The 144,179-nt window shown below is 36.4% G+C and overlaps 1 long non-coding RNA gene across 2 annotated transcripts; it reads left to right on the forward strand.

The window, feature by feature from the left end:
* The first annotated feature begins 2,765 nt into the window (after positions 1-2,765).
* On the forward strand, positions 2,766-84,715 carry LOC138920413 (uncharacterized). 2 transcript variants are annotated; one of them, XR_011431561.1, is made up of 4 exons: positions 2,766-2,938; positions 26,867-26,922; positions 45,248-45,375; positions 48,058-48,164. It is a non-coding gene; the product is annotated as an uncharacterized lncRNA (long non-coding RNA). The 2 variants fall into 2 exon arrangements; XR_011431560.1 differs by lacking the exons at positions 26,867-26,922; positions 45,248-45,375; positions 48,058-48,164 and adding exons at positions 81,425-81,606; positions 83,091-84,715.
* The last annotated feature ends 59,464 nt before the right edge of the window (positions 84,716-144,179 follow it).

The raw sequence follows: 144,179 nt of genomic DNA on the forward strand, positions 1-144,179 counted from the left end.
ATTTTCACCCAGGAAATTCTCTTCAGAAATAGGGGTTATATTAGTTTCTGATTGCTGCTGTAACATAAATCCACAAACTTAATGTCTTAATAAATTTATTATCTTACAGTCTGGAAGTCAGAAGTCCAACATCATTCTCACTGAGCTGAAGTCAAGGTGTTGGCAAGGCTGGTTCCTTCCGGAGGCTCTAAGAAGACAATCTGTGTCCATGTTTTCAGCTTCTAGAGGTCATCTGCACCATTCCTTGGCTCACTTCCCTCCCTTGTCTCACTCCAACGTACTGCTTCTGTTGTTACATCTCCTACCACTTCTCACTCTGATCCTTCTGTAACCCTTGAGATTACAATGGGCCCACCTGCATAGTCCAGGATACTCTTGTCATCTCAGGATCTTTAACTTAATCGCATCTGAAAAATTATTCTGCCCTATCAGGTAACATATTCCCAGGTTCTGAGGATTAAGACTTGGACGTTTTGGGGGCCATTATCAGCCTATCACAGCTATGGAGTGCTGTGTTTGGGGGAGAGGTAGGGCTTGAAGTCTTGACTTGAGAGTCATTAACTTGGTCTAAGAGTTGATACTCTACATGCAAACAGAGTCTCCAGAATAAAGTCCTAAAGAAAAGAGAATGGGGAAGGGGCATTGGAAGGCATTGCAGTTCCTAGGAGAAGACTAGGAATTGCAATAATGGAAACATCAAAGTCGAGGCTGATGCGCCACTATTCAAGTGAGTTTTGTGAAATGACTTGATCAATTTTGCCAGCCAATGAAGGATTAAGGGGAGAGGGCTGATAAAATCTTACTGAATTTAGCCTAAGAAGTTCTGTCTCAAAGCATACTTGTGGGATGGTAGTTGGATTGATGAACCTCATGTTATAAAGTTGACAGTGTGGGTTTTGACATGATCCAGAATTATAATGAAAGACAGCTCTTTTAGTTGTTAGTTGTGTAGTCAGTGATGATTTCTCTCAATCTCACACTCATCACATTTAAAATAGAAATAACGATACCTGTTTTGCAGGATTGTTGTGGGAATAAAAGGTGATGATTATGAAAGTTTTTATTATGTTGCCATCAAATAGAGATTTACCACTGGAAAGACTGGCAGTATAGATTTTTTAAAAGATTCTCCCTTTTTCTCTGACATGGAAAAGTTACAAATAGGTTCAGAGACAAGAATGTTTCAGCAAACACAGAGAATGTTAAAAGAGGAAATGACACAGAAGAGAACATTATTCAAATAAGTTAAGCAGAAAATCTGGTGTGGGTTTGTGGTGGATACCGTTGAGGTTCTCCATTTCATATGGAAAGGTCAGGAAGCTGAGTGTGGCCAAGATTATTCCCAGGAGAACTTACTAATCAGATGTTCTAGTAAACTGCTCTCCTGCTTCTAGAGGAGTTGAATGCATGGGTTATTGACTTTTGTGATTTTTAATTGAAGAAAATAATCTTAGGAAGAAATAGTCCAATGTCCTGGCATTGACTATGAATTTAAAGATTTATGCAAACAAAGATTAAAGGAGCATTAAGTGTGAGGCTTCCTGGGGATCATCAATAGAGCTGACAGTGGAGACTATACGCAAAGGGGAAGAAGAAAGCAGGCAAATCTTAGAAGAGTCACCCTTACTAAAGTCTATTCTGGATTAAGCACCATACTAGGTTTAGGAACATATGATTTACTCCTCAAAACACATCTTTGATTTAGACATTATTACTCCCACGTATTGCGCATACAGTTAAAGGGGCTAAGAAATATATCCAAAGCCAGAAGGCTAAATGACAGAGCCGAAATTAGTGTGGTTTGCTGAAATTCCACATTTCTCCTCATTCTCAATCAAGTGCTGAAACCATGTAGAGAATTAGAAGTATAAACAAAATAGAAATTTCTTTTATCCAAGGCCTGGGGACGTTATAAGCAACCGTAGAAAGACTAGAGGTGAAAATATGTGTTTTCAATACTAAAAATCAATCAGAAATTAGTAAGGTTGTCCAAAAAGATATTTTGCCTTTGTATAATGATGTTTTAAAATTACTTGAATGATAGTTATCGAAGAACTCCTTCCAGGAACTCTAGAATCAAAAATCTATATTGTGGTTTGGTTGACATTTCAAAATGGATAATATTTGATCCTAATTAATTTATCTGTACTTGTAAAAGGCATTACTGGAAAGTGATTAAAATTATATCACTAAATTATTGACATTTGCCCTCCAAGGTCTTACTGAAAATTCGATGTAGAGAAAACTGCCAATAACGACAATGTTTCAGATAAACAGAAAGACACGCAACTTATTCTCAGTCTCTTTATTAAGTTATATCCTATATTTAATGCTAAACTGATTTGTATATAATTATATTTTAAAGTCTTATTCTTTCACTCTCCCAGAACCATCAAGTTAATTAATAGGTGGTTGTAATATAATTTCGTTATTCCTAAAATAGTTCACAATCTTGGATGTCCCCAACAGCCGTGTCAAGTTTTGTTGTCTTCTCTGGGAAATCTCAAGCGCCCTGGCAGCTTTCACGCCCTGTCCTCTCCGTGAGGACTTCTGTTCACGGGAGTTGCCATTCTTGGTATTATGTGATCTTGCCATCCCATCCACAGCTGATACAGACCAGGAGCATTTCCTTATTGGGAGATAAAGAGCCTTCACAGCCTGCGCTGGGCTTGTTGCTTTGCGAGAGAATATCTTTCCCTGTTTGGGGCTTGATGTATACTCTTTTGTTCTGCTTGTGCAACCGTGACCCTCAGGCACACCCCCAGCTCCCTGTATTTCAGGCCCTATGGGGGAAGGCTCATCATGCTCCTACTGCAGCACCAGGTGGGACGTGTGCAGCTGGATTGTCCCAGCCGGCTGCAGAGAGCATCAGCTGGCCATGGGGGGACCAATGCATTGCAAGTGGCTGGATCTCGTGCATTTTTCCTCTCCTCTTGCTGTGAGTAAATGTTGCACCACTTGAGCCTGGTGTGCGTATTGTCTATTCTCAGCAACCTCGAATCATCTTCCCCGGGTTACGCTTCTCTAACTTTTACCCTTGGTCGCACAGCCTAGCTACCCAGTGAAAAGGGAAACGGCATCCAAAAGCTTGAAAACACTTTGAAGGTTGCCTGACACACAGAGCAGTAAATACCAGGCTAAGAGAGCATGTCTCAGAGTGTCTGTCATCAGAACGACTGTCAGATTAGCAGGACCACTGCCCGGCTGTGTGGTAGTGAAGAAATGTCATCTTCCTTAATCCTTCTATAGTCTTTCAATAAAACTCCAATCCTTACTTTATATCCACACTAATTTTAATGGCATATTTGATATTTGTTGCTCGTCAACATGGAAATTCATCAGCAAATAGGCAAACTGCTCCCCAGGTGGAGTGAGCACTGGGGGTTATCTCGGGAAAACAAGGTGTGGGAAGCATCCCTCTCACGGAGCTGTGGGCCAGGCTGAAGTCAAGTGATCATGTAGACACAAGAAAAAGCAACCTGGTCCATGCCGGAGGGAACCCAAAAACCCATCAATATCAATGACCCGAAAAGAGAGAGAAAGAGTTGGATTTGGAAAAAAAGAGATCAGAGAGCACAGGAAATGGGTAGGGAGCACAAAGTCGAGAGCAATGGCTCTCAAAACTGGTCTCGTAATAGAACAACCTGGTGTGCTTTCAAAAGCAGCCGATGCCTAGGCCCCCTCCAGAAAGAACTAAGTCAAAAGATCTGCAGGTGGGGCTTCGGTGGCACATTTTAAAAAGTCTCTCCAGATGATTCAAGTGTGCAGCCAGCCAGGGTGGAGAATCACTGAGCTGGAGCAGGGACAGAATTATCATGGGCAATTGTCTGGAAAAGTGGTACTATTATGTGCCTTATGACTTCCTGGCTGATGTGCCAGCAATGAAAGTCTAAGACAACTGGACACGTTTAAAAGTCCTAGGCAAGGTGCTGTCTTCAACTTGAATACTCATGTTAATGAAGCTACAGATTTTTTGCTCTCAAAGTTAATCGACCTCTATTATTTATGTGTAGAAAATTGCTTTACTTAATGAATCAAAAAGAACATAATTTTACATATCACCCTGAATTTAATTGATTTTAATTCTTACCATTAAATCTCCTGTACTTTGATATCACTAATCTTTCTTGATTATAAAATATTTAAGTAAGAAGAGCTGTAAATAAAAATACAATGAAATCCCATGTAGCCACAATAATTTTAAGAATTAAAAACATCACTAACTCTGGTGAAGATTCCTGTGTACCATGTCTTGATCTCTTCCACTAAACCCTGAAAATAAAATCACTAGCCTAAATTTAGTGTTTATCATTCCCATGTGTTTTTAACTGGACTTCTCCACTCAACATTATGTTTTTGAAAGCCATTGCTGTTAGTATACATGACTTTAACATATTCATCATTTAAATATTCGATTATTTTGTTATATCATGATGATTATTCATTTTCTCATTGACGGTATTTAGGTTGTTTCCAGTTATTTTTTTAAAACAGGTTTATTGAGATATAACACACATCATAAAATTCACCTTTTCAAAAATTTTTTAATTAATTTTTTTATTGAGTTGAGTTCATAATAATTTACATCATTGTGAAATTTCAGGTGTACATATTTCTTGCCTGTCACCACGCAAGTGCTCCCCTTCACATCCTGTGCTCACCCCCCTCCCCCCTTCCCCTGGTAACCACTGAACTGTTTTCTCTGTCCATGTGTTTGTTTATATTCCACATATGAGTGAAATCATATGGTGTTTGTCTTTCTTAGTCTGCCTTATTTTGCTTAGCATAATACCCTCCAGATCCAACCATGTTGTTGCAAATGGGATGATTTTGTCTTTCTATGGCTGAGTAGTATTCCCTTGTATATATATACCACATCTTCTTTATCCAGTCATCAGTTGATGGGCACTTGGATCGTTTCCATGCCCTGGCTATCGTTAATAGTACTGCAATGAACATAGGGGTACATGTGGCACTGGCACAAAAAAAGACAAACAGATCAATGAATCAGAATTGAAAGCCCAGAAATAAAACTGCACATCTATGGACAGTTAATCTTTGACAAAGGAGCCAAGAAAATACAATGGAGAAAGGAAAGTCTCTTCAATAAATGGTGTTGGGAAAATTGGACAGCCACATGCAAAAGAATGAAAGTAGACCATTATCTTGCACCGTACACAAAAATAGACTCAAAATGAATTAAAGATTTGAATGTAAGAACTGAAACTGTAAAAACCCCAGAAGAAAACATAAGCAGTACACTCTTCGATATTGGTCTTAGTCACGTCTAAGGGAAACAAAAGAAAAAGTTAACAAATGGGACTACATCAGACTAAAAAGCTTCTGCAAAGCATAAGAAACCATGAACAAAATGGAAAGACAACCCACTAACTGGGAGAAAATATTTGCAAATCATTTATCAGACAAGGAGTTGATCACCAAAGTATATAGAGAACTCACACAACTCAACCAAAAACAAAAATCACCTTTTAAAAGTGTACAACTTAGTGTTTTTTAGTTTATTCACAGAGTTGTAAAACCATTACAACTGTATAATTTTAGGGCATTTTCATCAACCCTAAAGTCATCCCATATTCATTAGAAGTCACCTCCAGTGCTCTTATTTCTAAGTGCTTGGCAACCACTGATCTAAATTCTGTTTCAGTGAATTTGCCTATTCTGGACATTTCAGAGAAATGAATTCATACAAATGTGGTCTTTAATGACTGGCTTCTTGCAGTTAGCAAAATGTTTCAAGGTTCATCCATGTTTTAGCAAGTACTAGTACTTTGTTCACTTTTATTGCCAAATGATATTCCATTGCACAGCTGTGTCACATTTAGTTCATCATTTATCATTTGATGGACATTTGGATTGTTTCCACTTTTTGACTATTATGAATAATGCTGCTTTAAACATTCATGGACAAGTTTTTGTGGGATATATGCTCTCAGTTCTCTTGGGTACATACCTAGGAGCGGAATTGCTGTATCATTGGGTAACTCTATGCTTAACATTGTGTGGAAGTGCAAAATTATTTTCCAAAGCAGGTTCACTATTATAAACATCACCAGCAATATATGACCATTCCAATGTCTCAGCATCCTCAGCAACATCTGTTATTATCTCTCTGTTTTTATGACCTTCCCAATGGGTATGAAGTGGTATCTAGTTTTTCTTTTGGTTTTCATTTCCCCAGTGTTTACTGATGTTGGGTAATCTCTCAAGTGCTTATTGGCCATTTGTGTGCCTTCTTCAGAGAAATGTCTGTTCAAATATTTCCCCCACTTTTCAATGGACTATTTGTCATTTTAGGGAAGACAAGCCACATGGTGAAAGAGACAATATATATCCTGCAATGACTCATATTCATAATGTATAAATAATTCTTACAACCCAGTAAAAAAGTAGATGCTTCAATAGAGGAAAAAGCCAACTGCTACCACAGACACTTCATACAAGTGGATATCCAAATGGTTAATAAACTTGAGAAAAAGTAATCAAATACATTATTCATAAGGGAAATTAATATTAAAGTCACAATGAAATACCAATACATAGTGAGATACCAATACACATCCACCAGAATGGCTAACATAAAAAGGTAGAAAATGCCTCAGGTTATCTATGACATGATGAAATTTACACTCTCATGTGCTCCTGGTACAACCACTTTGGAAAACTGGCAAATTTCTACAACTGAATGTGCCTCATGACCTAAACATTTCCCTCCAAGTAAATACCCAATAGAAACAGGTATATATGTTTTCCCCTCAAAAAAGCAAGTATTCATAGTAGGACTATTACTGAGACCTAAAAACTGTAAACAATCCAAAAATACCCACCAGTAGACTGGATAAATAAAGTGTGATATATTTGTCCAACAAAATACTATCCAGAAATTAAAATAAATGAACTAAAACTTAAGACAGTAATATTGACAAATCTCACAAACAAACATAGGCTGAGCAGAAAGAACCAGAAACAAAACAATATATTCTGCATAAATATATATAGTTTGACATGGTTTCAAAAGGCACACTAGTGATTCTATCTTGATCCAGGTATTGGAGATATGGTTGTGTTTAATCTATGAAAATTCCATGAGCTAGACACTTATGATTTGCGTATTTTATGGATGTATACATGCATATGTGCATGCATATAATTTTTTTCTTTGGAAAATATTTTCCTCTCCCTCTTGATTTTTAAGTCTTTCCCTTTCAAGTGACTTCTTCTATCCTACTCTAAAAAAGAAGCTTTCTAAAGGCATGATCCTTTCTTTTTTACTCTTCACTGGAAAAACTGGAGCCATTAACGGCTTCTGGGAAATTAATTTGGTAAAAGAGCCATGATGTGATGGGATCCTGGACCAAGGGTGGTAGCAGGATATTTTAAAAAGGAAACAATTATGAGAGAGGAGAAAATTCCAGTAAAAATATGATAGAAGCAGTGAAGGATAAAGTAGAAAACTGGATCAAAACTAAGTGTCTTCACCCCAAGGTCCCCAATGGATGCACATAAATTGTATTGGACAAACAATAAATCCATGCATGGGTGAAGTCTCTCAATTCCCACCTTGTTATTCTGGAGCTCCATGTAAACAGTCAATGTGGAAGAAGTTCTCAACACGAGATCACTCACGATTCCTGTGCACATGTCATATAAGGCGCTGCTGTCAAATGTTTCCTAACTGAGAAGAATCCTAACAAAATCAGGAACAAGAGAATCAAGGGTCTAAAGTTTTTATTGAGAATAAATGCGACTTCAAGCACCAAAACAGCATCTATTTCTGTTAGAGAGTTAGCATGTTACATATAAAGTTCTTGCTAAGCTTATGTAATTATAGAGATTATATATTTAGAAACGGGCTCTCATAAAGCAAGGAGAATATCTTGCTAAAGTGGCTCTCTCGACAATGGTCTGCATTTTATCATGCCCTTCTATACCCCTCTGAAAAGACAGGAGAGTAGAATTAAGGTAATAGAGGAAGACTGCAGTGGAGACACATCTCAATCACCTTTTATTGCTAAACTCTGCTCTGTCTCTAATTTTATTTTTAGCAAAGTATGCTTTATAGTCTCAGTGACACACTTACAGATGTGAAGCCAATGACATTAGTTACGTTGCTTAAAGCTGCAGTGGAACCTCAGCCGGTATTATTTCAAGAGACATCTTTCTCCATATACAAATGCATATAGGTTCATTGGATGGCTTCCCTCATCTCTTCATTTTGCTTTTTGTTTTGTTAAAGAAGCCACGTGTTATCATCTCCAGAATGGCCATGGATGTACCACATATTACAGATAATGAGGCAGTTACGAAATTCATTTAGGGCTTCTGAAAAGGGTAAACAACGATATGTTTACAACACACCAGATGGCAAATGGATATCATGTTTATTTTATATTTTCATGCTAAAATCTTCTGTGTAAAGTGCATTCCACTCATCAAGGTGGTTTCAGAAAAAATACAGTGTGCTTTTTTTAAAGGTGCCCCTGCAATTTCTGAAAAAGTATGTAGTCATGTCTCTAGAGTCATATATTTTAAGCAAATTTATGCAAGTTGCCTTATTTGGTAGTAATGTAATCGATAAATATTTTAGCAAAGTCTTCTTTTATGTGTACTTATTGTCTTATCTAACCTCAAACCATGGGTATTGTTCCTTTAATAATAAGGATCAGGAATAAGTATACTGGTAAGTTCAGGCTGTGCTCAGCAACGAGCTGAGTTCTGATTCCACCTGAGAATTTCAGGATGTCTCTTAGGCTATCTTCTTAGGCTAAGTGAGCTTTGAAAAAACTGTTAAAAAATAGTCTTTCAACAAATGGTGCTGGGACAACTGGATATTCACAAACGAAAGAACGAAGCTGGACCCCTACTTCACACAATACGATAAAATTAACTCCAAATGAATAACAGAGCTAAATGTAGGAGCTAAAACTATAAAACTCTATCAAGAAAGTGAAAAGATAACTCTCAGAATCCGAGAAAATAATTTCAAGTAAATTTTTTAACAAGGGCATTGTGTCCAGAATATATAAAGAAAGCTTACAACTCAATAATAAACAGATAAATAACTCTCTTAAACAATGATCAAAAGATTTGAATAGACATGTTTTCAAAGAATACATACAAATGGCTAAAAGGACATGAAAGGATGTTCAACATCATTAACCATTAGCTAAATGTAAGTTAAAACCACATTGTGGAACCACTTCATATCCACTAGGATGGCTATAGTCTAAAAGAAAGGTAATATAATGAGTGCTGGTGAGAACGCAAAGAAATCGAAACCGTATATACTGTAAAATGGCACATCCACTTTCGAAAAAGTTTAGCCGTTCATCAAAATATTAAACATAGAGACACCATATGATCCAGAAATTCTGTTCCAGGTACACACCCAGAGAATTCAAAGCATACGTACACAGATAAACTCGTACATGTATGTCATAGCAGCATTATTTAGAGTAACTGAAAACTGGAAACAACATAAATGCCCATCAAGCGATGAATGGATCAAGAAAATGTGGTATAGGCATGCAATGGAATATTCTTTGGAAGTAAAAAGGAACGTAGTACTAATACATGTTATAACAAAGATGAACCTCAAAAAGATTACGCCAAGTTGAATCCACTCACAATATAACATATCATTCAGCTCATATTAAATGATCAAAATGGACAAATTCATAGAGACAGAAAGCAGATTAGTGATTACTAGGAACTGGGGATACCGGACAATAGGGAGTGACTGCGAATGGATACGGGGTTTCTTTTGGGAGTGATGAAAATATTCTGAGATTAGATAGCGGTGGATGGTTGCATAACTCTATTAATATACTAAAAGCCATTAAAGTACATATTATAAAATAATTGGTTTTACGTAATGTGAATTATATCTCAGTAAAGCTGTTACTTAAAAAAACAACAATAGGAAATCTATATATTGCCACTGAGTGAGTATACGAGACTGTATTAAATTTTTAAAAAGTCAGAGAAAAGTATATCTAATACGCAGCTGTCTATATAAAAGAGAGAAAAAGAAATGAATACAGATACACATTTGCTTATCTTTTAATAGAGGAATAAATCAAAAATTTAATTTAAAAATAATAGTTACCTATGGGGGAGGAAAGAACCAGCCTTGGGGAGATAGACATAGAATCTAACACTCTCTAAATACACTTCACTTTCTAGATTTGACTTCAGAACCTTGTAAATATTTTACACAGTTGTACAACAAAATTAAACAAAAAAGCAATCCCTAAATTTTGAAAATAAAATTAACCAAGTGAACATGTGTATTAAATTAGTGGCATAACCACCCAAAGAGAAACTATTTCATGTCAGTTTAAGAGTTTAAGGTACAGTAATTTCATCACGCCTCTTTAGTGGCATATGCCCTAAAGATACAAATAAAGGAAAAATCTTCAACTCTTTTCAGTAATTCTTTTGTTGGTGGTAGGGTTGGTATTTTTATACCAATGTTACTAAATGGGTATTGTCAGATAAAGTAAATGAGTAATTATACTGGAGTCTTGAGAATTGGAGTTTCTGGTGTGGAAAAAGGAAATACAGACATAAGATTATTGAGGTTAAATAAAATCTCTGTAGTCGTGAGTGGAAGTAGCAATGTGAATAATTCATGGTGTATTTTATCTTGAAATAAAATTCTACTTCTATTCACCTATTAGGAAATTTGAAGTGTCCACTGTCCAACTATTTTGAGTTTGTCTCGAAGTTCACACAGACTGAACGATCCGGGTGGACTAACAGTTACTGTGAAGCCATGTTAGAGCTGACACAACAAGAAGGAATTCTTGGTGCCTGCTTCCCCTCTGCATGTCTTCATTCACAGGCGTCTTTGAGAATTTCTGGTCCTTAACATCGGCCATAGAGCTTCTTGCTAAGGAAGAAGACTGTTTATCCCTGTTCACACAGATACAGACAAACACTAACACAGACGCTGTAAAGGAAAACCTCAGGTTTCCCCTCCTGTTGTAGAGAAAACCTCAGTTCAGTCTGTCTCCTCTGGATTTCTTCCCTGTGTGTCTCCTTGACTCTCACACTACTACCACACTCACACAGGACTGCTCACTTCTGGTCACCAAACGTGTGGAGGTTTTTCTCCACACCAAGCAATTCTCTGCAATATGAGTTAGGTGTCCTATAATTTGACTCAATTTGGCCACCTATCTACCAAGAGATTGCATCAGATTCCACAGGCTAAGGGTTCACTCCTACGAGACCACCCCAAGCCCCCGCACATCAGAGGACAGTTGCAAGCTCAGACTGTTATCTGTCTTCAGACCAAGTGGCTATAAACCAGAAGTTCCTAGGACCCCCCTCCTTGGGCTTGATTAATTTGCTAGAGCAGCTCACAGAACTCAGGGAAACATTTACCAGTTTATTATAAAAGGATATGCTAAAGGATAGAAATAAACACGCAGACGGAAGAGATGCACAGGGCAAAGGTATATGGGTAGGGGCATGGAGCTTCTGTACCGTCTCTGGGCACACCACTCTCCCAGCACCTTCATGTATTCACCAGCTCAGAAGTTCTCGGAACCCAATCCTCCCGGGTTTTTATGGAGGCTTCATTACATAAGCATCATTGGTTAAATCATTGGCCACCGGCAATTGAGTCAATCTCCAGCTCCTCTCCCCTTCCCCAAGGTTGGGGGTGAGAGCGGGGACTGAAATCTCCAATCCTCTAATCACATGGTTGGTTCTCCTGGCAACCAGTCTCCGTCCTTAGATGCAGTCCAAAAGTCACCTCATGCACATACAAAAGATATCTGTATAGCTCTCATCACTTAGGAATCTCCAAAGTTTTTAGGAGCTCTGTGCCAGAAACAGGGACAAAGACCAAACCTATATTTCTTATTATATAAATCATAATATTACAGTTGCACACCACGAGCTTCTTATATTTCAATATAATTAAGGAAACTATGTTGAAGAAGGAAAGAGACCTAGGCATCAGAAGAAATAAGTTCTAACTAGAATCAGTCATTTTCTAGACATTTTACTCTGGAATGCCCTATCATTTCTGCAGGCCTCAGTTTCATCACCAATAAATATAAAATGTGAGGGGCCAGCCTGGTGGTGTAGTGGTTAAGCTCGCACATTCTGCTTCTGCGGCTGGCCCAGGGTTTGTTGGTTCAGATCCCAGGTGCGAACGTGGCACCACTTGGGAAGCCATGTTGTGGCAGGCATCCCACATATAAAGTAGAGGAAAATGCGCACAGATGTTAGCTCAGGGCCAGTCTTCCTCAGCAAAAAGAGGAGGATTGGCAGCAGATGTTAGCTCAGGGCTAATCTTCCTCAAAAAAAAAAAAATATATATATATATATATATAAAATTTGAAATAATAGGACCCAAGACATTCTTTGCCTCTGAATTCCATGATTTTATATAGTTATGCTGATATGTAAAAAGATACCAGATACTTCTCACCAGAAATCCTTTCTTAGAAACATATAAGCAGTGTCAAGTCAATGAGATGGATATAAAGGTTCAAACACAATGACTAAATATATCATGGACACTCCAATATGTGGCAGGTATCATGATGGTGGTGATAACTTCAAAATATTGATTGATATTTCTCTATATTTAAACACGAAAAAACAAGAAATGCATCTGTAGCTGCTGTAGGAGAGGAAGGCATATTCCTGGATCATCTAGCTTCTTCTGGCTGGTCTCAGAATCAAAGTGACAGGAGACGAATAACAAGAGAAAATCAACCAAAGTAATAATATGTATGTATTAAACCCAGGAAAACTGAGTAACTCACCAAAATGGCCAAAGCCACCACCTTAAATGCTATCTTCAGCTAACAACAAAAGAGGACGTTGGGGGTAGTGGTCTTAGAATTCTAAGAGGAGGAAAGCAATTCACATAACGATGGAAAAGCAAATGTTTGGTCAACAGATGTTTGCCATGCCTTGCAGTGACAATGGGACATGGGGAGGACTCTGACCAAATGGGCCTTGCTAGGTTCCTCCCTGTCCACCACACCTGGTTCACATTATACTATAGTTATCCATGGTGATAGTTCTTTCCTGGAACAGGCCTTCTATCCTAAATTCTTTTAGGCAGGTAGAGGGAAAGTCAAAGTTTCTTTCTGAGTCTTTTGTTCTTAGAAACAATCAAGCCAAAGAAACAGATTTTGGGGAAGCAAATTCTGATCCGCCACACTGCAGGTTCCTGTCTATCATATTTATTGGTGAAACAATTTGTTACATACAAGAGAAATATAGAGAGGTCTCTTGTTCCTAGATTTCTAAGATTGTTTACACTTGATAAGCTATTGGTTAAATGGTGCTTCCTATTTGTCAGAGATAATGATAAAAATATCCTCAAACTCGTAAGTCAATCATTGGCTTCCCTAATTTATCACCAGAAGAATATGATAAAATTTTGTTTCTATCTTACGATTCTTTGAAAATATTAAATGAGACTTGATCTGTAAGCAATTCATAATTATTCACTAATCAGCTTAAATTGGTTACTCATTCACCTATAAAAGCAACAAAATGTATGCTTTGCATAAAAACATTCTTAAAGTGACTCACTCTTCAGAGGGGAAGCTGTGAGGAATGTCAAAGACTGTCATTACCTTGTTACCTTTAATTTGGTGTAAAATGAATTTATTTGTATTAAATTTAGAGATAACATAAACTTTGGTTTTAAAGAGCATAATCCTAAGGAAGAAAACACGGTATATTTAGCAACATTATGGCAAAAAATGGAACTTGCAAATGCATATAAAGTTATTTTTTATGCAGAGAAACCAAGCAGTCAGAAATAGATCAGGCATGCAGTTTATTTACTGAAGATTTTTCTTAAAGATTAGTGGAATTTATTCATATGCAAGTTTTTCTTAAATCCTAAAGAAACAATGATTCTGAGTCTGGTTAGTTTCTAGCACACGGTATTTAACTAGTTTATAGTTAATTATTTAGTTCAATTTAACTATGAAAATCACATCTTATTGACAGAAGTAGACTCTTTAACCATGAAACTGTGGGAAATTATGAAAAATCCATACAGACTTTTACTAAGATAAACTTTATTGAGAAATAATTAGCTTGAAAATAATGAAATGGGCAGCTTTTAAAGATTAGTAAAGACTCTATAATATTGACTTAGTTTAGAGCAAGCTTTGAAGAAATTAAATTATTCTGTGTTTCAGTCTCTAAAATGGAGACTATGAAAATATCTCTTGCTTCATTATTATGACAAGTGGTTGTGCTTTAAATGTCTTAAAAATGTAAAGTTTTGGGAAAATGAGCTATAACCTGTATCTTAGTTAACCACACATACAGAGAGTCTGGCTTCATGAGCTCATAAATTACATCTTATTGTAAGTGAAGTAATTATTTGCAATTTTCTATTCTGTCTGTTTAATTTCTTTCTCTAGTAGTTTTATATCTGCAAATGTAAATTTTACTTACTTTTCCACCAAGTGTACCAGTAGTTTTTTTTAATCTTTTTGACCATAGACATGCCCTGTCACTAGGGGCTGAGTAAACTTTTTTCTGGGAGTAAGTGACATCTCTTTTCCCTCTTCATCCTGGTATATTCATAGCCAAGAACAATTTTCTTTTCTTTTTTTTTCTTTTTTGAGGAAGATTAGCCCTGAGCTAACATCTGCTGCCAATACTCCTCCTTTTTTTGCTGAGGAAGACTGGCCCTTACCTAACATCCATGCCCATCTTTCTCTACTTTATATGTGGGACACCTGCCACAGCATGGCTTGACAAGCAGCGTGTAGGTCTTCACTGGGGATCCAAACCAATGAACCTCCGGTCACCAAAGTGGAATGTGTAAACTTAACTGCTGCGCCACGAGACCAGCCCTGGAACATTTTTGATAAGAAGAAAGACGTCAAAGGAGAAGGAGAAAGGAAAGGAGAATAAATAAAAAGGAGGGAAAGACAATTCTAATCTTGTTAATAACAATAGTAGGAGCTGCTGTGTGTATGTGACAGACTATCGCTGACAGGGCTTTCGCTTGTTGCCTCAAATATAGTACAAAATTTCACTTAATCCTAATGGCAATCCTGTCATATAGGCATTATATCCCCATTTTATAGACAGGAAGGAAGGAATTAGAGAGTTTAAAGTCTTTCCAGAGTTGAAAGAGACATTCACCTGTTTGTATGGTACTTTATAAATATTTTGAGACTTACCCTTCCCATTTCCAATGTCACCTTGTTGTAGAAGTAGATTGTTTGATTAGTTTGGATGAGTGTTGGAAGGAATGTAGATTTTAAAATTAATATGCATAAAAATCACACACACAAAAAAGGACAGCAATTACTTAATTACCGAATCTAATGCTTTAAGACAGATTATCTTGACAGAAACAACCATCTTGCAGCCATATCAACAGCATTAAACTGGGGATGTAGCTTTTTATGAAATCTGCTGATCACTAATAAGGACATGCAATACTAAAAATAAATCGGTTTGCCAACCTGTTCTAAAACTATTAAAGTGTTTTCATGATACATCAAATTAAAAGGAAATCAAAAATTTACTTAAAGAATTTGAATAGAGAGGAATCAGACATCACTGATGATTAATATAGTGGATATTGTCACCTTCGATTTATTTTCTTGCTCTCATTTGAAAGAGGAAGGTTCAAAGTGTGTGTCTCTTGGGAATACAGTGTTTGTCAATATACCTATAAAATATATTTGAATATCAAATTTAACATTAAAGTCACACGAGTCATCTTTGGACATCTCCTATAAATATATGATAAAAATGTGAAATTTTGGTCTTCCCCTACGGAATTCAGGGGAATTCTTTCTACTATTCTAGTATTCACTGCTTTCTTGACTGATACAAAATTACGGACATTGTCAGGAAATCACTATTTTTCCTATTACTTGTTTTCAAACAAGATTGGATAGGAATGTTTTAACAAACATCCTGTGGCTCTTTGTAATTTTCCAACGGAAGCAGGAAAAGCAGGTCATGAAGAAGGTGTTATTACATAAGCAAACCTCCTTCTGTGCATTGTTTCCTTTCAGGAGAGCTTTCCCTCTTGAAAGAATGGTTTTCCCCTGTGTTTGAAAAGTGTGAGGATGACATTTTGTGACTAATTAATCACAAGTGACCATTTGCTGGGGTTCCCCACATGACACAATCTGGACTCTGTGCACTTGCAAAAAGCCTTGGTCTAAATGCATAGAAGGGATGAGCAGCAAGGCTAGTGCTGTCAGCAGGTCTCCAGGGATTTTTTGCTTTAAAACTTAAGTATCCTGGCATTGCAGTAGCAATAATGTTACCCACACCTCGTCCTTGATTAAAAATGTATATTCCTTGGGGCTCATGGTCAAGATTTTAGATCTTTCTCCAACTTCCCCTCAGGCATTGCTATCAACTTGAGAGAATAGTTTCTCTTTCCAATGATTTCAAAGAAATCAGGCCAGAGGTGCTGTTTAAAGGAAAACAGTAAAAAGCATTTTGACACATTCGTTATCAGGTCTTTCTGAGTTTCACCAGCCGGAATGTGTTTCTCAACAGCTTTCTCTTTCCAGAATCTTGTCCTGCATCAATGTACCTTGTACCATCAAGTGTGAACATTATCGTATGAGCACATTGGAGGCTGTTTATTGATGCTTCTTCCACATGATTTCTTTTACATTATCTGTGTTGGATTGGGGTTTGATCTCCTAGAATGTTATAGTCAGAAGTATTTTAGAGCTTTAAGGAAACACACAATTTCTGATGAAAAACTGAGGCTAAGAAAAGTTTGGTAATACCCCCAAGACTCACAGAAAACATATCAGCTACTTCTTCCTAGGCCACTGAGGGAAGAGACTCCAGTTCTGCTTGTGTTTCCTAATTTGCTCAGGCCCTCCTACTCAGGTTCCAAAGTTCCCATGAGCCTCTGGTTTCTGCCCCTACCATGAATAGAGATACCTACCCCTAATATCTCTCAGACCATAGATAAGAAGATTCTGAAATCTCTTATTGCCTGTGAAGGGTGGAAATGGAGCTCAACCAGACCACCCAGAAGTTGTGGTCCTTAACCCTGGGTACGATGAGGGAATTCAGACAGAACAGAAAGCACGGCAATGTTCTGAAGCCAAAGCAATTTGGGTTCAATGCCAGCTCTACGCCTGGTCATGTGCTGTGATCTGAGAGATTCCTCAAGGTCTGTCTGTCTCACCAATCCCACATCTCTTCCAAATCATTTGCATTGTAACTGTCGGTGTCGCAATCCAATGTACACATCAGGATAGATGCGGAGAGGGCTGATGGCCACTCTGAGTTTATTATAACCAGCGTTTCAATATATACACAGCTTACATCTGTTAAACATACACAGGTGTTCTGGATGAAGTAATTAGCGAATGCCAAGAATTCTTAGTGATTTCTCAAGGAGCCCTCTCTTGGCCTCTGTTTTGATATTATCATGTTGTTGCTGTGCTCCTATATTTTTATCTCAGAGCAGGCAAGGTCTCTTAGGCAACGGTCCCTCTTGCTCCCGATATCGATATCGTTTCTCCATCTGTGCCCCCGGGCGGCCGCCGCCTGGCTTAGGTTGCCCCCCAGGGGGTCTTACCCGTCATTGGCTAACCGGCCTTCTCACCTCCGGGTCACAGTTTGTTGGCAAGCTTTTTCCAGTGATTATTAACCCTTCCTGTGTCAGGGGCGGCTACAGTAACGGTTTAGAAAATGAGACTAAAGAGGTGGCCTAAGAGCTGATTTGAATATACACATATGGTGGATAATAATACTATTGATAGTAATAAACATTATGAAACCTACTCTGTGCTACGGTTCTAAACGCTTCTCATGTATCATCCACTTTAATAATTAAGACACCCTCTGTATTTTGCCTATCTTTTTTAAAACTCAAAACCACCCCATAAATTTTGCCCATTTTAGGATAAGAGAAGCAAGTTTTAAGGGCACACAGCTAACATGTAACAAGCTGATTATCCACCACTGGTCCATCTGACCCCAGGCTCTCTACCATCATCATTTGCCCTCATTCATGAATTTACTGAACTCGTATTTGCTGAGTATCTGTTCTGCTAACGAGGAAACGATACATCCGTAACAAAGGGCTCCGAATTTTCTTGATATGTGGAAACCATTTTTCTAAAAGTTCATGGATTGAGTTAAATATTTTACTTACCCTGACAGACTTAGAAGGAATGAACAGCTATTGGACTTGGGATGAACGTCCCCAAAGAGACCCAACTTCTACAGAATGAAACGACAGAATTATTTTGAGAAAAATGCATATTTAACTGTCTGCAGAACACTGTGATTTAACAGACTGTGTAACAAAATCCACAGAAAGAGTATTTTCTCATTGGATTTGGCTGGACCTCTTCTCTAAATTAAAATAAACAGCAAAATCTTAGAATCTAATAAATAAATGGTGCCTTTTCCCATAAGAAAGAAAAGACCTTGCACAAAGTGAATTTCCATGACTGGAAATAATTTAAAGAAAAATTATATGGCTTTGAAATGACATATATTTGTAGAATGAAATTTTATATCAAATATTTAGCATGCTTTTCATACATCAATGCACACGCAATGTAATATTTTCTTATTCAGAATATCGAAAACATTCTCATCATTATTTTTAATTACATATTTGACAAGAATAGAAGAAATACTTGGAAATTGAGATAAATAAAAAGTGCACTGACGTTTAGTTAGATTTTTCTGTATTTTTAATGTTTACATTTTTGCCCCTTAGGCATGAGTTTAAAATCAACAAAGCTGAGAAGAGGAAAATTAACAGCAGAGCAGGCTTTCCCAACACATTGAGGGGTCTGTTAACATAATCGAAATGAAAGGCACAGCATCATACATTGAGCTAGAAATTTTTGGCGTTAATTTTAATCCATTCATTCAACAATGTTTTCTGAAGGCCTTCTACAATCAGGCATTTTACTAAGGTGAGCAAACAGGACAGATCCCTCTCTACATCGTGGCTAATCTATATAAGCATAACATATGTATTGCCTTTTCTCTCCTTAACAAGATATGCGCTTGTCTCTGTGTGTGTATGTAGGTATCAGTGCATTTAATCTGTCTTGGGTTTACAGTGGATGTTCTGGCTAAGCCCACGCTGCAATTTAACACTGGTTGCATAGAGAACTATTCCATCCACCCCTACTACAGTGTCTATTTGTGTGAGTCCATATGTGTAAGGGTTTTAGTTTTATACCTAAGGCAAAACAGGACAGAAGAAGAGGTTCAAGATGCCTTGAGCTAGAGTATAAGGTGAGAGATGAGCCCACACAGACAAAAGTAGGGAATATCGTAAATAACCATATAACAGCAAGTAAGCCATAATGAGGGGTTGGGACTTGATCTGAGATCAATAGTGAACCATCTCAGATTTTTAATGGAGGAATATCTCCGTTGGATTTGAATTTTCAGAAAGACTATACTGCAGATTAGGCGCACAGTAGAAGAAAGGAGTGATGAGACATGGAAGATGAGTGTATTGAGGTAATGTGAAAATAGCATAGGCCCAAGTACTTACAAAACCTAGAGAAGACATTTTTAGATACATAATCAGATACTCATAGAATGCTAAATTAATTAATCTATCTCCACCTTTTAATGGTTTATAGTAGCAAAGTTAGCATGTTTATTTGTTGTTGTTATAGAAAAAGGCATGTATTCATATACAGACATTATATATTTCTGGTTGCGCAGGCCTCTTGTGGCTAGATTCTTTTTAGTGTTAGATAGAGACGTTGATTCAGAGAGCTGCATATTTGCCATATGATTATTGCATAGTTACTTTCAAATGTTATTTGAAAGTTATTTCAAACTATGATTTTCTTTCACTGTAATTGCAACTTCTTCGAGCACATTCATATTTGAGGTATAGCTGATTACTGCTAGAGTTGGAGTGATACTCAAATCACATTCTTTTGCAACAGAGACAGGAGGGAAATAGTTCCATCTGGGGCTAGTGCTTTTAGAAACTGATATGAAAGGGAAAAAATAACTGCATTAAATTGCAGCAAAGCCTGTGCTTCAGATTACAGTCCAAAGACATCAAACCTCCTGAAGAATTTGCTTCTGCCCCGATCCGGGAGCTCTCTCACTATTGAGGCTGACCTCTATAGAAGTGTTAAAATTAATTCTGGAACAACAGGCTACAGCCTTCCGTGATATTCATTATCAGGGCTGCAAAAAGCCAAAATTCTCAGCTAGTCAAATATGTCTTTGAGCTTCTGCATCTTCCCTACAATTGTCGATTGCAGACTTTGTCCATCAGCCCCATAAAAGTGCCTGGAAACCCCTGCCTCGCCTCCTGGGGGTCTGTCTAAGGCACAACCTCAAGACGTGGAGCTTATTTGGCCTTTTGCCTGCAATAAAACATACGTGCTTCCTTTATCTTAGACCCAATTATCTCCTACTTGGCAGATAATGAATAGACGAACTAATCCGAGCTAATGTGATAATGGGGACAGCAGGAAAGCCTTTATTATACCAAGGCCTGGAAAATAGGGCCAAATTATTGTATTTATTGTACTCATTGTGAATTGCATCTCATATTAGACACAGCATAAAGCTTCCCATAGAATTATATAAATGACTTCTAATAGGGGAACTTTAGCCTGAAAAAATTGTTCGGGCAGGGGTCCTTTTTAATGTTCCTTTTATCACATCATATCTTATGCCTAAAATACACACAAATACACAGACATGCCTGCTAGGTTAGTGCAATCTTTGAGCTTTCTGTTTAGGTTCCCGTTCACTTTTTCTGTCAATTTTCCTTTCTTCCCTGATCTACTCTCTTTTCTCTCTAACTCATCTCCTATTTCTCCATCCAGATAGTGGAAATAATAAGAGTGTCAGTATTCTTCTCATTCCTAGGGTCTTCCTATTTTTTGTATTTTTTTTTCAAGTCACAACTGACTTTCACCATTTTAGTGAAGAGTCAGGAGACAATATTATAGGCAGTTTGATTGGCATTAATACAATGACATTTGTGGATGAAAGAAATAGTATTTTTAGGTGTATTTGATTTATAGCTAGTACAAGAAAAAAGGCTATAGATATTGATAGGAAAAATAAAGAGCAATAAAAAATGAACACCTTAAAAGTCAAATGCCCCTTTTTTACATTACCAATGGATTATCTTAATGGGATCTCTGATAAACACTAGGTATGTATTACACACACATATGGTATAATTCTTGACGTGAATATAAAATGGTTATGACGACAGACACAGAGATTACGGAATCAAGAAGACATCCGGAGTTCTTCAAATAAAGAATGCATAAATACTAAGCACAAATGAAAGGAAAATAAAATCTAAAACAAAGAATAGATTTAAATAGTCAAAGATCTTAATTAAAATTTATAGAAATATAGTTTTTCAAATCAAGCAAAGCAACAAAACTAAACAAATTGTTATTTAGGTTTCACCATTCCCTAAATTATTCATTAAAATGCATTAACTCTCTGACTCTTTCATGAAGAAATACTCTCACAACTTTCTAGAGCATTTTTATCCTATTTTTTCCTTGTCTCCTATATCCACTCAATCTCTTAAACTCAACCTTCAAATTGTTTCTGATTAATTCCTGCATCACTAGTCTGTAATCCCAATCACTCCGATGGCTTAGCTGTACTCCACGGGGGCCTCCTAAATGGCCTTCCCTGCCTATTACCTACACAGCAGCCAGAGCAATCTTCAAAAATATGTATCTGGTCATTTACTCTGGAGCTAAAAAGTCTTCAATCACTTCTCATTACACTTGAAATAATATCCAGTTTAATTCAGTCTGTGTAAGAATCTAAGTGAATTAGACTCTGATTTTCTGTGACATCATTTTCTCACATGGGTCTTATGTTGACTTTTCTCTTCCTTTTCTTATTCTCACTGTGCTTTGGTTTGAATGTTCTCTACCATACTCTCTTCCAGTGATACCATTTTGTTTTCTCCTGGGTCTAATATTCTATTTGAGATATTATATTTCATTCAAAAAGTTCCATGTAATTTGTCTTAAATTTAAGCCTCTGGTGAAATTATCCATCTATTAATCTATTTGGTCATTTATTTACTCTATTTTCTTGAACATATTGGTGATAACTCCTTTCAAGTCCTTGCTGGATAATTTCAGTATCTAGATTTCATTTCTGTTATCTTCTTTTTCTCTTGTTTCTGGTAATATATTCCTGTCACTTAGCATGTCTAGAAATAATTTTATTGAATGTTACACACTATTTTTAACTTTTTAAGGCTCCAGGTTATGTTACCTTTCTTCAAGAAAGGTTCACTCTTTCCCCTGCTGGAGAATGACTACTTTAATTCCATCGTGTCTGAGCCAATCCGAACCCAGGTTCAGTTTTTGTCAAGACTTCATCCTACCTCTGTTTCATCTTTCTTCCCGGAATGTACCTAAGCACACTCTCTCTTTTTTCTTTTTTCCTGCTTATCAAGCTATTATTGTATTTATATTGCTCCATTTTCTCTATTCAATAAGAAGTACATTAACACATATAGAGGAAGGCATGCCAGCATGCCCAGGGCATGCTGCTGGAGTCTGTTTTAAAAATATTCTGCCTTTTGTTTTTTTTTTTTTCTCAAGATTCATTGAGATATAATTGACATATAGGATTGTGTAAGTTTAGGGTGTACAACGTGATGATTTGATACTCATGTATATTTCGAAAGGATTACCACAATAAGGTTAGTTAACCTATCACTTCATATAATTATAATATTTTGTGTGCGTGGTAAGAACATTTAAGATAAACTCTCTTAGCAAATTTCAAGTCTATAAGACAATATGGTTAACTATAGTCATCACACTGAATATTAGGTCCTCAGCCCTAATAACCGGGTGTCTGTGTCCTTTGACCAACATCTATTTCCCCCACGCCCAAGCCCCTGGCAACTACCATTCTACTCTCTGTTTCTTTAGACATGGAAAGAACCTAAGTGTCCATCAATGGAAGAATGGAAAAAGAAAATGAGTATATATATGTAGACAAAGGAATATTATTCAATCATGAGTAAGAAGGAAATCCTACCATTTGCAATAACATGAATGGACTTTGAGGACATTGTGCTAAGTGAAATAAGTCAGACAAAGAAAGATAAATACTATGTGATCTTACTTATATGTAGAATCTAAGAAAAAATACTACACTCTTGAAATAGAAAGCTTGATATGTACAATGGGAACTCTTCTTCTGGTAGGTCCTAAACTGTAATCTTTGGGTCTTTGGCAGTGAACGAATATTAAAAAAAGACCTTATTCTTTTCATACACTTTCTGTTTAGACTTCTTAGGTTTCTTCCAATACCACTTCTTTTTCTTTTACTTTTTTTTCTGTTGAAGATGATTGGCCCTGAGCTAATATCTGTTACCAATCTTCTTCTTTTTGCTTGAGGAAGATTGTCCCTAAGCTAACATCTGTGTCAATCTTCCTCTGTTTGCATGTGGGACACCACCACAGCATGACCCAATGAGTGGTGTGTAGGTCAGAGCCCAGGATCCAAACCCAGAACCCCAGGGCCCCAAAGTGGAGCATGGGAATTTAACCTCTACACCACTGGGCCAGCCCCACAACTTCAAGATTTAAAAAATAAATTGAGAAAAAATTATCAGTGCATTTGAGGACCTGCAAATCTCTACTATATTTATTCGAGCTCTGTCAGAACTTTTGGAATCTCTGTCCTGCAACAGTGGCCTCTACACAGCCAAAGCCCAAAATTCTTAGCCACACACCAATATTGAGAGCATTGGTAACTTCCGTTAGAAAAAGCAGCTGCAGTTCACTAACAAATCTCTGTGTGCTTCTCCTCTCCCCAGACTCTTCCCCTGCCTTTGATAGACATACTGAAAGGCAACATTAAATGTCTCTGATTGACACAGATGCCATGCACAATAAGCGGTGGGTTTTAGCTTTACTGCCACCACTCCTGCTGCCGTACTACTGCTGCCGCTACAACGCCGTCAACATCATGACAAACTTGTGTGTTCAAACCACTCTACTTTCCAGAACAGATAAAATAGAACTCACGCATTATTTTGAATAGCTCACTTTTTCATATCAAATACATTATTATTAACAACTCAACCTCAAGCACTTTGAAGGTATACTCTTCATTAACTGACATTTAGATAATAGTTACTTATGCTGTAACTATTATGGGTTGTATCTTAAAATGAATTAATAATATGGTTTTTATTTTCCTGTCTGAAGCGTCATGAAAAGTTCTCTGGCTACTTCTATCTGATTATACAAAGGAACACAATGACCTACATTTAAAGAACTTTCTCTGCTCTAAGGATTGCAGCCTTCCATGACACAATTCAGCAAGTTCTGCACGACACTTTGCGAGATATGTCACAGCCAATATATCATATTGCAGATTTTTCATGGTTATTATTAAATCCCCTAAAACCATTGACTCATGCTGTCCTTGACATAATAAACTTCTTGTTCCTTAAAAATTTGCTGCACATGTGCAGTAAACCAGAATTATGCTTGCAGCTTACATTTCAATCTTTGACACAGAAAAAGACTTTTTCCCTCAAGTTCAGTACATCTACTTATTGTTCATATTTCTCTCTTCCAGAGCCAAAAAATACCAGTTGGTAGAAATGTGATGTCTTCCTCCTCTGTTGCATATCTTTCTTATTTTTTTTTAAGAGTCTGCTTCTCCCCAAATAGGAATCTATAGTTTTATCTTATCTCTTTTTATTTATTTATTTTCTTGGTGAGGAAGATTGGCCATAAGCTCACATCTGTTGCCAATCTTCCTCTATTTTTTTCCTCCCCAAAGCCCCCCAGTGCATAGTCGTATATCCTAGCTGCAAGTATTTCTAGTTCTTCCATGTGGGACTACGCCTCAGCCTGGCCTGATGAGCTGTGCTAGGTCCACACCCAGGGTCCGAACTGGGGAACCCAGGGCCGTCAAAGCAGAGCGTGCGAACTCAACCACTCGGTCACAGGGCTGGCCTCCGCTTTTCTATGCAAATTTTTAGTTACAGTAAAAAATGTTTATATTTTTGTAGGAAGTGTATTGGAAGGAAATAAACTGCGGGGTAACTGGACCCTGAAACAAACTGAAGAATCTTAGCTGCCCTAAATATTAATTACCGCCCCTGAGAAATTTTGCTGAGTAAATAAAAAATTGATAGAGCATGAGATGGTGTTACTTCTTTTGTTACTGGAATCAAGAAGAGACCGCTCCTGTAGGTTCTTCTGTCAGGAAAGAGAGAGTTCAATTGCCAAATTGTAGCAATCATATCACCTAAACCTCTAAATTTATTTTGAACACAAATGTCTTAGCTAAAATATTGATCCTCTATCAGTCTATCCAAATGCACTGATTTATCCTTAGTGCCTCTCCATGCATTCCAGAGTTGTAAATATCCCTTACCACAGATGTTAGCACTTACACAAATGGCAAAATTGTAATGCAGGCTCTAGCTCTAATGCCAAATCCTTGCACTGCTATTAACTGTGTAACCGAGGCTTGCTTAAACTTTGTGTCTTAGATTCCTGAGAGATGTGCCAATGGTTTTATCGAATTATATCAGATAGCATCAGCCAAAAGCTTATATCGGCATAAAATGTATGGACCTAATAACAATTACCCTATCAACAAACATCCACTTTCCTACTGATGTCCACTGTATCACAGTATACAAAATGGATCACTCCTATTTTACAACTCTAGAGCTCCATTGACTCTTCTCAATGGTTTTTTAAAGATATTTAACAAGTTGTTCAATAGTATGAGTGAATATTATACGAGAATGATGTTTATATATTTTAAGATAAAACAAGGTCGGCCATTGAAAATGAAGACAAATTAAGAATTGAAATAGGTCATTCCTGCAGACGTGATCTACCTATGTGAAATTATCATATGATTTATAAAATAACTTGATTTGTCACAATACAAAGATGAAAGTTAAAATTAACCAGTGCCATTTTTGCCAGTCACGCTACCAGGCATTTTCACATCCATTACCTGATTTAATCTTAATAAGAAATATCTGAGCTATCATTTATTACTTCTACTTGTAAAATGAGATCATAGAAGCTCAGAAAGTTTAAGTAATTTGAAGAATATACACTTTGTAATTAACATAAATGGAATTCCAACCATGATATAATTGCATCTGAAAGCTCATAAATTCTCACAAAACAATAACCTCATGTTCCCAGTCATTGAAAAATAACAGATACATTTGAAAAAGATATACTACAACAAATTACACTGGATTAGAGCTGCAAATCTTTTTTTGTTTTTTTGGTAGAAATACCAATAAATATCAACATTGTCATAGTCCAAAACATACTAGTCTTAAAAAATAAATAGGACATGGTCATTTCACATCCTCTTTTGGATTATTATCCAGATATCCAGGTTGTTAGCTTTTAACACTATTATGAAATGTTAGTGTACTCCTTGTTTGAAGATACAGATATAAATATCCACATATATGTATATATGTATGTATCTATACAAATGTGTGTGTGTGTCTGCACAGAGGTCCAAAAATCTTAGCACGGTATTAAGCTTTAATGACTTTAGAAGATAAATGCTACCAGTTTACAAAGTGTCATTGAGGTATTTTAATATGTCAATTGACGTTAAACTTATTTAGTTTTGTGAATTTTTGTACAGTTAATAATTTCTTTTTTACTCAAAAATGTGCCATTTTCAATCAGAAACTCTATAACAGTTTCACCTCTAAAATCTATGTATGTGATAGTCTCTACTTCCAGCATAACTGATACCAAACTCACCCTCCAACTATAAGTAACTAGAAAACTTGACAAAGTAATTAAGGCAATCCTTTTGTTTCCAGTTATGAACCAATAGGCTGCTCAAGACTATGATCATGGCGAAAGGGTAACACACGAGGTGAGTCTGATGTTCATTCTGGCTTTCTGCGTGGAGGGTGGGATGCTTTCTGGACCACAGGTGTGGAAAGTGGAGCACAAGAAGAAACAGTGGATGCATTGTGTTGAGGTGGTAGAGAATGGAGTTAGATACTGCTGATGAAGCACTAAGATTTGTTATGCAATCCCCCAGAAATAAGGAAAAATGCAGAGGCTGGCGCCAGAAGTCTGTCTGGAGGTCCCAACAAGTGTTTGACAGAGAGCTTCTCATTCACGAGAAGAGTCTTAGTTTAGGAGACTGCAGCCCCTCAGAAGCAGATAAGTGAATGGAGACAGAGATTGCTGAGAGCTGGGAGCATTTTGACTTACATTCTACTTAGAGATTAAAGAGCTTTGGGAATTAATTACTCGTGGATTAAATGTAGATTCCAGAACAGCCACACCTGGTGAGTAAAGATGGCAAACTAGAGAAAGATTAATCGCTGGGACTAAGAATAAAATTAGACTATCCTTAACAAGTAATAAGACCACATGTAACATATCCAAAGAGCTACCCGTAAGTTATGTGACTGCAGGTGACAAAACTCAACACCTTTTAAAGGAAGACAATGTAACTCAGACTCCGTTACTATAAATGTCTAGAATACGATGAAAAATCACTAATTTATAAATAACTTGGAAAATATAATCAAAGGAAAAATCAGTCAATTAAAACAGACACCATGATGACACAAATATAGGCATTAGCACACAAGAATTTTTTTTAAAAGATACTAAAAGTATATTTAAGAACCTAAGTGGAAACATTGACAAAATGAGCAAACAGATGGGAAATAGCAGAAAAATAGAAACTATAACAAAGAACCAAAGAGAAATTCTATAAGTTAAAATTACAATATCAGGAATGAAAAATTCACTGAATGGGCTGACCAGAAGATTGGAAGCTGGAGAAGTAAGTGAATGTGAAATTTCAGAGATATCAATAAATTGATCTAATTTTAAGAACCAAAAGAGAGAAAGAAAAGAATGAGAACAAATGTAAAGGGTACTCAGAGTCCTGTAGGGCAAAATCAATGGCCTAAGAAGAACGATATCAAGTGAGTCTAGAAAGAAAAAAGGTTAAATGGGGCAGAAAAAATTGAAGAAATAATGGCCGAATTTGAAGCTGAGAAGCTCAATGAACAACAAACAAGATGAACAAAAGAAAACTGTACCCCGGAGCATCACCGTCAAACTTCAAAAACTAGAGGAAAAGTACTGATAGAATCAATATTTTGCACAGAGAGGAAGAATGATAAAAATAATTCGTGAATTCTTGTAAGAAAAGAACAGTTCGCATATACAAGACGATGATAAAAAATAGTGCTTTAATTCTTGTAAGAAAAGGTCAAGGCCAGCTGACAATGGTACTTCCTTAAAGTGCTGAGTAAAGCAGAGCTTATTCTCAAAAGTTTCTGAGTGTGGCTTTTGTCTGAGGGATTGTATTATAACAATATAAACGCACAAAGTTTTTAAACAAATTATATTAGCTTCTACCGAAAGAGACACAGACAGTGAAAACGAAGAGGCAGTTAGACCCTTGAAGTACCACGGGCAGAAAGTAGGCTGAGAAAACTGCTCAGTTGCAAACATGAATGTTTTCTTACCTGAAAGGGAGAATGACTCATGAGATGAAAACGAAAGATCAGAAGGCAGAGCAAAGAGCAATGGAGATCATTTCCCAGAATTAGGACTGAGTGGTGATTAGGGAAACGAGCAACTGGCAACCAGCACTCAGCTGGAATTCAGGATTGATAGCACCAGAGATTACTGCAGGCCTCGTGTTTCCCCCTTCTAAGTGGGAGCCCTACTGCAGCCCTCTTATACTTGTCTCCCTGTTGTATATTGAATACAAGGAACAGATAACTTGCCTTATTGGTTCAGGTTTCAGACAGAGCAAATCGATAGAGCTGCAGTTGGTGTACCACTCCCAACAAATTCACCCACACCTGGACCTGATTTAGATGACACGATCCTGAACCTCAACCAGAGCCTGATTATCTAATGGAATAAGATTTTGGGGGGGGGTGGGGGGGGTGGGGCTTAGGACACAGGTGACTGTATTTAGCCTGTGGGAGGGATGAGAACTGTCACAGTGAGAAGGCAGACTGTGACAGACTATATTTTCCATAATGGCCATAGTAATGTTTCAGTCCAGCCTCCTCTTCCCAAACCTTGGCTTCCCCTGTCAAGAGGTGGAGGGGCTTTGGAGTCCCAAACTGTAAATGGCATATAGCTGTAGTGACACTGAGTGATATCTTAGGACAGGTTAGAAAGACAATGCAGCTTCCACCGGGCTTTCTCTCTTTGAGGATACTTGTCTTTTAGAAGCCAGATGTCAGGTTTTAAGGAAGCTGAGGCCACATGAAGAGCCCATGTTGATGTTTTTGGATAGACAACCGCTACTGAGGTCCCCACTGACAGATGGCATTGATTGCCAGATATGTTAATGAACAAATTTGGAGGTGATTTGACTTCCAGCCTTGGAGTAAACTAGGTAATGCTGATTAAAGCAAAGACAAGCTCTTCCTGCTGAGTTCTGCTCGAAGAGCAAATCGTTGATGACAAAATTATTCTTGCTTTAAAACACTGGTTTTGAGGATAGTTTGTTTCACACAGTAATAGGTTACCAGGCTATGCACATAAGGAAAATAAAGATCCTCAAAGTGATATCACATCCATGAAAATAAGCATTTTGATATAAAATATATGTAATACATATTTTTGGAAATTAAAAATGTAAGTTGTGTAAAATATGAAATAAAATGTTATACATAAAATGTAATATATATTTGCTAATATAGATAAGCTTTGAATAAATAATCTTAGATAAAAATGGTGCTTTGCTGAAGAATATATATACATTATTACAACATTAATACATAATATAATGAATTGGTTATGAAAGATAGAATTAGCAAATATATAAATACTAACTAGAAGAATTTATATCAAATTTAGGAGAAGAGTTGCCTTTGAGGACAGAGTGAGGGAAATAGAAAAGGAACTTTAAATTGATTTAATATGCTGTTTATCTTCTATAAAAATTATGAGAAGCAAAATGAAGATATATGAACTTTTATTAATGAGAATGAGAGTTATGTTTTCAGGATACTTTCTGATTTTTTACTGAAAAGTATTTATGAAAAAAAATTTCAAGAGTTGGAAAAGACATGGCTCATGAGCCCTGGGACCATCTCAGAAAGCACAGCAAAGGCACGAGGAGACTGATAACTAAGTGTTCCAAAAGGGGAAGACAAGGGCAGCAATGGTGAAGAAATAAGGATAAAATATCACACTATCTTCTAAAACTAAGGAAGGACACCAAGGCATAACCCAGTGAAATTTGAGAACTCCAAATATGAAAAGAAAATTGCGGAAGGAGTTGGGGACCCAAGCAAACACACAAAAACCGAAAGACTTATCTACAAACAAATGGAATCAGATTTTTGCCAACTTTTCATCAAAAGCAGGATACTAGAACAATGAAAGAAAGTCATGAAAACTTTTGAGAAGAAATGAAATTCTCTGTCCAAACAAAATATTAATCAAGCCTAAGGGAGCTAAACATTGGCATTTCCATATAGGCCAAGAGTCAGAAGTGTTATTACCCAATAACGATTTCTGAAATAATTTCCTGAAAATCTAGTAGATAAGTAGGTAGATAGGTGGATAATTAGGCAGATAGGTTTGAGATTAAAAAAAGAGTAGTAAAAATGGAATTTTTCTGGAGTATTTAATATAATAATTCAGATGGAGATGTCTTGAATTATTTTGTACTCAATAAGTTACTTTCTTTGTGGATTTCTGGTCAACTTGCCTCTGCTATTACCTGTTTTCACAACTGAACTATTTGTTAGATTTCAAGTTTCAACTTCCACAACTCTATCACCCAAACCAATAATTATGATGATAAATGGCTGAATTTACAAGTATTGGTTTCACAGCAGTGGACTTCTGGTCTTAATTGTAGAAAGACTTGAGACCTCAATTATAAATAAAATTATGCAAATATAAATAAATATTAATTTTAAATCTAGTATTTATAATCAACATCGTATAAACCAATCATATCAGAAGAAATTTAAGGAAAATATGAAAATAAACAGAAGAGGATGTTCAATGTTTGACTGACTCCCAAATTTATTGATTGAAATACGGTAAGAATCAACACTAAATTTAAATGATCTTCAATAACTTTATTTACTCTCTGTGCTTTCTCACTTTCTGCGTAAAGATAGTGAGACGGCCTTAAGAAAAGAAAATGTCAAATCCAGGAAGACAACTGGATTAGGTGAGTTATTTCAAGTGAATGAATATGCATCATGATTTACTGTATTTTAACTTACAAAAAAAAAAAAAGTACCCAAGTCACAGGTGCAATCGATTTTAATTTGTATCCTCAGAGTATAATTTTTCCGTTGAAAGCTGCCTCCAACTCTTATTGGGAAAGGAAATCTATGGGGAAAACAGGGATTTTATACAGAACAGAAATTGTAGCTGCATAAATTGTCAGTACTCTTCTGATACTTTGACAATAAAATTTAAACTCAAAAAAAAGAAAAGACAGTCTGCTCTCTACCTTGAATTTTACTGCTTTTCATTTTCACTGCGTGAACTGTGAAGAGTTTGAGGGGCGTCATTACACACGTACACACCTGTGTTGCTCAAATTGCTTAAGGACTACTTCTGGTGCCAATCTGACTGCAAGAGCAGGGAGTTGATTTTCAATTGCATGTGGTCTTCTAAATGCTCTCAGTGACACAGAAGCTGGTGTGTGAGCCATTCCACGGAGAAACTATGTCGTGTGAATATTTAAAACCATTAATTAATTTTTGCAGTCACTGGGTCTTATACACAAAATCATTGCTTTGTTAAGGTGAACGAAGATGTTTGTAAATTCATATTATAAATAAATGACTCTGTTTACTTTTTCAATTTAATAAACATTGACTGAGCACAGCTTGTATGAAGAGAACTGAGCAAATCAAAGGAACATTGACTATAATGATTATCACAGTAAAGTTTCTAACTTCGTAGTCCAATAAATACAGTAGACGTATATTTTCATTCTCATTAACAAGGACCCAAAAATATATAATGAAAAGAAGCCCAAGAAACTATTCTCTGACAGCAATCCACATCTTTTCTGCATCTAGACATAAGGTACTAATATCAAAAATGAATACAATGACTTCAGCATGCACTTGAAAATGCACTTAAATTTTCACAAAATGATTTTGTGGATTTCTTTAGATATAAAAATGCAAAGCGATAAGATTTAGGAAATCTCTGGGTTGGAACTACATTTTCGTATTATTACAAGTTTTTGATTTCTCATTGTTGAAACTTTCAAAACTCTATGGAGATTGGTAATAACTCAGCAGCCTCAAAATGGAAACAATGTATGAACTATAATGGCAACTCATTAAGTTGTTTTGTCTCTGAAACCACTTTGAATAAATTTATATATTTAGTACAGGTCCTGGAGATAATAAAATATATTCCTTTCTTTTACGTAACTTCATTTATATGTATTTCTTCCTATCATTTTTGCCTAGTCATTATGAGTTGTACAGAGCTCTCTCAGAACTGGCATTTTCAGAACTTCTGTGTTTCTCTCCTTTGAGTTCATCTCAAATACTAAAGTAGACTTTACTTCAGAAAACATAGTGATTTTAGAAAACTTAAATCATTTTTCATTACAATATCTCATGCCCTAGACTCTTCTATAGCTTTCCTCTTATTTGTTTGAAACCTGTTTCCCATATTTGGGGCTGTACTTTTAATAATAATCACCTTTCACCTGGGTAGTTATCTCAAACTACTAAATGCACAGATCAGTTACTTCCCTACAGAAATGCTAACCTTACATTTATTTTCCTGACTTTAGTGGTGTTTGAATTAACCTCACATTATTCTGCTTGTCAGAATGATTTCTATGAGCTTAAATGTATCTTTTTCAAATACACTTATTTTCCTCATTTTATACAACATATATCCATGAGAGAAAATGTAGGCAACTCAGATTAATTGAATAGGAGAAATAAGGGATGCATTGTCTGACTCCCTGGAACCATCTTTTGTTACAGGTCAATACGTATGAGACCAGTGCTTGCATGTGCATATGCCTGCATTTAATTTTCCACTTTCTTGTGTTTTCAGTGAGTTCTACACAATATCCAAGATAATAAATCTGACTTTAAATATGGATTTGGTTATAATAGTTATGATATGGTCTTTGCAGAAAATTTGAAAAAGACGGAAGTGTATAAAATTATTATTAACCTCCTATCCAGAGAAATGTACACATAATGTTTCTTTATAATGAATTGCATAAAAGAATGTGATAAGCATTTTGATTGCTAAAGAGCATGAATATAAATTACATATATATATACATATACAATATGATATATAAGATATCATATTGAGTTATCTAAGTCATTTTTTGCTTTATTTTCATTTGCTTTCTTTTGATCATTTTTCAATGGAGACGGTTAATAAACTATTGTTGATCACTATTGGTCATCAAATCTTCCGTTACATACTCTTCCAACTATAACTTGTCAAAGTTCCTTTCTGAAATATATGTAAAAATCAGTACCTGTATAGTGAGACCTAAATTGTGAAAGAAAGATAAAATTATATGGAACACTCTAAAATGTGTTAGAAAATCAATTGTTTTTCTTTTCTTTTCTGTTTTCCCTCAAAATCCTCCCTCTACACATGCAGGTAAGACCTCAAGCTGTGTTCTTATTTGTAATGGTAAATGTCATTTTGGTGGCCATGTGGCTACACAGCATGAGGTAGTTATGATGAACCATGATGAAAAACGATAGGTGCAAAATGAGAAAAGTTTGCACACAACCACCTCAGCTTTATGAAGGCTCCAGGTTTACCCACCATGGCAGAACCTTGATCTGCGGCGGCTCAAAACAAGGAAAGGAGTCCACCTGTTTTGCCTGAAGCCATAATTAAGATCGAACAGAACACGCTTTGCAACAGTAAGACATGACGAGTAGTAGAGGAAAAGCTTTTCCAGCAGTGGCAATAGAAGTCACTTTCTCTGAAAAGAATCTAGGTTGTTATCAAGTCAAGCACTGTGGTAATAAGCCAGCAGCAAATCAGATGAAAGAAAAGTACATATAGCAGGTGGTAGAACAACATTTGCATTTCCACAGAATAAATAATTTTAAACATCCAGGCAAAATGAAGGGAGAGAGAACTCATCAGAGTGTTTTGAGCTATTTCCTGTGGCCACCGCATCTCCTCGGTTTCTATCTACATCACTGAGCTTCAGAAGCCTAAACGGGAGTGTGTTTGTTAAATCATTACCATCAACATCTGACAGGTTGGCTAGTTTTAATGGGTTAATATTTTTTCTCGAACATGAGAGATAGACACATTCATCAAATACCTATAATCACGTGGTGCAATTAGGATGACACAGTTGCTTATATGAAGGATGCTTTCGATGCGAGATTGGAAAGCTGACCTAGTGACTCAAGCGCACAGGGAATGATTCCACTGCCCCCGCCCGCTGAGTGAAAAGGCGGGCATAATGGTCAATCCGTAGCCTCTCCTTAATCAATCTTGTTTCTGTGGAGGCCGCAGAAGTATGAGTGGCAGTATTTTGTAGCTGTGAGAGAGAGTAAACCTTCACCTTAATGAATCAAACTCAAAACCCTATCCTTTTTACAGTTTCTAGACAGCTATGATAATTGGACCTAAAAAATAATGGGTGCCTGTGCACGCATGTAACCACCACGACAAACAGCAGCATAATCTAATCAAGTCTAAGCAGAACCTAGAATCTGATGGCCTCAAACTCCAGCATTTAAAAATGAGTCCTCAGGGTAAAGCAATCATCACGCTCTCCTTCTTTCCTGGAAAATGAAATCATAAAATATCTGCATAAATGAAATGTGCCTGTTGTCTGCTCACATTAGGTATAACGGTAAATTCACACTTCCTAAAATTTTAGTAATTTGAATTTTAGTAGTGAATATAATTTAATACAATTCAAAAGTATAGAAAGAAAAAAAATTTCCACAATCCAATGCCTGTAAGGTGATATTCTGAGTATTTGGGGATGTCTCTTTTCAATATTTTTACGTGAATGTGAGTTACAATGTCTAAAGTGCCCATAAGACTTCATGGTGCACCCTAAGGGCTCTGTAAGAATTTGTTAAGTGAAAATGAAATTAATTTATATGTATAATCATGAGGTATATATAATGTTGTGGCATGTACTTTTTAAAAAATTTAGCATCTGGTTATAATCATTTTTATGAAAAAAACAAAAGGGCAATGTATAACGTACACATATAAAAGGGTATAGAACGAAAGATTAGTTTCACTCTAGGATTTTCTATCTCGCTCAGGAGACATAAACACTAATATATTCTCTAGTATATCTTTCCATACATATTCCTTATATACTTTACATATAAATTCATATGTATATCTGTGTGTATGTACATATTTGTGCATGAATACACATATCATATTTAGACAGTACTTTTCAATAAAAAGGCCTGTATATTATAACCATTGTATTTTTATAAATCAGCGTGTCTTATAAATACATGGGATTGAAAGATAGATAAATAGATAGATAGGTAGAAATGAAACTGTCAGCTAAGTATGAACAAAAGAAGAAATTCTTACTCTGATAAGAGGTATCTTAAAAGAAACAAACCTATATCTAACTTCATACTTGTAGACCAAATACTGAATTATCCTCCCTTGAATTAAAAAACAAGACCCAAACGTTCACGTCACTACTTCTACTCAACAAGAACTACACAATACAACAAGAAAAAGAAATAAAAGTACAAAAATTGGAACCCAAAAAAGTAAAGCTGTCATTATTACAAGATGACATAATTGCATACACAGAAAATTCAAAATGCTCTAGAGAAAAACCATGAGTATTGATTAGTAAATTTAGCAAAATTCTTGGCTACGAAGTCAATATACAGAAATGAACTGAATCCTCTACTTGGTTGGCAAACTTTGTTTAAAGGGCAGGATTGTAAGTATTTTAGCCTTTATGGGAAACACGGTCTGTCACAATGATTCAACTCAGTCATTGTAGCGTTCCTTTTGTGCCCCACACACTGTTCCGTACTGTAAGATGGCTGTAAGCCTGGCTGCTCCGAACACATGGTCCTGTGGTCCTATCGTATCCTGCTCACATATTTCTCAACTGTCTCCTGTCTCTACTTATTTTAATATTCAACCAGTTTTATTTGCCTCACAATAAAATTCCACCTACAACCTATTTTTAGTTATTCATTAATATTTCCGGTCCATTCATAGCACCTTTACTCAATTGCTTGTAATAATTTAGTTTTTTTTTCTTGGTTTAATGCACCTTTGTTCCAACAGATGTCAGAGATTCTTGGCAGGTGGAATCTAACTGCCATTTTGAAATCAGTAGTCTTGTTCATCAATTATTCATCAAGAAATCACGTTTGTTTCCAGCAAAGAGAAATGTCATAAGGTAGCCTCATTACCAGAGGCTGGAACGGCATAGAATGTCCTCTTGAAGTCCAAGCTTCTGCCTGAGTTTTTACAAGCATATTTTGAGGAATTGACCTAAGATTCCTACACTGAACAGGGATATCAATCCAGTTTAAAATGCCGGCATCTGCCTGTTCTTAATATTGCTGAACCCGTGTAGGAAATCGATTGCAGGAGGTACAATCAGCTAATACTTTATTTGCATGCTCCACGGCCCTGAAACACTAGCTCTTTCATATGCATATATCTTAGTGCCACAGTCATCTCAGGGAAGAAATTAGGTCATATAGAGCAGGTTCTTCCTAATTTCTATCTTTATGTACCATTTGATTTAATAAGAAAACATCAGCAGAAACTGTGCTGAGCATGTTAATAATGTCAAATTTTCATCTTATTTAAAAGAATGACATTGAAACAGTAATAAAAACCCATTCTGTTAATAAGGAACACGGGCGATTTTGGTTACCAGCAAAGGCATATAAGACATGGTCCAGTAAATCATCGACAACTGTATTAGTAGTGACAACTCTATCCAATATCTCGAATACGAAGATTTCTACAATTTTTTCCACATAAAATGCAAGGCTAAATGCGTCTATTTCCAGTCACAGCTAAATTGGGATGCATTCCCTGGGCTGCCCGACCCTCTGGTACCAGCATCATTCTTTTCGAAACTGCTGAATCCACTTGATCTCAACTGTAGACTCAATGTCTCTGAATTTCTAGGGTTGATTCTCACTTGAGACAGAAAGGATGAAAGGGGCTGTGACCTATTATTCTGCGACTTTTCCTTCCTATCCTTTGAAACTCTTCAGAAAGAATATTTTTCTTAGTTCTTAAGATGTAGCGTCTATTATGTTTCTCCATCTTGTTGAATGATTATTATTTCTAGTGCTAAATTCCATAATCTAGTCACTTGGATGGTCTTCAATCAGTCTGTATCTAGGACCTTGGCCTCTTGACATTCTGATCTGCACAGAGCTCTCCTGGGGAACTGAAGCCATAGGTCCATCCAAGGATCTTGCTATACCCTGGGTCAGACTAGAGCTCTTCTAAGCTTTGAAATCTGGCCTCTCTTTCCTCATAAAAAATGTCTAAAGTCAGTTCTAGGCTTCAAAGTAGGCATAATATAATAACATCTTATCTTAGAATAATGAATGTCTCTGTCTAGATAAGTAAATTACATCTTGTAAACATCTTCATGGTGATAATGTAAAAATGTATCACGTAAATAATGTTAATAAATGTTATTTATAAAAATAGACTCTTACTAAACATACTGTACAATCCAACAATTGCACTCTCGTATTCACCCAAAGGAGGTGAAAGTGTATGATGGCACAAACAAGCAGATGTTTATAACAGCTTTATTCATAATTGCCCAAACTTGGAAGCAATCAAGATGTCCTTCAGTGGGTGGAGAGAGAAACTCTGGTACATCCAGACAATGGAGTATTATTGAGTGTTAAAAAGAAATGAGTTATCAAAGCATGAAAGGACATGGAGGAATCTTAAATGCATATTACTAAGTGGAAGAAGCCAATCTGAAAAGACTACGTACTGTACGACTCCAACGATACGACCGACATTCTAGAAAAGGGAAAACTATGGAAACAGATCAGCATTTCCCAGGGGTTAAAGGGGAGGGGGGCATGAATTGGCAGAGCACAGAGAATTTTTATGACAGTGAAAATGCTCTATATGGTGGACATTTGTCACTATAAATTAGTTCAAGCCCATAGAATGTACATCGGTAGTGAGCCCTAAGGTAAACTATGGACTTTGGATGATGATAATGATGTGTCAATGGAGGTTCATCAATTGTAACAAATGTACCAATTTTTTGGGGGGATGTTGATAATGAGGAAGGCTATGCATGTGTAGGGGCAGAGGGTATGTGGGAAATCTCTGTACCATCTGCTCAATTTTTCTGTGATCCTAAAACTACTCTAAAAAAATTGTGTTAAAAAAAAAAACTTGGGGGCTGGCCCCGTGGCCGAGTGGTTAAGTTCACGCGCTCCGCTGCAGGTGGCCCAGTGTTTCGTTGGTTCGAATCCTGGGCGCGGACATGGCACTGCTCATCAGACCACGCTGAGGCAGCGTCCCACATACCACAACTAGAAGGACCCACAACGAGGAATATACAACCATGTACCAGAGGGGCTTTGGGGAGAAAAAGGAAAAAAATAAAATCTTAAAAAAAAAAAAATTAAATGTTTAAAAAAAGAAAACTTGACTTTTAATTATGTTATAATCCACCCATTCCTGATATAAAAACCACAGCATCATTTATAAATTCTCTGTCTTTTCCATTCCACCAGAATGTAATATTACCTTAAATGTTAAATATAATAGCTTTCATTAATAACTATCTATTAAGAGAGGGCCATTTTACATGATCAGAAACTGAATTATTAAACAATATATAGAAATTTCATTTCAATATTTGAAGATATATCTTCTAACAAATAAAAATACACAATATTTCTAACTGCAGATTCTACAAAATTGTATTGAATAAAAGAGATATTTTCCTCTTTCCTGTCTCTATCAGATGTTTGAATGCCAATTGATGATTCTAAGATACTTTAAAATGTTTATAAAGTAATTATACTTCCCTTTTAGCCTTGTTCACATTATTGTTTGGTTCGTCTTACACCTTTCTGAGTGGAGGACAATAAAATTTAGTTATTCCTTATTTGAATAATAAAGAATCTTGAATTTCAAGGATGTGGAAAACTAAGATCATTTTGCATTATAACTTTTCTAGTATAATGGAGTTTTCTGAATCTGGCATAAAGTAATGATTTAACTTTCGGAACAGCAATTTAAAAGTAATTTTAAAAATAAGAGATACAGTACCGATGAAGACTATTATTGTGTTGTTTAAGTATTCATTTAATTAAGCATAATAATTTTATCGAGTTAATCATGTTGTTTTTATTTAATTATATAGTACTTATTTAGCTGTGTTAATCATATTATATAAGATAATTATGTAATTAACTTAATTAGCATGTGATTAGCATGATCACCACTAAGCCTCAGCAGAAATGGTCACAGATAAGCACATTGTTCCAGGAGTAATAGGTCAAAAGCAACTGTAGACATAATAGATATGTGTTTGCAGAGGCTTGAAGCTCTGGGAAGAGCTCTTCTACGTTGGATTAGCTTGTATTTACCCTCAGAGTCTCCATAAACTAGACGCCTCAGTGGCAGTTCAGACTTAACCTTACCAATTGAGACTCAACCAGCAAATTCAACGAAGGTTAGAACCCTTGTAAATGTTCAGGGGTGTTCAAGGATACTGAATAGAACATGTCCTTTGAACTAGGAGATCACCCAGGGCCTCTGTCGGCACCTAGATTACAACAAATCTATGTCCCCTCACACTTCAAGTTATTTATTGATCTCTACAATACAGCTTTAGATTTTATTTTACAATTGCAAAAGTTTTCAGCTTCTTAATCCATTAATTCCTGCTTTGATATGGTTTATTAATATATCAAATATATGCTGCTTTTAGGTGCTTGGTTAAATTATTTTTTAATTTTTTGGTGAGGAAGATTGGCCCTGAGCTAATATCTGTGCCAATGCTCCTCTATTTTGTGTGGGAGATGCCACCACAGCATGGCTTGATGAGCGATATGTAGGTCCATGCCCTGGATATAAACTTGGGAACCCGAAGCCGCCAAAGTGGAGCATGCCAACTTAATCACCATGCCACCAAGCTGGCCCTTGATTGAATTATTTTTCATTTTAATTTCAATTGTTCTTCAAAATAATCAAAATGTTTAAAGCTATGGAGATTTCCTCAAGTAAAGATATGCTCGCATTTCATATATTTAATAATTTTAAGTTTTCTTTTTGCTTTTCCTAAATTTCTTCTAGTGGTATTGTTTTCATTCCAGTTATGACACCAGCATTATTGAGGAAGAAACATTTAATATAAAACTTGAAGTGTTTGGGCTTTTCTCTTTCTTGATTTCTCTTTTTCCTATTTAATTAAATTTTAATTACATTGTGTTCAGAGAATGTATACAATTTTTACTTTTTAGTATCAATTAAGGTTTTATTTACAATTTAAGATATCAATTTTCTAAGTACTCTGGGTACATTTCAAAAGAAATATTTGTAGTTGGTAGAACAGGTCACTAGAGGAATTTACTGTGGTGGAAAATATTTTATGCCAATCATTCCCAATCCATCTTTATAGATTAATTACTGATTCAACAGTGGGCTTGTAAAAAAGGAAATGGTGTATGTGTATTGGTTTCAGTGTATAGAGGAAACAGTAGAAACACTCTCTCCTATCCTAACTTACCAATATACAATATACCGACAGGATCATGGCATTCTACCTCAAGCCGGATATGATAGATGAAATGAGAAAGACATACTTACACCATGATTTAATTACAACTGGGTTTCTTATTATACGACTATTGTCAAAGTAGGATTTCACTCTCCAAACAAGCAAGGCATCACAGCAAAGCAGACTCACTCCAAATTTGCATCTTATTGATCTTAGTCTACTTGTCTACAATAGTCATAAGTAGGGCTCTCTGCTCATTCATGGATGAGAAACACTCATCCATCTTCCCAAGGTTGTAAATCAGCAGTAGGCTTTTACCTCTAACTAGCTTACACATTAGTAGGTAATAGGGGGCTAATTATTATCAGATCAAATACTCTTATCTCTCCTTGGGACATAACATGACAGTGACCTTTTGGTAGTAAGACTACTTGAAGAATAGAATATGAATTCTTAGTTACAATCATAGGATGATTCTTAAGATACAACATAGCATTTTGCATTTCTATGTGTTTTTAATTGTAGAGAATCAAGCCAGTCAGCTCATTTGGAAATGATACTGAAAAATTAAGTATACTGGAATGATTTTTACATGACTTTAGGGCCCACCTCCAGGAAAAATGCTGATTGCTCAATATTCATTTTCTTACCAATATGCACAGTGTCCTTTTCAATAGATGTGTCCTTAGCATGCATGCCATCATGAGATTGAGAAAAAATTGAAATAATTTGATCTGTAGTGATTAACCTGCCCTATCTCTTCCCTAAGATGATTGTTTATGAATCTTGCACTTCAGTAGTTCGAAACTTTTCTTGTCCTGGAACTCTGGTAGTTTCGGTTCAACAGAGACACACAATACAAAACTGTAGACCCAGGGCTCAGTTCTTTAATGGGGTATTGTTACACTCCATTTGCATCTTCATCCCCACAAATTTCCCACCAAAAAAAAATAACAAGCTCAACAAAATCTCATAACATGCATGGCTTTTCCATGTTAAGCCCTCTAACTGAGTGTAAATGACTGCACCTTAGGCATACAGAGATGGGGCATCAGAAAAATTATACCCAGGCACAAACACAAAGCAATGAGAATGTGTTTTTCTCCATGTAAAATGATAAACATCATGCCAATGATAATACAGGTAAAAATAATCATATTTCACTATTGCTGAAATGAGATATTAAGCTGTTCTTTCTTTGGTCACCTATCACAGGAGAATGTATGGTGACATGTGTTTAAATCCTAGAAATAAGACGATAGGACCATTTGTGAGTGGAGAGTAGGAAGACAATCACTATTTCTTTCCTCACTCCTTCCTTCCAACCTTCCTTCTTTTCTTTCTTCCAGCTTTCCTTCATTTAATTTTTTTTTAAAAGATTTTATTTTTTTCCTTTTTCTCCCCAAAGCCCCCTGGTACATAGTTGTATATTCTTTGTTGTGGGTCCTTCTAGTTGTGGCATGTGGGATGCTGCCTCAGCGTGGTTTGATGAGCAGTGCCATGTCCGCTCCCAGGATTCGAACCAATGAAACGCTGGACCGCCTGCAGCGGAGCACGCAAACTTAACCACTCGGCCATGGGGCCAGCCCCTCCTTCATTTAATTTTTTTAATAAGCACTGTATTCCCAAACCAACAAGGGACTACAACTTGTAAGAAAGCTTAACATAGATTTGCGTGCCATCCAGTATGTATGATGCCAGAAAATAGCAATAAGAAGGCAGATTTATTCTATTCTTCAATGCTTTTGCAATCTGACAAGGAGAAAGACAAGTAAAAAAAAAAAAAATTACATAATATGGGATAAATAGAGCAAAAGAGAACTCTCCAAGCTAAAGTGTCCGTATAGAGGAAAAAATAATAAAGTGAGTGAGAGGCTTATGGAAGTTCTCAAAGAAGGTGATCTTTCATCGTGCTTTGTAGGGAAAAAATAGTTTTCCAAGTTGACAGGCATAGCAAAGAATATTCAGGCAGAGGAAACAGAAATAAGGTACTAAGGAAGAGCCAGCTTCCTTCAGGGAAGTCTGTGTCTGCATCACAAACCTGGCTGATGTTTAGAATTGGAAACATCTGGGGATCTTTGGTAAAAAAAAAAAAAAAAGAAAGAAAGAAATACATGTCGTTTCTTCACTTTAGGCCTAACAAATCAGAATCTCTAGTTTGGGGGGAAAGAGGTAAAGGCTGGGGAATCTGTGCTTAAACTAATTTCTAAAATAATTATGGTAACGATAGACACTTGTAAACTATTACTGGAGACTAAAGAATTCAGTACCTCTAAAGCACAATGTGTGTAGGTGGGGGTGTGGGGATGGGCAAGAGCAGAGACATCAAATGTTTTCAGTAAATTCCCACAGCCATTCTGAGATGGAGTGTTGTTTTCAGCCACCTATGACATATGAAAAGTCGACAGTTTTAGAGTCCCTAAATAACTTCCACTCTGAGATCAATCAGGAAGAATGCTGAGCGTGGGGCAAGTTGAGTATAGAGGTTGATATCGTCGGTTTTAAGCTTGGCAGTTTGAGGTACCAATGGTATAACCAGGCAGAAACATTTAAAAAGCCTATCAACATGTATGCTGGGGGCTTAAGAAAGAGCTCTAGGTGGCGCTACAAAGGTCTGGTTTCATTCAGCTATACCTTTGAAATGCATCTAGAACTGGAGATTTTGTCACCACTTTTACTGCTTTCATCTCAGTCCAAGAACCATTATCCCTTGTTTTGACTATTATAATAGCTTTTTATTTCATCATCTGCTTCGACACTTGCAAACCTATACTCTAAACTCCATAGAGCCATCAGGGGAATTAGCTTATTGCAAAATCAGATCATGGCGCTCCTCTGTTCCAAACTCGTCATAGACTCACTCTCCTATGGCACTGAATAAAATCCAGAGTTTTAAGACAGTCTAACAGCCCTTAAAGGATTTCTCCTCCATCTCTTACTGTTCCCCAGATATTTACCTGACCGTGACCAAACCGTCTTGCCTGATGTTCTTGCACATCCAATGCATGTTCCCACAGCAGGGATCTTATTACACACATGCTTCTGTTTGTTTGGAATGCTTTTTCCCTAAATATCACCCAGGTCCTTCATTTACCTCTTTCAGGTCACTGCTGAAATGTTACTTTATATACAGGTCTTCTCTTTTATAAAAAGATGGCACTCCTTGCCAGCCTCCACCACCTAAATCTGCCTGAGTTCTTTTACAATTCTTTCCCCACCTGATGCTAACTTTTTTGTGTCTTGCCTGCTTATATTTAACCTCCATATATATAGGCAGGGGATTCTGCTGCCATTGTACCCTGGTGAATCTTTAGCACCTAGAACAGTGCCAGGCACATAATAGATATTTGACATATAAAATAAACAAGTGAAACAAACCAAATATCAGGAGCTTACAAATGAGAGTAGAGGCCGTGGGTGAAAATGCTCAGAGAGTTGGATGAGTGAGAGAAAATACAGGCACTGAATAGAACTTTGAAAGTTTGGCTGAAAAAGAGGTACACATATAGCAAATATTGATGCTGGACAGCCGCAGAGGCCAGAGGAAGACCAGGAGAAAGTGAGTCAGAGAAAAGAGAGAGAGAGAGTTGAAAGAGGGAAGATCAGGAGGGTCGAACACCCTGTAAAACTCAGAAAATTCCAAATTGCCTTGTAACACAGGAGTCATCAGTAAATACACGGTGTTTTATTTGGAAGGAGTGAGCCCCGTTCATGGATTTGGCCATATTACTAAAAAGTAAAGCCCTCCTGAACGTTCCTTTATATGGCTTCGGAGCCTACATGCAGGGACAAGGTATCTAAACTGCAGATGACGACATGCAAAGAGACTTCCGTTAACCAGAAAGAGGAGAGGACGGGGAGGGAGGGGATGCGAGAGGAGGAAGCAAAACTGATCATCCGTCCAATCCAGTGAAAAGCAGATGCACTGACATTACAAACTCAAGCTCCATTCAGGTTTTACGACTTACTAGCTATGCGATCGTTTATACGTACTGTAGCTTCCTAAACCACAGTATTCATTTGTTTATTTAATAAAATGTAGATAATACCCTTCTCTTAACGGTTATTTTGAGAAATAGCTAATCCATCTCAAGTACCTAACACTGTGCAATGAATAAATAACATTTCATTGTTTTTTTAAAGAAAAAATAGAGAAAGAGTAGCTTTTCTATGAAAACACAAAAAGAGCAATCTCAGAGGTAGCTGAGAGGAAAGTGTTATGACTTTGGAGACAGCAGAGCAGGATTCCAAGAGGAAATTTTCAGTGGGGTCTTAGGATTTTCTCATCTGAGCTAGAAGCCTATTTAGTATCTGCCCCAGGACCTCCTTGTCTCTCATCTTAATTAGCATTTCTTTCTCTTTCTCTTCCAACTCTTTTCACATGTAATTCATTCATCCACAAAAATTTTCATTCAAAATGTATTTATTGCTCACTTATTATGTGCTCTCATCTCTGTTTTAGTCACTTTGAAGATAGGCGTGATCAAGAGACACAGTCCTGTCTCACAAAGCAAATTTCTGGCATTGGCATACGGAGTTCCCCACCCACATCGAACTCACCACCTGCCAGAAGCCACACAGAACTTCAAGGTGAATGAGAAATTAGCTTCTATTTTGTTCGGGCCATTTTATCTTGGGGTTGATTTGTAGATACAGGTAACATTATAATAATCAATGCAATAGACAATTTATAAAAGTAAAATAAAAAAGACTACCGAACGATTAAGCTATTTCAACATCTGAATCTATCCTAAAAATGTATTTCAAGATATAAGGAAAATTGCACAGTTATTAGTTGTTTCACCATTTATAATTGTGAAAATGAAAATAACCTAAATAAACAGTAATAGGAAACTAATTCAATAAATTCAGGAAAGGTTATTAAGTGTAGTAGTTTGTAGTAATAAATTAACATTTCTAACAACACTGAAAAATTCAAGCCAATATGGGAAAGACGTATCCTAAAGCAAACTGTTCAACCAAAAGTAGATTTCAAGCAAAGGCATAGATATTTTCAGAATTTGAAGTGTCTTCATGAAAAAGAGAGATATTATTTAATCGTATATATTGTCTTATAGGATAAATCCCCCAAAAGTGGGTGGAATTAAAAACAAATATCAAATGGAGTAAAACAGAAAGAGTTTTCTATCAAATGGTGAGACTGGAAATGTTTAATCCAAAGTTAACTGATCAATATTAAGAGTGTTGTTGAGTTACTTCTTCTGCTGGTTTTAATATTCTTCCTATCTAAGATTCTAAAATTTTATGAATTGTATCAACAGCAGTTGAGAAATCATGAATTTGAAAACAGTCTACGATTTCCTTGCTATAGGCACAAATCATCTCAGATCCTAAACTACTATTACTTCATAACAAATCATCTTCATTCTCAGTGGTCAGTTGGGTGGTTCTTATCTGGGCGATGTTTGACTGACATCAACTAGCCTTGATGATGATTCTGCAGTCAGCTGGCTAGTCAATTGGACACTGGCTGGTCTAGACGGTCTTACCACCTCTTTAGTGGTTGGTTGGCTGTTCACTTGGGCAATGGGAATGGTTGGGCCAAGTTTCTTTCATCATTCCTCAGGCTAGCGTGGGCTACTTTACAAGGTTGTGGCAAGGCTCCACAAAATGTATTAAAGCAAGCCTTTTTGAAGAGTAAGCTTAGAAATGGAGCACCATAAAATCTTCTGAATTCTATTGGCCAAAGTGGGTAATAAAGCTAGCCTATATTCATGAATTGGGAAAATAAATTCTACCTCTTAATGGGAGGATATACAAAATTGCTTTAGAAGTGGTGTGGATACAGAACTGGATAAAATATTGCAACCTTTTTAAAATCAATATATCACAATATAGTTTATGCTTATTGGTATTTAGAAAGCTTTACAGATCTAAAAAAATATGTAACTTTGAAGATATTGACTTGGTTCCACCATCTAGTGTTTTCCTGATGTACGAGTATTGCCCTTTGTCATAAGGGAGTGATTAAAGCTTTTTAATGCCACTGTGCATTCTAGCCTTTTTCTAAACGGAGAAAGCAAATTACATTACAGTAAACACTTGGCATTTTCTAGGAGGCGTATGAGCACTTTGCCAATCTCTAAATTAGTAAGCGTCAGAATAACACAGATAAAAAATCCTAATCACTTTTGAACTGTAACACGTCGTTTCTAAGGTACATAGTTCATAGGAAGAAGTTACTGTTTACGTTTCCACACTTAAATTTATCAAAAAGGTACATGTAACACTAGGATAAAATATGTCTTGAGCGCTAGCAACATTATATTGTCATCAGATAAGCTCCACATCTTGAAGGGAGTTTCAAGGCCACCCGGGATTTGCTAAAGGCTTAAGACTTTCTCCCAGCATTAGTGATGGCCACTGTCAGGCCAGGTCAGCAGCTGGAGTAGTCAACAGGAAGGAAATTAACAAGAATATATCTTTACATATCTTTGAATACAGCTTTATACATCTTTGACCAAGGTGATGAGTCCAGGGATGACGAGGGGTGGGTGGAGGGGTGTTGGGAAGTCTGTGTGAGTCCTCTTCCCCTTAAGCCAGTTGAGAGGAGTTTCAAAGAACGTGATTAGAAATATCTATTTCCTGTAGTTTTGCGAAGAAGAAACTAGATAGAGAAAAAGAGAAGCAAGGAAATCAAACACCCACTGTGAGTTTCTAAACCTGAAGTAAAGCTGAACTAGGATTGGGGAGGAACTTTAACTTAAAAGAAATTTGGAATTTTGATTATTTAACTGGGCTAGATACCTTAATTTCTTAAATGAAACTGTTCTTTCGACTAAAATCACATATGACCCAGAAAGCTGTGGCACGCGCCTGTGTTTCATACAGGTCGGGAACAACCAACATTGGAAAGGACTTGAAGAAAGTACGGGAGGAAAGAGAAGCAAAGTTCCTTCATATTTTTATTCAATGAAGTCTAGTTAATTTAATTAAAATGGTCATTTCCTTTTCACGACACATCGCTTATGGTCCCCCCGCTTCTTGGTACTTTTCATACCTACATTGAGAGTTAGGTTCTGTTATAAACTGACGCGTGTCCCCTCAAATTCAATATGTTGAAGCTCTAACCCCAAATGTGATTACATCTGGAGATGGGGCCTTTAGGGAGGCAATGAAGCTGAAACGAGATCACAAGGGTGGGGCCCTAATCTGATAGGACCCCTGTCCTTATACGAAGAGGAAGAGACACTGGAGATCAATCTCTCTCTCTCCTTCTCTGCCTGTCTCTCTGCCTCCTTGTGCTAACAGGGAGAAAAGGCCATGAGAGGACACAGAGAGAAGGGAGCTTCTTCAAGCTGAGGAGGGAGGTCTCATCAGAGACCAAACCTGCTTGCACCTTGATCTTGAACTTCTAGCCTCTAGAACTGTGAGAAAATAAATTTCTGTTGTTTTAACCACCCAGTCTATGGTATTTTGTTATGGCAGACCAACCAGACTAAAAGGGGTTCCTTTATTGGGTTATATTTCATAAAGAATTAAAATTATTTTTCATATATTATAAGGATACTATAAATGCAATATTGACTTGATTAAGAAAATATTATCTATCAGCTAAGTAAATTACTTCTACACAAAAGTCTAGTCACGCAAATGATTTAATTTAATACTTCAGGTGAAAATGACAGAGAGAGAGAATGAAAAAGAGAAGAGAGAGTAAAAGCATTATGTATTAATTTTTGAGTAGCTTCATGGACATTTGCAAACAGCATATGAAAGCTGAAAATGAAAATATTGATGATATGCTGTATCTGACGCTCTGATGTATATTTTATGCTCAGTTAGTTAAGTGAAGTCTGTTTCTTTGTCTTCTACATAATTACAAATAATTTAATGTCTGAATTTTCTAAAGCCTGTTCCTAATCTATGTAACTTAAAACGTATCTCAATATTTTACATGAGAAAACGTTCATTGAGAAAACCATTTAAAATTCTTGATGCTCTATCTGGCTGCATATGCTACCTGCCAGATGTTTACACAGCTGAAATTCCCAGGGGCACTATAATATAGGCTAGAATGCCAGGAGGATTACTGAAAGAACTTCAAATTCCATTGGAAACTATGATGAATAAAATTAAGAAGTAACAATACTTTAACTCATTCTTTCTATCGTTATGTATGTCAAATGTTTACCAGTGATAGAAGTCAATTGGTCAAACAATACTCTTCTATATTACATTTTCCTATTATTTCCCAATAACTAGAAAAATCATTTTAACATGTGTTGGATGTCGATAAGTGTGTGTGAAAGGAGATTATGTGGAAAATCCCTAATAATTCAAAATCCCTTTGTGTCCTATTTAGTACCTACATGTTTTCTCTGTGTATTTGCAATTCATATTCTGTTCATCATATAACACCTCAAGTTTGATAAAATTACAACAAATTATTATCTTAACTATATGGCAAACTCTCTAATATATTGGATTGTTGTGCTGTTTTTGTGAACTGATGAGACTAACTGCATAATTTGTCACACTCTTCTAACAATAACTATTCAACTTCTCACCTGTCTAGAGTGTTGAGGTATTGTATATCATAGCATATAACGCCCAAGCTAACCATCTCGATAAAATCTACGTAGCTTTAATTTAGATGATGCTCAGTCCCATGTCTAAATATGTTCCTAAATCACCACCACCTCCATCAGGGCCAACTGGCTCTCTCTCCTGAATCATTCACCTCTCCCACTTCCAAAGCTGCCTTCACACACTATGGCAAAACTAAGGTGAATATTCTACTGGCTCCATTGACAGAAAAGATTTGATTTTATTGGAAATGGAAGGACCTGAGATAAATACAAAAATATTTTTTAATATGTGAAGATACAAGATTGTCCATTAATAACCCCTATCACTTCGTGTAGTTGATGAAATATAAGAAGTACCACAAACTCTCAGAATTGAGTAATATTAATCCATTTTTTCACTTCCCAAAGTAATAGAATTAGAGCTATCACATTATAAAAGAGGCAATATAGGATGTTATAAAATATTATTTTGTCACTGATTTGAACATCTTTTTTTTCTTGGTGAGGAAGATTGTCCCTGAGCTAACATCCTGTTGCCAATCTTCCTCTTTTTGCTTGAAGAAGACTGTCGCTGAGTTAACATCTGTGCCAATCCTCCTCTGTTTTGTATGTAGGATTCCACTACAGCATGGCTTGATGAGCAGTGTGTAGGTCTGCACCAGGGATCCAAACCTGCGAACTCAGGGCCACTGAAGTACAGTGTGCAAACTTAACCACTACACCACCAGGCCAGCCCTTGATTTGAACATTTTTAAACATCAGAATAATTAATATTTTATTTAAAATTATTTTAAATTCCCGGGATAAGAACATACATATGTAAGGAAATATGACATTGAAAATATTCAAATAATCAAATATTATTACTTTCCCATTTTATTGATGACAAAGCTGAACCTGAGAGAGTGTATCAGTTTTTTATTTTAGTAGAATATAATAGTAAGACAAAATCTGGTAGTGATGTTCAGTGTAAAAGTAGGTCAATCCCTAATTAAGCTAATACATACAGATTGTTGCCTACTTTTCAAAATCCCACTGTAACCATCCTGGTCCACGTCACTATCATCTCTCGCTTGAATTATTACGTAGCTTCAGCTTGTACTTCTCTTTTCTGTTCTTGATGTCAATAAAGTCAATTCAGCAGAAATATTTATCTTTTTAAAACAAAAAGCTAACCATGGAACTCTACTGCTCAAAATATTCCAATGGAGAGAATATTAACAGTCATGTCAGTCTTGGCAATTTTAGCCAACCCTCTTGCTGAGAGTTAGAAATAAAGCCAGACAAAATTGTTTTATTAAAAAACTATCTTCCGAAAGAATCAGAAAGTATCAAGGATATTAAGAATTCTATGAACAAGACCCAGGAGAAGAAAGAAACTCAAAAGAGAGACATTAACATTTGGAGTCACTCTATGGAGTCAGGCGCAGATTCCAAAAATGACTGCTGAGACACCACAAAACTGGTGGAAGCATTTGGCAGATTTCTGGGCCGACATGGGTAAAATTAGATTTCAAAGGCCACCAAGAAGTGGGAGTCCAGGTAAAACTCCCAGGTATTATGTGGGAAGCCTGAGTGCAGAAACTGTTGGAGCAAGAGTGAACTGGAAAACTTTAGATCATCAAATGGCCTAAACAATTCTTTAATAAAATTAAAATAATATGGAAATATTACTTTCCCTAGCATAGTTTCTAGTCAATAGAAAAAGAAAATTAACTCTAAACAGAGATAAAAACATTTAAATTTTTAAAATTTTTCTAAAATTTTTAATATACAATGTCTGCCATTCATACAAAAATAGTCATAAAAGGAAAAAAAGACAACAATGTGAACAAAATCCAACAGAAACTGAAGATAGGAGAAACTGATCTACAAGAGATCCAGACAATGGAGTTATAAAACATAGACAAAAGGAAAACAAGACAAAACCTTCTATATTCAATATTTTTCAAGCAATAAAAGACAAGATAAAGAATTTCAGTAGACTGAAATCTTTAATAAGGAGTATGGAAATTATAGAAATAAAATATTATAACTGAAATTAAGAATGCCATTGATGGTTTCAATAGTAGACTATTCACAAGTAAAGTGAGAACTGGGATATAGATTACAAAAAAAGAAAAGTCTAAAAAGAATCTTGAAAAAAAACAAAGGATGAAGAGCTAAAAACGTGTAAGGAAATATAGGAGATAGTATGAAGTCATATTATGTATATAAGTGGAGTCTGAGAAAAACAGGAGAATGAAAACAGGGTAGAAACAATATCTAAAATGATAGTGATGAGAAGTCCATAAGGAATCACACACACACGCGCGCACACAGACAACACACAGTTGCTAAAAACCAAAGAAAGTAGAAAAGAAATTCATAGAAAAATTTTTAAAAGACAATGAAAATTAAATCTAGCTACATACCGTAAACAATATAAGCCTTTAAGTAATGAAATAATATCTTCAAATTTATAATCTAGAATTCTCTACCCAGCAAACATGCTCCCTCAAAACAAAAAGAGAAGTAAAGATATTATCAGAGAAAACAAAGCAAAAATCTGTGAGACTCAAAAGTAGGTCAACACTAAAGGAAATATTAAAATCTGTCCTTCAGAATGAACGAAAAGAGAATCGGGAGCTTCAGGAAGAAATACAGAGCAAGAGGGGACAAACACGTGGATAAATCTAAACAATATAACTGTAAAACATAACTAATAATTGTGTTATAAGAATAGACCACATAAAACAATAATGTTATGAATTAGAACTTCAGATTGTTATGACTGCTTTTAAGAAACCCTTATGATACAATCTTGACTGTATGAACACTAATAAAACTAGTAAAACAATACAATAAAAGTAGTAGCATGGGAAAGTGGATTTAAGTGTGCTAAGAACTTTGAATTGTATGGGGAGTGATAAAAGCACTAATTAACATTAGATACTAAGAAGTAAAGGATCCATGTAAAATTTATGGAAAATTTACTAAAATAATATTAAAATGGTAAGATGGTAATAAATTCAATAATAGCACCAATCAAGTCAAAAGAAGAGAAGAAAGGAAAAAAAAAGTAGAACAGGCAAAAAAAAAAAGCAAAAAATAATATCATAGGTTAAAAATAAACACAGAATCATATCCCGGGAGAACTTCCCCTTCCTGTCCCCCCATCCTCACCCCCCAACTGACAATGGCAGGACCAGAAAACACAGCCAAACCCACAAATGGCTCAGCTGTTTGAATGACCAATTATGGAATTTAAAATAAGTCTAACAGGTTAAATCATCTTGTGGGAAAGGTAGAAAACATGGATTAACAGGTAGAAAATTGCAGCTGAGAGATAGAAATTATTTAAAAAATTAAATGATAGAAGTGAAAAATGAGATACCAGAGATAAAAAATATTTGAATTGACTTCTTAGTAGCCTGTACTCATTAAAGAAAAGAATCAGTGGATTAAAGACAACAGAAAATTTCCAAACTAAAACACAAATTGGAAAAAGAATGACAAAAAAGAAAACAGCTTAGAGGGTCTATGAAATACTACCAGATATTTTAATGTATGTGTAATTGGAGCTCTACAAGGAGAAGAGAGAATGGAGCAGAAGAAATTGCTGAGGATATAATGGCCAAGGACTTTGCAAAAGCAAGGAAAAACATCAATCCACAGGTCCACAAAGCTTAGCAAAACTTTTAATGCTTATCCTATAAAACTTTATCATAAATCCTTTACTTTTATTTTATAACATTAATTAGTACCTTTAGCACTTCCCATACAATTCACCGACCTTCGAACCCTTAAATCCAGTTACCCACTTCCTGATCTACATACTACTTTAAAAAATATAATTTTTATTGTTGTTCTCTACAGTTGATGTTCATAACAATTACTGTAAAGTCAATATTAATAACATTAATCATAAAATTTTTAGGCAATGTTCATATATATTATGTCACAGAGTCAATAAGCATCATAATTATTATTTTATGCATTAAATATGAGTTTAGATATTTGCCTTCTTTTTCTCTCTAAAACTCTGGATAACTTTTGGGATAAAAGTTACCTTCATCCTGCAGGACAGCTGTTAGCATTTCCTCCAGTGTTGGCCTGCTTTTGACAATCTCGCAGGCTTTTCTTTCTTTTTGCTTGTTCGCTTTCTAATAGTACCTTTATTTCATTTTTATTTTCGGAGAGAATGATTGCTGGGTATTGAATTATAGGTTGGCACCTTGACGATATTATTCCAAGAAGGGACAGTAGGATCTAGTAGTTGGCAAATGTTGCTACTGTTAGTAGCAGTATTCACTGAACTTGAATTTTTGCCTCAATTTTTTTATTGGCAGATTTGGGGTTTGGGTTTCTCCTAAATCACTTCCTCGCTCTGATTTCTTCTTTTTTTCTTTTTTTTCAGTTTTTTCTTCCTTTCTAATACTTATGTATTCTATTGCTTTTTTTATTGTGGTCAAAAACACACAGCATAAAGTTTATCATCCTAACAATTTTAAGTGTAAAGTACAGTAGTATTAAGCATATGCATATTGTTTCCAGAAGTTTTTAATCTCATAAAACTGAAACTGTACACCCATTGAACAACAGTTTCTCTTTGTCCTTCCTCCTGCCACTGACTGCCACCATTCTACTTTCAGTTTCTGAGAGTTTGGCTACTTTAGATACTTCATGTAAATGCAGTCATGCAGAATTTGGTTTTTGTGCCTGGTTTATTTCACTTAGCATAATGTCCTCCAAGTTCATTCCTCTTGTAGCATCTGATTAGGGTTTCCTTCTTTTTTATGGCTGGATAGAATTTCCCTATATGTATAGACCATATTTCCTTTATCTGTTAGTTGATGGATATTTAGGTTGTTTTCACTTCTTGCCTACTGTGAATAATACTGCAATGAGCATGGTTGTGCAAATATCTCTGAGATTTTCTTTTCAATTCTTTTTTTTTTTTTCTTTTCTTTTCTTTTTTTTTTTTTCTGCTTTATCTCCCAAATCCCCTCTGGTGCATAGTTGTATATCTTAGTTGCACGTCCTTCTAGTTGTGGTGTATGGGACGCCGTCTCAACGTGGCCTGAAGAGTAGTGCCATGTCCATGCCCAGGATCCGAGTCAGCGAAACCCCAGGCCAGGCCGCCACAGCGGAGCGCGCAAACTTAACCACTCGGCCACGGGGCCGGCCCCTCTTTTCAATTCTTTTGAATAAATATGTACCCAGAATTGAGATTGCTGGATCATATGTTAATTCTATTTTTAATTTTTTAAGGAATGTTCATACTGTTTTCCATAATGACTGCACCACTTTATATTCCCACCAACAGTGTGTAAGATTCCAATTTCTCTACATCCTTAACAATCCTTGTTATTTTCTGTATTTTTCTGACAGTGGTCATCCTCACAGCTATGAGGTAGTATCTGGCTGTGGTTTTGATTTGCGTTTCCCAAATGATTGTTGATGTTGACACATCTTTTCATATGCTTGTTGGCTATTTGTATATCTTCTTTGGAGAAATGTCTGTTCAGGTTCTTTGTGCATTTTTATATTAGATATTATTGTCATTGAGTTGTAGTTCTTTATTTATTCTAAATATTAGTCCCTTACCATATATGTGGCTACAACTATTTTCTCCCATTTAAGGTGGCTCAGGCTGTCTCTTCGGTTGTACCTCTCATTTCTGAGTCCTCAGAGGCACGCCACTCAATCTCTCTGAGGTTCAGTTTCTCGACTGCAGAAAATGAATGCTGCCTGCCCATTCAGTCCCACACAGCTGATGTGCAGGTCAAGTGATACAAAAATACATGCGACTTGTTTGTAAATTGCAAAACTACCATATTAATTGATGAGCAACCTAATGTATTATGATGAGATGATGATCGCATGACCACGATAAAACAGTATCCCCACGGAAATTGCTGATAGATGATTCTCTGCTGCATTAATTTAAAAGAAAGTTACTACAGATACAGTTCTCATGTTACAATTAGCATTGGCAGGGTGACTTCAAGTGCAAGTAGTTGTAATTAATATTCATTTTCATATTATTGATTGAGGCCAAAATAATTGTAAATAACAGTTTAATCAGACAAATGGAAAAATATTCTGAGGCAAATGCCTCCTTAATCAATTGGCAATTTTAAAATTAAATTGTAACATAATCAAGAGACTATATAACAAAAGTGATAACATTAATTGTTAACAAAGACTAAGCACAAAGTAGATGGAATTTGAAAAATCTCATATTTTTCAGAATAATGTGAATGATGTTGGATAATTCCATATCTCTTAGTTCAACCTGATAGACCCAGAATAAAATGATTCATACAATTTCTTCACATGACTTATGTAGGATGTTTGTCAAAAAATGTCCTAAAATATGTGGAAACAGAAAATTATACATCCTGTGTTACTTTCTTGAGTGCTATGCAAAGTCACAACTTGTTTCAACAGAAAATAGGCTACCTTTTTTCAGAAAAACTATTATGATTCGTTTAAAAACTTCAGCCTTTATGCTTAAGAAAAGATGAATTCTCTTCAGTTAATCTCAAGCTTTTGTGATAGCATGATGCATTCTCGTTGTTTTTCCCACACTGATAAAGTACCACAAAACTGGCTGAACTCTTCTATGAAGTTAGGGCTGATTTAAAACAGTTTTGTAGCAAAAATATTTAAAATCAGCACATAGAACATCAAAAATAGATTACTAAAAACTGATGGGAAGTGCAGAAGACCTGGAACACAGAGAATTATATGAAACCTAATGGATATTCCATTTAGTTCCTTGCAGAAATTAAATGTTAGCATTCCTATTCCACAGTGGTCCATAAAAGTAGTCCAGATTGATTGATGCTCATTCACATGTGAGTGACCAGATACACACTAGTGTTAGCTAAATATGCATATGCACTTCCTTCTTTTTCATAATACTCTCTTTTTATAAAGGCCATTTTTATTATTTTTGAAATGAAAAATAGACAAAAAATATCAACCCAATTATAGTCTAAATATGATACTGTGCAACTATACGATATAATAAAATCTTATTTTTAACTAAGGCTTATCAAAAATGATTCAGAAGAATTCCTTAATAATGATACAAACTATCACAAGGAATTGAGTTATAGTTACTTTTGTTGTCTCACTGACAAAAAAAAAAAATGCCTTCAGAAGGCAGTATCCTATGCTCTCTTGAGGACGTGATCTATGAAATCAGATATGTCCTGCTTTAGACAGACCACACCTTCACTGTTTTCTGTATGACCTTGGGCAAGTTAACAATATATTTTGATCTTCAGATTTCTTACGTAAAAAATGAGGATACAAATACTAGTACTTAACTCATTGCCTTGATAGGAGAAATAAACACCATAATGCATGTAAAACATTTTGAAAATTGCCTTTAATACAGTAAATAATAATTGTGATTATTATTATCAGCAGCAGCAGCATCATAATCATTACCATCATAATTTTAATAGCTTGACAGTGCCTGTGCTTTCCCCTCAAAGCACTATGATAAGTATAACCTAAGTGTAAATCAAATGCTCTGCTAGTCTCATCATTATGGCAAATGCATGAGCAGATTAATTTATGCTGAAACTAGCTGCAAATCAATAAATGAAAAATAGCCTCACTCATTAAACAATGGATGCACTGAAATGAAGGTGCTTATTTAGTTTCTTCCTAGATGTTAATGTTCCATGAGATGCCTGTTGTGAGTTAAAAAATGAAACATTCTGTAGCCAAGACAGAAATAGTTTCTCTGGGAACAATAAATAGGTTTTATGTCACAAAGAAAAAAAAAATGTAAAATTAAACCTGGATTATCAAGTACCCTATCTCACATCAAAGAAGCTAAAAGACAAAAGATGTTGAGAATTATGAATATCATTATAACTCATCAATTTTAAGCCAATTTTCATGCATTGATATCAACCAGATGATCATACAAGTATACAATTTAATGTCAAGGGACACTTGCATATTAGGCAAAGCAAAAAAGAATAATAGAGCAATTCCTTCTCTATTTGGAATGCATACAGAAAGAATTTAAAATTGATTCTTAAAAGTGAAATTATAAGTTACTAAATCTATACTCTAAAACTTATGCAATTTAATTATATAATTATATGCACATTCATTAGTCTTCATTTAGAGACTACTTATTCTTATCACAAATAAAATCACATTTGGTTGGGGTATTTGGTTTTCAAGTTTATAATTATTGAATGAATTGTCATAATTTACTCCAATATTATATGCTGCATTATAAATGACTTCAAATGGCTAAGTAAAAAAGAAAAACTATGCAAAAATAGGCAACTTAACTCCAAATGCACAGGCTTAGTGATGAAAAAGGTAAGGCAGCACAGAACAGGAATTGATATTGACAATAATGATCTTAACTTATTTAAAAGATCAAGTTACATTTAGTATGCTAGGTTGAAGAATGCCTGGAAATGTACGGTACATTATCAAGGACTTCCATCCAAATAGTCAAAATCCACAAGGTTTTCCTTAAAGACATTGCACACTCCATGCTTTGGAAGTGCTATCAAGGATAATCTATTAACTAAGAATTTTGGAGCACTAAAATATAGCCCTATCTGAATAAGGAATACAATACTTAATATAGATAGCAATAAATAATCTAAAGACAGATGAAATAGAGGGTAAATACATGTGGTAGATGGAATTGTTTATATCAGTCTTTACTTCCCTTTAGTTGTATAATATATCCACACCCTTGCCATAGACTTACATTGGACAGAATGTTCTTTCCCACCAGTGGACTATGGTCTTGCCCATGTGTCTTGTTTTGGTCAATGGGATATTGGCAGAGGTGAGACAAACAGAGACGTGAAATATGCTTGTGCATTTGGGCTTCTTGGCTTGTGACTCTACTATCAGTATGAGAACATGTTCTGTGAAATGGCTGTTCTGTTAGCCTGGGTCCCAGAATGATAACCTGTAGTGGAGTTGCTCCAGCAGACCCAAAGCCCTGGAACCTGAAGTGGAGCTGTTCCAGTGACCCACAGATATACAACATGAAGCAAAGCCCTGTGAGCTGACTTACAGATCATTGAGTATAAGAGTGAGTGCTTTATACTAACTACCTTGGCAATGCTATGCAACGGGTAACAGAAAGGATGGTACAAATCAATGATCCACCCTAAATCATTTCACTTTCTTGTGAGAGTTTTCCCCCTTCTTAGGAATTGGGGAAGGAGGTGGTAGTTACAGCCTTTCGTGTCTCAGTTTTCTAGTTGACTACCATGGATTCTTCGAATGTCAACAGAATGAGGAAGTCATTGTGGCCAGAGCTAACGAGGTATACAAACTATTATTGGCTTATCTTCAAGGAGTCCAACCATCTCTTCAAATGAATTTATTCTTTTTTTGATCTCAGTGGAGACCATAAAAAAATGGTCATTGTTTTGAGGAAGACACATTTACATAGTCTGTTTTACTATCTCTAGCTGGAGATGACTCTTGGTTAATCCAGTTAAAAATCTTTTAAGTGAAATAAGACAAGGGAGTGCTTGTCATAGTAAGAACTCACTAGAGTTCAGAGCCTTTTGTTTTGTAATTTTAAATAAGTTTTCCTCATTAGATCAGTGTGGAAAAACAGCAGACTTAATGGAAAGAAGTGTCGGAGAGAAGGCTGGTGAGATAACTCGTTTTAGGTCAGAGGAAGCATAGACTTTTAGCAAGTTGTTGAGAGGTACTCAGTCATACCAGCAAGTACAGTATATTAGATATTTGGTCTTTGAATTCCAACCCTATGAATGACGTGAAAATTGTCAATACTCTTAAATTCCTACCACGTTAAGAGTGACACAAATGCTGAAGAGAAAGAGTACATGTAATTTTACAAATGAAGAAATGGAAGCTTGGGCCTCATAATGGACCCAGAATTCTGGCTCAGATCATCTGATTCTAATGCCTAAGCTCTTCATCAAAACATGAAATGGTACCACTGAATATTTTCTATTTTTTTCACCAGTGAGATATTGTTGAATAGGAAACAAACAAACAAACAAAAAGGACAGATTACCAAGTATGTGCTATGATTCAGTCTCAAGGCAATCTGATAGTATTAATGAGGAAAATTCTATTATCTTCATTTTGTAAATGAAGTAACTAAAATAGAAAGAAGTTAAGGAACTTGAATAGAGCTACACGTCTTTGGAATAGCAGATTTTTTCAAAATAATAACATAAACTTTTCAGTATTGGGATTCACTCATTTGATTTCACCTAGCCTGGTTTTTTAAAGGAAAGATGGACTGAGAGACAGTTGGAGAAAAAGACCTATGGATGCACTGGAGGCATAATAACCTACCACTAGAACATGCACTCTGGTAAACCTCGGCCAACAGACGGTTGGTAAATCATGGCCAGGAAGGAAAAGGTTAAAAGAGAAGCAGCTGATGTGTCTTTAGAACTAACTTGCCTCCTAAATCCTCTGTTCTCCAGTTGTCTTTTGTATGGTGGTGTCATGAGTAAGACAGATTTTGATAAAATGTTTCCTCTGTTTAAAAACAAAAAGTTGGACATTTGTAATCAATTTACATCTTTTAATTTTATAGTCAATAAAGTTAAGATAAAATGAAATTATGTGATTTTCAAAAATTAATGGTCTAGTGAAAGTCACAGAGGTCCTTAGAATTAATTTGGACCTTTCTTGATCAGTCACCAGGACAGCTCACCTCATCAGCTCACCTGTGTACAAATTCGTGTGATTCTAATTATGTCTTATAGAGTTTAAGTTTATTCAGTCTTATGAAAATACGAAGATCCCTTATCAGTGTTAGGAAGTTTATTTTTGATGAATAATAATCAATAACATATATACCTAAATACCCCTGCTTAATTCTTAATTTTTTCTGCTAAGAGGACACACATATGTGACACTTACTAACTTAAATGTTTCTATAGCAAATTTCATATTCTGAAAACAAATAGAAGTGTTAATCTACGTTGGAATATATATACCTTTAAGAGCAAGAAAAGAACATGAAGCAGATGACCAAAATATTAGATTTTAGCAAATGATTTTTCTTCTTCAGCCTCCTCCCACCTCCTCCCCTCCCTCTCTCCTTCACCAATACTCATTAATGGTCTTTCAATATAAACTTTAACTCTGTCGTGCTTTTGATATTATTATTTACTAAGATATTACCAAATGCCAGTAAAATTTTTAGAGTGGTCTAAGGGTTTAAAAAAGAAACAAAAAAAATCTTAAAATATTTCTTTGTCTTTAAGAAGCAGGCAATAAACAGTTAGCTAGAAGTTGTGTACACTGAGCCACCATATCATTATGAAATATTCAAACGTACAGAAGAAAATTTTACCAAGGACCTCTGAAATGTTATTGTATTAAACACCTCTTCCGCAATAGTCATAGAGGGACAGTGTAAACCATGAGTATATGAAGTCAGTTGATAAGTCCAAAATGTAGTTTGGAAGATTTCCAAGAAGAAATGACATCAACGATTGAATGTTTCAGGTGAACAAATAGTGAGTGAAATTGTATTGTAACTATTTTGAGAACTCAGCGTTATGAATAAAGATAGAGTCTTCTGGGATGATTTTTGCAGGCAGATGTATAATTCCTGAACAAAATATTTGCAAATACTGTCAGAAGCCACCTATAGCTTTAAAAAGGAGTTGTTATCACCTTAGCCCTAAATAAATCTACATCTAACATTAAAATAAGAAAAAGAAATCAGATAAGCTTAGTACCAGCATTTTAAATTTCAAATAACTATTTACTTGGGGTCGTTTCTCTGGAGGAGAATAAAATGAGAGCCCATTAGGATTGCTCTTTTTGACAAGCACTTTCCACTCAGCCAGATGTGTCCAGTTCTAACCAAAGAGTTGAATGTTCTTCAAGTCAGATTGTTTTTTAGAGAATGAGGTGATATTATTTTACTTATTCAAGGGAAATATTCAAATTCTTAAGATGGTGTCTTCACACATATATTTTAAGTGACATTTTGGATTTATATTTTAAGTAGAAAAAGCTCTCAATACCGTAGAATAGGTATTAAATTGGGTAGATGTGTATTTTCATTCTAATTCTGTCCTTAACTAGCTGTGCACACTTATGCGAACACCTTAACTATCCTTAGTTTCTTTCCTCATATGAAAAAGTTTGCTTTTATTGGCAGAGGACTCTCTAAGGTGACTTTTTCCCCCAAGATTCTTTATTCTCTGGCTCTGTGGCATTTGCCTTTTCTGGTTGTCACCTGGGGGTGTTAATTTTACCGTAAGACAATCATGTTCATTTTAACAGAAATACAGACATAGGGCATGGATGTAATGTAGCCACAAAACATGAAAATAAAAAGGCCAGTTTCCGGAGAATTGAGCACCTTTTGGGAAAGATGCCAGAGTGGCAAGATTGCATATTTTTATTATGAACCAAACAACTGAATAAACATTTCATTATACCTTAGCTGCTTCATTTACCCCACGATAGTTTAATTGGTCCTATTCAGAAAAAAATAGTGCTTCAGTAACCATGACATTTTCGGTCCTAGAATACATAGCTGGACAATCTGGAGGACAGATGAATAAAATTAACATTTGCCATAAATCAAACATGCCTTTTATAAGTGCCAGGAAAAAAAGGCTCTTATTCACCCACTGCTAAATAAAAAATAATCCCAAACTAATCAGAAAAATCACACTTTATGAAAACGTAGTACTTAAGGCAATTAAATTGCGAATTTTTAATTGCATACAGTGGAAGAAATATAAATGATAATATCTCTACATTTAAAATAATAATCATACCACAACTAGAAGGACCCACAACTAAAATATATGTAGCTATGTACTGGGGGGGTTTGGGGGGGAAGCAGAAAGAAAATAATAATAATAATAATTATTATAGTTATTCCTGTGTGAATTCTCAAGTGTTTAAAAATATAATCAAATGGGCATAAAAGTAGAGTAAGCAGACGCATGGCTAGAAATTTAAGATATCCACATTAGTTCTGTAGAAATGTCACCTAATATTTATTAATGCACTGAGCAGTTTCTATGCACTTTTCTTGTATCACCTCATTTAATCATTGTAGGAATCTTCTGTGGTAGGTTCAATAATTATCCTAAATTTGGAGATGAGAACACTGCAGCACAGAGAGGTTAAAGCATTTGCCTGAGATCACAAAGCTAGTAGTGACAGAAATTGAATTCAGATGGAGTGGGCTGAAACAAACTTCTTACACTGTTGGTTGGACTATAAATAAGTATCTCTTCTAGAAATAATTATCTGATAGTACTTGCTAAACATCTGTAACTTTTGGCCCTGTAATATATGTTCACTCTACAAATTAGATTATAACACATAATGATGCAAGTTTAAGGATATTTAATGAAGCTGGGTTTACAACAGCAAAAATAAAACAAAAAGAACACAATGTATGTATTGATTGTAAAGAAATGATTTGGTAAGCCATGTAATGGAATAAAACACATCAGATGGTGGTAGATCTTTAAAGAACTGAAAAAGCAAATGCAATGTGTCCATCAGATATGTATACAGCATGTGTATATATACATATGTATGGTATATAACTATGAAGTATGTATACACCTTGGTTTAAAATATTATGAAAAAGATGCACATTACATCTTTAATAGTGGTTAGATCAAGGAGGTAATGCTATTGGAACTACAGAAAACTATCAATTTTACTTTAGAAACTCTCAAGACTATGACAGCACTTGGAAACTATTCATGCTTATTTATAAAATAAGCCCTATCTCTTAACACAATTAAATATCAATAGCATTTTGTGAGCACCTACTACACATAAAGCATTATTCTAATTTCTATACGCATTAGATTTTTAAAACAAAAAAAAAACATAGGTACTTTTATTCAGATTCTGGAAAAAATACCAATATTCTTTTAAAAGATTACACAAACTCTTAAAAGTCCAGGACATCCACAGATACTAACAGTGAAAAACGAGATTCATTTGAAATGGTGAGAAAATTAGGGCTATGTCTACCCTGGACGCTTCCACAGTACGAAGACTCTGGGATCTTCTCAGATGCTTGCAAGGTGTGTGTTCCCTCAGGAAATATTTCCCCTGGTGTCCCCATATATGAGTAATTTGATTAAAAAATACTACAAAATGTATATGCTCATGTTAGGTGCAGTGATAGATCAATGAAGACTTGGAAGAATATGTAGAAGAGGGATAATTATGTATTCGTTTCATTTTCCAGTCAGTGCATGTGAAGGTTCTTAGTCCTGTGTGCACATCAATGACAATCAGCACGTCAGCACCAGTCTCGGGGGCCAGCATCACACAATATTGCACAATCTTGCAAAAGAAATACAACTCTGGCCAAAAAGGGGAATCCATTCACCATGGCCAGGGCCTGGCCATGGAAATATAAGGGGAAAAAATATATGCAATTGAGAGGATCAGAAACATGGAGAATATACAGTGAAGCTGCACTATGCCTGTATTTAGCTTTGTGGATGGAGGGAATAGAAAAAGGAGAGAGAATATTAGAAAGAAAATGCCATAGCATATTATATTATAATTATTCAATCATATTCAAGTGATTGAAAACATGGAACTTCTTATTCAAAAGAAACAATCCCCAAGTAAAATAATTTAGAAAAGAGAAAATACTCCTTGAGATATGTCACAGTGAAACTGTGGAAGTACACATGGGAGATGTCACATGTAGTCAGATTAAAAACAAATCCTGCTAAAGAAGAAAGTGAGAAACTAGTGGCCAAAAAGTAATACTGACTTTAGTCTAAAGCAGTAGCAGTAATGGGCATTTTGGGTAGTAAATAAAAATACAGAATGGAAATATTGGGAAAATACTGTAAAACCATAGAGAGGTAGACTAAAATTCAAATATTCTAAGTTCTGATATCTTTGGGAAGAAGGCATTAAAATCATCAATTTAACATTTTTAAGCTTGTTAAAATATTAATAGAAACCATTAAAAGATTTGAAATGCATTGAACACTTGTCACTGCCATAGAGCAAGAAAATAATATAATTTTTTTTAAATCCCAAAGAATTAGAACAGAGGGAGAAAAAGAACTTTTCTGGTGGAATTGAACTATTTACAACCATCTCTCAGATATAAAACCCTTTTATCATAAAACATTCAGTTATTGAAATGCAGCATCCTTCCTCTTGGCATTGTCCTTCCCTTCATGTCGCTGGATCTGAGTAACAGATTGTAAAACAGGCTGATGTTTGTTTGCCTAATATTCTACCTCCTATACTCACAAACTCTTACACTGTTGGGGTGCATCATTGTGAGTAACTAAAAGCCTACATTTTTCTAGCAATTCATAAAAATAAGTGGCCAAGGGAAAAAGCCATTGAGTGGTGGGTCTTCAGGAGAGCTTTACCAAGCATGTGTACTGAGTTGATAAGTCTGTACATTTGAAGTATACTTTTTCTTGGGAATCTAGTCCTTAGGGTAAAGCTCCAGCAGCTATGCTATGACGGCAAAACCATCATGTGCATGAAGTCCTCATGCTTAGGATGGCAGAACAGAAAGATGGAAGGAATAAGGAACAGTAGTGTTTCCATGGAGCCCATACCAACCAGCCTTAGAACGGCTCCCTGCAGACTTCACATTTTGTGGAAGGAAAGCAAATCTCTACCTTGTTCAAGACACTTTCATTTTGTGAGTCCATCAATATTGGCAAATGCAGTCTTAACAGACACACACATAGACAAGCTGAGCATTCCTGTTTTATCTGTGATGTTGATATTAAGGTGGATGCCTATATATTTATAACAGTAATTTTAAAGTTTTTATAAACTTTTATATTCGTTTTTATTGTTTTAAATCACACAATTCCTAGTATGTCAGATGAATTTTAATAGCATGCTCCCCAATTATTTTAACGCATTTTAATATCAATTTTCATTATATCAAATATCAACATTTAATATAAAAAAATAGGCCAAGATTTTTCAGCAGAGAACTTTCAATAGCATATACACGGGCTCATTTCTGACATATAATCTTCACATATAATGATGTTTGGTAAATCGTGGTCATTGATATGGTGTTTTATCTGATTACTCTTTTATTTACAATTTCACTAGGGGCTATATTTTACATATTTCCATGAATAGTTAATATTTTCTTTATTATTCTCATATAAGTAATGAGTATCATGATGTCAATGACCACAATAAGCCTGTGGTTAACCAATCTGATTGTTTTCTATAAATTAAGTACCAGAAATCTTAGGAATACCAACACATTATTTGAAGTATTTTCTTTTTCCTTCTTTCCTTCCTTCTCTTTTAAAGACATAAAATACGAATAAATTTCTTTATATGTGTAAGGGACTTATAATCATTACTTCTTGTACTGAACTAATAAAACTATTCATATAAATGATGCATTTTATACTACCTTTATGGGCAATATAGCTCTTGTTTTGGTGTTACAAGCCACACTTTTCTTAGTGATATATGGAGGCAGTATTTTTCCTTGAAACTTTTAAAATGACACATATTAAAGCCAGTACTACTAGCTTTAAAAAGAGAGGGCTACTTCTAGTTTAAATTGAGCCAAAGCATCAACTACTCATAAGCATTCTGCTAGTGTACAACCACAAAAACCTAAAAAGACAGATAAAAGTAATACCTTGGAACAGTCTTGTATACTAAAAATTATGCACATCCCAAAAGCGTACTGAAATAATTTCCACTAACCATAAGTTCGGTGGGAAAAATAGGTGTGGTCCTATCTATGCTGACCCTCATGAAACAGCCCAACATTCTGAAAGAAAAAGATCCCCCAGGACTGCCCCTGTCTCTTGAGTAAGAAACAGGAAAACTAGGTAGCCACCATCTCATAGTAAGGATGCTGAGTATTTAAAGGTGACCATATGCTGTTCCCCTCCTATTCTTATTTTTAGACTGAGGGATGGTGTCTTCTAAAAAACAAGAAAGGCAGTAATGAAGAAAGATAGTGATTTACTACTTCCTGGACATCCCCAGAACAAAAAGTTTTATGGGTATTTGTAAGAAAAGTCTTTAATAAGAAGTGAGAAAAATGTAACACAAAATAGGTTTGCTGAGTACCATTTGTTGGAAGTGGTTTCCATGAATAAACCCTTACTGGAAAGATTTAGCTGAAAGATGAAACCACAAGGCAGCCTCTATTCATTTGGTCTCAAAGACTCTTGGAAACAGGGTCACACCGTCAGGAACCTCTTCTCCAGCTCTCAGCATGGTTCATCTTAGAAGGTGGATACACTTTCTCTTACTGCAGAACAATTTCTATCAGGATGTTGAAAACATTCCTTTCCCAACACGTTTTTATTGTGCTCTTACTTTGGACAATGCCATGTTCTAAGCTCTGGGAATTCAACAAGAACAAAACAGAAAAATTTCTGCTCTCATATCTTACAGTGTAGTAGAGAAAGACAGAAAATAAATTGATAATTAATATATGATTTACTAAGCCAGGTGGTGATAAGTGTTTCTGAAAAGAATAAAGCAGGGGCAGGATGATAAGTAATCTCTTGGCTGGAGGTGGGGGCTGCTATTTGGAAAGTGTGGTCAGGAAAGATTTCTTCAGTAAGGAACACTTGAGTAGAGTTGTGAAGAAAATGAGAAAGCAGCCCCTGTGGTTTTCTGGAGAAGAGCCAGAGAATGGCTCATGCAAGGGCTGCTTTGCAGAAAAGGGTTTGAGGAGTGGAGTAAGAACAAGAGGCCAGTGTGGAGAGGCCAGTGAGAGGGAGCAGTAGAGTGGACGAAGTTGAGCTTAGAGATCTAGCATGAGTAGAGGATACTGGAGGGCATTTAAGAGCTTTTATACCAAAAGAGATGGATTTTATTCCAAAAGAGATGGAAAGCCAGTGGATGATGTTATGCACGATCAGGTGTAATTTTGACAGGATCCCTATGGCTTCCCCAATGAGGACACTCTCTAGAAGGATAAGGAGACCAGCTTAGAAGTGGTGCAGAAAAAGCAAATTGTGGTTTGGACCACAGGAATAGCAGTAGACATGGAAAAAAAGTGGCCAGATTCTAGATGTACACATTTTTCTCTCATAACGACTAGTTAAAGAGTTTTACTATAATGGCTTTCAACTTATACCACTCTTCAGACAACAACTTTGGTGTTTGTTTGTTTTTAATGGTACAATGGCTTTCTTACCCAATAGCACATACTACAAAATATGCTATAAGAATTGGTATCTCAGCATCATGGTACCAGGCTAAGACACACTCACTAATTTACTTGACACAACAGTTTCTAGTCAGAGAATGTCCTGTGGAACAAGTTAGAATTGCTCCATGTTTGGACGAATCTGAAAAGTCCTGCTTTACATTCATATTCCAAACAAGATTGTATGAGTAGAATCCTCTACAAATCTTTAGTCTATCGTTTACAAGGACTTTTCCCATATAAATTTTTTAGTGCACTCATGTTAGCTTAAGTTGACTTGTTTTTTTCCTGTGTTCTTATTTTACATTTATTTTAACTTTATACTCAAGTGCAGTTTGAGGGAAAGACCGCCCTGAGCCCTAAAACACTGTCTCTACCTCCTTTTAAAGAGACTCCTTCACTGCCCACCACCTACTATCAATCGGTCACTTCTTCCTTTAGAAAATAAAATCAATGATGCACAGTGCACTTGAGTGTATAAAAACATGTCATCATCTTTAATCAGCAGGGCCCTATCTTCTTCCCACTCAATAGCTGCCATTGTTTCTACTGCCCCAATCTCTTTGTTATTCCTTTTTCTTCATTATTGTGGGAAAAAATGGTATCTTCCTCAGGCTTTTCTTAGCATGTAACCCACTGCATGGTCATTCTCATGTCATGGAATATTCTCCAAAGCCATAAATCTCAAGGTTTATTTGGAAATTTAATAAATGTGCACACACAGGAAAGCATATAACAAGTGGTCAGTAGATGTCTAGTTTTCTTAATGACTGATCCCAAAACTAAAAATGGGTTTTCTTCTCATTTAAAAAATAAGAATGAAGTTATTTAAAATTAAAAGAGGCATTCTCTCTTGGGGTGTGTGAGGGTGGTGCTGGCATTTGCACAAACCTGAAAGGGAGAGCTTTCTTAAATTTTATACTCTAGTTGCCTAGCTTGCCTCCCCTTCATCCTGGTCCTGTCTTTTCTATTTTCTATCAATCCTTATGCATTATTATTATCATCTTCCTCATTATTTTTGTGCAGACTAAAACTAAGCATTCCCTTAGCTGATTTTTCTCATCGACTTAATGTAGAAACATAAATCAGGATTAACGTTGGACTTTTGAGCAGCGTTGTCTGCATTCAAAGCTTGACTCTACCACTTAGCTGAAGTACTAACATGGGCAGATTACTTAAACATAATTATCCCTTAGTTTTCTATCTGCAAAATAAAGATGATATCATATTTCACACATAGCTAGTTTTTCCCAGCGCTCGGCTCTTCAATTTCGCTCACCATCAAATCTCCGCTGGATGACCATGCTTCATCAAGGGTGTGTGAAGATTTCTTTCTCACTCAATCCCTTTTTGAGCTCAAGTGATTCAATTCATACAGATTAGTGGGAAAAAATAAAATCCCCTTTTGGACACATAAAAAAGGAACTGTAAATATAAATGAAATGGGCCGGAGGGACCCTGCACGTATATAGGCTGACCTCTCTTTCTATGATCAATGTCTGCAATTTTCCAATCAGTGTGAAGTACCCTTAAACAACACATGTTCCTTCAATCTCAAGTAGTACATAAGTGCTATTTCCCATGATGTTTAACTATATTTTCCCGAATAGAAACTTTTTAGCTGGTTTCCTTAACAATGGTTCAAACTGGAATCCAACAGATGCTTTTATCTGGTACAATTGTTTTATGGGAAAAAAATAGTTATGCATTATATTTTTCCATATAATATCGCATTTATGACAAAACCCAAAGGATATAGCTAGTTAAATATTTAAGATTATTCCATAATATTCTTAATGTCTGACAAATCAATAAAAACAAAACAAAATTTCTAGAAAAATTTAACCACAGATAGTCATATTCTGCTATTGAAAATAAGTTCCTTATGATTCAATAAATAAAATTATGATTTCTACATCAGTCTCCTCAGGAATTGCCTGTCATGACTAGTCTCTAAGAACAGAATCCACTTTGGTTGAGATAATTCAAGTCTAGAGTCCTACAAAACTAAGAACCAGAGTAGAAATGTGGAGTGTACACGGTTAGGCTTCAGTCTATGGAGCCAGAAATCCATTCCTTATCTCTGCACGTATTGTCTCCATATAAATTCACATACACAATTCTTAACTTTCTCCATTATTTTACAAACAAAAGTTATGCACATAATATAACCATGCTTTAATGAAAATCGTATATAATCTGTTATAGTTGCTTATGCACAGCAGATGTTAAAGAAATATTTGTTAAACTAAATAAATGGATAATTATTTGGGCAGAAAGCCAGTCTGAACCAATAAAGATTCAGAATCATGGAATCTTTACAAATTCAGGAGTTTTTTTTTTTTTTTTCAGTTTTACTTAATATGCATCAATTAAACACAAAATAAACTTGTGCTTTGGAGCTGTCCATAGGGTAATTCTAAAATTACTGGATGAGAAAAAGTTAATATTAACACATTAATTATTTGCAAATAAACTATTCTTTTTATTATATTTGATTGAAAACAGTTTATCCTCTGAAGTGTTAAATACTCTCTTTACAAGCTTGTTTACATTATTAATTTCCAGAACTAAGGCTAAATGAACACCCAGTTTGCCCATATTCCAATTAGGGGAAGATTAATTAGCTTTTGCTGTATTCCACTGTTTTCCTTTTGTCAAACTAGGGTCCTGGGAATACAACTCTGTTGCTTGTGTAACAGCCTGTCAGACCCCAGGGCCGTGTCACTGTTAAGAGGGGCAGTCCTTGCTGTTTTGCGGATAGTCTGTGTAGAATGTATTTACTGCTCAGGACACTGCTTACGAAGTTCTTGTCTGTGTGCTGAAAATTGCCAGCCACCAACCTCTCTTTTCTTTTGTCTTGGCCACATCTTCGTCTCTCATGTTTGAGTAGCATATGTTCCAAGTCATAATGCAGAAAAGTTTAGGAAAGGATTCTTCCTGCCTTGCCATAAGTATGGAAAGTTGCCATATCAATCTCCCCATCTTTAAGAGTTTATTGACTTAACTGAAAGGAGGACAGTGTGCAAAGAGGGCTAGTCGATTTAAGAAAGGCAATAGGGAGAGAAAAGTGCAACAAAACATGCTCTAGAAGCACTTAAAAGACTGAAAAATCAGGACCTCAGTCATGAATTTTCTAAAGCATGGAGCATTTCTAACAGTGGAGATGCGTAACTCATTAACTTCAAGCTGCTCAAATCTTTTCCCCCAGGGATGAGTAGAGAAGCCGAGGTGATTCATTTAAAAAGTTAATGAAGATCTTTACATGCATTCTGTACAGACCTTGGTGGCCACTCCCAGACTCCTAAAGGAGAGTGAATATAGGCCGCAATTGACTGATTAAAACGTCATTCCTCACATTTTTTGAAATGCACTGACATAAGGAAATAACAAACCCTCAAATCTGAATTTAAGATTTACATGGAGTCAACCACGCTCCTTGCTCCTTAACTTCCTGCATGTGCTTTCCTCGAATTTTCCACATTCAGTATAAAACCCCAATGGGGCAGTCTACAAAGTTCAGAGGAAAATAAAGTGTGACTCAGAAAGAAAACACTCAATCAAGGAATGGTTGAACTCTAAAGAAAATAGACAGATATTCCTAAACAGGAAATAACATCCCTGAGTCCTGAAGAAAACAAAACAATAGAGGAGAAAAAAGCCTTTATATTAAAACCTGTCCAATCTAGTGATCAATCAAAATACATAAATCAGGAAGAAAGACACCGACAATGGGCTCTGGGGAGTCCATGCCCAGGATTCCTACTAACAACTCAGAGGGGAAGTGGTGACATTCTATATATAATAGCAATGCAGCAGCTTATTAAAATAAAAATATTGTCAACATTCAAACAGGAGGATAGGGTAGGTGGGAGTCAATGTGAGGGGAGGACTTTGTTTATCTTTCACAGAAGGGGATTAAATAAAGTTGAAACATGGTGTTTAAAAAGTGACTACAACGTATAAACGTTCTATAATCTTTTCAATTTGCCTTGGAGAAATATTCAAGTAAACACAATCTATTAAGATGAAGAAAAGTTTATTTGAAATTCAACAGTTAATTTTGTTTCACTTGTGTTGATTTTTTCTAATAGATTAAAGAGAAACTAAATTTGATGGTTTTGTATTAAACATGGTTTGTATAGAACATAGTTTTCATTTGAATGTCTGCCTAACACTCTCCTTCTCTCAGTATGATTCCATCTGTGTAGATGCAAAGGAGTGTCTGAAAGTATAGTCCTCTGAGTTAATGACGGTTATTTCTCAATGGAGGAATTTCAAGTAATAGTTTACTATTCCTTTGCACTGTCTTTGTTGTTTGAATTCCTGAAACTCGGCATAATAATTACAGACTCATGGAATCATTATTCTTAAAACAAAATGTACAATCTGATTGAAGGTTTATTTATGATATAAGAAAAGTCTGAAAATTTTTTTACTACATGTTTGAAATATGTCTTAGTCTGAAATATTCCGCTTTTCTCAGTTTTTTTAAAATGTGCTTTTGGGAAATTTTTCACACCTTCGCAAACATGAGCTCTTTCTGTCAGTGTGGAATAAATGGCTTACATTCAAAGTTATAGGATTTTGTATAAATCACTAATTTTCCATTTGTCAACAGGTCCTCTAAAATATACATTGATACATTTTTTCCCTCTCTTTCTTGCTTTCTCTCTACCAAATAAAAGGAGGCCAGGGGAGGGGCAGAGAAAGGAAGGAAAGGAGAGAGGGAGGGAAGAGGGAAACGAGAGAGGGAAGGAAGGAGCAAAGGGAAAAAGAAGGAAACATCTCCTAATCCTAAAACCAGCCTGATAGTAATTTTGAGTAGTGAGTAACTCATTTTTCTATAGCTCACTTACTATTTTACAAAACGTTTTCCTTTGGATGAGCTTTCATGCTCCCTACACACATACACACACACATACACACGTGCACGCGTGCACGCACACACTGAATGCAATAAGATGAATTAACTCATTATAATTTGATGTGAATATTCTATGTAATTTATTTGCTTTAACTTAAATAGAATAATATGAAATAATTTAAAGATAATGTAGTCCTCCAATATGAACTTCTAATACTTCTCTCTAAGGAATTAGTGGACACATTTTATCAGGTGTGTCACAAGAATATTTTGCATAATCGTTTCCTAAGTCACCACAATTTTCACTCACCTTCTTTTTATTTTTAATAATTTTCTAATAATCCACTAAAGACAATCTAAAGAACATAATAATATTTTTAACTAGTAATTCTTTTGTGTCATTTTCTATCTCTTCAGCCTATTTTTTCATGCTACAATCTCTGACCTTGAGATGCAATTTACAATCAAGGCTTTCCTAGCATTGTGCCATATCATAATATGACTGGTAATTTATTTTCTTCAGTGTTTACAAAACATAACAGTACATCTTAGAAATAATGGCCTCTTGGTTTGATGAAATATGGTATTTGATAGCACAAATATATATCACATTTTAGTTGACAATTGTTGGCTGTTGGTGAGGCTGGGGGTGTTTATAATAATGCATTTTGGTCTTAGGGTTACTTTCTTTGCTCCGTTTTTAAAAATTGGAATTGTCATTTAATTTACAAGTTGCGTTTATATAACAAAGTAAAAGCCATTATGCTTCAAGTTTTTTTAGTTTATTTTTCCACATGCCTTTTGAATGGCTGTCATATTTTGACGTAAAATATGTGTTGTTCAATTGTTCTCCATCATGCTCCAGCTCTATATTACTGAATATATGTTCTGTTGGTTTGGTGTATTTTTCTCACAGATACCTGGGCTCTTTTGAAGGTGTTTTTATTTGTCTTGAACTGCTAGTGAGGGCTCAGGTCTAGAGTTTAAGTCAAAGCATTTCCTCTCACCGTGATCTGTTGTCCGGGAAGCAGGCATTCTGCAGGTCCTAAAGGGAGGTGCTGGGGGAAGTCTGCCTGGTCCTTAATCTCTTCTGTGGCTCTCAGCCTCAGGTTCAGGACATGGTGATTTCCTGACAATCATTCAGCCTTTCATGGCCGCTCTGAAACTAAGGGGAACAGAGGCAACTCTAAAGAGCGGTTGTTAAGCTTCCTTCCTAGAGGTCACAGAGAATCTGGGGTCAAGCACTTCTCTGAAACCAACACTTAATCTTAATTCTGAACCTATCCGTGTTGATTTCCAGATGCTAATCCAGCCGCGAAGGGGAAGATTTCTGCTCCCGGCTAGAACTTCAGTAGCACCCAAGGCTTCACCTGTGTCTGGGGTGAAGAAATTTTCCTCTACCCCTCTAAATTCTTCTGGCTAGTCTAAGAATTAAATTGACATAGGCTATTGCTAATATTTTTTTCATATTTTCTTTTCATTTCTGAGGCCTATGACTAAATTGTGAAAGCAAATTTACAAATATAAACTTAGCTAAACTTGGCTAACATAATGTCCCCACCTCCCCACAAAAACTTCCCCTGCACCTTTAATGAAGAGAACATGTAGGAAAACTAATGGTGTGTTCATTGTGATTTTTTAAATTAGCCAATATATAGAATGATTAATTTATTAATTCAACTCAGTTAGAGGTGATTTCCTTGTCTCTCTTAGGTTAAAATATATCCTTATATGCAAATAAAGTTAATACTATTGTAGGGGAGGAATACATATCCTCTAGATATCTCAGTCCTTCTGGCTGGGCTACGAATTAAATTTGCATGAGACAGAATAACAGGAGAAAACCAAACAAAGCTTTATAACATGCATACGTGGGAGACACTCAGGAAAACTGAGCAACTCGCCAAAATGGTGGAGGCTCTTATCTTAAATACCATCTGCAGCTAAAGACAAAGGAGGATGTTGGGGGTGGTGGTTTGGGTCTTCAAAGGGGAGGAAGGCAACCCACATGGAAATGGGAGAGGAAATGTTTGGTAAATAGAACTTTGATAAGAGTGGGCTTAGCAAGGACCCTCCCAGTCAACCGGATACCCAGAGTTATCTATGGTGATGGCCTGTCCTGGAGAAAGGCATTTTATCTTATTTATTTATTTATTTTTTAAGATTGGCACCTGAGCTAACAACTGTTGCCACCCTTTTTTTATATTTTCTTTCTTTCTGCTTTTTCTCCCCAAATCCCCACAGTACATAGTTGTACATATTTTAGTTGTGGGTCCTTCTAGTTGTGGCATGTGGGATGCCGCCTCAATGTGGCCTGATGAGTGGTGCCATGTCCTCGCCCAGGATCCGAACCAGCAAAACCCTGGGCCGCTGTAGTGCAGTGTGAGAACTTAACCACTTGGCCATGGGGCTGGCCCCAGGCATTTTATCTTAAATTTCTTTTAGATAGTTAGGGGGAAGGTCAAAGTTTCTTTCAGAGTCTTTTGTTCTTAAAAATAATCAAGGTAAAGAGACACATTTTGGAGTGGCCAATTCTGATCCCCCCATGTGATTCATTCTTCCTTAAAGTCATATTTAATTTTTATAGCTTTACTGCAGTTCAGGAAAAAAAAGACAATGAAGGAATAAGTGTTGATTTATAGGAGGTGTGATTACGTATGGAGTGTGCATGATTACTGTAAATTATACTGCACTATCCTTAATATGCATATGTATTTTGTATTCATAGGTAATTATACACCAAGAGATGGTCATTGTATCACAGGCAGTCCGTAAGGAAATAAACACAGATCTTTATACTAAAATAAAATTAATAAAAGTGAATATCATTTTAATGTAGTGTATAAATGCACAATAATTTCCTTAACCAGATTGAGATTATTTTTATCCTTCTACAAGAAAAAATGTTTGAGTAAAACAAAATTTTCTATTATGGTATATTTTAATTGAATAAAATTTACCCAGTGCCCATAATGAAAACTATACCAATGTAAATCATATGTGGATAATCCTCTCTACTGCACGCAGAAAATTCTATGAAGACCATGGTGTGTTGAGACCCTTTGGGGTCCTCTCTTTGTCCCCATCTCTCTCCCCTCCTACTTATTAGATTCTTTTGTTTAACCTGTGCTGCTTTGACTTATCATGCTGTGTTTACCCCTTGGATTTGTTTATTTATTTTTATGATTCATTGACCTTGACCTCATTTCCTTTTTCTTTTTTTTTAGCTTTGCATTAAAGTACATCTCTGAGTTTACAGGCATTGGGGAGGGGGAACTTCCCCCTTCTACCCTTCTTGAGTTCTTCTGGCTGCACTAACAATAAAATTGACACAAGACAAGATTAGCATAAGAAAAACTCAATTTAATTATATGCACATGGAAGAATCTTGAAAATGACGCTGAGATAGTGAACAAAACAGGCTGTATATCTATCTTTTCCACAAAGAAACGAGAAATTTGTGAGGAATGATAGGACAAAGAAAGACGTTTGGAGTATGTAATAAGAGAGGAATTTAAGAAGCATTCAGGCTTGAGGTAGTACATTAGCAGGGTTCGTTTCTGCTAATGGTGACAAGGATGAAGGGAGAGTGCCTTTCCTGTGGGACGTGTATTTCCTGCCTCAGGGGGAATAGACAGGAGGGTCAGAATGCCCTTTTTGCTTCTCAAGTAATTTTAATTCAAAATAATCAATGTGCCATTATGGGGTATTTTGGGGTGGCCTGCCCTGGGCCCCGGTACAGGAGAGTTTATTTTTTACCCTGAAAGGGCAGGGTTATGGGTTGTGCCTTATGTGCATTTGTGCAATAGTGATATTTATAAAAGAATAAAAGTATGCACAATAAAAATGACAGAAGAGCACAAAGAAGCTTTTAAATATTCACCTAAAGAGGAGCAGCATCTTCTTGTGAAACAACTGCTACCCTGGCCCTTCCATCTACGGCGTATCTTTTATTCTCAGAATATAGCTTCTTTAACTTTTCCAACTTTCCCTATTACCTATAAATCCTTCAATTATCCCATTTCAAACCAACCTAAATATAGCAATCTGGCATCTCCATCACCACCCCTCCTGCACATCTAACCTCAAAAGTGGAATGCTCATGGCTCAGGCTGCTGGGCTATGAATTAAATGGACATGAGACAGAGTAACAGGAGAAAATCAAACAAAGCTTTATAACATGTATACACGGGAGACACTCAGGAAAACTGAGCAGCTTGCCAAAATGGCAGAGGCTCTCATGTTAAACACCATCTTCAGCTAAAGACAAGGAGGATGTTGGGAACAGTGGTTTGGGATTTCAAAGAGAGGAAGGCACCCATACACATCTGATCCTAATCACAAAGGTAGGAAGCCATATGCTCATGAAGACAGCAGTACAGGCGGTGCTAGAAATCCCCCAGCACATTTCAGAGTCAAGACTTCCTCACAGCTCTCTAAGCCTATGTCATCTGCTTGCCATGCCTCTTCAAAGCAAAGCAAAAGCAAGCTTGGGTGCTGCTTACCAGTCTGTTTTGTTCTTTTGCACATCACTTGGCTTTATTTTATCTCAATTTGTCCATGGTTCCCTCTAACCGTTTCTGATTCTCCATGGTACGCTCACTCTTCCCTCTCTCTTTTATACGCTTATTTTCCATCAGCCTGCTTCATTGGGCTGACAGATATTTTTTCACCTGGGAAAGAGCCACCTTGAATCAGTACAGACTCACCCCTTCCCAGCGGGGCTCACACCTGTGCGAACAGCCGGGTGGGTAAGAGCACACAGTGTGAGGAGCTAGATATTCTGGGCTTGAATCCCCAACCCGCCTCTAACTTTGTTATATTTGGCAAATTACTTAAACCGTCTGTCTCAGCTTCCTCGTAGTTAAAGAGGAAGCGATAATAGTACCTACTTTATAGTAGACTACAAAGTATTGTTGTATTGTTTTATAAAATGTTATATATGTAAGTATTTGTTACAATTCCTGTCATAAGACAGCGTCAACTCACCTTTGCCACCCATGAGAAGGAGCATAGACCTAGAAACAAGCCATCCCTTTCTAGGATCTCCTGTGTCAGTGAAACAAAATCAAACAAACAGGTAGGGAAATTGTTGGGTTTACAACAGCTCTGAACATAGACGGATGTCAACGACCAAAGAGGGAAAAACAGTTTTCTCCATTTGACAGCACCTGTCCAAGATGGCAACGGGGACCAACTGAAAATTTAAAATTCTAGGACATTCGATCCATTACATATGAGTAACTCTCTTCAGACACCAGTTGCATTGCTCAAATACTGTTTTTCCTAAATGTCCAGTTACTTGTTAGACTTTTTGGATTGTGGTGTATGTTGTACTGTCCCCAAATCAATTCTACAAATACTATTGTTCTACTTCCTCGGTGACAGAAAAGCTTTGAAAACTATTTGCTTCACATGCGATAGAACAGTGGCTCTTACATATATAAACAAGTTACTCTTATTCATTAATTTTTTAGATATCATTTTTCATTCTCACAAGTTTGGATTCTAACTCAGTAATGTGTCATGAGCAAATAAAAAAAAATGAATCCTTCTTGTAATCTAAAGCTGAAAAATAACACTTTTCTTCCTCCCGAATCTGGCTATGTTTGTTGGCAAAGGAGAGTTACAACAAAATGCTTTGGCAAGATTTTACCCATCCATGCTGCCAGAATATATCACACTGGAGAACGATCACAGTGTGCGGGGAAAAAACCCAGGAATTCAATACCTTTTTTTTTCCCTAACCCGGTTTGAGTCTAAAATATTTTGCCAAATATTTTAATTGTGCCCTGAAATTAAAACACAAATCCAAGTTCCAATCCCCAGAAGCACTTCTCCATATTGGTATTAACTGTGCTGCATTGCTAGTGAAGTTTCTTATTATTGCGAGTATTTAACCTCATACCCTTTGCCGTGACTGGACAGCTGGGCCTGAAGCAGAACAGCATCAGTGATGACATTTTGCAACATAGCAAATGTTTTTTAATTAATGAGAGCTACAGTAGCTGGGCAGACGCTGGGACCCTTTGGCTCTGCAGACATATTTTCGTAGCTGTGCATCATTAGTCGAGCACGCATGTGTGGATACTCATTCACGAGACACGAGCATCATTCGTGCACCTGCATCCTCCCATCTGTCCAGCATGTGCTAAATGACTGGTTCAATGACAAAATCCTTCCCAACTTCGAGGTTAATGATGAAAGCATAAGGATTGATATTAATCTGATTAAAGCAAAAATTCTAATGATAACATACACAGTTTGTAGTATACGTATGTATATATTTCATATGTGAAAATATTATGCAGGAATAGTTTATGGTTCTTCTAAATAAAGCATACAGCTATATAGGAATATACACATATGTATGTCTATGTAAGTAGATAGATCTAACACAGAATAGCTTTAATGACATATTGGATAAAAATCACAGTATCATTTGATATTATACTCATCAGTGCATATTTTTTGACAGGACTAATATATTACCTAGTTCGTAGTTTGTAAATGAACACTAATTATGGAAAACTAAGATGCCTTAAGAACTGGTAAGGCCCATGTAACTATCTTTGTCAAGCTATTTGGTGAATCCTATTTGGAGAAATATTTATGCATAAACAAATCTATAAATGTCCTTTAAGTCAGTGGGAAATTAGGATTGATTGGAAATCATTTTGATGAATTGTTCTTTAAATAGAATTCAATAATTTCACTTGCCCAGGGCTCCAGTTAAATTTGAGCAATTGGAAAAACATATGTATTTTTGACTGGAAATAGTGATCAGGTTTTGCCTACTACAGTTATGCAGGAAACAATCATACCTGATAAAGATTATAATATTTATTTAGTTCTTAGTAATTGTTAGTCACTACTTTAAGTCCTTTTAAATGTGTTAACATTTGTAATTCTCACAATTCTGTAAAATAGATACAATTATATCTCTCATTTTACAGTTTGAGAAACTGAGGAACAGAGAGGTTAAGTAATTTGGCCAAGGCTCAACAGCTACTAACTAGTAGAATGGGGATTTGGACCCAATCAGTTTGGCTACCAGCTCTCAAACACTTTGCCTTGCTGCCCGTTTTGTTGTAGAGGGACAATCAAGGGTTTTTATCCAATAACTATTGATTCTCAGCAGACCAGTGTAATTCAGAAATAGTTTTCTGATCTAAATTTCAGTTTGCATAATTTATAAAACGGATATAGTATAGTTAACATCAGAAAGGATAAGACAGAGTTTGGATGAGATGATCTGTATGAAAAACTATTTGTAAAATATTTCTTTTATTATAATTATTTTTAATAATAAAAAAGGAGAAAAAGGCATCTCAAAATTCCCTTAAGATAGAGTGCATGTGTGTGTGTGCGCATGTGCTCCCACACACAGGAGACTTACTACTTAATTTATCTTATTTTCTTATTTGAACTTTCTTTTAGCCTTCCCCCATGGCATTCAATATTATTTTTAAAAAAAAAACACTGCCTACATAATCTCTCTATAGCTACTATTCGTTTAATCATCATCGTCTTGTAGAAATGTAAGCCTTTTTAAAATATGTAATTAACAACATTGTAAATAAATCTTACTCTACATTTCTTCTGGAGTCTGTAAAATACATTTCTAGATAAGAAATTACTATTGCAAATGATATAAAATTATGTGTGACTTGATATGTATCCCAAAATTGCCTCCCAAAAAGAATGCTTAAATTTATAACAGGTATGAAAGTTCTTATCACTGCTAATAATATATTTCAAAGATTTTTTAGGGGCCGGCCCTGTGGCCTTGTGGTTAAGTTTGCGCGCTCTGCTTTGCTGGCCCAGGGTTTCGCCAGTTCAGATTCCGGGTGCAGACATGGCACTGCTCGTCAGGCCATGCTGAGGCGGTGTCCCACATGCCACAACTAGAAGGACCCACAACTAAAAAATATACGACTATGTACTGGGAGGATTGGGGGAGACACAGCTGAAAAAAAAGAAAGAAGATTGGCAACAGTTGTTAGCTCAGGTGCCAATCTTTAAAAAATAAAATAGAAAACGCTATCTACATGTTTTATTCTTTTATTTCTAAAAGTTGATCATTTTTAAACTTTTTCCCATGTGGAAGTAATACAAGTTCATCTTGGGAAATTTAGAAAAATACCAGAACATAAAAAGAAAAAAATTCATTTTACCCATAATCATGACATTCAAAGGTAACCTTTCTGGTATCTGAGTATTTCCTTTGTGGGGGATCAGAATTTCTCACCCCAAAATGTGACAAATGTTCACACATTTGTGTCTCTTTGGCTTGATTATTTTTAAGAACAAAAGACTCAGGAACAAACGTTGAGCTTCCCCCTTCCAGCCTTAAAGAATTTAGGATAGAAGGCCTGTTCCAGGAAGGAGCTATCACCATAGACAACTATAGCATAACATGAACCAGGTGGAATAGACAGGGAGGAACCCAGCAAGGCTCATTTAACCAAAGTCCTCTCCATGGACCCTTATCTTTGCAAGGTGTGGTCAACATTTGTTTACCAAACATTTGCTTTTCCGTCTCCATCTGAATTTATTTCCTCCCCGTTTGAGGTCCCAAATCCCTACCCCCAACATGCTCCTTTGTCCTTAGCTGAAGATGGTATGTAAGGTAGTAGCTTCTGCCATTTTGGTGAGGTGCTCGTTTTCCTGGGTTTTTCCCATTTATACACGTTATTAAACTTTGTTTGATTTTCTCCTGTTATTCTGTCTCATGTCAGTTTAATTCTTAGCCCAGCCAGAAGGACCTAGAAGGTAGAGAAATTGCTCTTCCTCCTCTACACCTTCCAGACTTTTTCATACATACATATATGGGCAAACAAAATACCTACACACACTACATATCTACACACATACACAAACATTATACTATACTTGTTATACTGCATCTTGAGGGTTTTATTCTTATTAATGTCCATTTTTGATCTTTAAAATATATTTAAAAGTTATTAAAACATTTAGGAGAAAAGTTGTGATTTTGTTTTGGGTCACTGATTGAAAAAATTGTCTATTCAGCAGCATGTTCGAGACATCCTGCCTGCTCTGTATGTGTGTTCACTACCTGGATTCATATCCCTGAAAATGAGAAAGCTCACTGAGGTCCTCAAACCTGAACACTGAGACTGGCGGTGACACAACCTGAGCTACTTGGAGGCTCCAGAAAATTGAAGATGGAGTTAAGTCTTAGCAGGAAACTGGTATCATTATATTGTCAAATAATATTAAGCCAAAAGAGTGTATTTAAATTTGAATGACAAAATATTGTAAAGCAGTAAAGAGATGGGTTTAAGACAAATGAGAATAATCAAAGAACTAAGCAGCAGATGATTGTGATACATTTTATTTACCTGAGCAAAGAAATACTTAGGAATTTATATGTATAAGAATCTTTTCTGTTTCTTTAAAGACTACGAAGCTGTGGAAAGTGTTAATATAATATTTGTTCCATAATTTAAAAAGTCTGAATGATTCTGAAAAATAGAAAACTGAAAAGCCTCATCCCAAAATAAAACTGGCCTTCGGCGTTAGGGTCCGGGTGACAGGAAAACTGGAACAGGAGAACCTGGAACAGCGGAAGCACTAGAATTGTAGTATCGATAAAGGGAGGGCGAAATTCAGCAAAGCTGTCAAGATCACACAGTAGTTGTGGTGTCATAAGCTGCGAACATCAGACTAAATCCATTAACTTTGCAGTCTCTAGAAAAGCAACATTTCTCAACGTTCAAACAGAGAGATTGACAGCCAAAAATATTCAGGAAGACAACCATAGAATTGTTTACAAATTAACTTATGCTAATAGTTGAGAAGTATATCATTCAATCCTGAGTGACATACTGTGGTGTCTTGTGACGGGTTGAAAGTAACCATTTGCAAAACATTTATCTTTTATCATCTTAGAGGCAGAATCCAAAGAATCTAGCAAAATTTGGGACTAGCAATTAATGGGAGCGATGAATGTGCAAGTGGAGAGTACTGAAATAAAGATTACAGCCTCAGGAGGGACTGAATGAGGGAGGTAACCCCATTTTATCCCGTGATTCCCAGGGAAATTCCGATAAAAGGCTACAGCATTGAAAGCAATGGTGAAGATCAAAACGGCAGCTAAGGACGGGAATAGTCAGCAATGTTGATATTTTGAACTGTGGCTCAGAGGGAGATCTGGGGTACCTTTCAGGCACCTGTAGCTGTCCACATGCTTTTTAAGGAAGAAGAGACAGAAGTGCATGGTGATGCTACACAGGGAGCTGCACAGAGTTCTTTAACTCGAATCCTCTTCAGCTCTGTGTGTGGTCTAGGAAAAGAATAGAAGTAATTCTGCTCTTGAACTGAAAATATGCTGAAGCCTCAGAAACCATCAGTAATGTAGCAATGCAGTATCAAGGAGGGCGATTCTGTGAAGCACTTGCTTACAAATGGACTGAAACTGAAATAAGTTGTGACAATGTATTACTCTGGTATCACTGTTTCACCATGATAATTTACTTAGTTTTGTTTTAGTATTTGAAATTAGAGTGTTTTTGAGGGCAGTTTACTTTGACTTCAGCCAAATGAACAAGTGGGCAGTATTTTCTAAATACCTTATGAGATAATAAATTGTGTTAAAAGCCACTTATGATTTATAAACATTAATGTTGAAATTGGGTGAACGTTTTAGTAATATCCATTTACGTTTCAATTTAAGGTTCCATTTTATTATTTGCTGAAAATGGAGTCAATAGTGAAGAAAAAAAGAAGAATCATCCTATGTTTTCTGTTTCCTTTTGAAGGTTAGAAATACAACAGTGAAACCACTCTAGCATAAAAAATACAATATATGAATATTCTGTGTCATTATTGAGATGGACTTTGAAACGATGGCTGATACTCCACACTTTCCTTACTGCTGCATTCTGAATGGATTGGGTAATATAAGCCACGCTTCCTTTCTGGATTGTTTTCACTTCCCTTCACAGGAGTATTTACAGCATTTGATTATCCCTTCTCCCTGCTAAATAAACCAATACCACTGCTAATATTGTTCCTGATTCAGAACCTTTTTCTTTTAATCAACAGAGTTTGCTTAAGAGTATCTTCTGGATCTGGATTCATGACCCTCCCAATATGGCTTTTCCCTTCTTCTCTGGGGTGATGAACTTTTTAATAGACGAATAAGTTCTGAGAACGGCTGAACGACAGTTTCTGTGTCCTCCTCCTTTAATATATAGAGATGTCATGGTCATAGGATTTTTTTTCATATGACAGTAAACCATACAGAAAATACAATGGGAATGTGTGTGTGTATAAAGTCACAAATCTTAACAAACTTTGACCCAGTCATCATCATTCTTGGAATTCATGCTAAGAAAAGTTTTTAAAATATGGTACATTAAGATATTTACTGTAGCACTATTTATAATAGTGGAAATAGGAAGTAACACACATTGTAACATAATTGTGTAAGGCATTTAGCTCAACATGGGAAATTGATTAAGCAGTTTGTGGTTATTTACTCAAAATACTATTATGCAGGAAAACAATAGAGGCAAACACAGGACGGTAGAAGTAGTAACAACAGTCAGCCTCATTCTAATTCATCGCACCACCTCAATTGTTTTGTTAACCACCTCACTGGTTTCTCCTTACCCCAGCAGAGTCCCTTTACGCTTGGCAGGCTTGATCCTCCACTCATCCATGTCCTGAGATTCAACATGCCTGAAGGAAGAGAGGAGTCACTGCTCTCGTTTTCTGGAAAATTCTGGTATCTCTCTGGAATCTAATCTTTAGATTGTTTTGAATCCCCAGCTCTTTGTTGGCTTTAAAAAACATACAACTTTTAATTTATCCAGTTGTTTCCTAATTTTTACGATAGAAACAATTATGTGTTGGGAATCCTGTATCCTAACTGGAAGCAAAATATCTGGAGACATAGAGCTTTAACTCATTATAGTGGTGGTACGTGCTAATGCTTTTTGAACACTGCTGTGTGTCAAGTGTTACACTAATCATTTACATACAATAACTCAATTAATGCTTAAAAATAAGTAGTGATCATATTTTAAATTAAGGAAGAATAGAATAACAGATGTTAACAACTTTATAAATATCACACATCTAGAAAGGTATGCTACAACTGAGCTTTGAAGCCGGATAAGATTTGCTCCAAAGATGATACACAATATTGGCTTTAGTTGATGGATACAACATATAATATAGTGTCATTGTCTAGAACCTATCAAAAAATCTTGTGTATTGAATCAACAGGGGCTTGGGGAGGTATAGCTGTTGCTTAGTGTTCATGCAGACACACACGGACCGCCTCCTGGCAGACCTGAGACCAACGAACCTCCTCAGTCTTAAGCTGCTGGTGATGCTGAAGATTCTCAGGACGCTGAGCAGCATCTTACTCACTGAATCAGGAAACAAGAGGAATCAGTCTCACATGCTGCATGATTTCATCCCTTGCAGCAAGACAGCACAGGACCGGGCAGGGACGGACAAGAGCCGCCGAGAATTAACAGTTGACTGTAGGCAATCTATAGATGACTAATTTGGGAGCATTAATGAAGTATACTGATTTACATGTTAGAGACAGGTATCAGAAGAGGAGAAAAAATTTCCACTGGACCTGAAGAACATGGCAGCAATTGAGAAACAGATGGAAGTTTGATAAAGCTGCAGAAGCTATAAGCATCTCTTTGGGTAAAACGGATGCAATCCAACAACTGTGCTATCAGCATCTGCATGAAACTATGTGATAATCTGAAGAAGAGGGCTTGCTCTTTTTTGTTGTTTGTTTGTTCTTAAGTATCCCAAAGGGAATAAAACTCTAAGAAGGAAAATGGAAACTTAAAAATATTTTTCTCTGAATCAAAGTCTTATAGTAGAAGAATGATACTTCTTTAAATTGACATTCAGATTTTCAAACTAAAATGTAGATCTTTTTCTGGCATTCACTTTTTTTCCTTCTCTGAGCCAAAACTTATAAAGATAAAGGCAACATATGTTAGAGATGGAAATGATCATTTTGGCAATGTCTACGATATCCTAAAGCTCCAGCAAAATATATATCAGTTTTAGTTGTTTTTCTCATGTTGGTGTAAATTCTCCAGGGAGGGAGGAGATATTCTTTCAAAAATTGAAGAAGTTTGGGGCCCTACCCGGGGGCTGAGTGGTTAAAGTTCTGTGCACTTGCTTTGGTGGTCTGTGTTCACAGGTTCGGATCCCAGGCACAGACTTACTCCACTCACCAGCCATGCTTTGGAGGGATCCCACACACAAAAAGTTAGGGGAAGATTAGCACGGATGTTAGCTCAGGGCTAATCGTCCTCAAGCAAAAAAAGAGGAGGATTGGCAACAGACGTTAGCTCACGGCCAATCATCCACAGGGGGGAAAAAATATTGAAGAAGTTTGACTTTAATCTAAGAAAATTTCCACACCCTTGACTTTCTATATGCTTGATTTAAATGCCATTACTTTTTAAAATTCTCATTTTTTATTATAAATCAACTCCAAGTAAAGTCTTCCTTAATTTTCTATTAATAATTAGTTGGTGTGGTAGTAATATATAAACATTATTCATTCAAATTATACATTTTAGTATAATTTTAATTTAATTTTATTATAATTTTAATTTAGTAAAAATTATACATAAAAATTAGGTGACTTAACCACTATGTCATTAAATTCTCCCCTATCCCACCTTTTACTCTCTCTCTTGTTCAATAATTCCAAGATCTCTCCAGATGTGTTCCCTCATTCCTGCCAACACGTATGAGTTGTGTATATTTAATCAACTCTTTCAGTGAGTAAACTATTCCTTAAAATGGCAAGCCCTGTTCTACTCCCCACTTAAATATGCTGCAAAGTGATTCCAGCTGTTGGTCTGGAGGCAAAGTTTTGAGGTGGTGCCATATCTTGTGGAAGACAAGCATCAATTTGTGAGTTATATATCTTGGGTGATATTCTTGTAGTCTGTGAGCCAGGAGCACTCATCTGGTCTAAACAGATGAGAAACTGCCCCATATGGCTAGAAAGTCCAGGAGAAACTAGGGTTTAATGGTCTTTAGGTTTTTCTTCAAAATGTCTACATCCCAAGTTATAAGATCATCATCTTTCTCTATTTGGGGCACTGAATTTGGCCCAGGAGACCTGGGGAGACCATGTCTTCAGTCTCTGCTACAGCTCTGCCATCCGTACAGCTACAAACTGGGCCAGATTTTATCCATCTTCCCTGCCATTGCGGTAATGAGATGCTCGTTATACACTGCCATGGAGCTTGCTGATTTTCACAAGGTGTCCTAAGCTAACAGTTAACTAATATGAGCTGGCCAGTGTCTTTTTTTTTCCAAGACTTCTAAGGCTACTAACAAAAGCCAGCCAACTCCACGGTCCTTAAAAATACCATTGCCGTAATGTGTAAGTGCCATCACTGTTACAGAAGCCAGAGTTTCAAACTTCACGTGCACAGGATTCCAAACTACCACAAATGATTCTTAGTAACATGTTCTACAACTTTATTGAGACTTTTGATAATTCCACAAGACAGGGATTGCCACCGCTGCCCCAACTTTTCAGCAGTAGGGTCCTGGTCCCTGACAATGAAGAGCCAGATCCAGAATCTCATTCTGAGGTCTGCTTTCTATGGCCACTCTGTCAACCTAGGCTCTCCCAAAAAGGGAAGACATAGACAAATGCTTGCATACAGATTGTTTATTTTGGAACTGATGCCTATAAACAAAAATCAGTGGGCACAGGGGCCGGACCAGTGGTGTAGCAGTTAAGGTTACACGTTCTACTTTGCTGGCCTGGAGTTCGTGGGTTCAGATCCCATGTGTGGACCTATGCACAGCTTGTCAAGCCATGCTGTGGCAGGTCTCCCACATATAAAACAGAGGAAGATGGGCACAGATGTTAGCTCAGGGCCAGTCTTCCTCATCAAAAAGAGGAGGATTGGCAGCAGATGTTAGCTCAGGGCTAATCTTCCTCAAAAAAAAAAAAAAAAAAAAAAAATCAGTGGGGACTAAAATAATGAATTGAAGGAAGGAAATCAAAATGAACATGTTTTATGGAGTGATTTATCATTGTGGAAAAATGGGATCTGATTCCACTTAGGTCACTCTTAAAAGCATGTAGAGAGTACCCTGGAATTTTAAGCCTGAGACAAGAAAGAGGAGGATATTTTATCCCCCAGCTTTCATATCTCATTAATCAAGTCTTACTCTTGAAAATTCCAGGTTTGTGAAGGTGTCAAAGTTATTTGGTGAATTTCCACAGTTGTCACAGCAGCAAAAACCAGAAAATCTCCAGTGCAAAACAAGGATGAAGTCCTGCTGAAATGAGATGATGTCAGGTCACACCTGCATCAAGCTGGAGGCTGCAGCAACAGCTGAAGCCAAAAAAAAGGGCCAAGGAGACTTAAGGCGGTGTAGAACAGGGATATATTTCCTACTCCCTAAATCCATTAAGGGACCCAGGGCCTGAATTACAATGATCTCACCTGCTCTGTTGTCTATAACCTGAGCAGCTTTTTACTTTCAATTATCTGTTATGAAACATTATCTTTCCTTCTCAGAGTCAGTAACCAGATTCCCCAAACTTGCTAATGCCAGTAAACTGTCTTATCATATGGGACCAAGAAAACTGTGGCTTCGTTAGAAGATCCAGACCCTGTGTAGGACATGAGTGATACCTCTTTCAAATTTCAATGTTGCACAACTCTTCATTTCTGAAGCCATTTCTTTACTTGCCAGTTCTGACTTTTACTGTGGCTTCCATCCATGACCTTGGAATTGACCTTTTGTCCTTTTAGGATGTTACTTTCATCCTGTCTGGGATAGCCTTACCCATTAATAAATCAGTGCCCACAAAGTGTTTTCTCAAGATTTGGGTATATATAATCCAGCTGTGACATCAACCTGCAATTATAGGACACACAATTCATTGCTCTCCAAGGCAAAGGCATTAATACTTCATGTCTAACTTTCACTTAATTGGAATACTTTCCTCTGTGACAGTTTTTCCTACAATTTCTTAGCTTTCCCTTAGTTATTCTCTTGGAATGTAGTCTTTGTTTCATTTCCTAGGAATTCACGGTCATGAATGTCCTCTTAAAAACACTAGCTTTAAGCCACACCGACTATTCATCTCCACTTTTCTATTAACAATGGCCTATTATTTCCGCTTCTTAAGCTTAATTTAAAAAATAACGACTTGTATTTTCCAAGTACTATGTCAAGTGCTAGGAGTAATAAATATATTACTCCCAGCCTCTTCCTTGGAGGACATTACCATTGAATTAGGAGAAAAACATATACACAAAAAGGAATCATAATGTGGGAAATGATATGGGGTATGATGTCAGTATGCCTAAAAATGTTAACTTCTATATTTAGATTGGCATATAGTGATTAAAAAAACCTGCATGAGCTTTTTATTTAAATGAAGAATAGTTTCTTGTGAAAACAAAATCATTTGTACATCTTTTAAGGGAATAGATGAAGTTAAACTGTTTCCTATAACTGTACCGAGTGTCCAGTGTCATTTTTGGATGCTTGTCATATGCTGTATATTTCATTCTTACATGGGAATACTAAACTGTCATGATAAGTATGGTATTATGCATCCTGTCTTATAGATGAGGAAACAGAGATCAGTATCAGTCAGATTAAGGCCACACAAATATTATGTGGCATCTCGGATTTTTTTTTTTTTATAGCATAGCACATTTCCAACTAAACAATCTCTAAACCATCTGCTTACTTTTTTTTAACTTTCTACTGTTAACTACTGGAAACCTTCATTATATTTATATCCTGCTGTGCCTATTATTTTTGCTATTCCTACTGGCACTTTTTTGTTGGGTTCTGTTCTTCCTCTATCACCTTCATCGATGCTGTTATTACTACCATTACTGCCACTATGAACACGACCCCCGCCCCAAAACAAGCAAGCACAGCCATTTCTTGAGCACTTAATCAATTTCAGGCTAATGCTAAGTGTTGACACCCACCTCCTATAATCCATATGATACTACTGTGCAAAGTACATATTAAGAAACACGAGGCAGACAGACCTCCACTTGAATCCCAGCTGTGTTGTCTATTTCTTTTCTTGCCTTTGTAAGTTATTACTTTTAAATGATTTATAAAAACATATCAGGAAATTTGCTTATAAAAATGCATATAATTTTATCATTCAGAAATATTAATGTTAACTCATATATTTTTTCTTAGTGAGTTTGTTTTAAAAAGTGGGATCATGTAAATATCTAAAAAAATTCTTGTATTTGTGCATATTTCTGATTTTTTTCTCAGGATAAATTCTTAGAAGTATAAATATGGATCAATGGTCGTAGAAAGATAAGAGATCCTTATAATATTTCCAAATTGCCTTCTAGTGATATTTTACCTAAATTTCTTTTTTGGTACTGCTTTTTCCTTATATCTTTCCTATGTTATTATTTGTTTCATGTTGTGAGATTAATTAATAAAATTGTACTTTGTGTTTGTTTTATTTAGCATTTCTTTAAATATTAGTGTGTTTGAATATGCTTCATTAATTGTTGGTAGCTTGAATTACTTTGAAAAATCTATTTTTGTATTTTCTTCATTGTTATTGGTGTATTGTTATTTTCTAATTTTCGAATCTTATTCTTGACCTATGAAATTATTAGTATCTCTATGACATTGACCCTTAAGTTTATAATCCCTTAAAATATCCTAATTTGTTCCCGTTTTTCTCATTTTATTGAAAAGTTCACTATTTTCTTTGTTGTGAAATTATTTTATGTCAAAGTTTTAATTGTTTTCCTTTATGATTTCTTACATAATGTTTATGCTTATAATTCCTTGCTTTTGTTTTAGATTTATGTTCATTTATAGATTCTTCTAGTTTTCATGAGATTTTATTATTTAAAAAACAACTCCTGGAGTCCTTGGGTTTAATTGTGAGAATGGAATATAACATTGTTTTTATTTTTTATTATTATTTATTTATTTTGGTGTGGAAGATTGGCCCTGAGCTAACATCTGTTGCCAATCTTCCTCTTTTTGCTTGAGGAAGATGGTCCCTGAGCTAACATCTGTGCCAATCTTCCTCCATTTTTTGTATGTGGAATGCCACCACAGCACGGCTTGATGAGTGGTGTGTAGGTCCACGCCTGGTTTACAAGCCCCGAAACCCTGGGCCACTGAAGCAGAGTGTGTGAACTTAACCCCTACACCACCAGGCCAGCCTTGTTTTTACTTTTAACTATTCTAAAATTACCAATTGTCTAACAATATTCTTCCATTCCTATATGAAAAAGATCAGCTGTATGTATGGTAAATACTCATATATAAATCTGGATCTACTTCCAAGATTTCTATTATTCTGTCTACTTTGGTGGGACAACTGATATTTTAATAATTATTTATTGCATTTTAATCAGTTTAAACATATGATAATGTTATCCTCACTCACTGCTCTTTTAAAAATGTGGGGTTTTTTTTTCTTCGAATTTTTCCTAGATAACAATAGTTTAAATTATCTGTAAAGTACTCACAGATGTGGCCATCACCAATTGCCTAGGCTTCTGCCTCCAAGTCAATGAGATCTGAGTTCCTATGACAGACTGCTAACTAACCCTGTGACCGTGAGCAATTTACATGACCTTTCTAGCTCCTCTTCACCTGCAAAAGGAAGTGACACTTAGTATTTCTTTCACAGGGTTGATGAGAATACTAAATGAGGTAAAAGACACAGTGCTTGGGATAAACTTTGAGCTCAAAAACTATCACCATTTTTTGATGACGATGATGAGGAGTATCCAGCCTGCACATGTTAGCAAAGTCATTACCTTCAACACAACTTCCATTTTTCATCTCCTCTGTCAACAAATGTGCACTTCCTATAATCCAAGGTTTCCTGTCTCTCAAAGTCTCAAAACTAGCACCACCTCATAAAGTAGACTTAAACTTAGCCATTGTTTCCTCCTTGCTAATCAGAAGTTCGGTCCGTTGCTGTGACCAGCTCTACGTGTTTCCCTTTCCAGTGGGAAAACACTGGGGCCTTTTCCTGAATATTCGTGAAACCCCACCCAGACTCTAAAGGATTCCCACGAACAGAACTCCAAAGCATACATTACCTCTTTACTGTGATTTTCTAGTTTTCTTTTTCATGATTTTTCCAGACAATTTAATGTTTGTGTACATATTGTCTCCTATTAGTCCCTGAAGTATGTTCATGATTTCTACAATTTCATTACAGCTTTGAGAGAAAATAACAATACTATTCTTACTATTTCCTATTATGGAATACACACATTACTCAGTAGATGCTAATAAGTTAGTAGAAACTGATTCCAAACCTTGAAAGATGGGAAGACTGTGCTGGCTCTGACAGAAGATTGTACAAAACTAAGATGAGATAACTTTTTTTTTTAAGCATGCTTCCTCGTTATCTCATAATTTCCAAAGACTGCTATAGGACAGTAAATGTTTTCCCTTAAAAAATAAACATTATTTCATGAATCACACTTTCCATAGGGAAATGAAGACACAAGGAACGAGTACTGAAAGTAAAGGATTTAAGTATAGCCGACTTTCTCAAATTTAAATGATGATTCTCCAAAGTGATTTGTGTTGGATATTCCACATTCTAGATAACGTACCTAAACATTATCTGTTATTTTTAAAAGTCTTCTGACACATAAAGGTATTCCACTGAGGCAGTGAAGAAATTAACAAAATAATTCAAAGACAGACCTAAGAGAATATGTTAGGTTATAAAGAGCACCACATTAACATCTATTTTTCACATTAATGCTTCGGCACTAGTAATTTAAATGAAAGAAAAATAAGTATTCAACCCAAAGAAACATTTACATTTTTTATTTATGTTCTGCATTAATAGTATCATGTTTCATCATTATTGTCCTGGACCACAGGTGTGAAATTAGATGAACCTTATTGCATTTACAAATGATAAAGAAAATTCTGTCTGCAAACATTATTTTGTTAGGAAAAGAATAAAGAAAGAAGGAAAATGAAGTGTCCTGTGAAGGTCACTATTTACACAGATGTATTCATTTGCAAGTACACACATAACAAACCTGTTTGTTCCCTTATGTATTAACAAAGTAATTTCATGGTTGAATAAATTTATGTAATTAGCTATCACGTCTCAGCATAATAGTGCCTTTATCCATAGTCGGTGAGTGAAATTGAAACCGAGAGCTCTGATATGTAGCCTACGAATAACACAGCAGCAAGTGTTTCTTAAGAATGGTAAAATGCGCATGGAGCACATGTGGATCACAAGGCTCTTTCCCACGCAGTCTCTAACTCAGTCTTCAAATAGTCAGGACGGTTAGTTACTGAACGTGGGAGTATAGAAAACGAAGCACAGGAACATTAAAGACATCTTGTCCCGAAGTCACTCGCTGCAGAGTTAAAACTAAAATATACCTCTAAAATGGTTCTTCATTGTCTGGTTGTTCCCTTACCAAGCATTTTTCCTTTTCCTATTTGTGCCGTAGGTCTTCTTTTTTGTTTTCCTGCCCAAAGCTGCAATACATAGTTGTATACCCTAGTTGTAAGTCATTCTAATTCTTCTATGTGGGATGCTGCCACAGCATGGCTGACGAGCGGTGCTAGGTCCCCACCCAGAATCAGAACCAGTGAACCCCTGGCTGCCAAAGCAGAGCATGCAACTTAAACACTCATCCACCATCCACGGGGTCCGCCCCTGTGCCCTAGGTCTTATTAACTAAGATACACATTTAACCTGGCAGTAGGACTCTGACCTATTTTCTATCTCATGACTGGATTGGATGTCCCTCCCCAGTGTTCTAGATTCTTGTTCTGACTCTTAAACTGTCTACTGTTCTAAGTTCTAGCCGACATTATCAGCTTACATTGACTCCATTCAATAACAGTGTCTAGTTAAGATAAATTTTGATATCCTTGTTAATTTACAGCATATTGGAATTTAAATCTTATACATCCAATTCTAATTCTCTGCTTTGCCCTTAAATATACTTGGCTGTGAGGAATATCTTTTGCCTTATTTACTGCCATATTCTATTCATTCTTGTATGTTTATAAAAACTCTCCCTTATACAGTGATAAGAAAATGTTCTACGATAAGAAGTTTTGCTAATTGTCACATGAACCTGTAAGTAGCTGGTAAAATTTTGTCTGGAATTGGAAGTATTAGTTCATTAAGAAGATATTATTTTTCAAAATGGCATAATCATTGCTATATTTTGGCATCATCTTATTTCTTGTAAATAATAATAATATTTAAGTATAAAATTTAAATTACTTCCATTACTACCATAATAACATTACAATTCTGATTATCATAAGACCTTTACATATTTCTATATATTATCAAGAAATGATAAGTAGATAAGACTAATACTTTTCAATAAAATATTAATACATATCAGTGGCCAAATACATAAGACATAAGGCATGTGAAAAAACAGATAAATTGTCCACAAGAGAGTGATATTCACAGAGCTTGGTTATTTTTGTTGTTATTTTAGTTTTACTTTATTTGGTTATTAATTTTTATGCCCAGTAATTTGTTTGGCTACTTTCATTTTAAGCAATTCATCATGAAAACAATATATAGTGATAGTCCTGACAATAAAAAGTATGCCCATTTTCAAAGTTTGAGATTCTTCATTTATGTTTGCTCATGTTAAGAACATGCCAACCGCTTTTTACATGAAGCATGAAAAGATATTACACTTATCCTTTAAAACAACTTAGAATCCCTCTTGAAAAACATATTGTGACCTTGAACAACATGATGTATGAATAACTCCTTTGCTACTCAATGTAGTAGATCCATAAATAGTTGGTGTTTTCATAAATTGTCCTTGAAAATGTTTCAGATAAGGAAAATTAGCTTTATTGGCTTTACATTTTCATATATTGCCCTCTAAAACCATCATTCTTGAGTAAAAGGGAATATGAGCATGTATGTTAAAACACCTCCACACTATGCAATTGAAGTAATTCTAATATTAATCATGATAAAAATAATAATATTCAAGATTCCTTGGAGCTTCCCACTTCAAAAAGTAGTTATTACAGGGGCCGGCCTGGTACCATGGTGGTTAAGTTTGCTTACTCTATTTCAGGCAGCCTGGGGATCATGGGTTCAGATCCTGGGCACAGACCTACACACCACTCATGAAAGCCACACTGTGGCAGTGTCCCAAATGCAAAGTAGAGGACTACTGGCACAGATGTTAGCTCAGGGCCAATCTTCCTCACCAAAAAAGAAAAAAAAAATTTATTACAATGGAAGAGTCAGCTATGCTGATGTACTTCATATTAATAAGTTTTTACTCTTAGAAGTCTCTCTTCACAATACTAGGAAGTATGTAAGCTAAAAAGAGTACTAACATATGTTTAAAATTTCTTACATAATCAAAATAGTTTGATATTGGGATGAAAGACATAGATCAAAGGAACAGGATAGAGAGCCCAAAAATAAACTCATGTATATATGGTCAATTAATTTTCAAAAAAGGAGACAGAATGTACAATGGGGAAAGGATAGTCTCTTCAATAAATGATGTAAGGAAAACTGGATTGCCATATGAAAAATGAAGAAACCACACCCCAGTTGTACACCATACACAAAAATCAACTCAAAACAGACTAAAGACTTGAACATACGGCCTGAAACCATGGGATTCCTAGACAAAAATACAGGGGGTGAGCTCCTTGACTTTGGTCTTGGCAACGATTTTTTGGATTTGATGCCAAAAGCAAAAATAAACAGTGGGACTACATCAAACTAAAAAACCTCTGCTTTGCAACGGAAACAATCAACAAAATGAAAAGGCAATCTATAGAATGGGAGAAAATATTTGCAAACCACATATCCAATAAGTGGTTAAAATCCAAAATATACATGATCTCCTACATCTCAATGTCAAAAATACCCACAAAAACAGGGGCCGGCCCTGTGGCTGAGGGGTTAAGTTCGCATGCTCTGCTTTGGCAGCCCGGGATTTGTTGGTCAGGATCCTGGGTGCAGACATGGCACCATTCATCAGGCCACGCTGTGGCAGCATCCCAAATAGAAGAACTAGAATGATTTACAAGTAGGATATACAACTACGCACTGGGGCTTTGGGGAGGAAAAATAAAAGGAAGATTTGCAACAGATGTTAGGTCAGGGCTGATCTTAAAAAAAAAAAAGTCTCAAAACAAAAAAGCAAACAACAAATAACCCAATTAAAAAGTGAGCAAAAGACCTGAATACACATTTTTCCAAAGAAGACATACAAATGACCAACAGGTATATGAAAAAGTTCTCAAAATCATTAATCACCAGGGAAATAGAAATGGAAACCACAATGAAATAAGACCTCACACCTGTTAGGATGGTTATTATCAAAAAGACAAGAGGTAATAGATGCTTACAAGGATATGGAGAAAAGGGAACCCTGGTGCACCTTTGGTGGGAATGTAAATAGGTACAGCCATTATGGAAAACAGTATGGAGCTCCATTCCTCAAGAAATTAAAAATAAAACTACCATATGATCCAGCAATTCCACTTCTGGGTATAAATGCGAAGGAAACAAAACCATATCTCAAAGACATATCTGTACTCCCATGTTCATTGCAGCATTATTCACAATAGCCAAAGTATGTCCATCAATCGATAAATCGATGAAGAAATGTGATACATGCATACGATGGAATATTATTCAGCCTTAAAAAAGAAGAAAATCCTGTCATTAGCGACAACATGGATGAAACTGGAGGGCTTTATGCTAAGTGAAATAAGCCAGACAAAGAAAGACAAATACTGCATAGCATCACTTACATGTGGAATCTGAAAAAAAAAGAAAAAGGAAAAAGTAGCTGAACACATAGAAACAAGGAGTAGAAAAGTGGTTTCCAGGGACAGCTGGGGGAAATAGAGAGAGGTTACTAAAAGGGTACAAACTTTCAGCTGTAAGATGAATAAGGTCTGAGGACCTAATGTATAACACAATGACTATAGATGCTAACACTGTGTTGTATAGTCGAAATTTGCTAAAAGAGTGGAACTTAAATGTTCTTCCAAAAAAAAAAGGTAAATATGTGAGGTGTTGGTTGTGCTAAAAAAATACAAAAAAAAAGTAAATTCTTTTAAATCTTCCCTAGTAAACTTCTGATTCTCTACTCATTCCTTGGATTGGCAGTTCAATGCCTGAATTTAACTATTGCTCTTCGTGTACCTCTTGGAAGTCACAAATTGTCATCTCACACTATAGTTATTATAATCACTACTGTTGCCAGAGCCAGTAATTGTCATAGCCACATTATCTTTCAATGCCTTCACCTTCGTAATCAGTCCACCTCATGACAAAAGTGATAATTTTGGGGGAAAAAGTATTGTCACTGCATCTGCAAATTACAGGGGTTTCCTTTCTATCCAACAAGGAGGCTACAGGTACCCTCTTCAACTAATTAAATCACCCATTTGACGGTCTGCCTCCCGGGGCTGGTCCCGAGACCAATGACTATGATTTGGGATCCAGCAGAAAGCACATGGTATGCTAAAATGTTCAACTGAGGAGACCTTGAGGAAGAAACTAACTCCAGATGTGTTTACTAGGCATAGGGATGGTAAAATGTTCAAGACTGAAAGCAGGAAGTCATTACCAGCCTGGCCTGACAGGACAAGAGCAAAGGATGGTATTGCCATAACACGAAAAGATCTCGAAGGCTGAAGAGAAGCCACTTAATAGGAGGTGTAACCAGAGAACATTGGTGATACTGATGGGGGAATAACTACCTACTTTCCTCCTCCACAGTTTCTTCTAATTTCTGATGGTCTATCATTCGCAAAATCCAACCAGATACTTAACTACAAGCAACGTATGGAGTTGCAGTCCGTAGAAGTCAAACTCCTAGAAGTACAGAGAGGACAGAAAAAGTCAGAGAACGGATTTGATGAAGGAGATGGAAACAGAGAATGACCGGCCTAAAGAAAATGATGTACCATCTCCTTAGTAATGAAGATAACGTGAGTTAAATGAGACAATGCAAAGAGATAACACCAACCAGAAGACTGATCATGAAAATGTGAGGTGAGAACTGCTTGCTAGTGAGAACTGCTGGCAAGACAGTATACTGCTATAAACACTTCAGTAAAGCTTTCCCATGGTCCATTATCGTGGAAAATGCCAGTACCTACGATGCATCAGTCTACCTTCTTGGTACAGAGCCAACAGAATGCATTTAGAAATTTACCAGAAGACATGTATCGAAGTACTCATAGCAGCATTGTTTTTAGTAAGTAAAAGTAGAAGCAATTCATATATAGAGTAAGAGTAGGGTGGATATTATACCCCAATAAAGCTGAAAAAAGAGAGTAGAATTGGGGGGCTGGCCAGGTGGTGCAGCAGTTAAGTTCACACACTCTGCTTCAGCAGCCCGGAGTTTGCTGGTTCAGATCCTGGGTGTGACCTATGCACCACTTGTCAAGCCATGCTGTGGTAAGTGTCCCACATATAAAGTAGAGGAAGATGGGCACAGATGTTAGCTTAGGACCAGTCTTCCTCATAAAAAAAGAAGAGGATCAGCAGCAGATGTTAGCTCAGGGCTGATCTTCCTCAAAAAAAAAAAAAAGAGTAGAATGGATAACTAAATTGTGGTTTATTCGATTAACAGAATACTAAAGATAAGTGAAAATGGAGGCAATGCACCTATTTACAACAACATGGATAAATCTTACAAATGTAATGATGAGTGAATAAAACATACATGATGTATGATTTTGTTAAACAAAATTTTTTGAAAAGATAAAATTGATTTGTAGTGTTTAGGGATTCATGCTTAAATGGTGAATCTAATAACGGAAAGCAAGAAAATGATTACCCTAACAGTCAAGATAGGGCCACATTTTGGGGAAGGTGGGTGTATATAGCAATCAGGATGCTACATGAAGGACCTTTTGGGGTTCTTGCAATGTTTTTTACTTATTTGGTGCATATTGGTATTCACTGTCTGATGAAAATATTGAGCATGGGAAAAAAAGAACATATTTTACAGAATACGTGTATTTCTTTTTGAAAGGGGTTTTGGACGTATAGAAGGAAGCAAAGACGTAGACTTTCTCATCTAGGTGATCTACACTTTAGTGACCCGTTCTGCTTTCAATGCGCTTGTGACCTTTGCCTCCACAGCCGATCAGCAAATAATTCTAACAGTCCATCTTGAAAGTTCTTAATTTCAGAGGGCAGTGTGAGGTTTTGGAAGAATGGATTTTGGAAGTAGAAGGTCTGGTTTTGATCACTAGTTTTATACTATTTAGCCAGCAATAGTTGGCCATTGGCAATTTACTTAAAAATAAATGGAATTTTTCCCTCCACTGTAAAGTGGAAATGAAGACAATTTACTTCCAGAGAAGCTGTGAGGAGTCAGCGAGACAGTCTACCTACAAAGTGGCAGGTGAAACAGGTTGTGAACAATCCTTGACTCCAAAAAGCGGTCCCAAGGATGGAGACAAAATTCAATAATACTGTATTCCTTATGCTATTCTCTGAACCTGCTAAGCAGCTCTTCCTCCCTGTCCTTCCCTAGTGACTGAAATCTTGCTCAGAAACGTCTTAGCAATGACAGTTCTGTCTTAATCCTCCCACCAGGAGCAATGACTCCCCGCTTCAGCATTCTCGCAGCGCACGCTGAGGTCTGTTTGGTCGCCTCTCTACTACTGCCTTAGGTTTATTTTACTTAAGTTCCTCTATGAAGAATCTTAAAGTCCGAGACCATGACGCCTTGATTCCTACATCTCTTAGCGTGTTTCTCACTTAAATACTAGGCACGCACAGAGGGAGTCTTCCTGGAAGAGCTACGTGGATGATGCCTCCTGAAAAGCTCTCCTAGTATTTGAAAGGGGAGGGTTAGACAGCAACATAGATTTTTAAAGAATGCTTGATTAATAATATACCTATTGTCTCTGCTCAGACTGGAAACGTGTAATCCTAACACAGAATTTTTATCTTCTTTCCCGCCTACTGTAGACCCACATTATATTCTATTTTCAGGAGTTCAACACTCCCAGAATCATGGGATTTGGAGAAACAGGTCAGTGTAGGGGAAAAAAATCAGAACAAAAGAAAACGAAAGGAAAGAACACCTACTATCTTAGGTCAGGACAGATGTATAGTCTGTCTTCTCCAAAGGCAAGCAATCATTTTTTTTAACCAAATCCAAAGTGCAGAATAAGGAATGTAAAATTCACACTTTTGATCTTAAGTCTCCATTCTTCTATTGTCAGGTAAAGGTTTGGGAGTAGTAGAGAATTCTCATGGACTTACAGGCCAAAATAGTTTTAAAATGAGCCTTGCAAGACGTACAAAAAGAGAGATCAGGGCCAGCCCAGTGGTGCAGTGGTTAAGTTCACACATTCCGCTTGAGTGGCCCAGGGTTCACTGCTTCAGATCCCAGGTGTAGACATAGCAGTGCTTGGCAAGCCATGCTGTGGTAGGCGTCCCGCATAGGAAGTAGAGGAAGATGGGCACGAATGTTAGCTCAGGACCAGGTCCTCAGCCAAAAAAAAAAGGAGAATTGGCATCAGATCTTAGATCTTAGCTCAAGGCTAATCTTCCTCAAAAAAAAAAAAAAAAAAAAAAACAGAGAGCGATCAAAAGTCATTGCATCCAATTATAAATCTACTATGTACATCTATTTTCTTGTTATGCAGAGAAATTTAAATTGCTTTCTTCTCTCATCTGGTGCTGGATCTTGTGCACCCTTAGTAATTGTGAAAAATAAATAAATAAAAAAACCTGTCTACATTTACATCTTTGTATATCAAATGTGAATGAGTAGTTTAATGAAGCTTTCTGATTGTCTGGATCTCTCCTATGTTTTAATTTTGTCTAACACAGCGATTTGTCAGACAATTAGGTTAAGCAAGGCCATTGAAGAGCTACAGTAATTAAAGCATGGTTTTGAATCAAACCGCAATAGATAAGAAAAAAGCTTTTTCCCATGTTAATAAATGTTTTCCTCAGTACAAATTGATACGTAATTTTTCAAAAATCTATTCATAGTTATTTCTCTTCAAAAGTGTTTAAAATTATTTCTCACCTAGTATAATGATAACTCTAATTATTGTCCATTTTATATAGTAAATTTAGTAATGTAATAAGATATGACGTAGTGGAAAGCATTTCTGACAAAAGAAGGATGGCAGGCTGGCCTCAAAGGCACTTTATCTTGGAGAGCATGATTGCCTTGCTGGTCTGGAAACTATATATTGTCATAACACCAAGGGACAATAAGACTTTTCTGGCTGAATTCAACACAATCAAATTAACTGAGAGCAATTAATTGTTTTTACGGATAAGAAAAGAGCCATGGACCTTTTCAGTTGGGGGAATCCTTACACCCCCATGAAGTTATCTCTTTTCCTGGTTTGGGAAAATAATCAAGGCTGAAGGCATTACTTTGTATGTTGTAACAGGAGAATAAGTAGATAGATATTTACCGAGTCGAGTGATACTTCATTTAGAAATGAGGAGTGGACTTGATATCTAGGATTCATTATAAAGGACTTGTCAAGATCACTATTTTCTTTCACCCAACTCAGTCTGCTAGCCTCATTAATTATACATTTATTTTTCAGTTAATTACTACCTATTATAAAGGCAAGGTATTTCTGGACAATTAATAATTGCTGACGTCTTTATATTTGATCAATTTCGCTTACAGAGGACAAGCTTTATTTACGTATTTCCAAGCTATCGGGGAACATCTCCATACTGTTTCTGACCCATGCACACACTATAACTGGGTTTGAATGTTGGGCTAACACTTGCACGTGTTGGGCTAACACGTGCGCAATTGTAGACATTCTGTTTTCTCATCACCACAATGGCTGCGATAGCGCACACTGTCATCATTGTGTTGAAATAAAGTTAAATGAAGCAGCAGATATTAAAGTAGCTAAACTCAACACATTTCAGCTTCCTTTCCAATTTAGAATATGCATTTTTAGAAATTCTACACAGGAGAAATGATGACTTATAGTTAATACTCCTTGGAGCAAAGCCTGGATCTGAAGTTGGAACCGTGCTATTATCTATTTTGCTTACAGCACAGTTTTATTTTCAATACCAATTTTGCTATTTCCAGGGAAAAATGTTATTTTTGCTTGTTTTTGTACCTGATATATCTGCCCTTCTTTACTATTTTTTAGAAATAGCAATTTGCATCTTGAGAGAGGCACTCAATTATGGCTTTCCACATTGCAGGTCAATTGTAGATTCTACTTCTTTTGTGAAGACTGACCAAAAGTTATTCTGTGTTGATAGCTGATTTTCTCTCTATATAACTTTTAATTGTGAGATCTTAGTAACTGGTAGAAATCCAGCAGTATAATTTAATTACCACAACCCTGAGTAAGTTATTACTATGTTTCTCCATTTCCATATTTGTATAATACAATATGGAATGAAAATTCCATATTTATATAATTATTTGTATAATAATTTGCAAACAGTAAAAATTGTTTACAACATTTCCCAGCATATCGCAATAGTTTTCCCTAATGGAATTAAGCTATGATGATTATCGTGACATTCAATAGATTCTCTTCACACGTACATATACACACATATGTACACATGAACATTCATAAATATCACACCAAGTACCACTCAGTGAGATCTTGAAATATTGCATCTCCTTTAAAGGTACACTGTGAATTCCGTAAGGAATTTTACACATCTTTTTATTATAGCATGTCTCCATAGAGAAAGATAGCAGAAGACCAAAATGCCCTTACTACGTGACGAGGCACAATAAAGTAGTCCTAATTATCTGACCATATTTTAACTGGAAGTTTTGTTGAGCTATCAAATCCACCTTGATTAATTTTATGTCAAAAATTAAAGGTACACAAAAATGTGTACACCTCATTGTTCATTGCAGCATTGTTTATAACATTAAAAATTGAGAAACAACCAATCCGTTCCATAGGAGCTTGTTAAATAAGTTCTAGCACACCCAACCATTTAGTGTTATCATCATTAAAAATGCTGGAGGAAAAAAAGTCACGTTATTGATTTAAAATAACCAGATACACAACTACATACCCACATACGATTGATCTCTCTCTCTCCTCTCTCTTTCACACACTCACAAATACAGAAAGAACCATGTTTGGAAGAATCTTCAATATCATGACATGATTAATTATCTTTAGAGGTGCAATTTCAAGTGATTCACAACTTGTTTTCTGTTCAATTTGAACACTGTTTTCTAAATGAGGCCATTCCATTTTGATGATCACAACTAAAAATAAAATTTTGACTGTTTAGAAATAGAGTAGAAAATTCTGCAATTAAAAGTCAATTTGAATCTGACCAGAAACTAGTATCTGACCAGAAAAAAATGCAAAAATTGATAGACAAGTTGACTATATCTTAAAACATAGGCACTAAACTGAAGGAATCCTTACAGGTCAGAGAGAACTACAGTTGAAAGCAGGAAGGCATCCAGAGATCTCCAAATATGAAAGATACCCACAATTAACAATTAAAATAATACATGAAGAGGAAAAGATGTAAGGGCAGGAAACCTTTTAGCCCTTTCACCCTCCTCCCTGCCTCTTCACCTCTGGTAACCACCAATCTAGCCTCTCTACCTATTTGTTACTTTGTTGTTGCTGCTTTTCCACTTAGGAGTGAAATCATATGGTATTTGACTTTCTCCATCTGAATTATTTCTCTTAGCATAACCCCCTCAAGATCCAAAAATTCTTTTTGCTTTTAAAGGAATTTGCTTGCAGAAACAGTGCAAAATCAAACTATTTTGATTCCACATCTATCTCTGAATTTGTGACACATGATGGATGGTAGTTAGTCTACGGATGGCGAACATGACGTAGTCTACACAGAAACTGAAATAGAGAGATGTATACCTGAAATTCATATAATGTTATATATCAATGTTGCCTCAATAAAAAAACTTATTTTGAGAAAATCTTGAACCCTGCACATAATCAGAAGGAGGATCTTGGACTTCAAGGAACACATTTCCATACATTAAGTTTGTTTGTTTCTTGGAATGAGTAACCTTCCTAGGAAAAAAGATTAAATGAAATGGCAATTATTATGTCATTAGGACTTTCATTCCAAAATGGAGACCAGAGATCAAATTGGGATTTTCAGAAGATATACATCTCCCTCTCTATTTCTCTCTTTCTCCCCATCTCTCTCTCCCTCATTCCCTTCCTCCCCGCCCCCAGCCCCCTTTATTATACAGACACACTAGTGCCAGGAGTTTGGTAGAAAAAGTAAATATATTACACTGCAAGTAAATATTGGCTTGACATGCTATAGTTAAGTAATTTACAGAATGTAATTTATTAAATCCAAATTGCCAGTATGCTCAGGCTTTTGCCCTTTATCTTCCCTTCATCAACTCTTAATTCACCTTGGCTGCTCTAAATGCCCAAGACATAAAATTATCTGTTTTCTTTCATCTACTTTTATCTCTGGGGAAATCAAGCTCTTATTCTGGCTTCTCCAGGTCTCGCCCTTTTGTTCGGGCTAAACTACATGTAAATAGTCTTTGACTTTGCACGATGCTGTTTTTTATCAACATTTCTCTTGACAGGTCTCTCCTTTTCCTGGCTTTGTTGTACCCTTCACGGTTTCTCTTACAACTTTTATAAATAATTTGCTTCTATTTCTCCTTTCTCAGACAAAGATGTATTTAATGAAGAGCGATGGTAGTGCCTTCTTTGATAGTAGAGTAATGGTACATGCATATGAGTGCATCTATGGGAGGTATTGGCATTCCAATTATAATGTATAATCTGAAGTTATACAGTAAAAATCAGATGACAAGAAGAAGTAAGAAGGCAGTGAATAATCTATCAATGAAATACATGAGGAAATCTTCAAATCACTTAAAAATGTGTGGAGGGGCTGGCCCTGTGGCCAAGTGGTTAAGTTCACACTCTCCACTTCGTCGGCCCAGGGTTTCGCCACTTCAGGTCCTGGGGGTGGACATGGCACCGCTCATCAGGCCATGCTGAGGTGGCATCCCACATGCCCCAACTGGAAGGACTCACAACTAAAAACATACAACCATGTACGGGGGGCTTTGGGGAGAAAAAGGAAAAATAAAATCTTAAAAAAAATAATGTGTGGAACATGCGAATATATTGTGATGACCAAGAACGTGTACCCATATGTGTTAAACTTTACATTTACTTCTTTTAAATTCACTTTGAAATCCTCTATTAATCTATTTTTACTTTGAAGAAAATCATTCGTAATACAAAATCATCATATGGAAATATAAAATGGAATGTATAGTGACTTTTATAGGTCCGATGAAAGTATCTATAAATAAATACAAAAATTGCATCATGGTAAGCAATCAGGATTGAAAAAATAATGGAATAAGATTCACTTCTCTAAGTGGTAGAAAGCCAGAACAAAGTAAGTAATATTTTGACATGTAAAATCATTGCTCTCTGTTTGGGAGGTATCAACTTGTGATCAACCATAAGTTGATGCATAAAATACTATTTTTTTCCTGTAAGTCATTGAATAATATCTATAAATTCTCAATTTTTAAAGAGAAATTTTTTATCAGTAGATAATATATGTTAGGATGAGCCCACGGAAAAATTCCTCATTTCATTTGACAATAACTGATCGTTTATCCAATTGTTTCTAGATAATACAGTTCAAGCAATACTTTTTAAAAATTGTATCATATACCTCATTGATTTTAGGCTCTCACCCAAAGATAAGAGACTGAGAGAGTGCTTTGCTAAAATAAAGAAATTGTATCTTTTTATACATTAATGCTGCTGGAAATCATATCACTATGGCATCACTTGTACATTGTTGTAGAGATAGTGCAGGCACTCTAAGCTTTTCTCTGGTGCATCCATCCAATTCCAAAGATAGGGCTGATGACTTTTTCCATCAAACGGGTTGTGGGCAGAGATGTCATGTGTCTACCCTGTATCAAAGCATTGAAGAGTCAGCATGATGCCTCCAGGTGTCTTCCCTCGATGCAGCAACTAGCAGACTGCATCTCCCAGATGGTGAAGTTATTGTACGCTGGAGCTTCTATCGGCCTGTATCCCTGAGTGACAATGTGGAGCAAGAACCTCTGGAACATGTAGATAAACTATTGTGGTGTTAGGCCACTGAGATTTGGGGATTGTTGGTAATCACCACATATCCTAGCCTAACAAATATGTTCTTTAATATTGCTACTGTCTATAGACCATGTGCCACACGCTCATTTATTAGTCTGTGGTAAAATTTGTCTGGAGGATGTGTCAATCTTACTCCCTGATGGTCTGCCTTACCTAATTATTTGCCTTTATTTTCTTTGCAATTATTTAAATTTGTAGAGTCAAAACAATCTTCCTACTTTTACTTCCCTCTCCTGCCATAACCTGGAAAATAAATTTTAATCAGAAGAATGCTTGCACAAAAACCTTCTGAATTCAAAACAGAAGTAGTTATATGTAAGCAGAGCTACCACTTTGCTGAGATTCCCGGAGTTCAACTGGGCTGACCTCCAGACAAGACACGCAGCAGAGCAGGCAAGTTCATTGCAGCAGGAGAGAGTAAGAAAGACGGGTCTGTGCGGCCGCTTGGAAAGTTTTCTAGTGTAGAATGGTGTAAAGACCATTTATATCTAGACCACTTGAATTTTTGTCGTATGGATGTGTTTTATTTTTAAAATATATATTCTTCATCTCCAGGCTCTTGAATAAAATGATGAACAAATTTTCTAGTAAAATGGTCACAGAGACAAACAACATTTGACGGAAGAGATGTGAATAACCTCCAACCCATGAGCAATGTTCAGCTCACCAGAAACAAAGTAAATATAAATGAAAACAGCACTGAGATGCATATTTGACACTCTTATTGGCAGACACTGAAAAGAGTTACCGAAAACAGACTCTGTATGGTGTGAGGAAACGCACTATAAAAAGATAGCTTTTTGGAATAGTGTTGCAAATTTTCCCTTAATTTATGTCAAAATGCAGCAAATATTTTCCAGAATGTTCTAATTATAATGGAAATAAGTGAAAGCAGTTCTAAAGTCCAAAACAGGAGTTTCAAAAAAAAATTAAGAGGAATTCATATGGAATACAAGGAAATCAACTTACTGGTAAATTAGAAATACATTTAAAAACAAGGAAGTTTATTCATTTTAAACAAATATTTATTCATCCTCTACTACTTATCCTATAATTGTGTTCTCAGATGTTCTACTCACCAAGGACGTAGTGGTGAACATCCCTGTTCAAACATATAGCATAAATCCAAACAGTGATTAGAGTAACGAAAATGGGAATGCAGAGGATGTGGTAGGGAATCATGGGGTGAGAGTGGGCCAGTAGGGGGACATTGAGAGTGGGCAGTGAGGTGACACCTTGCTGACAATGTGCCATTTAACATGAGATCTAGAAAACAAGAAAGAGCCTGACATGGTTGAAGGAAAGGCCATCTAGACAAACAAATGCAGAAGCTCTACAATGGAAATGAGCTTGGTGTTCAAGGAACAGGAAGAAAGCAAGAGGGTTTGAGCCTAGTGGGTCACGGGGAGAGTGCAGGGAACAAATCCAGTTAGATGGCAAATCTGTAGGCTCTTGTAGGCCGAGGTAAGGAGAAGGGACTTTATTCCAGGTGATATGATTAAGAGGTGGAGGATTTTCATCAATGGACAGAATCTAGATTCGTTGACATTTCAGAGATCATTCTGGCAGCTGTGTGGGAAATGGACTGTAGAGGGAGCTGAATACAGAACAGTGCAGTCAGTGAAGTGAATGTTGCATATTAAGGAAGAAAAGAAAAGTGGTTTGGGCCAGGATGGTAGATGTGAAGATGGAGAGAAGTGAAGTAACTCAATATGCGGTTGATGAAGTCTTAGATATAGGATTTGACAGAAGAGAGGATTCTTCAGTTTTTAGATAGAGCTACTGGATGGTTCTATTTGTTGCAATGGGGAAGACGAGGAGAAGAAAGCGTTAGGGTCTGTAGAGGGGAGAAATGAGTTCTGTCTTGGTCATTCTGAAAATAAGATGGAATTGCTAAGTAGGCCACTGCATGTATACCTCTGGGGCTCAATGGATGAGTCAGAGAACACATTAGGGAGCCCTTTGCACAGAAATGGTTTTATTATTCAAAATAATAGATGCGAACACTCAAAGAGATAGCATAGATGGAGAAGAGCAGAGAAAGCTTCTGGAAGTCTCTTAATTAAATTCCGCCTTCTGAACTTAAGCCTCTTAACATTCACCATAAAATCAATCATGGTTTTTTCTCTTTTTAGAAAAGTATGAAGGTGGAACTGTGTTATTTTATTTAATAATTTATAGAAAGTCCTGCATCGCCACTCAGCCAGGTCCTTGTTATTGTAGAATATAAATATAAATTTTTATTATTTTGTAATGGACACTAAGACATTCTTTCATGGCTCTAAGGCCTAGACTTTCTTCTTTAAGGAAGACACTGCTGAATGATGTCAGCTTCCCCAAACTCTTTTCAAGTTTACATAAAGTGAAAGACGAGGACCACAAGTAGCCACGTGAATCTCAGGGGTGCTGGGTCTGTTATGAAATGTGCCCTCTGCAGGGTCTGTGTGTCGTTTAGTTCTTCCTTCCACCCTATTGCCTGGCGAGACTACTCAGGGCACTCTGAGTCACTGGCTGAGTGTCATGCTATAAATTCCACAATCAATGCACTTACCAGGTCGGACACCTGACATTCCGTGGTGGAACAGAGCAATAATAACATTTTAGAGGCTGATCGTTGAAAGACAATTCTGAATACTGTGCTTAAAAGAATCTGTAGCATTCGCCTGTGGCTCTGGAAGAAGGTGCTTGCCTAGGTGTCTGTCTCATCATGCCTCTTCCATACACTGAGGACGAGCTGGAGATTGAGGCTTATTCAAACGACTATGAGATTGGTTAGCAAATTTCAGTTTTATCCAGATTGTAACACCCTTTCGAATCTCCCTAATTATGTGACCAGGCCATCCACAAAAGATCCCGTAGACTGTTTCAGTCACTGAACTTATCAGCAGGAAAATGACTCATAAAGTTTGGTTCTGTTACTCTCGTGATCTGTCAAAATCTGAAAGTTCGAAAGTCTCTCTTGTCGGAGGATCAATCTGTATGCCCTCTAGAAATCTATTTGCCAGCCAGAGCATTAAGGTGATTATGCTCTCCTGCTAAAAAATCTAAAAATTATGTTACCAGTGTAAGTGACTTCTAACTGGTTTACGCTAACACATTTTGTTCAAGGCACAGGGCAGATCATAATCTTTCTGGTATCTTCTGTTATTACCTGGGTTTTAATAGACCTTCTGTTTATTGATTTCTCTACCTAAGTAATCATTCTTGAATAGATGCATAATGCTGCTTGTGTTAAATAATTGATAGCATGGAGATTTACTGGGAAAGCTATGACAAGCCGGAGGATGTGGCAGAAAGAGGCTTGGCAGTAAGGCAATAAATGTAGTCAGAAGGGGCCAGTGCTGTCAGGATAGGAATATCATACGATTAATTGCTCTATTACTTTTCCTCGGTCTGCAGATAGGCAAGAGGAGATTAAAAAGGGAGTAGAAACTAAAGCAGCGTGTTGAGTATGGCTTCCTCTTATTTATTCATTGGAGTCAACAGAGAGGGAAATGCCTTAGATTCTGCTTCATTTTTATTTACCAAAGGCAGATGCAATGACTGATTCTGTTGAAGTTTTATAGGAAAACATTGTTGTTCCAAGATTATAGATTCATTGTATTAATGTTACACGGTTATTCAGAAAGAATGTCCGTTTCAAATGAGCAGTCATCGTTTTGAATGCGAGTTACTGAGGAGAAATGGTAACACCAGAGCTGTTAGTACAGTGACCGTGGACTGCAAGACAGCAGTCACAGGGACCAACTAAAGTGAGGTTTGTAGTTAAAATATCTGTTGGTGTGTTTTCAATTATTCATGATAAGTTATATCAAAATTTGCCGTATTTATGAGTGTGTGGTTATAAAGGTACATTTTATACACACACACACATTCATCTTGATGGCTTTATTAAAGAGAAAGAGAAAAATCAGTTTTGCATTATATTAAAGCATACAGTTTTAATATCATCATGAATTTCTCAAACATCCTTTTATGTAATGATACAATAATTAAGCAAAATTATCTGTACTGAAAATGGGTGGGAACAATAAAATTTAACGTTTTTTCTCTGATAATTTCATTTCTCAGAAAGTCAATTCTAAATTTCAGTTCAACTTTTATCAGTGTTATCGAGCTTCCAGAACTCTTCACCAGATGTACAGGCCTAGTTGTATATGTATCATGGAAACCAGCAGAAGGATATACATTAAAATCACACATAAGTGGGTATATTCTAGAACACTTCATCGCCAAAATAAGAACTCCGTAGCTAGGTTCTGCTAAGATGGGCGGGGAGGATGGAGCTCCATGTATGCCTTCTGTAGCTAACTTTATTTTATTTGTTTGTGTTTCGGTTTCCCTCCAGCCACCATCTTTTAATGTATACAAATTTTACCACCTAGACTACCACCAATTACTTTACTGTTCACAGACTGATCTTTCAAGCAGAGTGTATTTACGAGAGAAAACAACACAGCTCATCTGTTTAGCACAGAGCAGACTATAAACATGAATCATTCTCTCCCATTCATCAAAATAGCACACATTTCTGATAAGATACTATTTCTTTCGTCCATCACCTGCCAATTCTATGAATTTTTATTTATGTATTTAGGAAATAAGCCTTGTGAAATGGTTACTGTTGACCCATAAATTTAAACAATAGCTCTGGTTTTGAACGTTTTAATAGAACATGATTGATTGATTTTCTTCTTATTTAGCTTTAAAAGGATGATGGAGTACCCCAGACAATGTTAACTGGGATTTGTTAAAAATGTATGTGAAATTTTGTTCTTATTACTACTTGAACCTGTGAGATAAATACCAAATATCAGCGTTACTTCCATGGAAGGAAGAATACTTATGAAAAACAAAGAATTGCTAGTTTGTCCAATTTTACTTATCCTTCCAGTATCCATTTCAAATCTCATGCCGGATTCTTTTCCAAACTTCATATTAATTACTGGTAAGGAGTGTTTTATCAAATAATATTGTAAATTTGTTAGTTTACTAATTAGGATGTACCAGTCACAGCCCATAATAGGTGCTGTGGAGAATAGTCAACTACACGATATTATCCACAAAGTAGTCAGATGTTATTTTTAAACATAAATCAGATTATGTATTTTCTCTTCTTAAAGCCCTCTGCTGTGGCAGTTTTCTTCGCAACTGATATAAAATGAGGAAATCAGACTCAATACGAGCCCATAAATCTGGACGCTAGCTAACTAACTCTCCAGCCTCCTGGGCTGCTTCTTTCCCCTCAGCTCTCTAGGATCCAGCCCATTTACCTTCTGTCTATGCTCCCACTTTGGGCATTTACATTATCTTTGCCTTTATGAGAAATGATCTGCCTACAGAACTTGGCAAGATGATCTTCATTCGTCAGAGAAGTTTCAACTTAAAGGGCACTTCCTCAGTGAGGCCCTCCCTTACACACACGTGGCAAGTAACTGCCTATTATATCACTTCTTGATGGATGTTTATTGTACACATCAGTGTCTGAAAGTACGTATTTTGCTTATTTATTTGTTAAGTATTTTTTTCTTTCTCCTACCATTCAGCTATTGTGGCAGACAGAATAATGGCCCTCCAAAGATGTCCATATCCTCAATCCCGGAACCTATAAACGTTACCTAACATGGCAAAAGGGACTTTCCAGATGTAAATAAAGTTAAGGCCCTTGAGATGGGGAGATTATCCTGGATTGTCCAGGTAGGCTAAGTTTAATCATAGGAGTACTTAAAAATGGAGAACCTTTCCTGGCTGGAGTCAGTCAGAGGGAGATGTGACTTCAGAAGAATGCAACCTTGCTGGCTTTGAAGATGGAGAAAAGGAATCATAAGCCAAGGAAGGGAGGAGAGGCTTCTAGAAGATGGAAAATGCAAGGAAACAGAGTCTCCCCTGGACCTGTCAGAAAGACACATAGTCCTGTCAACACCTTTGTTTTCACCCCTCGAGAGCCATGCTGGACTCCTGACCTACAAAATTGTAAGATATTATATTTGTAAGTCATCAAATTGTGGTAATTTGTTACAGTAGCAGTAGAAAACTAATACCAGGGTAAAACCCTTAAGATCACAAAACTCACCCATCTCTTTCCCTCCGTGGCGGGAGCCTGGAAGTGTGCCTGGTATACAGATGGGGCTCAATAAATAGTTGCTAAATACATAATTGTATGTAGAGATTAACCAGAAATAAACCCATCCTTAAAAGTATACAATTGATGAAACATTTGTTCTTTTTTTATACAGTTAACTAATATCTTATTAGGCCACTTCTATTCTCCATTGTTCTCTAGTTATCATATATTACATGAAAATAACGTAATTCCCATACTAAAAAAAAAAAAGTAAGTTATTCCTAAAAGTAGCCCCTTTTAGTACAATGAATGGCTGATAAAGGCTCTGTCCCCACCACTCAAACATCTGCAAAAGCAGAGACAATAAAATAATAAACATCGTATACCCATCTCCCAGCCTCAACGTTATCAACTCATGATCAACTTGCTTCATCTCATTCCTATCCATTTCCCTCTTTTCATATTATTTGAAGCAAATCTAAGACCTCATATTAATTTCAACAGCAAATGTCTCAGTTGGTATCTTTAAAAGATAGGGAATCTAAGTACTTTGGCGAACGTTTTCCAAAGTTACAAGTTGTTTTTGCAAGCCTTGATTCTGAGTTAAGCCATCCCTGTGATTTGATTTGGTCAACAACGTGTTAGTGGATGGGATGCACAGATGCTTGAACAAGCTTTGTCATGTTTCCTCTCACTCTTTCCCTCTGCCACTGCTGTGAGAACAGGCCCAAGAGTAGCCCACTCGAGGACGAGAGACGTGGAATGGAGCCCAGCCACCCCAGTAGTCCAAGCTAAACCATCCTAGCTCGGCTTCTAGCCCACTGACCCAGACTTGTGAGTTCAGCTACACCCAGCTGAAACCACTCTCCTACCAACTCATGAAACAACTGCTTATTGTTTTAAATCACTGAGAGGTGAAGATAGTAACTTATGATGGCTCTAGCAAGTGATACAAAGGCTCTGTTTTATAAGTCTGTGATGGGGGTAGGAGATATCTGCAAGCTCATTTTTCCTGGGGAGAAGTTCCAGGTTTCAAGAGACCGAAACCTTATGAAAGTCGGAGAGCCTCATTTATGAAAAAGAATAATAAATTACGAGTACAAAACTAGATATAAAAGTGAATACATTTTTAGAATGAGAAAATGATTAACAGAAGTCTTGGAGATCTAAATAACTTTCTTGTGGGGTTTGTTTAGTCATTCTACCAGAAAGGGTTGCAGAGAAATGCTTGTTAATTGCAATCTGGCTTCCCCTCTGTACCTGGAGCGCTTTGCAAACTCCAGCTCTCACAGAGACCCCTGTGCGAAAATAGCCTGAAGCCTGAGTTCGTTAGTTTCACAGTAAATCTGTCTCCTTCTTCACTTTATGATATGATATCTAAAGACAAGGCTAAAAGAAGCGCTATTAAAATAAGATACTGTTGTAACGATTGCTTTTCTGGTGCTCCCCATGGGTGATTTTGGGTTAAGGAGCAAGTAGCCAAAATTCCTGGGTGTACGCAGAATCGTCAAGTTCACGATGAAAGCTATGCTGTTCGTGTTTCAGAAGGGCTGCAGAACACGAAGTGAAGTGGAGAGCTGCTTTTGTCATTCCATGAATTCTGTTTTTCATATTCTTCCAAACTTCTGGTACTTTTGTAAATTTCTCTTGTGTAAGAATTGACTCCACTCCAGTGTGGAGTTGAGCTCTGATACTACTGGAGGGCCGCCAGGGCCACTGAGAAGAACATCTTAATGGGCCTCAACAGTGTGCTAATTACTTATGACATTTATGTAAAAAGGCGTTTGTACCCAGGAACAAAAAAAATCCAGTGTATTCTTTTTACTGATTGCCTCCCTAATCTCAATTGTATTTGTCACCTGAGATAGGATGAGATATTCAAAGTATAGGAAACACTTCCTTCCTGAAAATGCCAAAATCATTAGCTTGATACTCATCAGTCAATGGGAGCACAAAGCTGAGCCCTCACTGATTACAATATCAGTGATTTGAAGGTTGATTACCTAAATTTTTTTATCTCCACATCTATGATTCAGCAGCGTTTAACTTTTTTTGTCACCATCTTGCTATGGATATCAAAATGTGATACTTCAATTTTGATTACGTAAAAAAGAAATGCAGAACAGTGTTTTTTTACGGTAGTCTTTGTTTTAATCTTCATTTTTCCTTGCATATAGTAAAGCAGGTACTTCTTATTAAAGTAAACGTATTTCAGAAAGATGAGACAAAGAACATAAAAGTGCCCAACATGTCAACTCTCACTTGATTCTGTGCTAAATTTATCAGCTGTTGAAAACTTTAATGATCCTTACCTTTACTCAGCACATATGTGTTTAGTAAGATGAGCAATAAAAGTACTCATAAAATTCTCTTGTAGGGGCTGGTCCCGTGGCCGAGTGGTTAAGCTCACGCGCTCTGCTGCAGGTGGCCCAGTGTTTCATTGGTTCAAATCCTGGGCGCGGACATGGCACTGCTCATCAAACCACACTGAGGCAGCGTCCCACAGGCCACAACTAGAGGGACCCACAATGAAGAATATACAACTATGTACCGGGGGGCTTTGGGGAGGAAAATACACCATTCTTTATGACTATGAAAAAAAAAAATTCTCCTGTAAATTTTTCAAAGTAGATTAAAATCAATTATCTAATTTGAATCTCAGAAGATTGTTTCTGTTTATTAGAAAGATTATTTACATATTTATTATTACTTTCCTGGTAAAACAGATTGACAATCAATTACATCCAAGATTAAAAGAGTCAATAATGTTCTGATCCCACTTATGTATGTTTATGTGTTTGCAGTTCTGTGTATGTCTTCTCTTACCTTCTGATCTACGTATACACCTCACTTTTCTGACCATCAGAGGAGTGTGACAGTAACTGTGGGCTAACATGCTGTAATTAACAACAACTTAAACTCAGTGGATTTAACCAGAAAAGGTCAGTTTCTCATTCACAATACAGGTCCAGCACCAATTTCAGCGGCATTGTTTCTTGTGGCCGCTCAAGGACCCAGGTTAATGGAGATACTACTGTTTTATAACACACCATATCAGCCTAGGCTTCAAGGTCTGCCATGGGGAAATGGAACAAAGAGAACAATGCTCACATGACACGTCTGCCTAACAGAATGGGTAGCATGGATCTCTCGTGTGCCAGAAATGAATGGGGATACAGGAGAGATGGTGAGCAATAGTGATTTTGACACAGCTCAACACAAGGTTGACATAAGGGAAACCATATTATAGAAAAGAAACCATATTGTAACTTTAAATGAGCTCTGACTAAGTGGCCCAGACACGCACTGTAGATTTTGTGGCCCCTGCCAGCTGCTTTAAGATGATAACTTTGTTCTTTCGAGTTCCTTACATATGTGATGACCCTGGATCAGAGAGCCTATGCTGACAGCCATCATCAATGACAACGGAAAGCTCATGGTATGGGGTGTTGCTCCATTCTCTGATGCATATGCAGTAAAACAAAGGTCTATCAGGAACTGGGACCAGATGTCTGCCCCACCTGGAGACCAGCCACGTTCCCCTCCTGGAGACCAGCCCCTTATATAACGGCCCGTAGTCTTCATTCTGGGCGATAGTGCTTTTGGATGTGAGTGGCCCATCTTCCCTCTTGCTAACAAGCTGTAATAAAGTCCTTTCTCTCCTACCACTTTGCCTCCTGACTATTGGCATGTCTTGCGGTGGGCAGACAAGATCCCTTGGGTGGTAACAATTTAACGCAGTATTTTCTCCCCAAGATTGGGCTTCCCTATCTTTCCTTTTCTCCCCTCCTTTGAGTAAGCTCCAATAAACTATTTGATTTGAATCTCATGTATATGATTATCTCTACTAGGCAGAGAAGAAAACCAAAGAAGATAAAATTTTAATTAAGTATCTAAAATCACAGAACCAGCCAATTATACTCTGTCATTTTTTTTTTTAAACTTGGCAGGTAGGAGCCTCATCCACATCATTGTTCCTAAGCAAAGAAACATGTTCTACCTAACTACACTAATTTTTGCTTTTCTGTCCAATAAATCATGTGGATAATCATACTGCTGTATAAAATATATTTTAAAATTGTTTGCTCAATTAGGTTACGTGGGAAAATGATCTGTTGGTAATAGAAAGGGGAAGGTGATATCAAGTTGAAGACTTCACTATTTGAACGATATTAAGAGTTATTCCACACATAATGCAATTAAAGATGTCTTGCATATAAAAGCTAAGTGTTCAACCCAATCAAACTTGCCTAATAATACAGTCTTTTCTAGTGGAATTTACCTAGTTTCCTTCTCATAATTGAATAACTATCTCATGAGTATCTTAAGGTTGAAGAAATTGATATTGGGGTGGTGGAATGAAGACAAAATTTCTGCCTAAAGCAACATAAATCAATCTAGATTTTTTTAAAAAGGTAATGACAGGCTATCTTTGCTGTTGCCATGCTAAGTTCATCATAGTTTGCAAACTATTTTTTTAAAGTTATGGTCTTCAATAATCTTATCAATCTGGGTCCAGAGAGAACAAGTGTTTTAGGCTCTGTCTATAGGAACATAGAAACCAAAACAAAACCGTGGGTTCCAAGAATAAGGCAGAGGATTTGCTCGCCAGAAAATTTAATCTAAGTATTATTTATCTCTGTTCCATTTTGGTAATGTGTAAATCAGCTCATTTTTTGATATCAAATTAAAACCAAGACCACAAAAGAGTTGAGGTGACTCACCCTTCTTCCCTGGGCAATTCGCATTTAGATAATTGCACTGTGCTGCAGAGCCAAATTCTTCCAGTAATTTCATTTTGAAAAATAAAATTAGACAGCAGATCCTGGCACCCCTCTCCAAACTGTACTGTAGTGCTATAAGTGTCCTGTTCAACAGCTGCTACGTTCCACCCCTTAAGTGGTTGTGTTCCCGATTTTTCAAAATAATTCATTTTTGTAAAAATAATACATCTCATTTACACAGAGCACTCCATTTCATGATGTCAGTGTTATTTTCATTCAACCCACATAAACAGTGTCAGTATGAGACTGAGGATAATTTCCCAGATAATGAAACAGATGCCTAGAAAAGAGAAAGGAAAAGGCACATGGTGAGCTATGCTCTACTTCTTTTAAAAACCACCTCCTAAAACTTCTCTAGGATGCTTCTATTTGCCCACGATGTTTCTCTTTATGAGTTCTGGACATAGAGTGATAAGGGAGTGTGAAATTAGAGATAGAGGATGCGTGAAAAGCGAAAACAAATACGTCCAGGAGAAGTCCCAGAATATTACCCAGTCTTCTAACAGGCTTCTATCCATGATTAATTTGGTAATTGTAAAAGATATAAACGACATGCTTTTCAACTCAATGATACGAAGCAGGGAAAAATCCACTCAGTGCCAACGTACACATGCCACCGTCCAGGTTAGGCACAAAATTGGGCAGAGGGCAAGGCTGCTGTAACAGTGGAGCATGTGCCCTAAACGTGAGATGCTCTTAGCCTCTTTCCCTGTCAACTCCCTCAAGTCACCTTACCCAAGGGTTATAGACTGATGTCCACTTTATCAAAGAGAAAAATGAGTTCAGGAGTCTGTCATCTCTTTCTCCCTAAAAAAAGGGCAATTCTTCTCTCTTCCTTTTCAACTTTTATGTCTAGTGGTTTTCCTTTGCCTGTTGCATTGGCTAATATTCCCAAAAGCATAGTAAATAGTAGCAAAGCATAGGTCACCCTTTTCTTGGAATTATGGACTAGTATTTAATAATTTCTATAAAGTAAGATGTGAGATTTTGAGCTAAATTATTCGTATTTTATGGATAAATATATCTGCTCCTATTTTATTAAGTAGTTTAATTTAAAGAATGGGGTTTGAATTTTGTCAAATTCATTGGTAGCTTCTAGTAAGATGATTATAAGATTTTTTTAATTTGATCAATTAATATAAGATATATGAATGGATGGACTAATACTGAATTACTTTAGATTTTCTAGAATAAACCCCACTTGGTCATAACATGTTATAATTTTAATATACTCTCGGATTCTTTTTGACTGAATGATAGCTCAGATTCTTGCTTTGTTCTTCATAAGTGAGGTTGGTCAATAGTTTTCTTTCTTGTGTTTAACATTTTTCAGGTTCTGGTGTCATTCTTACGCCTGCTATATACAAGTTTCGGAAGTTTTACTTACTTTTCAACGCCTTCCAGTAGTTTAAGTAGCATTTGAGCAACAACAACAAAAATCTTTAAAAGTATTTGAGAATTCCCATGTGACACTCTTTGGGCCTGTGCTTTCGTGGAAGAGAGCTCTTTGCCATGTTTTTCTATTCCTTCTATTAAATTATTCTGTTTGAATTTCAGTCTCTACTGAGTATATCTCAGTTTGGGTACATTTTATTTTCCAGAAAGTTGTGCGTTTAACCTAGACTTTCAAACGTATTTGTGTACAATTGTGCACAGAAGTCTTGTGTGATTTTTGTAACGTCCTCTCTTTTGATGGCCATTTCCTCCTTTTCATGACTTACTTTGTATACATCTGGTTTTCCCCTTTGTTTGTTATAATTGGTTCATCATTTGATTATTTTATAATTTTTTTAACTGTTTAGCGCGTGTGTTTGTTAGTTTTATTTCTTTTGTCGGTAATAATATTAAATTCTGATTTATCATTATTAATTTTCTTCCATCTACTCTTTTGGTTCAAATTTTTTGAGCATCTTTAGTTGTGTTTCATATGAATTCATTTACTTTTTAAATTCTTATTGCATAAGTATTTCCTTTGATTTTGATAGTTGAATCTTTGATTGCATTATGTTCAAAGAATGTTTGTATCATGTCTGTATTTTGGAATTTATGGAGATTTTGTGATGTGTCCCATGTACCAGTGCATTCTTTATCGTTAGGGGTTGGAGTTCCCTCGCTGGCTCTAACATCTATCTTACTGATTACGTTGTCACTGTCTCTTTCATTTTTAATATTGTTTTTCTCCTGATTCTGTCTTGGACTGAAAGACATGTGCTAAACTCCCCTATAATTGTTGAGATTCCTTCTGATTCTTCTTTCATCTTATTACTTTCTTCCTTATGCAATTATTACTGTATTCGTGGGAACATGGATATTAAATTTCTTCAATGTGAATTTTTGCCTTTAGCATCATAAGTTCTTCTTTATATTAAATAAAATGTTTTTGGCTTGATTTGTATCACACATGATGAAATTATGGCCACTGTATATTTTTTGTATGCCTTTTATTTTTAATCTTTCTGAATCTTTCTTTATTTTAGGTATGTTCTTCTATATGAGTCATAGAGATGGTTTCTGCTATAAAGTCTTTCACCATGTGTTTTTTCTTAATCATTTTTCATTTGGAAAATTTCATATCTTCTTTTCTAAAATTTACTTTCATATATATGACTTCATATTTATGTGTACAGACTGTACTCAAAAACAAATATTAAGCTCAATACATATTAATTAACTTAATTTATATATTAGTTTAATGAACTAGAAGAGATAATTTTCATTTTAGAAAGCTGGTTTTTATTTATTTATTTCTCTCTCTCTCTCTCTGTTTTTTTTGTGAGGAAGATTGGCCCTGAGCTAACATCTGTTGCCAGTCTTCCTCTTTTTGCTTGAGGAAGATTGTTGCTGAGCTGACACCTGTGCCAGCTTTCCTCTATTTTATGTGGGATGCCGCCACAGTGTGACTTGACGAGCAGTGTTAGGTCCACATTCGGGAACCAAACCTGTGAGCCCTGGGCTGCCAAAGTGGAGTGTGTGAACTTCACCCCTACACCACCGAGCCGGCCCCCGAAAGCTAGTGTTTAAATAGGGCCTAAAATCTGTATTTCTCTCATGCAATGCATGCCTACACGTCCCTAGTGAAAAGGAGTAATATACTGAAAACCTGAGGGACCTGTGCCACATTTTCTATTTTACGAATTAAAATTTCAAGTATGCTTTCATTTTAAGATTAACTATTTATAACATTTGCAAACTACTGCTCTAACAAATCATCTAAACACTGTAAATGTAAAAAACTAATACATAGGCAGTCACAGATATTATGTACATATATATTAATATAATTTCTAAATAATTTGTGTGTTTTCAAAAAGTTAGAAATAAAGTAGGAAGAAGCAAGGAGTGGATAAGTTTGATGACTTATAAACTCACCATGAATAATTGATAACCTAGAACAGCAAAGATATGATTTAAAACATAATATAAAAAAACCAGAAGCTCATATCTTTTATCTTGCCATTTGCTCCACATATCTGATATCATGTATGTTTTCTCTTCAGAAAGTGACAGGAGATAAGTTACGTTAATGCCTTATTTCAAAGAAGAAACCCCTGGGGGTGCCCGGGTGCATGCGTGCACTTACATGTGTCCATCGTCACGTATTTGATGTGCTATTTTGCTCTGCCGAAATCTATAGAGCGCTTAACGAAATCACTTTTTCGGCTCTATCTTTGCAGCTTGCGTGCCCTAAAACAATAAAAGAATTGGAATCAAAGGCTGTGTTGAAGCTGCGTTCGGATGATCACGCTGCTCACAGCTCCTTGCCCCTCCCACCACCACAGACCCTGTGGCAGCTCCTCTAGGTGCCCTGGAGGGGAATGAGGAGAAGCTACACAGAAACATCGCACGCATTCTTCCCATGCAAATTATAAATGCCATCTAATGATTGTTTCTATTTTAATTTCTAGTGTTCTAAATTCAGAAGAGAAAAATATCTTGATCAAACTGTTATCTGTAGCAAGGCACCAATTTTAAGAAATAAGGTAAAACATAAAATATTCCAAATTCACTTCAAAAATTATGCTTAAAATAAGAATATAGTTTATCTATAAAGACATGTTTAGATTAATTTGATTTATGTGCTTAGGAAAACAAAATAATTGAGCACTGCTTGTGTCTCAGAACTTCCTCCCGTTCCATCGCCCTGATCCTCTCCTGGAGCCCTTCCTACTGCCTTCTTCGCCTCGTGTCCTGACACCTTTAAACACTACTTATCGACACCAAAATAGCACCTCAAATATACACAACAGAAATGCTTCCCCGTGACTACTTTGAACTAGGCCAAATTGAAGTACTGACTTGGAGGTGAAAGATTCTAAAACCTAGCAATCTCTACAGGCCCCAAAGCCTTCCTGCCATTATTCTTTGCTTTACCATTTTCTATGTAAGTCACACATTTGACAGGCAGATTCCCAAAAAGTTGACTTGAATCCAATGTCCATGGTCCTCTTTTCTTTCAGGAGGAAACACAATTCACTGGAGAAAGATTTCTTGTGTTATATTATGAGTGGAGAAACAGTCATGCCCCCAAAAGGCAGGAGAAATAAATCCAGATGAAATGAATCAAACAAAGGACAAAGGGCTCTTTCCACTTCCATTGTGCCACTTTGTCATTTTTGTGGGTTCCTTTTTTGTTTTTAACACAAAGACAGAATCTTTCTGGTAATGAATCACTCCAATTAACCAACCTGTCTGGATAGCTGAAGACTACACTTTTAAAAGCAGATTATATAATTAATAATTTTAACAGGAATATTTTAATGTGTATACCAAATTGCATGCCCTTTTGAAAAGAAAAGGCTAGGGACCAGCCCCATGGCATAGCGGTTAAGTTCAGCGTGCTCTGCTTCAGAGGCCAGGGTTCATGGGTTCGGATCCCAAGTGTGGATATATACTTCTCATCAGCCACGCTGTGGCAGCATCCCACATATAAAGTGGAGGAAGATTGGCACAGATGTTAGCTCAGGGTGAATCTTCCTCACCAACAACAACAACAAAAAAATAGAGATAGAAGGCTAATGAGAATATTACTTAATTTACAGAATTTTTTTCAATAAATACTTTTGACCATTACTATGTGTCAGCACTGTTTTAGGCACCAAGATTTGAGTGGGGATAAACAATAAATATCTGTCCTACTGAGCTTACATTCCAATGGGGCATGATCCAGTATAGGACAGTATGGGAACTGAGGTCTCTCGTCAAATGTCACCTTTCAGAGGAAATTCTGATCAACTCACATAAATTAAAATGACCCTCTAGCGTCTTATCGTTATCATTTTCTCACATATATAATGTGCTTTGTGTGTTATTTATTTATCAGAAGGTTGATTTTCTTAGAAAACAAGCATTTACAGATCACTGCAGGTGAGCTACATGGATAAAAGTAGGGTGAACATTCTAGGGGAGCCTAGAATCCTTGCCTTGTTCTGACTTTAAGATGAGTTGAGGAAACAACACACTAAATTTGCCCTCCCTCCTAGTTGTGCATTACCAGAAGAGGAAGATACGCTATCAAATTAGTTTGTAGACACTACACTCCAAAAATGGCTCAACAGGCTGATCTAAAAGCGAGAGAAGAACGTCTCCAGTGCATACCGCCCCAGCAGGTGCTTTACCAGTGGTGGCAAACCAAAGGCCACTTGGAAGTGGGGAAGGCAGAGCTGCAGTAGAGAAGGCCTGGGGCTTTGAGTCGGGGTGATGGGAAGAACAGAACAGGTGACCAGAGGCATATGTCTCTAGACTTTGATGATGGGTAAATTTTCAGAGTGTTGAGACTAGTGACCTTGCACACAGAATGCAGTAACTTATTTTGAAACTCTGGACCCCCTTCCTTGCCTCTTGTGTATTTGATAACAGAAATCTAGCTTCCTGTCTTTTTCTTTAAAAGGTCCACGGCCTTCTGTCAATTCCCTGTCACTCAGAGGCGGTTCTTTGACTGTCTGCCATTTCTCACTCTTAATGCATCCATCCTCCTACACAATTTCACTTTTGTGTTTCAAAGGCCCTGCTGTGAGCTGAGAGAGATGAGTTTATCAAGAATCTGAGAAATGCATGTGAGAGAAAGTGAAACATACTGAGCAAGAGGCAGAAAAGCAGAAGGGAGAAGACGTAAAAACACTGTAAAAGTTCCAGGAAAAACAAAAATACATGGTAACTGGTCGACGCCCTCGTTTCATTCTCTGTAGGTCCAACCACATTTGCAGGATCTCTGAACCGCATATTAGAGAGAAAAGAGAAAAGAACAGGTCGGATGTGCAGGGGAACTACAGCTGCTTTCTGAAATCAATTATGGGCTTTTTTGTTCTAGCAGTCTCTCCCTGTGCATGTGGTTCCAGTTCTCATTTACTGCTGGGAATTTAGTGTTTAATACAAATTAAACATCTCCATTTATTCTCTCCTGCTGTTTTACTTTATACTTATCTTTTTACTGTTTAATAATAGAAAGTAAAATCTACGAATTCAAAATGATTGGTAATTTATGGATATTAATATAGAATTAGGCATCTTTGCATGAGCTTTTATTATATTGAAAGAATGGTAAATTCCATATATTTCCATTTAGCAGCTGTTCATATAATGTCTGCTTACATAATATACCATCTGTTTAACTTAATCCTTTAATATTAATATTCGAAAATGAAAAGCAAAAACAGCCTCTTTTCCGAAATGGAACTACCAAAATGGAATGGTTGCATTGACTATATAGATGAAAAATAATACATTATATTTAATGATAGATATATATTAGTCACATATTGTATGGAAGAGAACTATTCTGGCACTGGAAACACAGTAGTGAACAAATCAGTCAAAATTCTCTGTACTCATAGGACTTACCTGCTAGTTAGAGGAGGCTGACAAAAAAACAAAAGAAAGGAGGACAACGTAGAATGTGCCAGATGCTGATGAGGAATAAAAGGAAAACTAAAGTGGAAAGAGGAATTCAGAATTTGGGGTGAAAAAAGCAATTTACGGGGCCGGCTCAGTGGCGTAGTGGTTAAGTTTGTGCGCTCTGCTTCCGGGGCCTGGGGTTCACAGGCCTGGATCCCCGCCGCGGACCTAGCACTGCTTGTGAAGCCGGCCACGGACGTTAGCTCAGGGCCAATCCTCCTCATGAAAAATGAAAAAGCAATTTAAGAGGTTTCCCCTAACGAGGTGACATGTGAGTTCAGGCCTGAATAAGATGAAGAAAACCATGAAGGCATTTTAAAAGAAAAGCACATCAGAAGAGCTATTAGCTGGTGCAAATTCCCAGTTCAGAAAACAGCAAGTAGGCCAGTGGCTAGAGCAGGGGGAGGAGTGAGGGAAACGAGCAGAGAGGAGTGAGGGAAATGAGCAGAGAGAGAGGAGGTGGAGAAGAAAAGGGGGCTAGATGGTACAGGCTTTGATAGTGTTATAAAATTATAGTATTATACTATAGTATAAAATTATATTATTGTAGTGAGTATTAAAAATATTTTTCATTAGAAAGATTTTGTCATGTCAGCCAGCATTTTCTTTTCTAAGATAAATGTCCTAATTTCCTGAGTGAAATAGGATGTCAGTGGAGGTATTCATTCCTCTGTGTGTTAGAAAGGGTTTTTTCATGCCAGCTAGCATTTTCTTTTCTGAGAAATATGCTTTTCATATTTCTTGAGATCCCAAATTTTCAATAACACCTATTCCATATGTAGTCTTCTTAATTGCCAGTTTCTAAATGGAGTTCTGGATCCTGGTCAAAAGGGTTGACATAATTGTGTGGGCTGGCGCAAGTACGACCTAACAGCCAGCACCGCCTTGATCCATAAGGACTAATTTCCTTCAGAAAACCCACGATTTATTTTCCCATTGCATCACTTTTACTTTATTTACTTTGAATGGAAGTCTTGACCTTATTGTGATGCTAAGAATGCCCATTCATAATCTGAATTATTCACAAGTCATCTTACATTCTCTGGACATAAGAAGAACACGCCCAATATAGTTACCAGTCCTAAGAGGTGAAGTGAGCGCGGGATGACAACGAGAAATCTCTGCTCATCTTGCAATATTTTCTTCCTTAACATACAGTTTTGTTCCAAACAGGAAGTGGAGAAATGTATAAAAACATGCTTAACTTAATTATTATTAGTTACTTTATTGTTAAAATCTTCATAATCATTATGCTTTATATATTAAGGCAGCCTGTGAATGTGGTAGGTAATGCTCTGGCTGCCGCATCTTGCTTTGGGCTGATTATAGACTTGTAGTCAATGGCATTTCCATTTAGCTAATTCTTTATTTCTGCAGACATTTTTTTGTTAATATAAGTGCAAATCTTTATATTCCTCCTAATAAGATTGATCTGGTTAGACTTGCTCCCCTCTTCGGTCCCTCAGAGGCTATTTTAGATCCTGAGTGTCTCAATCTGTGTGGTCTTTATCACTCTAGTTTTCTGCTGTCTGATAATTTGTTTTAAGTGTCGTCTAAGGCCTCATTCACAACAATGATAAAAATGTTTTAACACAATGAACTAGCAATAAAGTCCTACCGTTTAAAACTAGATTATTCCCTGTCCATTGAAGTTGACTTACACCCTTACACCAGAGAAGATTATTTAACCAGTTTAAAATTCTCTGCAAATCGTCTTATAAATAAGTCTCAAATTCATTTTTATCACTTATATAAGTGATAAAAGTAGCATTTTTTGTCACGTCTTTCCCAAATCCAAATCTTGTACTTTCCAATATTGTGCCATAACAAGTGTTTAGATCAAGATGGTGCATAATATTACAATAGTCTCAGCTCTTTGTGAACCCGTGTTGCCTTTTGGGGATTGCTCTTTCCTCCGTGTACGGTCACAGTCAGTCAGCTTTTTCTGATATGCGTTGGTAATTACCTATCTTTTAGTTTGTCCTCCACATCACTTCCTGATTATAAGTGGTACTTCTTGAGATATAATTTTATTCTTGGCAAATGGAGAAATCAACCTTGCTATCTCCTCATCTCAGAGGCCTAATAACATTAACTAGGCTCTGTGAGATCTATGGGGAAAGGGCATTGCCGTAACAGCCTGCTATTATTGTTACAGCCTCTTAATAACTCATTTCCTTGACGAGTGCTCTGATCTGGATGCTCCCCAGCTCCTTAAATACCCGTAACAGCTGCATAGCCACATCTTCTAATAAATGTGCAAGAACTTAAAAGCCATCACATGTTTCAAAATCCTTAGTTTATAGCTATTCTGCTGACATAGTGCAAAATTATGTCAAGTGGCCAATTTCAGGGGATTCCCAGGAGACCTCTAAGTAGCTTCATTTAGAAAACCCTTGATGTTATCAAGTACACCAACTTGGACTTTTGTCAAATTTCACAAAGGCGTGGCTCTGTTCCAGGTTCAGGGCGTATGTGTCACACTGAACACCTTGTGAACTCTGCTAATAGCCCCTGCATTGGTGCCAAAATGCTATCTCAGGAGTTGCGGAAGATCCTGATAATTAAGACATTATAATAGCCTACATATTTGAAGAAAGGTTTGGTTAGATGATATCTATTGGGGTCAATAGACATTTTTATACTCATAATAATTTTTAGATTACAAAATTTGAAGGTAAACATTATTTTTGGTTTTACCTATTTCAGAAAAAAAACTTAAGAAGAAAATAAAATTCCGTACGTTTCCTACCAAGAGAAAAGCAATTTTCATCAATTGTATACACATTTGAAGCTATTAAAATATATTATCTAAAATTAGTATCAGGATCTATGCATAATTTTAGGTCACGTCTTTTTACTTAATATTATATAATTGTCAATAGTAGATTTTCTACAAAAACATGACTTTAATGGTATATTTTAACATTTTCCTATCTCAAAACTAACTAAATGTTGCTAATGATTAGCCTGTTTTTCAATATTGTAACTACTTTAATAGAGAAAATTTGAATACATAAAACGTTCTGAGTATGTGTAATGTTTTTACAAGATAAATTCTCAGAAGAAAAATGACTTAGATAACTGAAGCTACGTTTTTTAAAGCTCTCAAAATAAAACTACCAAATTATCTTCCTACAGTGTTTACACTTTTATGCCTTTATTGATAGCAAGTAAGTAATCATGTGCTTCTCCACCAAAACTAACCACAGTAATTTTAATTATATTTAATTGTTTACCTTAATTTGCATATTGTAGATTACTGGCAAGATTTAAAATATTTGCAATTTACTTCGCAATTTATACTTCTTCTTTGTAAGTTTTCTAAACTACTTTTGCATTATACTGAAGTTCTGTTCTTCTCTTTGTTCATTTTAATGTTTCCTGTCGAGTTATTTTTTGAGTTATTAATAACACCATCTCATTTTATGTTTTTCTTTCCAACTGGTTCAGTTTTGACCCTTTTGTTGACTCCTAACTTTTGGTATCTTGTTTATGCTGTCAATTTGCTTCTTTTTTCTCTAGAAATTAAATAGGTGAATTTTTGGGTGGTTGTTAACTTTAAGTTACATTATTTAAATTTACATTTCTCTAAGTCAAAAAGAAAGCATACCTATTAAATCCAGCTTTGAAAGTCGAGAATTTCAGCATTCTAAGATATGTCACCTGCTCTGTCTCATCTCGCCACCCAGTGTTTCCTAGCACTAGTGGCTTTTAATCCAAGTATTCTTTCACGAGTTATGTCCGATATTCACTTTATGTTCCATGTTCATACTAAGCCAGAAGAACAAGGTTGTCTGTTTTCCTTGATTGGCATTTATTTTATGTCATAGTTTTCTCATTCTTGCTTCCCACATTATACTCATTTCTAAGTTGCCCGGTGTGTATTCTATCGACGTTCATAACTGGCACCATGGAGAGAGTGCCTCCTCAGAGTCCTCCCAGGTCTTAGCTGTATTCCTGTTGACTTCACATATCACTGATAACTTGTCCTAATCTAATTCTCAAGTTAAAATCCTTCCCAACCTCACCCTTCTAGAAATCACTGAGAACATATCCCATTCTGTTTGGACATTTCATGAAGTGAGGTCTAACATATTATTATTATTATTTTGAGGAAGATTAGCCCTGAGCTAACTACTGCCAATCCTCCTCTTTTTGCTGAGGAAGGCTGGCCCTGAGCTAACATCCACGCCCATCTTCCTCTACTTTATATGTGGGACGCCTACCACAGCATAGTGTGCCAAGCGGTGCCATGCCTGCACCCGGGATCCAGTGAACCCCGGGGCCACAGAGAAGCAGAAAGTGCACACTTAACCGCCTTTGGGCCGGCCCCTTTAACATATTACTTTTTTCCTTTGTAGATAAATTTATTTTTTGATTCCTGTTTTTTGAGTTGTGGGAACTGGCAAATGTTTAAGCCTCTGGAATACATGCACATGAATCTGAACTTTGTCTTTGCCTCTTGCTAATCGTGCCACCAGGGGGAGCTGAGTTAAATGCTCCGAGCTGCAGTTTCCTCTCAGATAAAGGCGGATGCTAATGGAACTCTGCTACAGGATTGCTAAAAGAAAGAAAAGAAGGAAAGAAATGGCGGAAAGGAGAGAGGGAGAGGACAGAGGGAGAGAGAGAAAGGAATGATGTACTGAAGACCAAGAACACCCTGCTCAGCAAATACCACACAGTACACATACACGATAAATATGAACTAGCACTATCTCGGAAAGCAAGCTTAGCTCATCAATTGCACTTATAATTAGTGAGCTCACTCATTCTACGTACTCAAGGTTATCTTCAAATTAGTGACATTTTTTCCATGACATTTTCTCCTTCAGTTTAGCACGCGAACTCACATATTCTCTCTCTCTCACACACACACACACATTCCTCTCTCACACACACACACACCACACACAAATTAAATTATCTCAGACTGATCCTTTAACTCTAGTTTTTTGTTTTTGTGTGTTTAGCATCTCATCTGTAGTTCACACCTTCCTTTCTATTTTGAATTTAGCAATTTAGTTTTTCATTAAAAGTCAAGCTTCCTTAACTATATTTTCCCATATATAGCCCCCACTCACTCCTTCTTTATCTCCTTACCCTGTTTTAATCTTCTTTGTAGCACTTATGATCACTAGCATATTATAAATTGATCTGTCTGTTGTCTACTTACACTCTTTAGAGTAGGGACTCTATTGCTTTGCTCATTGCTTATTTTCTAGAATGGTCTCTGGCATCAAGTGGTCATTTAATAAATATTGGCTAATGAACGAGTAAAAATCAATAAATGAATAAATACTTAATATTTGATTCATACCCATTAGTATTCTATTGGTGGTTGTTTGTTCCAGTGAAAAAATTTGCTTTAATCCTTGAGCTTTATTCGTCTCTTGAGTTTCCCATAGCTGAATTGACAATGTATTAGTGTCTAAGCCTTTGTGAGAAGGAAGCTAACTTCACTGCTGTGCGGTTTTTCTTTGCTTGTTTCAAGGGCCTCTTGACGTGATTATCCTCAGGAAGAGCACACTGTGAAAACCCTCTTGCTCTACGGAGAACTCAACGTGCGAAGAGTCAACATTTTATATTCTCTCTGTCCTTGTTGCAAGTATATTTTCCACAGTCACGTGCATCCTCCTTAGGTAGTCAACATATAAATCACGTAAAGCCCCATGGCCTGACCTAAACTATAGCTCTGAGCTCACAAAACCAGATGAGCTGGGAATACCTCCTGCTTCTTACAAGCCATTCCGCCTTTTTTATGATGACGAATTACAGTTCAATATTTCCTTCTCAAATATAAACTCGTTTGAACATATCTTGCAGGAGGAAAAAGTCAGAATGTTTAATTTCACTGGCCTATGAAAGATGCTCTTCCCTGTTTCAACTACGGGAGCACATTTCCTTTTTTGATAATTCTTTGGTAATTTCAACTGAAATGGGGTAGGGACTGGTGAGAAGGCTTAGAACTTCATAGTTAAACAAAAATAATCATCGTGAACTAGTAATTCATAACTGAAGTGTGCTCGACGGCACTTACTGATCACCATAGCCATTCTAATTACTCAGGAATGCTCATAATTTTATGGCAATCTTAATATATCCACAAGCTATATTTTATTACAGATGTCATATCCATTTTGGAAGTCTCACTAGTGAACACATTAATTACATTAAGCTGTCAGTCAGTTAGTAAGATAAAGCAGCAACTCTCTACCTGCAATGGAAAGAAAAGGAAGATCTTAACAATTATGCTGGGAAGAGCAACAGGAAGCTGTCGCACAAATTATTATTATCCATTATGTGTGTCAAGTGCCGAAATGTTTGGCAATTTCTAAAAAATGTAGCAAAAACCAAAGGTGTATTATAGTGTGGCAAGTATTAAATTTGATAAAAATTAATCACATATTTGCCAAGTTAAAGCTACTGAAAACAGATTTGAAAGTCTTATGTAGTTTGATATATAATATAATAATATAATGAATGTGCTGTATTCTTGAATACAAAACAAATAGCCTCCAGCTGCATGTGTCAATATTAATGGAGGTTTGAGCTAAAGAGGAAAATAGACAGAATACGGTACATACACTGTTTCTATAAAGTTTAAATGCAGGCAAAATGAAATGCTCTACTACAGTATTTGTGTATGTGAAAGATATAGAGAGAATAAGAAGATGGGAAACACAAAATTTACAATCAGTGCTTTCTCTGGGTCCTAAGGCCGTATGAGGGAAGCTCTATAGAGTTTGGGGGGCTTCATGAGAATATACTTAATATTCTGTTTCTTAAGTATGATGCTGGGTACATGAGTATTTATTTTCTAATTCTTCATACTTATAAATACATACATATACATATTTTATGTTATAAAATATTTTACATTTAAAGAAAACAAAAATCTTTACATCAATTAAATAACATTATTTAGCAAAAATTTTAAACTAAATGAATTGTTAAAATGATTAATAATTTCCTACAGCTGTTCAGGCCATTTCTTTGCTATTACATTTAATATTTTAACTATTTTATTTCCTTGCAAGTTTTCCATTTATTTTATTATTTTTTTGCCTTTTTTTTTTTTTTTTTTTTTTGCTGGGAAAGATTTGTCCTGTGCTAACGGCTATTGCCAATCTTCCTCTCTTTTTTTTCCTCCCCAAAGCTCCAGTACATAGTTGTATATTCTTGTTGTAAGTCCCTCTAGTTCTTCTTATGTGAGTTGTCAGCACAGCTTGGCTACTGTCAGATGAGTGTTGTGGTTCCATGACTGGGAACCGAACCCAGGACGCTGAAGCAGAATACCCCAAAGTTTAACCACTAGGCAATCAGGGCTGGCTCAGGTTTTCCATTTATTTTAAAAAGGCAATGCCCCTTCTTAACCATGGACTTCACAGAAGCTAATATAATGCCTCACATGTGAGGGTAATCATAAAATTTTGAAACTTCAATGAGTCAATATAAAACATAATTTGAAATGTTTCTTGCTTTTATTAAAAAGGATTTTTAAATGAAACATTATGTCATATTGATTCTAAGATGATTTTTTTCACAGATTAGTATCTTTAAAATCAAAGGCAGTATAGATTTAATAAATGTGGTACTTGGACTCACACGTAGAATTTCATATTCCAAACAGAAATTTCTAGTTTCCTGTTTATGTGGGGCCTCCAAGACCATTTTACTGTAGAGTTTTCAAAATAAGTAAAGATTATATTGATAAGTTTTTTTTAGTGCTAAAAATTAAAGGAGAGCATCCTCTCTGGAACAGGAGAGGAATTTACAGGAAAGAATTATCTAGGCATTACAAATACTATAGATTTTTAGATAACTAATCCTGGTAAATATCTTTTGTTTATAAAAATAGATTAGCTACCTACTCTCTTGATAGTTTTCTTGCCGAGGTTGTCATTTTAGGCTCTTTATTAGTGCTGCTTCTCCAAATCCACACTCTAGATAAGCTTGCTTGTGATACCTGCATATACGTGTAGAGCAACTTCCGAAGCAGCTGATCTCTGTGCATTTACTCATCTCCACTTACCACCATAACAGCAACAGGCTCACTTCATGACGTGAAACCCACCTTTCTCTCGGTAATAATTTAATTCGGGAATTCAGCATGCACTGCACTACAGCCACATGTGAACGTGAGCACAAGGGAACCGTGCCAACTTCGAGGTGACCATCTTGAACTCTGCCCAACAGAGGAGCTCCTTGCTGAGTTGCACCAATATAACCCATCCAATGTCTCTACTTCGGCCAATAAAAACTCAGGGAAAATAAACTGAAAATATATGTCTGACCACATGTTACCACGTCCACTCCGACCTAACTCATCATCATTTCTTACCTGCGTTATAGAAATGGACCACCCTGCTTCCTTCCTTTTTCCTCTGTAGTCTATTCACCATAGCATCTAGAGTGACTTTTTTAAACACAAAACATTGTCACTGCTCTGCTCAAAACCTTCTTCGGGCTTCCTATTTTACTTACAGTGAAAGTTGATGTTCCTAGGTGGCCAACAAGCTCCTCTGTCATCTTGCTGTCACTCCCCATTACCTCTCTGACATTACCAGTGTCCTCAGATTATTGTACTTCAGTCACAACTGCTGTTTCTCAAACATACCCAGAATGCTTCTCCCTCAGAGTGGCTGCCCTTGCTGTTCCCTTTGCCAGAAATACTTTTCTTCCAAATAGCCACATATTTTATTTTCTCATTCCTTTCAAGTCTTTGCTTACATTTCACTATCTCAGGAGATTCATTTGTCATATCTCCAACCACTAAAAATGTAATTTCCATAAGAATAGCAATTTTTATCAGTTTTTTATCACTGTTCTATTTCCGGCACCTAGTGGATTCTCAGTATGTATTCATTGAATAAATGAGTGAATGAATGAATGAATTCAGTATTTCTCTGTCTTTTAGTAAACCCTGGGAGCTTGAAGATTTTTTAATATAAAACAACAGTTGATCCCCATAATAATTGATGACAGAGTTGAAACCTGACTCCAATGACCTGGAGCAACCATATGGTTTAAGGTCGAGAAAAATAACCTGTCCTAATTCTACAGCATGAGTATTCCAGAGGGGCCAAAACAGTGGCGTCTTCGCTGGAGTTCAGGTTCTCTTCTTTTTGTTTTCTCTTTTTAAAGATGGCCTCTGAGCTAACATCTGTTGCCAATCTTTTTTTTTTCCCTTCTTCTCCCCAAAGCCCCCCAGTACATACTTGTGTATTCTAATTGTAGGTCCTTCTGGCTCTGCTATGTGGGATGCCATCTCAGCATGGCTTGATGAGTGGTGACATGTCTGTGCCCAGAATCCAAACTGGCAAAACCCTGGGCTGCCGAAGCGGAGCATGCAAACCTAACCATTCAGCCCTGAGGCCAACCCCAAGGCTCTCTTCTCACCTGGGTCTTTCCAACCTTCAGACAGGCATGAACTCAAGAGCCAAATTCCAAATACAAGACCTAGACCCAATGCAAATGGGATCTGGGAGGGTGTTTATCCTACTTTAAGTTCTGAACCAAAATTTAATGAACAGAACATTTATTTGTATTTCATTAATGCCTGATTAGGCATCCAGGATGACAGGCTTTCTTATTTTTAATGTCCACAAGAATCCCCTTGTTGCTTGTTCAAAATACAGACTCCCTAACCCATCTCTAGAGATTTTATTTAATTGGTTTTAGGTGGGGCCCAGCAATCTACATTTCTAACAAGCAACCAAACCTTACCTCTGATGTCAGTCAAACAGTACGACACATTGAGAAAGACTGACACAAGCATTGGAAACTGAATCCATTAGTAATAAATAGTGGCTGTCTAGAGAGTATAGCTTTCATCTTTCTGAAGAACCTATAGACATAGCACACAGCTAAAGATGCAGAAATTCATATCTCAGCCTTAAATTTTTGAGACATGTCTAACAATAACATATACCTAATTACTAAGGAAAGGTTAATTTTCTTCATTATAATCTATTTAAGGATTGGCCATAAATTTGAAATTCAAGTCAATCCAACTTTTCAGAGTTGATATTTTTAAATACCAACCTCAGTCTAAAACAAATTTCTTACTTGAAAGTACAAGAAACCACATCACACCCAAACATCCCTAGAGGTTACTTTGCACTTAAACTGAAGGTAGGAGATTATTGATAATCAAAGAGATTGTTCCGGGATAATAGGAGTAGGTTAAACTACTGGGAATATCTCAAAGTATAAGGAATTTCAATTAATAGTGTTGGTCCTGCCATTGGCAGGCCTTTTGTTCTTTATCTGTAAAATCAATGAGCTCAAATAAATACTTGCTGAAGTTTCTTCCTTGCTCAAAATTATCTTCAATACAATATGTTTACAAACCAAGAAAATAAATGCATAAGAAAACTACCAAAGTTTTAAAATAAATACTAGTATTTAGATGAAATAGTTTTAGTGATCTGGAGAATTAATTCCTCAGGACATAATTCCTTACTTAATTCCTTATAATGTTGAGTGCAGGAGATTTCACTACAACCTTATACAAACTAATTAACAATATATGTTCATAATCTGCAAAATTATGAGCATTTATTAGAGGAATAAAATGTATTTAGAGAATGCGTCAATGATCTTTTTGATATTGTCAGCAACCCAGCATCGATTCTCAGAGACCACAAACACTTTGAACTAAAATGTGAAAGTCTTTTTACTTCAGAAGCAAACCATTCCAGTTTATTTTAGAAGACCTAATTTTGTGTACTTGACCTTGACAAAAAGTTATAAAAATCTGTTCAAATGATTGCATTAAAAATTTAAAAAAATTTTAAACCCTTAGAGAAAAACCACTAATCCTTGTCACCTCAAGCCTGGGTTGTGGTGGTTCATGGTAAAATGATTCCCATGTGTATATTGAAAATTACATTTAAGAAAAAGAAATTTAAATAAATCTCCTGAAATAATACATCACATTTTTATTGCTCACTTATAAATTCTTAGCGACCATATTAGATAAGTATTAATAGTGATTATGAATTAATGAATTGTTAGTACCCAATAACTAGCTAGGACCATTATTTTACCTTTTATGAAACAAAGGACTTTGCACAGAATTTTTGGAATTTGTACATGTATGGGATTTTTTCTTCTCTTAGCAAGCTCTAGCACACCAGGTGGCAGGGTGATGCGGAAATATTTCAAATTTGACAGCTAAGAGAACTTTAAGGCACCACACAGTCTCTAGTTGCCCCTAAAGTATAATATTCCTAGAAATTTGTAAAAGTAGTGATCAGTTAATGCAGGTGGCCCTAAGTCTTTCATAATTTCCTTCAGGACCCCTACAAGCAATTTGGAAACTGTTGAATTTACACAACAACCATCTTTCCGTGAGTTCTTTGGACCTTTGCTGCCAGTCCAGTTGCTGAGTAACTCCTGGAGTCCTTCCAGCAACCACTTCACTGTCCATGAGGCCTCATCATTTTTGGTGCAATTGGATAACCATTAAATAGGTAAGTAGATAATGATTGTATTGTAATTGTGATGCCCTTTATAAGATATATAAGGATTAATATGCCCTAATGCTTACAATCAAGGAAGAAGTGATTAGATTTTATCACGTATCATGTAATACAATATTAGCCGCCAAAAGATTGCTTCAGATAAATCCATTGCTAGTTCAGAGACAAGAACTATACATTTCCCTGGAGATATTTGCCTAAGGGGCAGAATGAATTTGACTGAGGCCTTGAAGGATGCATAGATTTTGAACATATCAGAACTGAGTGAAACATATATCAAAACAAAAAAAGAGAACAGAGCAAAAGAATGTAGATCTTTTAGGTATAAGAGAAATAAAGAGATAGATGGAAGGAAGGAAAAGAAAGAAAGAAAAGAAGGAAGGAAGGAAGGAAGGAAAGAAGAAAGAAAAAAGAAAGTAAGAAAAACAAAAGAAGCAAGGAGGGAGGGAGGGAAAAATTAGTGAAAGTGCAATATACTGTAAGTTGAATAGTTGGAAAAAGATTGGAAAGTCATATTAGGGCAACATCACAGGGGTACTTTGAATGACAGAGTGAGAAGAAACTGAAGAGTTCTGCGATGGGTGACCTGACATCTAACAATCCATGGCTGACTTCCGGTGGCCTGTGCATCCTATATGTTCCTGATGTTTGTTCCTTGCCCACAGGAAGAATCAAACCAAGATATGTCATTTTTCCATGATTATAATTTTTGCAACAATCTGGCTATTTTCTCTGTCATGTCAAAACATGAAAAACATGGATTTGCTTTACACAAATGCCCACTGAAAAACGGAAGTGAAAAATATGGAATTCCTAGTTTTCACTTTCTCATCCTTCTTGTAGCTCAACATGAGGTTGTTTTTTGAAATGCATGTCATGCTGTGAACTGACAGCCAGTCTTCAAAGTGCAATCCTTTTTAGATAAGGACTGTTCAACATCTTTCTCCTTTTGGCAAGGAATCCACAGTTCATTAAATTCTCCATTGTACATTCTGTTAGGAAAACATATTTTATTGTATTAATTTGTTTTTATGATAATATCTGAAACTTACAAGGATGCACTCATGGCTGTCTTGAATTAGACAAAGCTAGAGATCTATCCTAACCTTATAAATGTGTGATCCTGTTTCTAGTTTTCCCTATCCCTGGAAAGTCTAGAAAACCCAGAGATAGTGAATATGCCGTTTCAGGATTTGTGTGTGTCTCTTAATCCAAGAAGAAGGAAAACTTCACCAATACAATAAATAAGACAGAAAACAATTGAGATATTTATTTGTGCTTTGTTCTTGCTGATCTGGGAGGTATGGGAAAAGGACAGAGAAGGACAGTCCGGCCTGTGCTCTCTAGTCTCTTGTCACAGGCAGCAGAGAGAGGGGGTTTAGTTAACAGACTCTTTGTGTTATAGGAGCTGTCCTGAAGAAAAATCCCACCCAGGTCATCATTAGGCAAGAGAAATGCTTTAACAAAAGAAGAGCATGGAGTATGGCTCTTTGGGGTCAAAGCTAGAGCAGACCAAAGCTGGGTGAAAATAAAAATATACCAGGAGGTGATACGGACCTTTGGAGATTCGGGGACAGGAAGAGACAAAGCACAATAATGACATGTTTAGTTTACTGTAAGTAGAAAAGGCAAGTGTGAAGTGCTGCTGCTGTATCCTTCTTAGATACCTGGGAGATGGTGTGGACCAGGATTTGCAGGGAGATTACGAGCCAGCGTCTGATGGGCGAGGTTGTTAAATGATTGGGAATATCACACTTGCCGCACTACTTTACTTTCATTCTCCCTCTTGAGAGCATGATGAGGAAAGGAAGGTGTGGGCCATGTGCAGAACAATATGGCACAATATTACAGATAGAAGAAATTAAACAGAGTTCTTTGAAATGAAGCTAAAAATTTACTAAAACTCTTTATCAACTATATATCATGTCCATCTATGAGACCCTCATATTTTTTATTCCTTTTCAATTTTCATGTTAGTTAAGAAACTTCCTTCCTAAAGTTTTATTTTATTGATTGTAGTTATTTCGCTTTCTCCTGTGAAAATGCATATACATGGGTCAATAATGTGTTAGTTTCTGGGCTATATATCGATCCTTCTATTTGATTTTTCTTTTGTCTTCGTTTGTCTTCCAATATACTCTCATCTCCTTGAATAACATTTCTGGAGTAAACTAATAGGCTCTAACAAGGAGTTTAATTATGTCTGAGCTGAATAATAGTTTGGGCAGTTTATCTGCTTGAACTCAAAATGAACCTGAACCTTTAAAGCTGTTACTGAGACTGAATTGCTGATGGAAACAAACACGTGCATCTCTGGTTACTCATTAAAAGCTAGAGCTAATATTTTTTTAAACCATAACTAGAAAATCAGGATCAAAAGGCTCATTAAAATTCCTATATAGACAGTGGATATGACTATTAATGGTGTGATATCCTAAAAATACAAGTTCTATTATAGAGGACAGACGGCTCCACAGATTGACTAACTAAAAAAAATCCTAAATTGGAAATAAATTACAAAAAATTTTACAAGGAAATAATTTCTGTAATTGAATCCTGTGTTTCCACTTTTTTAAAAAGAATAAAATGGATTTATATACAAAGAGAAAAAAATACCGTAATAAGTTTTAGCTCTGATACTGGTGGTCTATCTTTTATCAGAGTGATAGTCTTTCATTTGGCAATTAAATACCTGGGGCAGAGCCTGGTTTGAAGTCACTGGAGAACAAATAACAGCAGGTCTGACTCTAGGAAGACAGGAACCACACACGTACGAGCCAAATGCACGTGCATTTTCCTCCGAGGGATGAGAGCATCTCCACGGTGCTCTGCCTACGGGAATCAAGTGAAGAGCAGCGGTGCATTGGCCTCTGAAAGCAGAGGGGACTGGGACTGCCTGAGTGAGCAGAAACCGGGGCTGGATAAGTCAGGAAAAGGGACAAAGTCACAGAAGAGGGAACCTCAAATCTGGGTAAAAACTTCCAGGAAATACTTGATTAATCCCTGGACTGGTCATACACAGGAGAGGTTCTAAAGAGTTCAAGGAAAAACAACGTATGGAAGGGCCAAAGAGCTGAGCAGACATTTAAATTGCTACCCACCCCTGGGCAGGCAGAATTTGGTGCGTGATTCCCTTTAAGTAAATATAGTTTGGAAAATACCTCCTGCCTTCTTTTGAAACCCCAAAGACCACTGCCTTAGGAGCAAAGAATGTGTCCCTAGACCATGGGCTTCGCTGTAAGATTGTGGGTAAATTGAAACAGAGCCACCCTAACAAAACAAAACAAAACAAAAATACAAGCCTACAGGAGTCCAAGGTGACAGTACGGTTACTGTCAGAAGAATAAAATGGATGCAGTTGCTATAATGTATCAGATAAAATGTCCAGCATATAATACAAAGTTAGCACCCATGTGGAGAAACAGGGGAATCTGAATGATGGACGAGGGAAATACCATTCAGTAGGGAAAAAAACCCACGAACTACAAAGTTAAAATTAGCACAGAAGGACATGAAAGTGATTGTGCTAAACATGAGTTTATGAAAGAAAATGGACAAAATGGATGAGCAAGTAGGAAATTTAAGGGAAATTTGGAATCTATAAAAAGAAACAAAATGGAAAGCCTAGCGCCGAAAACTAAAATAGAAATTTTTTGGATCACTAGATGAGAGTAACATCAAAGTGGACACAATAGAAGAAAGAAAATCAATATAAGAGATAGTACAAAAAACTAATAAATATTTAGTTAAACCAAAGAAGTCAAAGAAGAGCAGGAAAAAAGTAAAAGGATGACAAAAGCTACACCATATAAAAGCAATGATAAGAAAACTGGTGTGATGGGAGAAATTCAAAACAGAATTTACATTGAGTATTACAAATAAATAAGATCATTTCATAATGTTAAAGAGTCAACTAAGTAGTTAGGTAGATATGACAACCTAAACGTGCATTGTAAGGGGAAACACAAGTCTGAAAAAGAGGGAAAAATGAATTTTCCGTCGTGAAGGAAGGAAAGAGATTGCCCTTCTCCACATCGTTTCTTAGAGCATTTACTTTAGAAAACCTGTAATTGTGAATTTTCTCTGCCCCTTTGAGATGTACGTAAATCTTTTTAAAAGATAAATAAGCCTCTTGCCAGTTGTACAACCCAGGAATCTTTTCCTCAAGGACCCAGGAGCCATCTGCAGATAGAACCATCAAGGAAGACAGCACCTCTGTCTCCCAATCTCCTTGGAAGTGTACTAGCCTAACTTCAGCTGGCTCCAGCTCAGAAACCTAGGGCCTGTCAGAAAGATGAGAGAAATTCGTTTTCCATTAGATAAAGGTAATTAGCAAGCACAAGTGGCTACCTGATTACCAGATGAATTTAGGAGGGACTGTGCATGATAAGCGGTGCTGTCAAGTTCTCTTCCTACAGTTACCACTTATCTTGAAAGCATGTATGAATTGGGTAGCATCTGCCTGACTACATAAAAGGAGGAGACTCCTTTCTGTCTTCCAGTCTCTAGTGGATTGCCTGTGATGCGCATCACATTCTGGGTTGATGCTTGTTCAATAATAAAATTGTTTTCTTTTTCTTCTACTTTTGTCGAGTGGATTGCTGGATTTTCAAGAGATTTCACTTTAAATTATGTTTCCCCAACTGTATGCACCTAATATCAGAGATTCAAAATACAAGAAGCAAAATTGGGAGGATTAAATGGAGTAATACAGAAATCCATACTCATACTTTAGTATTTTTAACTTCCCTCCCTCAGTGATTGCTAGAAAGTTGACAAATTATCAATAAATACTATATATGACTTGAAAAACACTGTGAGACAAACTGATAAAATATAAAATGCATATAATTGACATAAATGATAAAATCTGAATTGATATTTATAAACCATGACATCAAGTAACTGCAGAGTACACATGCTTTTCGAGTGCAACTGGGAGATGAGATGAGTCATAAAATGCTCTCAGTAAATGATTTCAAACTTTGAAATACAGAGTATGTTCTCTGACAAAAATGTAATAAAATTGAAAACAAATAATAAGCTTTCTAGAAAAGCCCAACATTTAGAAATTAGGCAACACACATCTAAATGAATCAAGGGTTAAAAAGGAAATCATATAATTTGTGGTTCTGAGAGAGAAATGTATAGGAAAAGAAAAGGAAAAGAAGAAATTAGAAGGGAAGCAAGTAGAAAAAGGAAACAATGAATTCAGAAATCAACAAATCAGCAAACAGAAAAACAATAGAGAAAATGGACAAAGCGATAATTTCATCCTTTGAAAAGTTTAAGAAAATTTATAAACACCTACATAGATGAGTCAAGAAAAAAGAGGAATATAAATTTTATAATACAATGAACAAGAGAAAGGATATCATTACAGGCCCTACAGATATTTAAAAGGCTAATAGAAGAACCATTATGAATGAACATGTGATAAATTTTGTACTTAGATGAAATGGACAAATTCTTTCAGGTAATGATTTAGCAAAATTAATAAGGTTTAGAAATATTGCCCCTCGTCAGATCTGCTTGAGTATAAAGTCCATGATTTTAGTCATGGAACCTTCTTTGTCACTATGAGTACTAAACTCTTCATGCATCATGCTGTGATCTCAGAGTTTATTTATGTACTTAAATATTTTATTGTATGTTCTATTCAGTATCTATTTTAGTAATTGTAGTCTATTTATATTCACTCCTTCTCAATTTATCTAATACTTTATTAAAAGCTTTAAGTTTGGTTTCTACCTTTTTCCTTTAGAATCTGATTTTAGAATCTATATTTCTTTAAAGCTCTGCTTCTTTAAGACACCTAATTGACATTTCACACCAAGCATAGACATTCTTGTTCAGACAGTTACTTGATTTAAAAAGAAATAAAAGACATATATTTACACGTGTGTGTATGTACCTTATGCATAGTTAATGTTATAGCACGTGGACATGGGTTAGCACAGTTGGATTCCATATCGTCTACATGAAATAGTCATCATATCATTGTAGTAATTAACACTTGAAATTGTGATACTTAATATTAAAGTATAATCTTACTATCACACAAGCAATTGTTTCAATTTTCATTAAAAATTGAACTATTAAAATTAAGAGCAGGGTGGGGCCGGCGTGGTGGCACAGTGGTTGAGTTCACACATTCTGATTCAGCTGCCTGGGGTTCGCCAATTTGGATCCCAGGTCCAGACCTATGTACCGCTTGTCAAGCCATGCTGTGACAGGTGTTCCGCATATAAAGTAGAGGAAGATGGGCATGGATATTAGCTCAGGGCCAGTCTTCCTCAGCAAAAAGAGGAGGATTGGCGGCAGATGTTAGCTCAGGGCTAATCTTTCTCAAAAAACAAAAAAAGAGCAGAGAGAGACACATTCTGTGGACAAAGCTAGTGATGCACTCTGAACAAGTAAAAGCCACATTACCATGAAATTCTGAATCAATATACTCTTTTGATATAAACTCACGTGCAAAAATGGAATACTAAAACATCTCTCTTAATTTTCTCAGCAATTTCTACTGGCATTGTTATACTGGCCCATCAGGGGAAAAGCCAGCTTATTTACACAACCACTCAGACAGAAATTCAAAAGTGGCAGAAATGATCGCCTGTAACTGTCATATGCTCTTTTCTAGGAGATATCGACTTCCAAAATCACTCTGAACAAATCCTATTAGGATACAGTCTTTCACACACTATTTCTGTAACCTGGTAAGAGAAAACAAAACTTGGCAACTCGTCAAATGAGTAAGATCTTTAGTGCACTGAATACATAGTCTCCCTAACTGGACAACAAATAGTGATTTTAAAAACTAAGAGTTACCTTTTGGTAAAGAAAACAAATTTAAAATTTACTCTAGTCAGTAAAAAATAAATCACATGGTGAAGCCAAAATGTGAATCTCATTCTATTCATGATTTCAGAAGCCCTGTGACTCCCTGTCTTAGAGAAGTGACTAGAGCAGAAAATTTCACAGTATAACAGTTCACCCTCAAAACTACAAATGATTTCTCTCACTTCCTGTCTACAGAAACACAATTTAGTAATTATGGAATGGATTTAAATTCTCTTAAATAAACAGATTATTTTCTAAGAGCCCACATAAAGCAATAAGAGATTTCATAGTCAGCTCAGAGTTACATTCTGCTACCCAGGTTGTAGAAATCTACTTTCAGTTTGGGTTAAACCTTGAGAAGAATGGGCACAGGTAAATCAGCTTTTGATAAAATAAGGGGTATGCATTAACTTTCAGATTTAAATGTTTATGGTGCATCTACTCTCTAAAACAGGTGAAGATGAGAAAAATGATGTATCTATTAAACCAACATGACAGAGATGTGACTATAAAAGCCCACCATAGCTTTACAGACCCATATTTTATCATTTCTGCTGTGTATACGATATATTCGATTTATCGAGTATTGACAAGAAATTAATCGACATAGTCAAGAGAATGAAGTAGACAAAGCCACATTTGAAAGAATAGATAAAAGCAGAATGTATATACTGGAAGTGTAGGTGGAAAACCATTGTCCACTGCCGAGGAGCATTTAAATTAAAAATCTTCAACAGGGGATTGTAGTCTGAGAGTAGAGCGACTATATAATTTATATTTTAACTAGAAGGTCCCACATTTCCTGGAGATTCCTGATCTTAAAAGAGTGTGTGAAAAAGGTTATGGCAGTAGTAACATTAATAAGTACACTCCATACGGAGTGTTTCCAGTCAAAGGAAACAGTGGTGAAAAGACAGGAAGTGATTGCCACAATGAACAGAAAACATGGTTGAGCTCACAGCTGATGATTCCGCATGCTTGCTCTCCAATGCCTTCAGCTTATAATTGATTCAGTGGGCAGCTGCCATAAGGGCAGTAAGAGAAGAGTGGAAGGTACTCCCCACATTGCTGCAAGCTAGTGCATTGACACCAAAGAACTGCTGTTAGACGCATAATTCAAGATTATTCTAATATAATCAGAATACTGTGTACCATAGAGGGGCTACTGAATACATTTGAAAATTGGATGGTGTTTATGGATAGTGAAACACTTCATCTCAAAGACATCGGTACTATGGATGTTAGTTGAAAGAATAGACCTTTGGATAGATCACAGTTCTGTTTTAAAAATGTGTACTCCTAAAAATTTTGGAACTTGTTGAGTTGAAGTTAGTAGCCACCTTGCACGGTAGGTTAGACATCTTCTGGACCTATTCCCTATCTAATGACTGCCTGAAATGGGGTTACAAAAGACTACTTTGTCCCAAGGCAAGGCAGACATGTATAACAATTTATGCTCCAGGGATCCCCTTGGGTTCAGGCTGAGGGAGATTCTGGATGAGACCATATTCTTACTTAGCTCTTTTCCCTGCCCCAGCCTATTTCCCTCACTTACGTTTTCCTGAAAACCTCACCTTGTTACCAGCTACAAACAGAGGTTCTTTACCTGACACACAAGAGGAGACAAATAAAAATTGGATTGCCAGGCTTATGGCAAGGAAAGTGTTTTTATTTTGGGTGACATCAGCCAGGAGAAGAGAGTGAGCCCTCAAATTCATCTGTGCACTCAGATGGCCCCTCCATGAATGGAAAGGACCCCAGAAGGTCCCTCCATGACTGGAAGGGACCCCAGACGACCCTGCCATAAATGGAAGGACTCCAGATGGAGGGGAAGGGAATTCATGGGCATCCTTGTGGCAACTTACCCTATTCCATATTGAGTCTGTCAACTCACCAGAAGCAAAAACAAACAAACAAACAAACAAATCTATAACGTGTTTCCTTGCCATAAGAAAATGTGCCTAGGGCCAGCAGTGCTGGGTCAGACAGAAAGTACTGGGGGCAGTCCCTAGGGCAAATCACCTAGGCAGCTGCTGGACCGCTTCCCAGGAAATCCCAGTCTGCCCAGGGCGGTGGAGCCATGAGCAAGAGCCTCCTGGCTGGCTTGCCAAATTGCTACTGGCTATAAACATAGGTTCTTTACCCACCACACAAAATGGGCCAAATAAAAACTGGAACGCCAGGCTTATGGCAAGGAAAGCATTTTTCTTTCAGGTGACATCATCCAGGAGACGAGAGTGAGCCCTCAAATTCATCTCGTCTCCCTGAAAGATGGGAGGCAAGGGGTATTAAAGGTTACAAAGAATGTGGCTGCTTGTAGATAGGGGTAGCCTGTGACCTTTCTGGTTGGTGCTTTTCCACCAGCCTGTCTTTGGCCTTGTGAGGCTGCTTGCAGGGAGAGAATAGTAAAATAAGGGAATCTGCAGGTGGATGTTGTTGGTTGTCTGCTTCCATGGTGGATGGTGATTCTGGTGCCAGGAAGCTGAAGAGTAAGCAAGGAAAGGGGATGAGTGCTTTTGGCT

The sequence above is a fragment of the Equus caballus genome, chromosome 23 (genome assembly GCF_041296265.1).
Source record: "Equus caballus isolate H_3958 breed thoroughbred chromosome 23, TB-T2T, whole genome shotgun sequence".
NCBI classification, from domain to species: domain Eukaryota; kingdom Metazoa; phylum Chordata; class Mammalia; order Perissodactyla; family Equidae; genus Equus; species Equus caballus.